A 144,179-nucleotide genomic window follows, 5' to 3' on the forward strand; every position below is an offset into this window, starting at 1 on the left:
GATTGTATCACTTTAGCAGTCTCTGGAATGCTCTTCCTTACACCTTCAATGTCTGGTAATCAAAATCCATTGTGAGTTGAATGTTTCAGGGAATGGTCCTTTTGTCTCCACAAGCACTGTCTGTTAGTATGCAAATGTTATCAGCTATGTGTCTGGCAGCCCTTGTAACAGGCCTTCTCCCCAGCAAGTTTAAAATCTATGCTCATATGATAAAATGAATATGCCTCATTCTTGGCATGTGAGGACCTGCATAACAGCAATACAGAAACACCAATTGAGACAAGATATCTATTATGAAACGTTCACACGATTCAACAAAATTTTCAAGTCATATACAGCGCATATCAAGACTACAAGCCACTGATTCTACTGATCCCCACAAAATCTGATTAAGTGCCCCTTCTGTACATATCTCAGAAACCTCAACATACAAAATACTTTTTTGATGTAGATCAATTTACTCTGAAGAATCAGCAAACACTACACCTCATATTCCCTTCCTGTTTAATGAAGTTTAGTGGTAAAATTAATTTCCCATCAGATCCCTAATACAGATAAATTTCTTTTTACAAACTACAGCAAACCAAGGGTAGCATTTTATCAACTTGCACAGCACATCTAAGTATCATTCCACCATGCTGCAAGGACATACTGTTCTATCTCAACTGTGCCATCTAATGGTAGAGTAAAATTATGGGGATTCTTGAAGACTGAAATAGAAACAGAAAATGCTGGAAATACTCAGCAAGTCTGGCAGCATATGTGGAGAGAGAAACAGGGTTAATCATTTCAGGTTGATCACCTTTCATCAGAACCATCTAATGGTATGCTGTATGCATCTCTTTTCCAGACATGCTAAAGCTTTTGTTCAAACATAACAGCCTTCCTCTTAGAATTGTGTGTGAAATGTACTTGTCAATGTTCTGACTTGAACAGTCAGCAAACAGACATTGGAGCTGGTGCACTTTTAATACCTCAATTATTCCCCAATCTTTGGGATTAGTTCTTCGGAATCTGCTATTTTGGGTTACAACCTTACATCATTGCATATTTATTTTAATTTGTATAAAATTCAGCAGATTTATCATACCTAATAAAACATATGAGCAGCAATTTCAGCATCTAATGCCTCAATATTTCACAAGGTTGAGATTAAAGGTGCGGATCATGTTGTTCACTTATCTTTCTTAATTTGCCAATCCCAATGATAGAATCAAAACATATTACCCTAAACACAGATACAAACCAACAAAAGCCATGGGTGTCATCACAGGCCAAAGTTATTCACAGGCCATACTGTGGAATGGTAGGCTGCGTTACAACACATTTGATCACTAAAAGGTGAAATGACTTTAATACATTTATGAAGTAAGATGCAAGGTGGTAAAGAAGTGTATTTCCCACATATGGAAGGAGAATCAAGCTTTTAGAGGCAGCATTATTCTTGGATACTAATGAATTTCCCTTCCTGGGCAGATCAGAAGAGCACAGGCTGCCTGCAAATTTCTCTTGGGCAGTTACAGTTCATAGCTTGGAGAAAATTTTGTGCGTGGGTGTGTGAGGCAGGGGTATTTACACCTTCACATCTGTAATATATGAAAAACTGTTCCAGAATTCTAGCAATGATCATAGTTAGCATTTTATTTAAAGTTCCTCTATTTTGTGGTACAGGAGCAGTACCAATCCCTCTTCCCAAATGATGAACTCAAGTGTATTCCAAATAATTTAAGACACACAATAATTGATGGATGCTAATAAAGTGCAGGGACAAAAAACATCTTTGCGCAAAATCAAAAACATGTTTGCCATTGGTTCTGTAGACTGCACCACTTTATTAACTATTTATCCAGAAAAGTTTTCTTATTTGAATGATGTCTAAATTCATCCACTTTTTAATAAAAATGACAATAAATGGATGTTTTCAATCATATGGTATAAGCCAATCAATACAAATTGGGACCTCAATTGCTACCTTCAGAGTATTTTCAGCCACATGCATACAAGTTTCACTTTCTGGAATTAAAATACTATTCAATTACCTTTATTGATTTTGCACAAAGTAGGTGTCACTTCTTCCTACAAACATGACTTTCCATCTCTGCAGATTTCATTAAGCCTGATGTCTACTAGCTTTTAAATGCCAAAACAAATCCCAACCACAAAACGCAGGGCAAACGACAGATTTGGTGAAATCTGAAAACTATACAATCGAAGTAACTAACATGGGAGTGGATTATCTTTGAAGCAGGGAAACCTGTCAGATGACAAGTTAATTATTTTTTTAAATTAAAAAGTAACATTTCAGGTATCTCATTTAAAAGGTATTCTTGCTCTGGCTTCCGGAGATGAGACCAATAGTTATAGACAATGCTTACAATCTGAAGGATTCAAATTACCAGGATGACTTGTATTTGTATATAGGTCATTATAGTTTCATATTTCAAAACATAATACCCAAAGGAGATGCAGTATTCAGTTCTTAATTGCAACAAAATGAAAAGATAACATGTGTGCATATATTTCAAATTACCACAAGAAAAAAAAAAATTTAAGGTTGTGAAAGTTTCAAGAAGTTGCAAACAATTCAAAAATATAATAGATAATCCAGTACACTACATTTATTTAGATTTTTTTTTGCTTTCCTGGGAAGTTTTCAATTAAAAAATTGTAAATTCAAGTCAACAGGGTTACAAGAAAGTCTGATCTTTTAATCCTTTGGCATATCATTTTTAGTTATTAAAAATATATACTAGTGAGATGAGAGAAACACTACAGAACATAAGATAGAAATGGGAGCAGGAATACACCATCTGGCCCCTCGAGTCTGCTCTGCCATCCAATAAGAACATGGCTCATCTTCTGTCTCAACTCCCTTTTCCCATCTGCTCCCCATATCCCTTCAATTCCTGAGGAATCGAAAAACCTGTACCTCAGCCTTGAATATACTCAACAACCCTCTAGGGTAGAGAATTCCAAGATTCATAACCCTTTGAGTGAAGAAATTTCCCATCTCAGTCCTAAATGATCAGCCCCTTATCCAGAGACTGTGCCCCGATGTTCTAGATTCCCCAGCCAGGGGAACAACCTTTCAACTAACTGTCTGTCCCGTCAAGTCCCCTCAGAACCTTATACGTTTAAATGAGATCACACCTCATTCTTCTAAACTCCAGAGAATATATGTTCAATTTACTCAGCTTCTCATTATGGGACAACCCTCTCATCCTAGGAACCAATCGAGTGAAGCTTTGCTATACCTGCCTTTGAGGCAAGTATATCCTTCCTTGATGATTTATCAGCCGAATGTCTTGCATCTCTAAGCTTGTAATGGACAGTCCTGCGGATGCTTCAGTAGGCATTGTGCTTGGATAGTGCTCGAAAGTCAACTGTGTATAGCAAAAGCAGATACTCACTATACTGAAGATGACTGGGTAACCTTTAGGGATATAGTGTACTCCACTGCTCTTGAGATCCTTGGCCCTACCTCTCAAAAGCATCAAGATTGGTTCGACAAGAACAATGAGATGATCCAGAAACTACTGAAAGAGAAACATCTCCTCTGTCGGGCTTACCTCAATGACATGTCATCACTATTCAAGCACAATGTCTACCAAAACACCTGCAGGACTGTGCAGTGTAAGCTCAGAGAGTCAAGACACTTGGCTGAATTAGAAAGCAGACGACCTCCTACGCCGACCAAAGACCAGAAGAGATTCTACGATGCTCTGAAATATGTCTACGGGCCCCAGTCTATTGGTTCATCATCCACTCTCGTTGCTGACGGGTCAACACTGCTCACAGAAAAAGCCCAAATTCTAGAAAGATGGCCGGAGCACTTCAACCACATCCTCAATCGGCCTTCATCCGTCTCTTGGTGACCCTCCCACACGGTTATAAACAAGAAAAGCCATGAAACTCCTGTCTGTGGCAAAGCTCCAGAAGCTGAAGCTTTACTAGCTGAGATCTACAAGGCTGAAGGTCAATGTCCAGTCAAGCATCCCAATGAATTACTTGAGTCTGTATGGGAGCAAGGAATCAACCTGCAAAAATACAAAGATATCCACCTGTACAAGGGGAAAGGAACTCGCCAATCTTGTGACAATCACAGAGGAAACTCAGTCCTCTTCATTGCCAGCAAAATCATCACCACAATTCTTCTGATTCACTTAGTGCAACATGTCAACCAGGATCTGCTGCCAGAGTCAGTGTAGTTTCAGAGCAGGTCGAGGAACCAATGATACAGTGTTTGCATTTAGACAGCTCCAAGAGAAATGCCAAGAACAGAACATGGACCTCTACACCACATTTTTTGACCCAGCAAGGCCTTCAACAGTCATGAGGGCCTTTGGAAGGTAATGGAGAAATTTGGTTGCCCTGAGAAATTTATCACAATGGTTCAACAATTCCACGGCAGCATGCTCGTATGCATCCTTGGATGATGGCGAGTCTTCCCAGTTACTAATGAAGTTAAGCAGGGCTACTTGCTAGCACCAACCCTCTTCAACATGTTTTTCTCCACCATGCTCTCTGATGCCTTCCATGCTGGTGATCCTGGCATCAAAATCAGGTATCGCACATGGACGGGAAGCTACTCGATTTGAATGACTCTGGGAAAAATCCAAAGTCTCCAAAGACGCACTTTGCCATATCCTGTTTGCAGACGACTGTGCGGTACTTGCAGGTTGAGAGCTGGAAATGCAACGTAGGATGGACTTATTCTCGATTTGAATGTGACAATTTGGGCCTTATGATCAGCAAAAAGAAAACTGAAGTAATGTACCAGCCTGCTCCAGGAAAGCCCCATCTCGAGCTGAAGGTTTCAGTCCATGACCAGAACCTGTTAGCAGCAGATAAGTTCACTTAACTCGGCAGCACACTCTCTCGAGCTATCCATATCCATGACAAGAAAAATGCAAGAATTGCCAAAACAAGCATTGCCTTCGGCAGGCTTTGAACACCAGTGTGGGAATGAAGAGTAAGTCTGCCTACCAAACAAAGTCTATAGGAGCAATAATCCTGCCCACTCTGCTCTGTGCATGCGAAACTTGGACTGTGTACCAGCGTCATGCCAAGCAGCTCAACCACATTCACTTGAGCTGCCTTCAGAAGCTTCTAAAGATCAGACGGCAGGACAAAATACCAGACACTGGAGGTGCTCACCCGAGCTGGCATGCCAAGCATCCGCACCATATTCAGACAGTCACAATTGAATCGGCTGGTCATGTAGCCAGAATGCTTCACACATTCGCTTACCAAAACGAATCTTCCATGGAGAGCTCGATTCTGCCGTGTGCTCTCATGGTGCTCAAAGGACACTCTGAAGCCTTCACTTAGGAAATCTGATATCCACCCTGAGTCCTGGGAGAAGTTTGCACCTGGCACAACCAAATAAAAAAAGGGTGTGGCCTCCTTCAAATGCAAGCACATATCAGAGGCAGAGAAAAACACAAAGAGAGAAAATCTCGAGCCAGCAGCTCATATGAAAACAGAAATTAGGAGCAGGAGTAGGTCACTTGGCCCCTTGACCCTGCTCTGCCATTCATGGCTGATCTGATTGTAACCTTGACTTCACATTCCCACATAGCCCCGATCACCTTTCACCCCCTTATCAAGAATCTATCTCTGCCTTAAAAGTATTTAAAGACTCTGCTTTCACTGCCTTTTGAGAAAGAGTGTCCCAAAGACTCATCACCCTCAGAGAAAAAATTTCTCCTCATCTCTGTCTTAAATGGGCGACTCCTTATTTTTAAATAGTGACCCCTAGTTCTAGATTCTCCCACAAGGGGAAACATCCTTTCCACATCCACCCTGTCAGGACCCCTCAGGATCTTATATGTTTCAATCAAGTCGCCTCTTACTCTTCTAAACTCCAGCAGATACAAGCCTAGCCTGTCCAACCTTTCCTCATAAGATAACCCGCCCATTCCAAGTATTAGTCTAGTAAACCTTCTTTGAACTGCTTCCAACACATTTGCAGCCTTCCTTAAATAAGGAGACCAATACAGTACACAGTACTCCAGATGCGTCTCACCAATGTCCTGTATATCTGAAGCACAACCTCCCTACTTTTGTATTCAAATCCCCTCACAATAAACAATAACATTCTATTAGCTTTCCTAATTACTTGCAGTACCTGCAATTCAATTTGCGATTCATGCACGAGAACACCCAGATCCCTCTGCATCTCAGAGCTCTGCAATCTCTCACCTTTTAGATAATATGCTTATTTATTCTTCCTGCCAAAATGGACAATTTCACTTTTTCCTCACATTATACTCCATTTGCCAGATCTTTTCCCATTCATTTAACCTACCTACATCCCTTTGCAGACTCATGTCCTCTTTACAACTTACTTTCCTATCTACCTTTGTGTCATCAGCAAATTTAACAAGCATACCTTTGGTCCCTTCATCCAAGTCATTTATATAAACTGTAAAAAGTTGAGGCCCAGCACTGATCCCTGTGGTACACCACTCGTTACAACTTGCCACCAGAAAATGACCCATTTATGCCTACTCTGTTTCCTGTTAGCTAGCCAATCCATGCCAATGAGATACCCCCTACACCATGAGCTTTTATTTTCCAGAATAAACTTTGATGAGGCACCTTACCAAACGCCTCTGGAAATCCAAGTACAGTACATCCACCCTTCTACAGCACATGTTACTTCAAGAACTCCAATAAATTGGTTAAACATGATTTCCCTTTCACAAAACCATGTTGACTCTGCCTGATTACCTTGAATTTTTCTAAGTACCCTGCGATAACGCCTTTAATAATAGCTACCATTCTCCCTAAGACAGATGCTAAGCTAACTGGCCTGTAGCCTGTCTCCCTCACTTTTTGAATAAAAAGAGTTACATTCGCTATTATCCAATCTAATGGAACCTTCCCTGAATCTAGGGAATTTTTGGAAAATTAAAACCAATGCATCAACTATCTCATTAGCCACTTCCTTTAGGATCCTAGGATAAAGTCCATCAGGAACCGGGGACTTGTCAGGCCGCAGCTCATCAAGAACTCAATCATCTGCAGTATCCTGCCCTATTTGCAGCACGTCTTTCCAGTCACCTACTGGAACCCTACCAAACACCCCAGATGATGGACATGGTCATCTTTGCCTTGAATGATGAGCAACTTCCTTCTTTAGATATAGAGACTAAAACTGCGGACAGTACTCCAGGTGCAGGCTCACTAAAGCTCTACACAATTGTAGCAAGATTTCCTTATTCTTGTACTCCAATCCCTTTGCAACAAAGACCACGTGTGTCTTCCTAATTGCTTGCTGTTACTACATGCTAACTTTCTGTAATAAAAAGAGAAAATGTTAGAAATACTCAGGTCTGGCAGCATTTGTGGAGAGAGAAAAAAAAGTTGAAATGTTTCAGGTCGATGACTTCATCAAAGCTAGGAAAAGTTAGAAATGTAATAGATTTTAAGTAGATCAAATGGGGGAAGGTGGAAAACAAAAGGGAAGGTCTATTATAGAGGGGAAGATGCAAGACATTAAATGACAAAAAGGTTAGTGGGGTAGAGCCAAAGGGAGTAATAATGGGACAAGTAGAGACAAAAGTTGTGTCCAGAGCAGGTGTGAATAGCAGAATAATGAACAGCTGTCATCCAAAAGCATAAAGAAGAAAACAGGATTAAGACTGAAACATGCAAAGAGCAGGAAACAACGGCAGAGTAGAATGGCAGAAATTACAGTCTGAAATTGTTGAATTCAATGTTGAGTCCAGAAGGCTGTGAAGTGCCTAATCCAATGATGTTCCTTGAGCTTGCGTTGAGCTTTATTGGAACACGGCAGAGGACAAACATGTCATCCTGAGAGCAAGGTGGAGAATTAAAATGGCAGGCTACCAGAAGCTTGGGATCATGCTCGCAGACTGAATGGAGGTGTTCCACAAAGCGATCATGCAATCTGCGTCTGGTCACCCCCAACGTAGAGCAGACCGCATTGTGAGCAGCAAATACAGTATACTAAATTGAGAGAAGTACACATAAATTGCTGTTTCACCTGGAAGGAGCGCGAGGAGACAGAGGAGGTAATAGGGACAAGTGTTACATCTCCTGTCCATGCATGGAAAGGGTGCTGTGGGAAGGGGATGGGGCATAAGGGATGATTGAGGAATGGACCAGGGTGACGCGGAGGGAATGGTCCTTTCAAAATGCTGAAAGGGGAAGATGTGTTTGGTGATGTTATCTTGCTGGAGATGGCAGAGGTGATTCAATGAATATGGAGACTGGTGGGGTGGAAGGTGAGGACAAGCGGAAGCCTATCATGGATCTGGGAGGAAGGGGAAGGGGTGAGCGAAGTGCAGAAAACAGGTCGGACATGGTTGAGGCCCTGTCAATCACGGTGGGCGAATCCTTAGTTGAAGAATAAGGAAGACATTTCAGAAGTGCTGGTGTGGAAGCTTGCATCACCAAAACAGATGCAACAGAGACAGAAAAAGAGAATGGAATGGAGTCCTTAAAAGGAAGCAGGGTGTGAGGAGGTGTTGTCGAGATAGCTGTGGGAGTCAGTGGGGTTATAATGAATATTTGTGGATAGCCTACCCCAGAAACGGAGACAGAGAAGTCCAGGAAGGGAAGAGTCAGAGATTGACCATGTGAAGGTGAAAGAAGGGTGGAAATTGAAGCTAAGTTGAAGAAGTTTTCCACTTCAGAGCGAAAGCGGGAAACGGCACCAATACAGTCATCAATGTACTGGAGAAAGTGTTGAGGGAGTGGGCCTAACTAGGACTGAAACAAGAAATGTTCCACATATCTCACAAAAAGGCTAGCATCGCAAGAACTCCTGTGGGTACCCACAGCAACACCTTTTATTTGGAGGGAGAGAGATGAGTGAAAGGAGGAATTGTTCAATGGGAGAACAAGTTCAGCCAGGAAGAGGAGGGTGGTAGTGGGTGGAAAGTGGTTGGATCTCTATTCAAGGAAGAAACAGTGAGCCCTGAGACAGTCTTGACAGGGGATGGAGGTGTGGAGAGACTGGATGTCCAGTGAAAAGGAGACAGTTAGAGCCAGGAAATTAAACTGTTAAAGTGATGGAGGGCCTCAGAAGAGTCATGGAGATAGGTGGGGTGAGGCTGGACAAGAGGAATAAAAAAAGGTGCCAAGATAGGAAGAAATCAATTCAGTAGGAACAGGCTGAAATGATAGGTCTACCAGGGCAGTCCCGTTTGTGGATCTTGGTAATGAGACAGAAGCAAGCTGCTTGGGGTTGGGGAACTATGAGGTTTGGAAGTTGCGGTGGAACATCTCCAGAGCAGATGGCTAGTGACACAGTCTTGGAAACAATGGCTTGATGTTCGGAGGTGGAGTCATAATCCAGGGGGAATGTAGGAGGAAGTGTCGGAGAGTTGGCATTTGGCCTCTGCTAGGTAGAGGTCAGTTTGCCAGACAGCACCATCCTTGTCAGCAGGTTTGATAATGTTAGGCTTGGATCTGAGAGGACGGAGTGCAGCTGATTCAGAGGGAGACAGGTGAGAGTGAGAGCGGGGAGCAGAGAAATTAAGACAGTTGATGTCATGCCAGTACTTCTCAATAAAAGGTTGGACAGGCTAGGCTTGTATCCGCTGGAGTTTAGAAGAGTAAGAGGTGACTTGATTGATGCGTATAAAATCTTGAGGGGTCTTTACAGGGTGAACGTGGAAAGGATGTTTCCTCTTGTGGGAGAATCTATAACTAGGTGTCACAGTTTAAAAATCAGGGTTGCCCATTTAAGACAGATGAGGAGAAATTTTTTCTCACAGGGTCATGAATCTTTGGAACTCTTTCTCAAAAGGCAGTGAAAGCAGAGTCTTGAATATTTTTAAGGTAGAGCTAGACTGATTCTTGATAACCATTTGCAACAATCTTCAGCCACAAGTGCCGAGTGGATGATCCATCTCGGCCTTCTCCTGAAGTCCCGAACATCACAGATGCCAGTCTTCAGCAAATTCGATACACTGCACGCGATATCAACTAACGACGGAAGACAATGGATATTGCAAAGGCTTTGGGCGCTGACAACATTCCAGCAATAGTACTGAAGACCTGTGCTCCAGAACTTGTCGCACCCCTAGCCAAGTTGTTCCAGTGCAGCTACAACACTGGCATCTACCCGGCAATGTGGAAAATTGCCCAGTTATGTCCTGTACACAAAAAGCAGGACAAATCCAACCTGGCCAATTACCACCCCATCAGTCTACTCTCAAACATCAGTAAAGTGTTGGAAGGTGTCGTCTACAGTGCCATCAAGCAGCACTTGCTTAGCAATAATCTGTTCAGTGAGGCTCAGTTTGGGTTCCGTCAGGGCCACTCAGCTCCCGACCTCATTACAGCCTTGGTTCAAACACGAACAAAAGAGTTAAACGCAAGACGTGAGGTGAGAGTGACTGACCTTGACATCAAGGTAGCATTTGACTGAGTATGGAATCAAGGAGCCCGAGCAAAACTGGAGTCAATGGGAATCAGGGGGAAAACACTCCACTGGTTGGAGTCATACAAAGCTCAAAGAAAGATGGTTGTGGTTGTTGGAGGTCAATCATCTCAGTTCCAGGACATCACTGCAGGAGTTCCTCAGGGTAGTGTCCAAGGCTCAACCATCTGCAGCTGCTCCATCAATGACCTTCCTTCAATCATAAGGTCCGAAGTGGGGACGTTCGCTGATGATTGCACAATGTTCAGCACCATTCGCGACTCCTCAGATACACAAACAGCCCGTGCAGAAATGCAGCAAGACCTGGACAACATCCAGGCTTGGGCTGATAAGTGACAAGTAACATTCGTGCCACACAAGTGCCGGGCAATGACCATCACAAACAAGAGAGAGTATCTAACCATCTCCCCTTGACATTCAATGGCATTACAATCGCTGAATCCCCCACTATCAACATCCTGGGGTTTACCATTGACCAGAAACTGAACTGGAGTCGCCATATAAATACCGTGGCTGCAAGAGCAGATCAGAGGTGAGGAATCCTGAGGCGAGTAACTCACCTCCTAACTCCCCAAAGCCTGTCCACCATCTACAAGGCACAAGTCAGAAGTGTGATGGAATACTCACCACTTGCCTGGATGGGTGCAGCTTCAACACTCAAGAAGCTAGGCCAGCATTTATTGCCCATCCCGAATTGCCCTCGTGAAGTTGGTGGCGAACTGCCTTCTTGAACTGCTGCAGTCCATGTGAGGTAGGTACACCCACAGTGCTGTTAGGGAGTTCCAGAATTTTGACCCAGTGACAGTAAAGGTACTACAATATAGTTCCAAGTCAAGATGGTGTGCGACTTGGAGGGGAACTTGCAGGTGGTGGTGTTCCCATGCATTTGTCAGGGCCCATAGCCTTTAAGAACTAGAAGCAGGAGTAGGCAATTCAGCCCCTCAAGCATGCCCCGCCATTCAATACTATCATGGCTGATCTCAGTATCCAGTGCCTTCAGTCGTTTGTTGAAATCACGCGGAGTGAATTGAATTGGCTGAAGACTGGCATCTGTGATGCTGGGGACTTCAGGAGGAGGCCGAGATGGATCATCAACTCGGCACTTCTAGCTGAAGATTTTTGCAAATGCTTCAGCCTTATCTTTTGCACTGATAGGCTGGGCTCCCCCATCATTGAGGATGGGGATATTAGTGGAACCACCTCCTCCAGTTAGTTGTTTAATTATCCAGCACCATTCACAACTGGATGTGGCAGGACTGCAGAGCTTAGATCTGATCCTTTGGTTATAGAATCGCTTTGCTCTATCACATGCACTGTCTGGCACGCATGTAGTCCTGGGTTGTAGCTTCACCAGTTTGACATCATATTTTGAGGTATGCTGGTGCTGCTCCTGGCATGCTCTCCTGCACTCTTCCTTGAACCAGGGTTGGTGTCCTGGCTTGATGATAATGGTAGAGTGGGGGATTATGCCAGGCCATGAGGTTACAGATTGTGGTTAAGTATAATTCTGCTGCTGCTGATAGTCCACGGCACCTCATGGATGCCCAGATTTGCATTGCTAGATCTGTTCGAAATCTATCCCATTTAGCATGGTGATAGTGCCACACAACACAATGGCAGGTATCCTCACTGTGAAGGCGGGACTTCGTCTCCACAAGGACTGTGCAGTGGTCACTCCTACCAATACTGTCATGGACAGATGCATCTGCGGCAGGCAGATTGGTGAGGACGAGGTCAAGTATGTTTTTCCCTCTTGTTGGTTCCCTCATCACCTGCCGCATACCCTGTCCTTTAGGACTCAGCCAGCTCGGTCAGTAGTGGTGCTAGTGGAGCCACCCCTGGTGATGGACATTGAAGTCCCCCACCCAGAGTACATCCTGTGCTCTGGCTACCCTCAGTGCTTCCTCCAAGTGCTGTTCAACATGGAGGAGTACTGATTCATCAACTGTGGGAGGGCAGTAGATGTAATCAGCAGGAGATTTCCTTGCCCATGTTTGACCTGATGCCATGAGACTTCATGGGGTCTGGAGTCGATGTTGAGGACTCCCATGGCAACTCCCTCCCGACTGTATACCACTGTGCCGCCACCTCTGCTGGGTCTGTCCTGCCGGTGCAACAGGACATACCAGAGGATGGTGATTACTGTGTCTGGGACATTGTGTGTAATGTATGATTAGGTGAGTATGACTGTGTCAGGCTGTGGCTTGACTGGTCTGTGGGATAGCCTCCCAACTTTGGTGCAAGCCCCCGGATGTTAGTTTGCAGGGTCGACAGGACTGAGTTTGCCGCTGTCCTATCCGGTGCCTAGGTCAATGCCAGGTGGTCCATCCAGTTTCATTTCTTATTGACTTTGTCGCGGTTAGATACAACTGAGTGGATTGCTAGGCCATTTCAGAGGGCATTTAAGAGTCAACTAAATTGCTATGTGTCTGGAGTCACAGGTAGGCCAGACCAGGTAAGGGCAGCAGATTTTCTTCGCTAAAGGACATTAGTGAACCAGACAGATTTTTACAACAAACAATGGTTTCATGGCCATTGTTAAACCGAGCTTTTCAATCCCAGATTTATTTTATTGATTGAATTCAAATTCCACCTTCTGCCATGGTGGGATTCGAATCCACGTCCCCAGAGCAATACCCTGGGTCTCTGGGTTGCTAGTCCAGTGACAATACCACTTCACCACTGCCTCACCTTCATATGAAAAGAGGGTTAAGAGGCCAGAGGGAGATATCCAGGTGCAGAGAATATACTGGAAATGGGTAAGAGGTGCAGGGAGGGGAGAACTCCCAGTCATAGAAGGTGGTGCGAGACTCCACAGAGGCTGCCAAACCTGCTGAGCATTTCCAGCATTTTCTGTTTTTATTTCAGATTTCCAGTACCTGCAGTATTTTGCTTTTGTATTCATGTTTAATTCACTGCCACTTCTCTTCCAGGAATGTCAACATTGAGCAGGGTTCTGCTCCTCTCTCTGATGAGATTTCCATTTGTCTCGTTTTCTTGGGTTACCTTCATCGTTTTCTATTTCCCTTCTCGTGTTTGATCAGGTATCTACCAAAACTCGCATCCACAGCCATATCTCCTTCCTCAGCAACGGTCTCTGGCTCAGACTTATTCCACCTGGATTCTAACTTAACCAGGCATGAGACATTCAACATTCCTTGATCTACTGTTCTTGCTCCATCCAGAGATGCACACTCAGTGGCAAGCGCCCAAACAAGCACACTCTTGACCTCTCTCTTCAGCAATACAGGTGTTAAGGACTGAAAGCTCCAAGACCTCATGGGCACCAATGCCCCTCCTGATCTTCCTACCCCTTCACTTCCCTCAGATCCAACCCTTGTCCTAATCTCATTTCTCGCCATGTATTCACAATACCCTCTGACCTTCCTCTCTGATCGTGGACAACCTGTCTTTAGCAAAGGATTCAGCTTTATTCCCTTACGCCTATACCTCAATGAATTTCGAACGGTATGTTGCTGAGCTCTTCTTCCGGCACACCTCCCCCTCCCACACAGCAGACCTTTACCCGTTTCTAGTATGCACCCTCCACCTGGGCCCCCCCACCTCTGGCCTCCTACCCTAGAGTCATAGAGTTATACAGCACAGAAACAGGCCCTTCAGTCCATCGTGTCTGTGCCGGCCATCAAATACTTATCTATTCTAATCCCATTTCCCAGCACTTGGCCCATAGCTTTGTATGTTATGGCGCTTCAAGTGCACATCTAAATACTTCTTAAATGTTGTGAAGGTTCCTGCCTCTACCACCCCTTCAGGTAGTGTGTTCCAGATTCCAATCTGACTCCTGCCCCTTACCTTAAATCTATGCCCCCTGGTTACTGACACCTCCGCTAAGGGAAAAAGTTTCTTCCTATCTATCCTATTAATGCCCCTCATAATTTTGTAAACTTCAATCAAGTCCCCCCTCAGCCTTCTCTGCTCTAAGGAAAACACAACCCTAGCCTATCCAGTCTCTCTACATAGCTGAAATGCTCCAGCCCAGGCAACATCCTGATGAATCTCCTCTACACCCTCTCCAGTGCAATCACATGCTTCCAATAGTGTGGTGCCCAGAACTGTACACAGTACTCCAGTTGTGGCCTAACTAGCGTTTTATACAGCTGCATCATAACTTCCCTGCTCTTATATTCTATGCCTCAGCTAATAAAGGCAAGTATCCCATATGCCTTCCTAACCACCTTATCTGCCTGTGCTGCTGCCTTCAGTGATCTATGGACAAGTACACCAAGGTCCCTGTGACCCTCTGTACTTCCTCGGGTCCTATCATCCATTGTATATTCCCTTGCCTTGTTAGTCCTCCCAAAATGCATCACCTCACACTTTTCAGGATTAAATGCCATTTGCCACTGCTCCGCCCATCTATATCTTCCTGTAATATAAGGCTTCCGTCCTCACTACGTACGACACCACCAATTTTCGTGTCATCTGTAAACTTACTGATCATACCTCCTATATTCATGTCTAAATCACTAATGTACACTACAAACAGTAAGGGTCCCAGCGGTACACCACTGGTCACAGGCTTCCACTCGCAAAAACAACCCTCAACCATCACCCTCTGCCTCTGCCTCCTGCCACTAAACCAATTTTGGATCCAATTTGCCAAATTGCCCTGGATCCCATGGGCTCTTACCTTCTTAACCAATCTCCTATGCGGGACCTTATCAAAAGCCTTACAGAAGTCCATGTAGACTACATCAACTACCCTACCCTCATCTACACATCTAGTCACCTCCTCGAAAAATTCAATCAAGTTTGTTAGACACGATCTCCCCCGACAAAGCCATGCTGACTATCCTTGATTAATCCCTGCCTCTCCAACTGAAGATTAATCCTGCCCCTCAGAATTTTTGCCAATAGTTTCCCAACCACTGATGTTAGACTTACTGGCCTGTAATTACCTGGTTTATCCCTGCTACCCTTCTTGAATAATGGTACCACATTTGCTATCCTCCAATCCTCTGGTACCTCTCCTGTGGCCAGAGAGGATTTGAAAATTTGTGTCAGAGTCCCAATTATCTCCTCCCTTGCCTCAAGTAACACCCTGGAATACATCTCATCTGGGCCTGGGGATTTATCCACTTTTAAGCCCGCTAGAACAGCTAATACTTCCTCCCTTTCAATGCTAATTCGTTCAAGTACATCACAATCCCCCTCCCTGATCTCTACACCTACATCGTCCTTCTTCATAGTGAACACAGATGAAAAGTAATCATTTAAAACGTTACCCATGTCCTCCGGGCCCTACTCTGTCCCTGGTTACCCTCTTTCCCTTTATATACATATACATCGCCTTGGGATTTACCCTCTCGATCTTTTCACTGAGAACTGCCGGCGTGACATGAGCTGTCTCAATTTTTCTGCTCTCCTCACTCACTAACTAGTCTCCCTCTGAACTTGTTGCACTCCATCCTCTCAGATCCAACCCTAATATTTTCAAACCTGCTGACAAGGGCAAAGCTGTTAGCTAGAAAACTGACCTCTACCCAGCAGAGGCCGAATACCAACGCTCTGACACTTCCTCCTAAGTCCCCCTGGATCATGACCTCACCACCAAGAATCAAGCTATTGTTTCCAGGACTGTTACTAACCTCATCTCCTCCAGAGATCTTCCCTCCACAACTTCCAAACCTCATAGTTCCCCAACCCCGAACAGCCCATTTCCACCTCCTTCCCAAGATTCACAAACAGGACTTCCTCGGTAGACCTATCTATTGTTTCAGCCTGTTCCAACCCCATTGAACTGATTTCTTTCTATCTTAACTATTTCTTCTCCCCTTATCCAGTCACTCCCCACCGACATCCGTAACTCTTCTGATGCCCTCGGTTTCCAATTTCCTTGCCCTAACCATCTCTTCACTATGGATGTCCAATCTCTCTACACCTCCATCCCCCACCAGGCCAGTCTCAGGGCTCTCCACTTGTTTCTTGAATGATTTCCATCCACCACCACTCTCCTCTGCCTGGCTGAACTTGTTCTCTCCTTGAACAACTTCCCCTTTAACTCATCGGACTTCCTCCAAATAAAAGGTGTTGTTATGGGTACCCACATGGGTTCGAGCTATGCCATCCTTTTTGTGGGATATGTGGAATATTTCTTGCTTTCATCCGACACGGGTCCCCTCCCTCAACGCTTTTCCGGTATATCAATGACTATCGGTGCCGTTTCCAGCTCTCATTCTGGACTGGAAAACATCTTCAACTTTGCTTCCAATTTCCACCCTCTTCCCTGTCTATGTTTCTGTTGCTGGGGATAGGCTGCCCGTTAATATTCATTATAAGCCCACTGACTCTCACAGCTACCTTGACTACACTTCGTCACATCCTGCTTCCGGTAAGGACTCCACCATGGTTGTCAGGGCCCTCAAACGTGTCCGATTCCATTTCCCACACTTCTGCTCTCACCCTTCACCCAGAACCACAACAGGGTTCACCTTGTCCTCACCTTGCACCTCACCCGTCTCCATATTCAACAGGTCATCCGCTGCCATTTCTGCCATCTCCAACATGATGCCGCCACCAAACACATCTTCCTCTCCCTTCCCCTTTCAGCATTCCAAAGGGACCATTCCCTCCGCGACACCCTGGCCCACTCCCCTATCACCCCCCAACACCCTGTCCCCTTCCTATGCAAATGCAGGAGATGCAACACCAGCCCTTTCACCTCCTCTCCCATCACTGTCCAAAGCCCCAAACACTCCTTCCAGATGAAACGGCAATTTACGTGTACTTCTCTCAATTTAATATACTGTATTTGCTGCTCACAATGCAGTCTGCTGTACAGTGGGGAGACCAAATGCAAATTGAATGACCGCTTTGTGGAACACCTCCATTCAGTCCACAAGCATGACCCCAAGCTGCTGGTGGCCTGCCATTTTAATTCTCCACCTTGCTCTCATGCAGAGATCTCTGTCCTCAGCTTACTGCAGTGTTACAATGAAGCTCAGTGCAGGCTCGAGGAACAGCACCTTATCTTTCGTTTAGGTACTTTTCGCCTTCTGGTGCAGACCATAATCTCTGCCCCCCATTTTGTTTCCTTTTCTTTGCAAGTTTCAGTCTTGTTCCCTTTCGTTTTGCTTTTGGACAGCAGCTGTTCACTATTGCGCTAGTCACACCTGCTCTGGACATCTTTCATCTCTTTATTTGTCCTATTACTACTCCCTTCTGGCTCTGCCCCACCAACTCTTTTGTCATTTAACATCTCCTGTCTTCTGTTCTATCACAGACCTTCCCTTCTGTTCTTTTTCCACACTCCCCCATTTGACCTACTTCAAGCCTATTACTTTTCCCAGTTCTGATGACGGATCATCGATCTGAAGCATTAGCTTTGTTTCTCTCTCCACAGATGCTGCCAGACTTGAGTATTTCCAGCATTTTCTATTTTTATTTTTCAAAATTCCAGCATCTGTAGTATTTTGCTTTTTTTTTTAAAACTTTGTGTTCCTTGTACAAGTACATCCACGTTTCTCTGAACAACATTTACCTCACATTTCCCCACGTTATATCCATCTGCCAACTTGTTGTCGACTCACTTAACTTGTCGATATCTCTTTGCAGCCTCCGTGTCCACCTCACAGCTTACATTCCCATCTAGCTTTGTATTGTCAGCAAACCTGGATACCGTACTCTTGATCTCTTCGTTTAAGTCATTAATATAGACTGTAAATAGCTGTGGCCCCAGTGCTGATCCTGGAGTCATTTCACTCTGCCTCCTTAAAAATGCCCTGTATATCCCTACTCTTTGCTTTCTGTCCATTAACCGATCCTCCACCCATGCGAACATACTATCCCCAACTTGGAAAGTGTGCATATGTAAAAAGGAGAACCCAGTCAACCCAAAATAAACAGATTATGATAATCAGCACAGGTCAACAAAGCTGTCAATTTTCAACTGGAAAATAAAATTAGAAACTGAATTTCTTTTCACTCCCTTCTACACTCCTTGTCCAACCAGTACAGACTTGAATGCATCTCGCACACAACTGATTTAGCCATCCATCATCAAATCTGGCTGGACGACATCAAGTGCTTCTGGGCCTCACTTGTCTCTGCCATAACTATCCACTACTCCAGGGTTACCTTGGCTAAAGATAACCTCTGGGTCGTTTATGCACTACAAAACATCTCCTTAAATCCATGCACTTCCACTTTCAACAAATGCAAGGAGCTCATAAATATATTCATCAGTAGGATTGAGACTATCCATCCAATTGCCTTTACTATATCCCCCATTTCTCACCTAACTGAGTCACTTCCTACTCTCCACCCCCACCTGAGCCTCGCATCGCTCCAGCTTCTCCTTTAAGTCCACCATGCTGTCTGAGCTCATCTCATCCAGGAGTCCCATTCCTGCATCCTACATCCCATCCTCACTAAACTGCTGACCACCCAAACTCCCATGTGAGTTGATACTGTAACTGGCTCCCTCGCCTTAGGTTCTGTACTCTTTCCTTTCAAAACTGCCATCAGCCCTTCACAAAAATCACATCCTCAATCCTTCTGTCCTTGCAAACTATCACCCATTTCCAACCTCCCTTTCCTTTCCAAAGTCCTTGTCCATACCCATCTCTCCCAAATCTCCTTATGCATCTCTACAAATCAGGTTTCCACTCCAATCCAACACCCAAAAAGCATAGCCAAAGTCACAAATGACATTCTTCATAGCTGCAACCATGATACATTATTTCTCCTCTCTGCATCCTTTAACATGGTTGACCACATAATTCTTGGCCCCTTCGCTTCCTAATCTGCATACTTCCACTCAGTGACATCATCTACAGACTGCCCGTGTTGTTAGACTGCTTGTCTGAGATTTAGCCCTGCAAGAACCTTAATTTCCTCCAGTTAAACACTGGGAGGACCAAAGCCTTCATCTTCAGCCCCTTCCACAAACTTTGTACTCTTGCCAAAGATTCCATCACTCTCCCTGGCCAAATGTCTCAGGTTGAAACAGGCTAAATTTAACGTCCAAATCCTATTCTAACTTTAGCTGAGATAACAAACCCTGTATACTCTCCATCACAAAGACTTTCATCTCCATAGTATTACCTGCGTGGGTTAAAGGTCTTTTATATGCTAGCAGCAGGTGTCATAGTGTACTCCACTCTACTCTTAAGAGTGTGTCGAAACTAATTATTATATTGAAGACTTAATCTGGAAACAGTTCAATTTTGAGAGATTCGATTTCTCAAATTCGATGCAGATTAATAACATGGTATTTGATAAAATAATTAGATCTGCATTTGTAAAACAACTGTATCATCCACTCCACTGTGCACTTAAGATAAATGAGTCTTTCTCACTCTAACAATTAACCGAAACCTGTATTGGAACACTAAGATAAATCAAATTCTATGTACAAAGTTGATAAGAGTTTTCTTCCATTCACAGGGTACAAAATTACTCAATCAAAACTGACAAGAAGCTTGGACAAATAAAGTAAACACAGATAAAAATATCAAAGCATAGTATCTTTAAGGCGGCAATAATTCCAAGATCAAAACAAAAACTCACTCACTGTCTTCAGTGGGGAGAACCTGGAGGGAATAAATCCATTCAATGATGCTAGCTTTATCCACTAGATGTAAGGCACTCAGCATATCCAACCCAGACAGTGCAAAGAAAGCAATGGTCAATCTGTGAATATCAAAAACCAAAAACAAAACACAAAAACCTCAAGATTAATCAAGGAAACATGGTCATATTCCATATCATAAGAATGTGTACACACTGAGTAAACGATTAACTGAGAACCAGGCAAATGCTCCTCAATGTAATTTGCATAGCAAGAGTCACATTCACATAAACGCCTTGCAGTATGTTATGTGCAATACTCTGGAAATCCTCAATGACTTAAAAATCTATGTATCACCTGAATAATTTCCAATCGATTCACTGACACTAGTAGATAAGTCCAAGTCTTTTCTCTAAACATTGCAGCACTCATTACCATGACATATGCAAGTATGCAAACAGCTGTGATTTTTCCCTGTGAGTTGAACTAAAACGAAAGTTTGTAGAATGGATTTCTTCTACAAAACGTTTTTTTACCAAAAAATGAATTTCTCCCAAAGGAATGCAGAGCAATCCGTTTCAAAATTTCATTCTATATAGTTAATGCTGGAACTAAGAAAACTTACAATGCTTCACCTGTTTTATGCATTATTCTGTCAGAACATGAGCCTTAAGATTTCAGCAGACCTCTCTATCAGATGTATTCTACATATAGATAGTACAGTTAATTCGTAACTTTCCCAATTGCAATTAGACCCACATGAAACCACACTTGCCCAAAAGATGATTTATTCAATGCGTATTGCTGGATTAGTTTTAAAAGTCTAAGGAACCCAAAAATAGCATACTGGGCACACCTTTCTGGATCTCCAATACATTATACCAGGAGCCTGTAGCATGCAGCTCATTAAGGACTCATGTGGCTCCCAATCTTGATCGATCAAACCCATTTTGATGGCAATTAAATGATTTATGTGGTTTTTTTAAAAAAAAAAACTTTTCTAAACATTGCACTGCTGAGAAAATATCATTTAATTCTTCTGCAAAAACATTTAAAATGTTGCTGAAAGATGGGTTGTTTTCACTGGAGTAGAGAAGACTGAGGGGTGACCTGATCGAGGTGTACAAGATTATGAGGGGCATGGACAGGGTGGATAGGGAGCAGCTGTTCCACTTAGTTGAAGGGTCAGTTACGAGGGGTCACAAGTTTAAGGTGAGGGGCAGGAGGTTTAAGGGGGATTTGAGGAAGATCTGTTTTACCCAGAGGTGGTGACGGTCTGGAATGCCCTGACTGGGAGGGTGGTAGAAGCAAGTTGCCTCACATCCTTTAAAAAGTACCTGGATGAGCACTTGGCACGTCATAACATTCAAGGCTATGGGCCAAGTGCTGGCAAATGGGATTAGGTAGACAGGTTAGGTGTTTTAATGTATCGGTGCAGACTCGATGGGCCTCTTCTGCACTGTATTATTCTGTGATTCTATGTCAGTCTTGTTTTTCATTATTATTGGCATTGCGACTAGTCAGATATTGCATTTGACAAAAATTTCTTTAAAAATGGCTCTTCTTGTTATTAAGGTTGCCAACTCCTGCATTATTGAATTGAGCAGTTTTTGTCAGGTGTGTCCAGGAAGGTTTCCTGACTCAATATGTAGATAGGCCGACTAGAGGGGAGGTGATGTTGGACTTGGTGCTTGGCAACGAACCAGGCCAGGTGGCAGATCTCTCGGTGGGAGAGCATTTCGGTGAGTGATCACAACTCCCTGACCTTTACTATAGTCATGGAGAGGGACAGGAGCAGACGGGATGGGAAAATATTTAATTGGGGGAGGGGGAATTACAATGCTATTAGGCAGGAACTGGGGTGCATAAATTGGGAACAGATGTCCTCAGGGAAATGCACGACAGAAATGTGGAGGTTGTTTAGGGAGCACTTGCTGCAACTGCTGGATAGGTTTGTCCCGATGAGGCAGGGAAGGGATGGTAGGGTGAAGGAACCTTGGATAAGAGATGTGGAACAGCTAGTCAAGAGGAAAAAGGAAGCTTACTTAAGGTTGAGGAAGCAAGGATCAGACAGGGCACTAGAGGGTTACAAGGTAGCCAGGAAGGAACTGAAGAATGGACTTAGGAGAGCTAGAAGGGGACATGAAAAAGTCTTGGCGGGTAGGATTAAGGAAAATCCCAAGGCGTTCTACACTTATGTGAGGAACAAGAGGATGGCCAGAGTGAGGGTAGGGCCGATCAGGGATAGTGGAGGGAACTTGTGCCTGGAGTCGGAGGAAGTAGGGGAAATCCTAAATGAATACTTTGCTTCAGTATTCACTAGTGAGAGGGACCTGGTCGTTTGTGAGGACAGCGTGGAACAGGCTGATATGCTCGAACAGGTTGAGGTTAAGAGGGAGGATGTGCTGGAAATTTTGAATGATATGAGGACAGATAAGTCCCCGGGGCCAGACGGGATATACCCAAGGATATTACAGGAAGCGAGGGAAGAGATTGCTGCGCCTTAGAGCGGCACAGTGGCGCAGTGGTTAGCACCACAGCCTCACAGCTCCAGCGACCCGGGTTCGATTCTGGGTACTGCCTGTGTGGAGTTTGCAAGTTCTCCCTGTGTCTGCGTGGGTTTCCTCCGGGTGCTCCGGTTTCCTCCCACATGCCGAAGACTTGCAGGTTGATAGGTTAATTGGCCATTATAAATTGCCCCTAGTATAGGTAGGTGGTAGGGGAATAAAGGGACAGGTGAAGATGTGGTAGGAATATGGGATTAGTGCAGGATTAGTATAAATGGGTGGTTGATGGTCGGCACAGACTCGGTGGGCCGAAGGGCCTGTTTCAGTGCTGTATCTCTAAACTAAACTAAGGCGATGATCTTTGCGTCTTCACTGTCCACTGGTGTAGTACCAGATGATTGGAGGGTGGCAAATGTTGCTCCCTTGTTCAAGAAAGGGAATAGGGATAACCCTGGGAATTATAGACTAGTCAGTCTTACGTCGGTAGTGGGCAAATTATTGGAGAGGACTATGAGAGACACGATTTATGATTATTTGGAAAAGCATGGTTTGATTAGAGACAGTCTGCATGTCTTTGTGAGGGGCAGGTCATGCCTCACAGGCCTTATTGAATTCTTTGAAGATGTGACAAAACACATTGATGAAGGAAGAGCAGTGGATGTGGTGTATATGGATTTTAGCAAGGCGTTTGACAAGGTTCCCCATGGTAGGCTCATTCAGAAAGTAAGCAGGCATGGGATACAGGGAAAGTTGGCTGTCTGGATACAAAATTGGCTGGCCCATAGAAGTCAGAGGGTGGTAGTAGATGGAAAGTATTCAGCATGGAGCTCGGTGACCAGTGGTGTTCCCCAAGGATCTGTTCTGGGACCTCTGCTCTTTGTGATTTTTATAAATGACTTGGATGAGGAAGTGGAAGGCTGGGTTAGCAAGTTTGCCGATGACACGAAGGTTGCTGGAGTTGTGGGTAGTGTGGAAGGCTGTTGTCGGTTGCAACGGGACATTGACAGGATGCAGAGCTGGGCTGAGAAGTGGCAGATGGAGTTCAACCTGGAAAAGTGTGAAGTGATTCATTTTGGAAGGTCGAATTTGAATGCGGAATACAGGCTTAAAGACAGGATTCTTGGTAGTGTGGAGGAACAGAGGGATCTTGGGGTCCATGTCCATAGATTGCTCAAAGTTGCCACCCAAGTTGATAGGGTTGTTAAGAAGGCGTATGGTGTGTTGGCTTTCATGAACAGGGGGATTGAGTTTAAGAGCCGCGAGATTATGCTGCAGCTCTATAAGGCCCTGGTTCGACCACACTTGGAATATTGCGTTCAGTTCTGGTCGCCTCATTATAGGAAGGATGTGGAAGCTTTAGAGAGGGTGCAGAGGAGATTTACCAGGATACCGCCTGGACTGGAGGGCATGTCCTACGAAGAAAGATTGAGGGAGCTGGGGCTTTTCTCATTGGAGCGAAGAAGGATGAGAGGTGACTTGATAGAGGGGTACAAGATGATGAGAGGCATAGATAGAGTGGATAGTCAGAGACTTTTTCCCAGGGCGGAAAGGGCTATCACCAGGGGGAATAATTTTAAGGTGATTGGAGGAAGGTTTCGGGGAGATGTCAGAGGTAGGTTCTTTTCACAGAGAGTGGTGGGTGCGTGGAATGCGCTGCCAGCGGTGGTAGTAGAAGCAGATACATTAGGGGCATTTAAACGACTCTTGGATGGGTACATGGATGATAGTAGAATGAAGGGTAGGTAGTTAGTTTGATCTTAAAGTGGGTTAAAGGTTCGGCACAACATCGTGGGCCGAAGGGCCTGTACTGTTCTATGTTCTATGTACCATGAAGCAAAGGGAGAAGGCTTCTTGCTTCTAATTCTCCAGAAGGTGGACTCCAAATCTAAAAAGACACCTTAGATTTCCTCAGCTGGAATGTGTTTGTTGAGATAAGGATGCCCAAAAACATTGAAGGAATGAAAATGTAATAATCAACGTAGAAAACAAGTATTGGTGTTCTAACTGGATTTCAGTACTGATTAGTGAGTCAAAAGTTCTTGAAGTACGATTATGCTGTTCTTCAAATCAAACTTCAGTGTAATGCTTTGCAGCAATTTTTAAGCATTACAAACTGACAGATAAAACAAACCAAAAAATTGAAAAAGCAATTAGCTCTTCATTCCATTCTACACTTAAGCTTCTTTCGCTGATGCGATACAGCAGGTAAAGCTTTAAAATATGCAAGCCATCAGCATTTAATTATGCTGTTGAGTCTACATGATTCTTGAATTTGCAGAGTAGCATGCACATGCACTTAAGTCAGGCATGGTGTTCTAACGTGTTCAAATGCAGATGAAATTTTTAATTTAAAAAAACTTGTATTTATACAGTGCCTTTCACAACCATAGGACATCTCAAAGTGCCTTTCAGTTGATGAAGTACTTCGGAAGTAAAGTTGTAATGTAGGAAACAACAGCCAATATGCATATAGCATGGTTCCACAAACAGCAATGGAATTAATGACCAGATGGTGTATTAACATGTTGGTTGAGGGGTATAGTTTAGAACATTGGGAGAAATCCCCTGTTCTTTTAATAGTGCGATATGTTCTTTTACGTCCACCTGATATGGCAGACATGAGCTTGGTTTAACATCTCATCTGAAAGATGGCATTCCGGACAGTGGAATATTACTGCAGTATTGCAATGAAGTGCCAACCAAGATTATGTGCACAAGGCTCTGGGGTAGAGGTTGAACCCACAACCTTCTGACGTAGAAGCTAAAGTGTTACCAGAGCCAAGGTTGACACAAATACTCAAAGAATACACTGTTCAGTCTGGCCTATGTGTGACTTCTGTCCTACAGCAAATGGATGACAAATGCCCTCTGAAATGGCCCAGCAAGTGGTTGAAGGAAGCCCATCATCAGCTGCTTCGGTAAACTAGGTATGGGCAATGAATGCCACTTTTGCCAGCAGTCACATTCAGTTAATTTATTTAAGTCAGCTATGTGCAGCAAAATCACAAACATATTCCTTACAATTCCACTACCCAGGGCAGAGAAAATCCACAGATAATGCCTCCAACTGCTAAAAGGAGCAAGCCTAATTTTCTTCTCCGTTCCTCATTTGGTGCCTTCTGCAATCACTCAGCCAAGATTAAAAGCCTGTCATCTTGGAAATGAGGGGTGCATCACATTCCCCACTATTTCTGTAATGTTAATGCAACATGTTAGGTAAATTCAGTAAACATTTCAACAGTGACTATGGTATCGATCCCTTTGCTGGTCAAATAATTTGAATATAGACCATATAAATTATCAAGTTATACTGTCTGTATTTTAAAGTCTTCGCAATGCACATTGCATTATCATTTCCATTTAAGAATAGCAATTATACCCTCTACAAAATTATTCCTGCTGGCATAAGGAAACCAAGTTATAGTAATCGTATGCATATAAAAATCTTCAGAAAATTAAAATGGTACCCAGTAGAATCTTGACCTTGCACAATGAATCAGCAGATAATCAAAGCATGCAGCGTAGTACCGAGAGAGACAGTGCAGAAAAATGATATGTTTCCGATTCATATCAAGGTAGATGATCTCAGCCTAGGCAGCATAGGTATGTGTACAACTGTGTCAATGCCCATCACTAAAATAGGACAGCAAGGGCTGCCACTTCAGATCAACATTCAGTGCTCCAGCTGAAGTGTATGTATAGATATCAGGCCAAGACAGGATCTGCATTGATGGCCCATAATTAAATAACCCAATTCCATTTACTGTCTAATAGAACAGGATACAGGCTCACCCTTGGGCAGTATAACAAAGTCATTGCCACCTGTGAAAATGTAGCCCAGAGGAATCACTTTTCAGATAAATGGGGCAAGGAGAGAAAAAGGACTTGATACAGAATCAGTACACTGCTATCATTCTCACACATAGGAACATACTTTTCACTTATTATACACCCTAGGCATTAAAAACTGGGAATTTCTTTTTTTGTTTTCAGGACTTTTGATTGCATTCTACACCTACAGAAGCATTTTCATTTTGGTTGTAACATGCTTTGGAGTCATACAACCTGCCAACACTGTCTAAGCTGACACATAACAAGTGACCACTTGGACGTGCCCCAGGATTGTTACCGCTCATGGGACCATACCTCAGTAAGAATCAGCAACTCGGGGAAAAAAGTGGCAATTTAAAATAAAAACTGCTTCACTGCTTCTAAAAGTACATTATTTTCTGAATAACATACGTCCCCAAATATGCTAGGCAAAATTTTCAAGAAAAATAAAAATCGCCTTATCACCATGTGTAATACACACCTATACAATACTGCGGTTAAACTGTTATTTTCCCGAGGAAACAACAGGCCAGTTGCAAATGATGCCATCAGCTGTGGCAGGCTGGGGGGAGGTGCCTGTTGAAGAGTGCCTCACTCTCGAAGGATTCCTGCACTGCCTGGGGGGGGGGAAGGAAGAGCGGGCGGGGGGGGGAAGGAAGAGCGGGCGGGGGGGGGAAGGAAGAGCGGGCGGGGGGGGAAGGAAGAGCGGGCGGGGGGGGAAGGAAGAGCGGGCGGGGGGGGAAGGAAGAGCGGGCGGGGGGGGGAAGGAAGAGCGGGCGGGGGGGGAAGGAAGAGCGGGCGGGGGGGGAAGGAAGAGCGGGCGGGGGGGGAAGGAAGAGCGGGCGGGGGGGGGAAGGAAGAGCGGGCGGGGGGGGAAGGAAGAGCGGGCGGGGGGGGGAAGGAAGAGCGGGCGGGGGGGGGAAGGAAGAGCGGGCGGGGGGGGGAAGGAAGAGCGGGCGGGGGGGGGAAGGAAGAGCGGGCGGGGGGGGGAAGGAAGAGCGGGCGGGGGGGGAAGGAAGAGCGGGCGGGGGGGGAAGGAAGAGCGGGCGGGGGGGGAAGGAAGAGCGGGCGGGGGGGGAAGGAAGAGCGGGCGGGGGGGGAAGGAAGAGCGGGCGGGGGGGGAAGGAAGAGCGGGCGGGGGGGGAAGGAAGAGCGGGCGGGGGGGGAAGGAAGAGCGGGCGGGGGGGGAAGGAAGAGCGGGCGGGGGGGAAGGAAGAGCGGGCGGGGGGGGAAGGAAGAGCGGGCGGGGGGGAAGGAAGAGCGGGCGGGGGGGGAAGGAAGAGCGGGCGGGGGGGGAAGGAAGAGCGGGCGGGGGGGGAAGGAAGAGCGGGCGGGGGGGGAAGGAAGAGCGGGCGGGGGGGGAAGGAAGAGCGGGCGGGGGGGGAAGGAAGAGCGGGCGGGGGGGGAAGGAAGAGCGGGCGGGGGGGGAAGGAAGAGCGGGCGGGGGGGGAAGGAAGAGCGGGCGGGGGGGGAAGGAAGAGCGGGCGGGGGGGGAAGGAAGAGCGGGCGGGGGGGGAAGGAAGAGCGGGCGGGGGGGGAAGGAAGAGCGGGCGGGGGGGGAAGGAAGAGCGGGCGGGGGGGGAAGGAAGAGCGGGCGGGGGGGGAAGGAAGAGCGGGCGGGGGGGGAAGGAAGAGCGGGCGGGGGGGGAAGGAAGAGCGGGCGGGGGGGGAAGGAAGAGCGGGCGGGGGGGGAAGGAAGAGCGGGCGGGGGGGGAAGGAAGAGCGGGCGGGGGGGGAAGGAAGAGCGGGCGGGGGGGGAAGGAAGAGCGGGCGGGGGGGAAGGAAGAGCGGGCGGGGGGGAAGGAAGAGCGGGCGGGGGGGGAAGGAAGAGCGGGCGGGGGGGGAAGGAAGAGCGGGCGGGGGGGGAAGGAAGAGCGGGCGGGGGGGGAAGGAAGAGCGGGCGGGGGGGGAAGGAAGAGCGGGCGGGGGGGGAAGGAAGAGCGGGCGGGGGGGGAAGGAAGAGCGGGCGGGGGGGGAAGGAAGAGCGGGCGGGGGGGGAAGGAAGAGCGGGCGGGGGGGGAAGGAAGAGCGGGCGGGGGGGGAAGGAAGAGCGGGCGGGGGGGAAGGAAGAGCGGGCGGGGGGGAAGGAAGAGCGGGCGGGGGGGGAAGGAAGAGCGGGCGGGGGGGAAGGAAGAGCGGGCGGGGGGGGAAGGAAGAGCGGGCGGGGGGGGAAGGAAGAGCGGGCGGGGGGGGAAGGAAGAGCGGGCGGGGGGGGAAGGAAGAGCGGGCGGGGGGGGAAGGAAGAGCGGGCGGGGGGGGAAGGAAGAGCGGGCGGGGGGGGAAGGAAGAGCGGGCGGGGGGGAAGGAAGAGCGGGCGGGGGGGGAAGGAAGAGCGGGCGGGGGGGGAAGGAAGAGCGGGCGGGGGGGGAAGGAAGAGCGGGCGGGGGGGGAAGGAAGAGCGGGCGGGGGGGGAAGGAAGAGCGGGCGGGGGGGGAAGGAAGAGCGGGCGGGGGGGGAAGGAAGAGCGGGCGGGGGGGGAAGGAAGAGCGGGCGGGGGGGGAAGGAAGAGCGGGCGGGGGGGGAAGGAAGAGCGGGCGGGGGGGGAAGGAAGAGCGGGCGGGGGGGGAAGGAAGAGCGGGCGGGGGGGGAAGGAAGAGCGGGCGGGGGGGGAAGGAAGAGCGGGCGGGGGGGGAAGGAAGAGCGGGCGGGGGGGGAAGGAAGAGCGGGCGGGGGGGGAAGGAAGAGCGGGCGGGGGGGGAAGGAAGAGCGGGCGGGGGGGGAAGGAAGAGCGGGCGGGGGGGGAAGGAAGAGCGGGCGGGGGGGGAAGGAAGAGCGGGCGGGGGGGGAAGGAAGAGCGGGCGGGGGGGGAAGGAAGAGCGGGCGGGGGGGGAAGGAAGAGCGGGCGGGGGGGGAAGGAAGAGCGGGCGGGGGGGGAAGGAAGAGCGGGCGGGGGGGGAAGGAAGAGCGGGCGGGGGGGGAAGGAAGAGCGGGCGGGGGGGGAAGGAAGAGCGGGCGGGGGGGGAAGGAAGAGCGGGCGGGGGGGGAAGGAAGAGCGGGCGGGGGGGAAGGAAGAGCGGGCGGGGGGGAAGGAAGAGCGGGCGGGGGGGGAAGGAAGAGCGGGCGGGGGGGGAAGGAAGAGCGGGCGGGGGGGAAGGAAGAGCGGGCGGGGGGGGAAGGAAGAGCGGGCGGGGGGGGAAGGAAGAGCGGGCGGGGGGGGAAGGAAGAGCGGGCGGGGGGGGAAGGAAGAGCGGGCGGGGGGGAAGGAAGAGCGGGCGGGGGGGGAAGATAGAGCGGGCGGGGGGGGAAGATAGAGCGGGCAGGGGGGGAAGGAAGAGTGGGCAGGGGGGGGGGAAAGGAAGAGTGGGCGGGGGGGGGGAAAGGAAGAGTGGGCGGGGGGGGGGAAAGGAAGAGTGGGCGGGGGGGGGAAAGGAAGAGTGGGCGGGGGGGGGGAAAGGAAGAGTGGGCGGGGGGGGGGGAAAGGAAGAGTGGGCAGGGGGGGGGGAAAGGAAGAGTGGGCAGGGGGGGGGGAAAGGAAGAGTGGGCAGGGGGGGGGAAAGGAAGAGTGGGCAGGGGGGGGGAAAGGAAGAGTGGGCAGGGGGGGGGGAAAGGAAGAGTGGGCAGGGGGGGGGGAAAGGAAGAGTGGGCAGGGGGGGGGAAAGGAAGAGTGGGCAGGGGGGGGGGAAAGGAAGAGTGGGCAGGGGGGGGGGGGGGAGAGATGCGCTGGAAGGGGGGGAGCTGGGGAAGGGGAAGCGGGGGAGGGGGTGCAGGTAATAAAACATTTCAATCTGTTCCCACCATTGACACCGGGAAAGCTCATCCACGTCCTCCGGGAGGTGGGCGACAGCCTCGGGCGCCAGTACCAGCAGGAATTCGTCGACATTGCTCTACGCGCCGCACATCTCCCATGGGCGCTTTGAAGTTGTGGCCAAGGAGCTGTTCCGTGATGGAGTCAATTGGGGCCGGGTCGTGGCGACGTACCGCACACCGTGGCCGCGGACGCTCTGGACGATGTAGACAACCAGATCAGAGTATCACCAGCTGTACTAGTAATGCTTACCAATGTTTCAGATGGGCTCAAACAGGATGCATACCAACTCTTAGGAAGCCTTTCAAATGTTTTCATGGGCTGAATTTTCTGGTCAAGGCCAGGAACTCCTCCAGACACACTCCTTGAGGAAATGGTATGAATTTGGTATATGGTGTAAGTATCTGCCTTGTATGAAGAAATGCAAATATGAAGAAAGATTTGAAAAACTGGGCTAGTTGGAAGGATGAATGAGAATGGACAGAGACTGCTTGAGTTGTGTACCTATCATAACCTCTGCATCACCAACTCGTTCTTTCACACTAAACCCTGTCACCAGGTTTCATGGAGGCACCCAAGATCACGTCGCTGGCACTAGCTGGACCTCATCGTCACAATGCGAGCCTCCTTAAACTGTGTTCAAATCACACGCAGCTTCCACAGTGCGGACTGCGTCACTGACCACTCCCTGGTGTGCAGCAAGGTTAGACTCAAACCAAAGAAGCTGCATCACTCCAAGCAGAAGGGCTACCCGTGCATCAACACGAGCAGAATTTCTTATCCACAGCTGTTACAAAAATTTCTAAATTCACGTGAGAAAGTCCTTCAAAACACTCCCACAGGGGATGCTGAGACCAAGTGGGCCCACATCAGAGACACCATCTATGAGTCAGCCATGACCACCGATGGCAAACGTGTGAAGCAGAATGCAGACTGGTTTCAATCTCATTTTGAAGAGCTGGAACCTGTCATAGCCACAAAGAGCATTGCACTGCTGAACGACAAAAAAGCCCCCAGCGAGTTGACATCCGTTGCACTTAAAGCAGCCAGAAGCGCTGCACAAAGAACAGCCAGGCGCTGCGCAACACCTATGCAGTCATATTCAGCTGGCCTCAGACACCGGAAACATCAGAGGAATGTATGATGGCATTATGAAAGCTTTTGGGCCAACCGTCAAGAAGATTGCCCCCCTCAAATCTAAATCAGGGGACACAATCACTGACCAACGCAAGCAAATGGACCGCTGGGTGGAGCACTACCTAGATAGAACTGTACTCCAGGGAGAATGCTGTCACTGAGACTGCCCTCAATACAGCCCAGCCTCTGCCAGTCATGAATGAGCTGGATGTACAGCCAACAAAATTGGAACTGTGATGCCATTGATTCTCTAGCCAGCGGAAAAGCCCCTGGGAAGGACGGCATTACCCCTGAAATAATCGAGAGTGCCAAGCCTGCCATACTCTCAGCACTCTACGACCTGCTTTGTCTGTGCTGGGACGAGGGAGCAGTACCACAGGACATGCGTGATGCCAATATCATCACCCTCTATAAAAACAAAGGTGACCGCGGTGACTGCAACAACTACCGTGGAATCTCCCTGCTCAGCATAGTGGGGAAAGTCTTCGCTCGAGTCGCTTTGAACAGGCTCCAGAAGCTGGCCGAGCGTGTCTACCCTGAGGCACAGTGTGGCTTTCGAGCAGAGATCGACCATTGACATGCTGTTCTCCCTTCGTCAGCTGCAGGAGAAATGCCGCGAACAACAGATGCCTCTCTACGTTGCTTTCATTGATCTCACCAAAGCCTTTGACCTCATCAGACATGGTCTCTTCAGACTACTAGAAAAGATCGGATGTCCACCAAAGCTTCTAAGTATCATCACCTCATTCCGTGACAATATGAAAGGCACAATTCAACATAGTGGCACCTCATCAGACCACTTTCCTTTCCTGAATGGCGTGAAACAGGGCTGTGTTCTCGCACCCACACTGTTTGGGATTTTCTTCTCCCTGCTGCTCTCACACGCGTTCAAGTCTTCAGAAGAAGGAATTTTCCTCCACACAAGATCAGGTGGCAGGTTGTTCAATCTTGCCCGCCTAAGAGCGAAGACCAAAGTACGGAAAGTCCTCATCAGGGAACTCCTCTTTGCTGACGATGCTGCATTAAACATCTCACACTGAAGAGTGTCTGCAGAGTCTCATCGACAGGTTTGCGGCTGCCTGCAACAAATTTGGCCTAACCATCAGCCTCAAGAAAACGAACATCATGGGACAGGACGTCAGAAATGCTCCATCCATCAATATCGGCGACCACGCTCTGGAAGCGGTTCAAGAGTTCACCTACCAATCTCAACTATAACCAGTAACCTGTCTCTCGATGCAGAAATCAACAAGCGCATGGGAAAGGCTTCCACTGCTACGTCCAGACTGGCCAAGAGTATGGGAAAATGGCGCACTGACACAGAACATAAAAGTCCAAGTGTATCAAGCCTGTGTCCTCAGTACCTTGCTCTACGGCAGCGAGGCCTGGACAACGTACGTCAGCCAAGAGCGACGTCTCAATTCATTCCATCTTCGCTGCCTCTGGAGAATCCTTGGCATCAGGTGGCAGGACCGCATCTCCAACACAGAAGTGCTCGAGGCGGCCAACATCCCCAGCTTATACACACTACTGAGTCAGCGACACTTGAGATGGCTTGGCCATGTGAGCCGCAGGGAAGATGGCAGGATCCCCAAGGACACATTGTACAGCGAGCTCGCCATTGGTATCAGACCTACCGGCCGTCCATGTCTCCGCTTTAAAGACGTCTGCAAACGCGACATGAAGTCCTGTAACATTGATCACAAGTCGTGGGAGTCAGTTGCCAGCGATCGCCAGAGCTGGCGGGCAGCCATAAAGGTGGGGCTAAAGTGTGGCGAGTCGAAGAGACTCAGCAGTTGGCAGGAAAAAAGACAGATGCGCAAGGGGAGAGCCAACTGTGTAACAGCCCCTACAACCAATTTTTTCTGCAGCACCTGTGGAAGAGTCTGTCACTCTAGTATTGGCCTTTATAGTCACTCCAGGCGCTGCTCCACAAACCACTGACCACCTTCAAGCGCTTACCCATTGTCTCCCGAGATAAGGAGGCCAAAGAAGAACTTAAGACTTATTTTATAATAAACTTAATTTTGTTCAGTAAAGAAACCTGGTTAGCATGTTCTATTCTGATGAAAATAGCATATCTGATTGACTGTTTCAGTAAGTGGGAAATTTTTTTTTTAAATGTTGTGACCCGTGGAGAAGTGGGACTGAATTTACGACACACACCTCCCACCTTGGTCGTAACACTGGCCACAATCTTCCAATCCTCCTTGGGCATGGAGTTAGTGCCAAAGAAGTGAGTGGAGGACTGTAAATGTTACACCCCTATTTAAAAAGAAAGAGGGATAAACTTGGCAACTACAGGCCAGTCAGCCTAATGTCAGTGGTGGGGAAACTTTTGAGACAACAATCCGGAACAAATTTAATTGACATTTGGAAAAGAATAGGTTAATAAATGAAAGTCAGCATAGATTTAAAAGCAAAACATATTTGACTAACTTGATAGCGTTCTTGATGAAGTAAAGGAGAGACTTGTGTGTAGTGCGGTTGATGTTGTATAAGTAGACTTTCAACTGGCATTTGGCAAATACTCACGCTTGTTCGCAAAATTGAACCTCATGGAATTAAAGGGACAATGACAGCATAGATACAAAATTGGCTAAGAGACAAAAAGCACACAGTAGTGAACGATTACTTTCAATACCAGAAGGAGGTCACCATTAGGCCACTGCTATTAATGACCTGGACTTGAGTATACAGGGCAACATTCCTAAGTTTACAGACTATATGAAACTCAAATGTAGTAAACAATGAGGATAGTGTCACAAGAGTTTTTATTCAAAAAACTAAGAAGTCTGTGTGCCTTTCAGAGCTGAGGAAAAGGACTTTCTGTGAGCTCTGAATTCTGACACTAGGTGTTTGAAGGGTGCAGGCTGTAAAACTTGTATCCAAGCAACGGGAAGATTTATGACCGTCTTGTGACTTGGATTGTTGGGAGAGTTTCAGTTTAATTTTTGGCAGAGTGGAACAGATCAGGGAGCTGTGATTTGCTGATAGACCAGAGAAAAGACTTACTCTCTCTGAAAACAAAGCCTTCTGATCTCTTAGAAAGTAATACTACATTTAAGGTACGGTTTTGACTAGCCTGAAGAGAGAGAAAAGACCCAGGAAAAGAGGAGTTGCTACACTCTGTGAAGGAACACTGCTTTGGAGAAAGGTGGAAACCATGTATGAGAACCTTGGAGAACTGATTCTCTTGGAAGAGTTTAAAAATTCAATCCCTCCAGTAGTGAAAACTCATGTAGATAAGCTGAAAGTTTTAAAAGTCAGGCAAGTAGCGTAAATTGATGATTTTGAGCTTGTGAATAAACCAAAACCTTTAGTCCATCACCCCCACAAACCCAAGAAGGATAGAAGGTGGGAGAGTGAAAGGAAGGCAAGTAGCCAAGGACTTGAAGAAATAGCTAGGAATGCCCCAGGATCCCCTTGTCAGGCCAGAAAGGAAGTTGCTGAAGGTAGAAGTGAGGTCTACAAGCCGAAGTGTTATCATTGCCACAAGGTGGGACATCTTCGTTCAGAATGCTGAAAGCTGCAAGGTAAACCCATGGGACTTGTTGGGGTACACAATGCTAATGCAGAGAAATTGGCTCTGACTGTAGTTTTAACAGCTGCTGTAAAATCAGACAAAAACTAAAGTGAGTGCAGGGCTTAGGAATAAGATACCTGAAAGTTATAATGAATTCTTATCAAAAGGAAAAGTAACTCCATATCCCTCGAGAGGCAGGCAAACCTATTATACTTAGGGATACAGGAGCAAGCCAAACTCTTTTGCTGGAGAAAGGTATAACATTTCCAACAGAAAGTACACTGAACGCTCAAGTTTTAGTTAATGGAATTGGTGGGGAGTATATACCTGTACCTTTATATCGAGTGCACCTAGAGTGTGACCTCATATCTGGGATGGTAACTTTAAGAGTTGTCCATAAGTTGCCAGTAGAGGGAATTGACCTACTCCTAGGGAATGATTTGGCTGGAGCAAGAGTATCAGTTTCTCCTGTAGTCACAGAGAAACCAAGTGAAGTTAGAGAAATGGAACAATTACAAGAACAAGTTCCAGGAATATTTCCTGCGTGCATAGTAACTCAAGCAATGGCTAAGCAAGTTCCATAGTCAGATGTAAAACTGGCACCAATGATAGCCGAATATCTAAAACTTTCCTTGGGGACTTGGATAATCCAAATGAGATGTTTAACAAATCTTCTATAATTGCAGCACAGAGTTACACAGAATAGCAGAGTCAGCTCTGACAGAAGCTGAGGCAAAAGGAGTTCCAGAAGACTATTATGTCAAAGATGGGGTTTTGAGGAGGAAATGGAGACCCCCTCACAGACCTGCAGACGAAGACTAGACAGTTGTTCGACAGATAGTGGTACCACCTAAATATCGCCAGGAACTAAGGTTAGCACATGACATTCCTCTAGCAGGACACATAGGGATCCAGAAGACCAAATCACATACAAGTCAACATTATTACTGGCCAGGCCTTACAAAGGACGTGAACTAGTTTTGTAAGACATGCCTTACATGCCTAATGGTGGGAAAACCGCAACCTACCATAAAACTGGCACCACTAATTCCCATATCAGTTATTGAGGAACCATTTAGTAGGGTATTGGTAGACTACATAGGACCTTGCCAACAAAAGCAGGACATCAATACATACTATCATGGATATGGCTACTCAATTTCCAGAGGCCATTTCCTTGAGCACAATTACTGCTATAGTAATAGAGAAGTTAACCCAACTCTTTACAAGATATGGATTACGACTTCATCAACTATGTGGAGAGACCTGAGAAGCCAAGATTGCTCTTAGAGCAGAGAAGGTAAAGAAGAAATTTGATAAAAGTTTTCAAAATCCTGAATGGTTTTGTAGCATAAATTGAGAAAGTTTCCAGTGGGGGAAGGGTGGATAACCAGAAGACACAGATTTAAGGTAACTGGAAAAAGAACCAGAGAAGACAGGAAGAAACTTTTCAAAAAAAACACAGCAAGTTGTCATCTGGAATGCATTGCCTGAAAGGGTAGTTGAAGCAGATTCAATAATAACACTGGAAAAGAAAATTGGATATATACTTGAAAGGAAAATTCACAAGGTTGCATGGAAGAGCAGTGGAGTGGTCAGCACAAGCATGATGGAGAGAACGGCCTCCTTCTGTGCTGCATCACTCTATGATTACAGGAATTCCCACACAGTGAATCTCAGCAATCACGAATCCCACCTCTGGCGTATACCACTCCATTAAACTAGTCCTAATGACTGCAAAAGAAATTAAAGTCATAATTTGGGGATATTTTAGGGCTGACATACAAACTCGTGCTTGCATTGAAAAATGACACATCACACTATTACTGTTTACAAACACAGAACAGTTGAAGGACCTTCCAGAAAATTTACGATACAAACCTTTTTTTTTATTCTTTCCTGGGATGTCAGCGTCAATGGCTAGGCCAGCATTTATTGCCCATCCCTAATTGCCCTTGAGAAGGTGGTGATGAGCAGCCTTCTTAAACCGTGCAGTCCACAGTGCTGTTAGGGAGCTCCAGGATTTTGACCCAGCTACAGTAAAAGGAACGACGATATAGTTCCAAGTCAGGGTGATGTCTGGGTGGAGGGGAACTTGCAGGTGGTGGTGTCTAATCGAAAAGTCACGTTTTATTAAAAGTACTCTTCCAGTACTTCAGAATTTATGAATTAAAGGAAGGACCCGATTATGTTACACACACTCAGCAGTTCCTCATTATCCTCTCCATCGCCCCACCCAACAAGAAACTCCTTATAACCCATTAACCCCTTGGGAGCTGCTGCCGACTGCACGCATGTTGAACGCCCAAGTGACAGCTGAAGAGAGCAGTCGCTTCCCAACCGGGAAATGATAGGACGGAAGGCGGCTGTACCCTCACCCACTGCTCCTCGCTGGGCCCAGTGCTGCCCGAAAGACAGCGCTGGGCAGGTGGGTGGGGCCGAGCTTGCAGATCTCTGGACCAGGCCAGGCTCTCAGTTTATTCCACCTCCGCTCCTTTGCTCTCGCCGCCTGGAACGGGACCCTACCTGCTGGTCTCCAGCGAGCAGTATCTCTCGGGTAAGATCTTTAGACATCGTTCGAAGAAGCCAACATGCCTCTCCCTCAAGAACTCCAGATGCTCACCAGCCGCCGTCTCCTCTGCCATGTTGGATCGCCATGGACACGCCCCGCCCCCTCTTCCACTTCAGCCAATCAGCGAGCGAATACGCCCCCTCCTCCACTTCAGCCAATCAGCGAGCGAATACGCCCCCTCTTCCGCTTCAGCCAATCAGCGAGCGAGTACGCCCCCTCCTCCGCTTCAGCCAATCAGCGAGCGAGTACGCCGTGGCGAGGGAACACGCGCAGTCAAGATAGAGCGGAGCTCGCGCTGCAGTTGTCTTTTCTTCACTTGTGAACTTTACTAGGTCATATACAGCAACATCGGCTTCAAGTTGGACTAAATTACAAAAGGAGCAAGAGTGCAATCTAATGCAGTGAAATGGAAGTACTCAACTGTTGAACAACTTTCTACTGTCTTCACCTGGGAGAAGCAAATTTTTGTGATGCTCCATTTTTGTAAATAAAATGAGCTTGCCAATAAAAAAAAACATTATAAAGGTAGCGAATCTACCCGAACGATTAAATAATGGGCAAATCACTATGTTGCAATAGTACAGATCCAGCAAAGCTCGTACTGTGTATCGAAATACTAATGTTAGAAAGTTCCGAAACATAGTGTCACGTTTCTTTTTGACTAGGATTAGGCACACCGTTAAAATAGGAGCAAACGAAGAAATGGTTGTGAAAACATCATAACGTTAGTTTGGAGATAAGCCTGCCATAATCATCGCCCCCTTCCCCTGTAGCTTTAATGAATCTGGAACCTATAGGATGTTCTCCAGTAACTTTCATTACTTAGATGATAAGGTAACAGCCACATTAACTCTCAATGCGATTGAAGTTCTTGGCCCAGCGGAATTCTTAAATCAAAAGTTCTGGCATCAAAACCCCTAAGGACCTGCATTCATCTACACCATTTTTAACAACCTCATGAGGTCTCAAAGTACTGCACAGCCAATAACAGATTGGATAGGCTGGGGTGGTTTTCAGTGGAACAGAAGAGGTTGAGGGGAATAAAATTATGAGGGACCGAGGTAGAGTGGATCGGAATTCTGTTCGCCGACAGGTTAGCAACCAGGCAGCATAGTATTGAAGTGAAAACAAAGTGCTGGAAATATTCAGCAGGCCAGGCAACATCTCTGGAGAAGCAGAGTTAACGATTTCACGTCTGACCTTTCATCAGTTCTGATCTGATGGGTCACAGATCTGAAACATTAATTCTTGTTTCTCTCTCCACAGATGCTGCCTAACCTGATGAGTATTTCCAGCACTTTTGCTTTTATTTCGGATTTCCAGCATCTGCAGTATTTTGCTTTTGTGATTTGAAGTAATTGGTAAAAGGATTGATTAGAGGGGGGTTGTGGAGTATTTTTTTCACCCAGAGGGTAGTGGGTGTCTTGAACTCACTGCCTGAAAGGTCGGTACAGCGTAGAAATCCTCATCACATTAAAAAAAAAACACTTGAATATGCACTTCAGATGCCTTAACCTATAGGGCAACAGGCCAATGAGCTGGAAGGTTGGATTAGACTGGATAGCTCTTTTTCGGCCAGCACAAACACGATGGGGCAAATGGTCTCCTTCTGTGCCATAAAGCTTTCTATGTTTCTATGAAATACTTTTGAAATATAGTCACTATTATAATATAGGGAAACATGGCAGTCAATTTACACCTTGCAAGGTCCCACACACAGTCAAATGAATGACCAGATGCTCTGTTTTAAGTATTAAACCATAAACATTGGACAGGATTTCAAGAGAACTCCCAGTTCTTCAAATAATGCCATAAGATTGTTTACATGCACAGACAGACAAGGGCAGGTAGGGCCTCAGTTTAACATTTCATCCAAAAGACAGCACCTCAACCAGGACAGCATTATCACTGAAAAGTCAACCTAGATATTAAGAACATAATAGGAGCAGGAGTAGACCATATGGCCCCTCGAGGCTACTCTGCTATTTAATAGAATCATGACTGATCTAGAGCCTCAACTCTACTTTCCTGCCCGCTCCCCATATCCCTCGATTCCAAGACACCAAAACCCTGTCTATCTTAGCCTCAAATATATTCAATGATGGAGCATCCGTAATCCTCTGCGGTACAGAATGCCAAAGATTCACAACCCTGAGTGAAAAAATTTCTCCTTATCTCAGTCCTAAATGATCGGTCCCTTATCCTGTGACTGTGCCCCCATGTTCTAGATTCCCCAGCCAGTGAAAGCAACCTCCGTGTCTACCCTATCAAGCCCCTTCACAATCTTGTATATTTCAATGAGATCACCTTTTTTCTAAACTCCAAAGAGCATAGGCCCAATAGGACAACCTCTCACCCCAGAATCTAATCTAGTGAATCTTCGCTGTACTGCCTCCAATGCAAGTATATTCTTCCTTAAATAGAGAGACCAAAACTGCACCAAGTACCCCAGTTGTGGTCTCACCAAAGCCCTGTACAATTGTGGCAAGACCTCTTTACTCTTATGCTCCAATCCACTTATAATAAAGGTCAACATGCCACTTGCCTTAATTGCTTCTTACATGCTAACTTTGTGTCCCTTATACGAGTACATCCAACTGTTTACCAGTTCTCCATTTCCTGTCACTCAGCCAACTTTGTATCCATGCTGCCACTTTCCCTTTTATTCCATGGCCTTCAATTTTGCTGAGAAGCCTATTATGTGGCACTTTAATGCACACCTTTTAGAAGTCCATATACACCACATCAACCCTCATCATCTTATCAAAAAACTCAATCAAGTTACTTTAAACATGAAAATAAAAGCAAAATACTGCAGATGCTGGAGACATATAATCAGAAAAAAATAAGCCTAAGAAGAAATTATTACGAGGCGTGGCCAAAGTTTTGTGAGAGAGATTGATTTGAAGAGTCCTAAATTAGGGCAGAAGTGGGGAGGAAATTCCAGTGCTTAGAGCTTAAGCAGCTGAAAACAGTTCAACACTAGGGCAAAAGGAGTTGGAGATGTATAAAAGGCGAGGAAAAGAGAGTGTTGGAGGACCGAAGGAGATTACAGATATAGCAAGGGCAATGCTCTTTTTTTAAAAAAAAGAGTAAAATTTTAAATTGGAGGACCAGCTAATGTAGTTCAGCAAGGCCAGGGTGATAGGTGAGCAGATTATTACTGCCAATATTACTGTCTTGTAGTCTTGCAGGTCTGCTGAACTGTCTAAGGATCTCCATGCCATCTCATATCAACTGTTGGTGGTCTGTAATGCACACATTTGTACAATATTAATTTTTTAAGCTCTAACCAGAGTCATAATGGACATCTTTGTGTTCTAGTGATGTGGTGTAATTCTTTACTGGCACTGCCACCCCACCCCCATGTTTCCCTTTGTATTAAGACTGCTATATCATTTTGTTCCAATTACTAATGTTTCTAACTCTCCAATTCTGCTTGATTGCTCTGTGCATTCACATGCATACCACTCAATCATGATTCCAATTTTTTGGACCATTAACCCTGACTATCTTTCCTGATTTTTTTTTTTTAAGTGTCCCTTGCCCCTTTTTCATCTTTCACTAACTCATTGACTCTTTCACTTTCTTTAATAGTTTCTCAATTTATTTCACAATGCAAACAATACATAAATCTACAGTTAGTTCAATTATTCAGTATTCATAAAACAATACTGTTACATCCCCTGCCGCCAAGATGGAATAGCCCTGAAAAACAATGCAAAAAAAAGTTTATATGAGGATACAAAGCAAAACAATTTTTCAATTTTAATCTGCTTTATTATTGAGGGATCTTTTCCCCTATGCTAATCACTTACCGATGGGGAAGAAACAGCATAGGCCCACCACCACTTTGGCCTGTTTCTTTTATGTGTTCCTCCCAACCTTTAGTATGTTTGAATAATCTAGATGGGTCTCGTCGTATTTGAGCATCAACCTGAGTAGATTTACAGCACAATATAGTTTCACATGTTAAATCTCTCTCCATAAGCAAAAAAACTTAGAGATCAGTTTTTCTTCCCCTCTCCTGAATATAGAGCAATGGTTCCACAGGCACTTAGCTTTTAAGTAACTTGTTTAAAATGCTATTTTCATGTATAGACCTGGGGAGTAGAAGCTGTAGGGGGCAAAACTAAGCCCAATCTGAACATCTTTCATGGCATCACAGCACAATTCCTCACAAGTAATTGAAAAAAAACCTAAAATAGCCCCAAATTCACTAAGCACAGACCAGTGATTGAACCTGGGAGTTCCGTAGTCTGTATGGGTCAATACCACACCAGAAATTGTAGTTAGCCACTAAGTCGTCAGAAACACAATGTAGTTTTTTGTTTAAAGAACACGGTGTTCAAAAACTGGCTGAATGAGCATTTTACCTAGCAAAACAATAATAAGTGGATACTATTAACTTTTTAAATTTTACCAATCCAAACTCTTAACATTTAGAAGGGTTTTTAGTGTGTGTTGCACAGTATCAGTTTGAAACAATCGAATCTCAGAATTTTATTCATTTGGGAAAATAGACAAAAGTATTTACCCTGATGCCTGCTCTCCTACTCAATGTACCCCCAAGTCAATTCTCCCAATGTAATCCAGTCTATCCCTTCTACATCATCTGGCTGCATTCAAGACATCCTGTCTACTTAAGTTTTCAAATAACTTATAAACAATTTATCTGTTAATCTGAAGTGAATGTGACATGATCAGGATGCTAATCACTGAATCCACTGTCAATACAGCACTTTGTGTAGATCATCATCATCATTCAGGCAGTGTTCATTCACTGTAGGATGTAACCCTCCCCATGCCTTTTCTATTTATCTCTACTCCTTTCTGTTCTCACCCATGGAGTTTCTAAATATATGTCATAGCTCCATCTTCTTCTCGGTCTCCCACTTTTTCCTGTTCTTGGCTGCCACTCCATTAGCCTTTTTGTTCACCTGTCACCATTTCTTCGAGCAACATGCTCAGGTCTTCTCCATTTGGCTTTTTTTAATCTTCTAAATGATGTCCTTAACTCCAGTTTTCTGGCGTATTTCATTACATCTGATTTTATCGCAAATGGAGACGTGTAACTTTTGCCTTTATATTGCTCAGAGCTGTACACTGTTCTTGTTCTACATATTTTGTAGTTGTTCATGGTTTTGCCCCATATGTCATGGTCGGTAGCACATACTGATCATACACCATCCTCCCTAATGCCAGTGGCATTTTCTTATCACACAGAATATCTCTATCTCCCAAAAACAACAATTTCCTGCCCTAATCCTACTCAGTACCTCTTCATTTGCACAATCCTCCATCTTTAATGTTTGATCCAGATATTTGTATTGTCAGTTTTTCAATTTCTTGTTGTTCAATTTGTATGGTATCTTCTGTCTTTAAGTTCATCATATACTTTGTTTTTCCTTTGTGCATTTTCAGTCCAATACTTTTACACTCTAAGTTATTTAGTTGTACGTCCAAGTCTCTAACAGATGAAGTAATTAGTACGACATCATCTAAAGCGCAAGTCAGTTAGTTTTTCTCCATCAATATTTAATCCTCCCTCCTCTAAGGGTATTTTCTTGAATATGTCTTCCATTACTGTGGTAAATATTTTTGGTGAGCTTGTATCCCCTTATCTCACTCCTCTTCCAATATTTATTAGCTGTGTTATAACTTTGTCATGTGTATTCCAGTCACTGCATTTTTGTAAATGTTCTCTATGATCTTCACATATCCCTCATTTGTTCCTGTTTTCCTTAAAGCTATATAAAAAAGAATATGTCTTCCACTGAATCAAATGCTTTCCCATAGTCAATAAATCCAACACACCAGGTCAACTGATATTCGTTTGCCTTCCCAATGAGTTGGTTCATTGTATGTAGATGGTCTGTTGTACAGTATCCTTACATAAACCCTGCCTGTTCCCTTGGTCGGTGTTCGTCTAATGTTGTCTTTATCCTATTTTGAATAATTCTAGTTAGAATTTTGTTCAAATGTGATAATAGTCTATGGCGTCAATAATTCTTTGTCTGCTCTGTCTCCTTTTTTTGAGGATAATTTTTACTTCTTTTCAACTTCTCAGTATCTTTCATTCCTTGAATATTTGGTTATATAATATATTGACCTGTGTGATCGTCTTCATTACCTCCCTCCTTGAGTATATTACTTGTTAGTTCATCCTCCGGAGGCCGTTTCTTTTCATCTGTTTCAATACATTTTCAACTTCTGCCTCAGTAGCACTTGGTATTTTGTTTGCATCTGATGACACTGTTGTTTCTTTATCTTCAGATCCTTCTGCTTTGGAACTGCAAAATCCTGGTAGAAATCTGAACATACCTTATGCGCTTCTCTCTTATTTGATGTCAGGTTGCCATCTGTTTTTGTCTGAATTGTTTAATTCTTGTTTTTGCTCAGTTTCTTTTAAAGATTTCTTTTGGCCCTCTTCCCGTTTTGAATATTGTTTTAATTTGCTCCTCTCTTCTCATCCTGTTCCTTTAGCATTGCTTTTTCCCAGTTATTTTAACCGCTTCAGCATATTCAGTTTTCTCAGAGACTGGTTTGTGTGGTATTCTCCTGAATACCTTATGTCTTGCATCAATTTCTTTGTCCTCGTCGTTTTTTGACTGGTTGACTTGTTTGGTGGTGCAATGTTTGCAGCTTTTTCTATTATTATTGTAATGATTTTTGTTACAGCTTGTGTCAAGGTCTATCTCTTAAACTTCTGGACCATCAAATTTATTTGAGTCCAAGTTGGAATTCCTCCCTCTGTTCTCCAAGCTTGAATGGACTTGCTTCTTTTTCTTCTTGTTAATAGTATGTTGTAGATCATAGTATGGAATAAGCAATATATTCGAGTGATGATATTTTGTACCTGATCTATTCCCTAATGAGCGGATATAAATTGCATAGTATACTCCTAGATCTGTTTATATCATCCTTTAAAACGAACCGTTGGGACTGCCAACAACTGCAGAGGAAATTCCAATTTCCTTGATCCAGTTAAGTGTACCGTATGCTAAAACAAACACCCAGTAAAGGAATAAAGCTACTAAGCTTTATGACTACAACATCTAACATAAAACTATAAATATACAGGAACAAGATAAATTTGTTTTAACACTTCACGTCTCTGAACAGAGTTTCTTTCCTCCACTCCCTATTTTATGATCGTTAAATTTTACTCTGTTTGCTCCACGTAATCTATTTTAATTAACTTTTCTTTAAACAGATTTTTATTAAACATTTCTTTTAGCTCCCAACATCCACTTTGGAGATGGAAGAAGTCTGCACAGATTGGGCCTTGACTGGCTGAAACTGCTGTCAAGGCCAGTTTTTCAGCCAAAGCCCAAGATTACCTCAGAATTTCAGGTAACCAAACTCACCCATAACTGTAATAAAAGCTTTTGATACATATCTTGTAGTAGCATCATAGTAGTCACATAGCATCAGTTTCCAAATGTATGCTGATGACACCCAGCTCCATTTCATGTATATCTCTCATCACTCGTCCACTGTCTCTAAATTGTCAGAGTGCTCGTCTGACATCCAGTACTGGATCAGCAGAAATTTACTTGAATTAAATATTGGAAAGATCAAAGCCATCATTTTTGGTTTCTGCTACAAACTTTAGTCCGTAGCCATCAACTCCGTCCTTCTCTCTGGCAACTGTCTGAGACTGAACAAGACTGTTTGCAACCTGGGTGTCATATCCGATTCCAAAATGAGCTTCCAAATACATATCCGTAACATTACTAAGAACGCCCATTTCCACCTCAGTAACATCCAACTCCGCCACTGCCTCAGGTCATCTACTGCTGAAGCCCTCTCCCATGCTTTTGTTAACTCTAGACCTGACTATTCCAACCCACAATTGGCTGTCCTCCCAAATTCTACCCTCTATAGACATGAGGTCATCCAAAACTCTGCTGACCATGTCCTAACTCACACCAAATCTCTTTCTCCCATCACCCTTGTCCTTGCTAACCCACATTGCCTCCTGGTTAAGCAACGCTTGGGTTTTAAAATTCTCAACCTGGTTTTCAAATCTCTCCATTGTCTCACCCCTCCTGACCTCTGTAATGTCCTCCAGCCCCACAACTCTCAGATATTAATACTCCTCTGAATCTGTCCTCTTGAGCATCCCTGATTTTAATTTCTCCACCATTGGTGGCCATGCCTTTAGCTGCCAAGACCCTAAGCTCAATCTCTCCCTAACTCCCTGCCTTTCTACCTCTCTTTCTACCTTTAAGACACTCCTTAAAATCCTCCTTTGGCTTGGTGTCAAATTTTGCTTTGTAACGCTCCTGTGAAGTACCTTGAGACATTTCACTACTTTAAAGGCACAATATATAAAGACAAGCAGTTGGTGTTATTGCAGCATTTCACTTCCGAGTGACAAAGTGAAGGGCTTTAGCTCCAGTCCAGCCCATGAGTGGACACTAGAATATAGTCTCTAAATACTGGTTGACATCCAATGGGATACTTGTGATTGGATGCAGTAACCACTGGCACAATGATAGGATTCCTGCATCTGAGTCAGAAGGATCAGTTTTGGGCCCCACTTCATGGATTCCTGGCAAACAGGCACTAAATACTTGCTTGACATCCAGCAAGAAAGGGGCAGTACTTGATGTCTGGTACATACAGGTGATACCCGCCACCCTGCTCCACCCACCCTGACTTCTCACCCCCACCATGGTAAAGAGTAGATGGGACTTTAGCCTTGGTTGCAACTCACGTGGGAGAACGTACTCCAAAGATAAAAACTATGGAGAAGGCAACAGGAAACTACCTCAGCGACTCTTCCCTAGTAAGTGGTTCATGTATGAAAATCGAGGTAGGTAGAACCCATCCTAGGGCAGAACCCAAATGGTCAGGAGGGAGAGGAAAGTTAACATCAAACATTAGGCAAGTCACCCCAAATTAGTCTTGCATTACATGGAATATACAGTACAGAAACCGACCAGTCAGCCCAGTCTATGCCACCATTTATGCTTCACTCAAGCCTCCTCCATCCTTTCTCATCTAACTCTATCAACATAACCCTCTATTTTCTTCTCCCTCACATGCTTATCCAGCTCCCCCTTAAACAAATCTAGACTATTTGCCTCAACTAAGGAGTTCCACATCCTTACCACTCTATGGTAAAGAAGTTTCTTTGAATTCTCTATTTGATTTCCTGGTGACTATCCTATTAATGTTTTGCTCTTCCTCACAAGTGGAAACACTTTCTCTATGTCTACTCCATCAAAACCATTCAGAATTTTTAAAACCTCTACGAGGTCACTCCTCAGCCTTCTCTTTTTAGAAGAGAGACCTAGGCTGTTCATCCTTTCCCAATAGGTATAACTTTGCAGCTCTGGCAGCATCCTAGTAAATCCTTTTTGCACCCTCTCCAGTGCCTCTGTATCCTTTTTATAAGAACTGCACACAGTGCTCCAAGTGCGGTCTAATCAAGGTTCGGAACAAGTTCAGCATTACTGCTCTACAATTCCAGCCCTCTAGAAATAAACTCTAGTGCTTGGTTTGCTTTTGTTATGGCCTTATTTGCCTGCATCAAAATATTTAGTGATTTGTGTACTGGCACTCCCAGATCCCTTTGCTTTGCCACACTTATATTCTTATTTTCCAAGTAATATATGACTTTCTTTTTTTTTAATGTAATACCTCACACTTATCTATGTTGAAATTTGCCAATTATATTCTTCAAGTTTATTAATGCCTTCTTGTAATTTGTTGCAATCAGTGCTGACTATCCCTATCAATTTGGAAAACAGGAAATGCTGGAAAGTTGGTATCATCTGCAAATTTAGAAATTGTGTTTTTGATTCCAAAGTCTAACGTGTTAATATAAATTGTGCACAACAATGGTCCCAGCACTGAGCCGTCTGGGTCTCCACCTCCCACCTTCTGCCACTCTGAAAAGCCACCCTTTACTTCTACTCTCTGCTTTCTGTCCTTCAGCCAGCTAGCTATCCATTCTGCTAACTGTCCCCCGAATTTGCACGCTCTGACCTTATTCATTAATCTATTATGTTGTACCTTATCGAAGACTTTTGGAAATCTAGGTACATTACACCTACTACATTACCCTTGTCTATCCTTATCTCTTCAAAGAATTATCATAGAGGCATAGTTATACAGCACAGAAACAGGCCCTTCGGCCCATCGTGTTTGTGCCAGCCATCAAGCACCTAACTATTCTAATCCCATTTTCCAGCACTTGGCCCATAGCCTTGTATGCAATGGCGTTTCACAAGTGCTCATCTAAATACTTCTTAAATGTTGAGAGTTCCTGTCTCTACCACCCCTTCAGGCAGTGCGCTCCAGATTCCAACCACCCTCAGAGAAATTTTTTTTCCTCAACTCCCCTCTAAACCTCCTGCCCCTTACCTTAAATCTATGCCCCCTGGTTATTGACACCTCCGCTAAGGGAAAATATTTCTTCCTATCTAACCTAACAATGCCCCTCATAATTTTGTATACCTCAATCACGTCCCCACTCAGCCTTCTCTGCTCTAAGGAAAACAACCCTAGCCTTTTCAGTCTCTCTTCATAGCTGAAATGCTCCGGCCCAGGCAACATCCTGGTGAATCTCCTCTGCACCCTCTCCAGTGCAATCACATCCTTCCTATAGTGTGGTGCCCAGAACTGTACACAGTACTCCAGCTGTGGCCTAACTAGCATTTTATACAGCTCCATCATAACCTCCCTGCTCTGATATTCTATGCCTCGGCTAATAAAAGCAAGTATCCCATATACCTTCCTAACCACCTTATCTACCTGTGCTGCTGCCTTCAGTGATCTGTGGACAAGTACACCAAAGTCCCTCTGACCCTCCGTACTTCCTAGGGTCCGTTCCCTTGCCTTGTTAGTCCTCCCAAAATGCATCACCTCACACTTCTCAGGATTAAATTCCACTTGCCGCTGCTCCGCCCATCTTACCAGCCCATCTATATCGTCCTGTAATCTAAGGCTTTCCTCCTCACTATTTACGACACCACCAATTTTCATGTCATTCAATGAGATTGGTCAAGCTAGACTTTACCTTTTGAAATGCAAGTTGACTATTATTCCTTCTTTGTTTCCTAGGTGTTTTTCTATTCTCTGTTAGTGGTGATTCCAATAGTTTTCCTACTACTGATATTAAGGTGACTGGTCTCTAGTTCCCCGGACTTGTTCTCTCTCCCTTCTGTTAGCTATCACATTACTGTTTGTGAGAGCTTGCTGCGCACAAATTGGCTGCCGCATTTCCTACAATAGTACAAAAGTACTTAATTGCCGGGAAAGTGCTTTGGGTCATCCTGTGGTTGTGAAAGGTGCTATATAAATACAAGCCTTACTTCCTTTTTCTTTTTTTATCTGCCAGGCCTCAAGCACTACACCTTTTTCTAACAAATTCTTAAATATGTGTAATAGTGCTTCTGCTATCTCTTCCTTAGATTCTTTTAAAAAGTATGGATGCGATCCAACCGGACCAAGAGTTTTATCCTCTTTTGAGTTTGATTAGTTCATTTAGCATTTCTCCTTTTTATTTTAAATGCAGTTATATCATTTCTAATTTCATCTTTCAAAGTCATGTCCACCTAATCAGTTTCCTGATAAATAATAAAGCAAAATAATGATTTAATATTTGTCATTTCGCCATGTTATTTTATCCTGACCATCCTTTAGTGGCCCTATTCCCATCCAGACCTTCCTTTTTATGTGTCTGTAGAATATTTTACTATTTTGTTTTATGTTTCTTGATAAATTAATTTCATAGTTCTTCTTTGAATTCTCTTCTACTTTTTGTATTCTCCCTTGTCCTGTGCTGTCAATATACTTTGTGTACATCCCTTTCCTTACCTTCAATTTTTCCCTTATGTTTTTATTCATCCATGGTTTCTCATTAGTATTTTTTTTTAGTGGAATATATTTTTCCAGGGCTCTGTTGAACATCATTTTAAATATTTCCCATTCCCATCATTTCTTGATATTGTTGTTCATTTCATTTTCTTAAGTTCATTTCTCATCCCTTAAAATCAGCTTTCCTCCAATCTGTTATCCTGGTCTATGTGTTGCTTCTCAATTATTATCAAACTGTACAATATTATGGTCACTGTCCCCTAGATGTTCCCCTTTTACCACTGTCTGCTCTGGTCCATTCCCAATGTTCCCTTTAAACTTTAGTTATTGTGTGTGTTTTTTTTTTTCAGTACGCAGTCCCTTTAAATTTTTTTGCGTTTTTGAAACATACGTGTTATTTGTAATAGAACAAGGCCCACACACCTGAGCGGGAACATTTTCATTCCTCATTATCAGATCCCTCCTTGTTGCGCTTCTGACATACTGGGTTATATATGAACATACATACAAATTAGGAGCAGGAATAGGCCACTTGGCCCCTCGAGCCTGCTCCATCATTCAACAAGATCATGGCTGATCTGATTGTAACCTCAACTCCACATTTCCGCTTACCCCCGATAACCTTTCACCCCCTTGCTTACCAAGAAAGGAAATCCTGTTAGAAAGGAATCCTGTACACATTGTAGAATTTCCATTCCTTATCCTCTATACCTACCTCTTCTTACCAATTCATTTTGGGGTAGTTGAAATCCCCCATAATTATTCTTTGCATATTTTTTCCTCCACCTCCCTTCCACTAGGAGATGGTCTGTAGACTATCCCTATTAGTGTGATTAATCCTTTTTTTAAAAAAATCTCAGCTTTTCATAAGGATTTTGTTTCTGTCTGATGGCTGCATTCGTTTTTTTCTACTGCCAATATGTTATCTCTAGTAAGTACAGCTATCCCACTTCCCCTTTTCCCCACACTGTCTTTTCTAAATAATATGTTATATCCTGCACTGTTTAATTAAGTCCTGATTTTTTTTGTGGCCATGTCTTAGTAATCCCAACTGTATCTGGTTCCTCACAACGTACTATTGCCTCCAGTTCCCGTTGTATTACGGACACTATGGCTGGAATTCTACCTACTGTAATCGGGTCAGTGCGGAGGTGTCCGGCTGGTAAAATGGCGTCCAATGACGTCAGCTCGGGTCCCCGGCGTCATCACGCACAGACGTCGATTGAGTCGCCGCTCGCTGTCTGACCACAATAGTTTGAAAGTACTTAAAGCAATTAAGAAGCCAATTGACTGGAAATTTACGTGGCCGTTTGATTTTACGGCCGTAAATCGGGCCACTGATCGTATCCGGGACCAGGCAGCTTTAAAAGGGCGGAAGGCAGGCAATCTGTGAGGGTGTTGGAGGTAAAGTTTTTGGTGTTGCTTATTTATGAGAGTTTTTGTAGCTCGTGCACAGGGCTCCAACTAAGTCTAACTCACCGCAGCTCAGGACCTATCTGTTCTGAGTCAGTGAGTGGAAGGAAAGGGGGTAGTGTGTGCCTGTCCTGACAGCTGGAGCTTAAGAGGTTTAATCATTGAGTCTGGTAACCAATCCTATGATGGGAATTGTGCATTCTGGAGGCAGCACTTCAGAGGAGGAGGACCACCACGCCCCAATTAGGGACAGAAGGACATGGGCATGGGCATGCACAAGCAGCTGGTCAAGTGGCTCCCCATTATGTGGGAGGGAGAGTAGGTGGCAGAGTTGGGCAAGAGCGAACACGTTAGGAAACGCGCCTACCCAACAGGCAGGGTATACCGACCGCGTGTGAGCTAACTGCACCTGTCAGAATGCCAGTGCAGAGAAAGGCTGCGTCTGTCAGGTGAGACCATGACATTTCTCTGAGATGGTGGCAGTGGATGTAGCCACAAACTGCCTCGGTGGCCATCCAATGCCAGTCGCTCTAAAGGTGACTGTTGCCCTTAACTTTTATGCATGTGACTCTTTCCAAGCTTCGATAGCAAACCTGTGCAGAATCTCCCAAGCAGCTGCACACCACTGCATAAAGGTTGTGACAGATGCGCTATTCAGACGTACTAACAATTTCATTAGTTTCAAAACGGACAATACCAGCCAGGCTGAACGAGCAAGAGGATTCAGTGCAATAGCTGGGTTCCCAATAGTTCAGACTGTACGCATGTGGCAATTAGATCACCAGCAGGTCATGCAGGGGCATTCATCAACCAAAAAGGCTTCCATTCATTGACTGTTCAGCTTGTATGTGACCATCGCAAGAGAATCATGCAGGTTTGTGCACTGTACCCAGGGAGTTGCCATGATGCATACATTCTCAGAAACTCTCAGGTGCCTAATCTTTTCAGTCCCCGGGACAGACAGGAAGGTTGGATACTTGGTGACAGGGGTTATCCTTTGAAGACATGGCTGATGACACCCGTGAGAATCCCAAGGGATCATGCTGAGGAACGCTTCAATGAGAGCCATGCGGCCATAAGAGTCACAATCAAACAAATGATTGGCCTGCTCAAGATGAGATTCAGATGTCTGGACCGCTCAGGAGGAGCACTGCAGTACGCGCCAGCATGGGCATCCAAGATTACTGTCGTTTTCTGCGCCTTGCATAACTTGGCAATAGAAAGGGGAGACGCCATTGAGGAGGTTCAAGATAACCATGAGGAGTCATCAGATGAAGATGGAGTTTCTGATAAGGACAATGGGCAACACCCATGTGATGGCATGGTAGAAAAAGCAGAATGTCCTCCAGAATTAAGAGCAAGAGAAACCCGGGATGCCCTATTTCTCGAGAGGATCGCTCCATGCAAAGATTTCACATTGTGTCATGCAATGAGCCATTGTGGGATTGCGAGAGGGAAAAGACACACACATCCAATGGAAGAGATGATCAGATTAAAAACAACATCATGTCACGATGAACCCAACCCAAGTGACATCTCATATATAACCGCTTCAGCAGCGCAACAATGTCTGACGATACCTCATGGATGACATATGCAAAGTTAAATGTCTAAACTGCAAATTTATTTACAGTGATGTAACGTGCAATTGAAATAAATAATCGGAAGGTAACCGAGTGAACCAGGAGTGATGTCACTGTGATTTCTTAAAACCATTGTGGGTGCTCTTATGTGTGGACGATCCCTCACCACCAGACTCAGCAGATGTGGCTGCCGCCCTGCTCTTGATGACTTTGGCAGACGTCCTCTGCCTGCTTGCGGCTGTGTAGGCTGTGGCATATCAGGGTGCTCATGAGAAATATCAGGAGCACCCTCTAAGACCCTGGGAGTTTGTGGTTGACATGTCACTAGCGGAGGGAGCAAGGGGCTGCATGATGCATCAGGAGCGCCCCGAGAGGAGTTCCCATGTGCTATTGGCTGCTGCCCCATGCCCTGCTGAGGCTCAACTGGTCCTCAAGGCTGACCTCAGAGGGATGAGCAGCCTCGACCTGCCACAATGGCATCTCAGTTTGCACCATGATGGCCTGGTCCAGGGAGGCTACACTCCCCCGAGATCACGGATGGCTTCCAGTACTGGCCTCACCATTGCAGCCGCCAATCTGTCAATGGACGATGTCAGCTGGACAAATGTCTGAGAGTTTGCAGCAGACATGCCCTGGATGGAAGTTTCCAGGGTATGTGCTATGGCTCGCAGCATCTCTGGCAACTCCACCAGATGTTCATGCACCGCATGTTGAACCTGCAACATCTCCCGCCGAATGGAAGTTCTCAGAGATGCGTCATCAGCTTGCGGCTCTGCACTGGCCTGGCCTCCCACACTCCTCTGAGTGTGTGAGGCATTGGCTGGTTCTGCCTCTGGTGGCTGGTCTGGCGACTGTGCTGTGCTAACACCCATAAGTGACACTGTTTCCGCAGAGACAGTAATCCCAACCGCGGTGGAAGTCTCTGCGCTGGCGCTCGATAAGGTGCGATGATGTGACAGTGCATCCTCTGAGGCGATCTCCTCATCCTCAGAGGTGGACTGCTGAGCACCCGAGACCCCTCCTGGCCGCTGATGTGTTTCACCTGCAGGGAAAATCAGATTGATGAGTTTGATCAACACCACAGATTTAAACACATGTCCTTTACTGCAGTTTGCACACATTTGCGTGAATCAACTTTTATTAGCACACTTCAGTGCATGAGACAATCACCACTGAAACAGCCCCCCCAACCACAACCACCACCACCACCTTCCCCCGCACCCCCCCCCCACAACCACCACATTATGGGTCACTCACTCCAACGAACAGGGCCACCAACCTCGCCATCTGCCACAGCGTGTTCTCCGTCCTCCCCTGCCAGAATCAAGGCATCCTCTTCCATACTTGTCAGGATGCCTAATTGCCCTGGCCACCACAGGTCCGGGACCTCTCTCAGGGATTGTCAGCCCTCTTCTCCTATTTAAACAGGCACACCTAGTCAGCCATATGATTTGGTATCTCACACCCTCATCCATTGGGTTTGTGGTTCCATTTCAGCACGACTGCAATGCAGTGCCCAAATTGAACACTATTGGATCACCATGCATCTCAGACCTGCCTGGCCTGCGTCCCAATACAATGCAGCAGGCAAAGACTGCTCATTGCTAGCTTCCACCTTGCATCGTTAGGACAGACTGATCCTTCCCTGACATATTCACAATGAGATTATGGAGGAGTACCCCTCACCCCGGCACAGCAAAGCAGGTCATTGAGCCGCTTGCAGCACTGGAGCCATGTCCTCCGTACCACACAGCAGCTGCGGACCTCCTCGGTGATCTCCAGCCAGGCACTCTTGGTCACTTCTGCGGGCCTTCTTCAGCCATCAGCATTGAATATGTCCCGCCTCGCCTCCACCGCCTGGAAGAGGACCTGCAGAGATTCCTCTGAGAATCTGGGGGTGAACCTTCTCCCTCAATCACTCTGGATTTCTTCTGCAAATGTTTGCACTTTTCCTGCCCTTGGGCACTGTCACTCATCTTTCACTTCTTCACTTTCTATTCAGCTGGTCACCTCGGCACTCACAACTCCTCCTCCGCTGTATTCCCGAGTGTCTGCTCCATTGCACTGCTGTCTGCCTTTTTCAAGGGCTGACATTGGCCCCGCCTCCAAATCCACTGCTGCAGCCAGCCGCGCACACCCTGTTGAGTGCCGAATATGCGATGGGCCGCTAATTGGGAGCCCCGTGCGTTATGCCGGTGGGCGGGCGGCGCATAGCAGATTCAGTTTACTCGGCCACTTCCAACTCAGCCGCCCAAAGTCGCCAGGAGCCTAAAAAGTCCAGCCTATGTGCATTGCTGCAGAGACAGTTTAATATTTTTATCAGTTCCTCTCACTATTTTTAAACATCTTCTAACACTCCTGTTCGATAACTATGTTCCCTTAGTTTAGTTTGTTCTATGCTCTCTTTTCCTGTTTTGCTTTTTTTAAGCTTGTTTAATTTCTTGTGGATCCCTCCCCATCTTACTAGTTTAAAGCCTTTACCACCTTCCTATTTACTCTTTCCACTCGGTCACTAATCCCACATCAGTTCAGGTGGAGCCCATCCCATCAGCACAGTCCCTTCCTGTCCCAGTACTGGTGCCAGTGCCCCGTGAAAAGGAACCGCACTGTCCCACATTAGCCATATTGCCACATGCCAACTCAGCTGATCTGACTGTCTCTATGACAGTTTGTATGTAATTTGGGCAATAATCCAGAGATTACCACCCTTGAGGTTCTTTTTTCTTTAAATTTAGTCCCCAAATCCTGGTACTCTCTCAGCAGGACCTCCTCTTTGTTCCTACCTATGTTGTTTGCTCCAACATGGACCATGTCAAATAGATTTACCTCCTCCCTTTACAAATTCCTCTCCAGCCACCTTGAGATCTCCTTTATCCTGGCATCAGGTAGGGAACACATGCTTCAGGATGCTATTCGTGGCTGCAGAGGATGCTATTTATCCCCCAACTATAGAATTTGTTTTTTATTCATTCATGGATGTGGGCGTCGCTGGCCACGCCAGCATTTATTGCCCAGCCCTAATTGCCCTTGAGAAGGTGGTGGTGCCTTCTTGAACCGCTGCAGTCCATGTAGGGTAGGTACACCCACAGTGCTGTTAGGAAGGGAGTTCCAGGATTTTGACCCAGCGACAGTGAAGTAACAGTGATATTGTTCTAAGTCAGGATGGTGTGTGACTCGGAGGGGAACTTGCCGGTGGTGCTGTTCCCATGCATTTGCTGCCCTTGTCCTTCTAGTTGGTAGAGGTTGCAGGTTTGGAAGGTGCTGTCAAAGGAGCCTTGGTGCATTGCAGCAGTGCATCTTGTAGATGGTACACACTACTGCCACTGTGCTTCGGTGGTGGAGGGAGTGAATGTTTGTAGATGGGGTGTCAATCAAGCGGGCTTCTTTGTTCTGAATGGTGTCGAGCTTCTTGAGTGCATTGGAGCTGCATCCATCCAGGCAAGTGGAGAGTATTCCATCACACTCCTGACTTGTGCCTTGTAGATGGTGGACAGACATTGGGGAGTCAGGAGGTGAGTTACTCGCCGCAGGATTCCTAGCCTCTGACCTGCTCTTGTAGCCACGGTATTTGTGTGGCTACTCCAGTTCAGTTTCTGGTCAATGGTAGCCCCTCGGATGTTGATAGTGTGGGGTTCAGCGATGGCACAGTCATTGAATGTCAAGGGGAGATGGTTAGATTCTCTCTTGTTGGAGATGGTCATTGCCTGGCACTTGTGTGGTGCGAATGTTGCTTGCCACTTATCAGCCCAAGCCTGGATATTGTCCAAGTCTTGCTGCATTTCTACATGGACTGCTTCAGTATCTGAGGAATCACAAATGGTGCTGAACATTGGGCAATCATCAGCGAACATCCCCACTTCTGACCTTGTGATTGAAGGAAGGTCATTGATGAAGCAGCTGAAGATGCTTGGGCCTAAGACACTACCCTGAGGAACTCCTGCGGTGATGTCCTGGAGCTCAGATGATTGACCTCCAACAACCACAACCATCTTCCTTTGTGCTAGGTATGACTCCAACCAGCGGAGGGTTTTCCCCCCGATTCCCATTGACTCCAGTTTTGCTAGGGCTCCTTGATGCCATACTCGGTCAAATGCTGCCTTGATGTCAAAGGCAGTCACTCTCACCTCACCTCTTGAGTTCAGCTCTTTTGTCCATGTTTGAACCACGGCTGTAATGAGGTCAGGAGCTGAGTGGCCCTGGCAGAAGCCAAACTGAGCGTCACTGAGCAAGTTATTGCTAAGCAAGTGCCACTTGATGGCACTGTTGATGACACCTTCCATCACTTTACTGATGATTGCAAGTGGGCTGATGGGGCAGTAATTGGCCAGGTTGGACTTGTCCTGCTTTTTGTGTACAGGACATACCTGGGCAATTTTCCACATTACAGGGCAGATGCCAGTGTTGTAGCTGTACTGGAACAGCTTGGCTCGGGGTGCGGCAAGTTCTGGAGCACAGGTCTTCAGTACTATTGTCGGAATATTGTCAGGGCCCATAGCCTTTGCAGTATCCAGTGCCTTCAGTCGTTTCTTGATATCACGCGGAGTGAATCGAATTGGCTGAAGTCTGGCATCTGTGATGCTGGGGACCACCACTGCCACATTTGTATTCTGCTCTTCTCCACCCCTGGACAGCCTCTGAGCCAAAGTGCCTTAGTCTGTATTGTGGCTGTCGTCCCTGCAGTCTTTCTCCTTAAACTCACTACCTGCGAGGACATCATACTTGTTGGATAGGACCAGTGTCTGTAACCTTCTCAATCTCTCCTAAGTTCTCACTACCTCTCTCCCCAAGAGTCACACCCTCCCCCTTCCTGAACCTATGCTTTCCTCTGGACTGTGACTGTGTTCTGGATAAAAATATCTAGAAATTCCTCCCCTCCCTCACGTTTTGAAGTGTCTCTTACTTGCACTTCAGCACAATGATTCTGAGCCAGAGTGACTCAAGGGAGACATTTCCTGCAAATGTGGGAATTCGGAACTGTCTCCCACATACTGCAGTACCAACTAATACTCTGCCCTGCCATTTCTAGTATTTTTTATTTACTGTTTATTGAAAGCCTGAACTAAAATTAGGGAGTCTTCTGCCAAGCCCTGTACTAAAGCGTAACGTTGTCAAAGGCCAATGACCAAGCCTGCCATACACTATGTACAGAATATGTATAAATATTAATAAGGTTCATCATACCCGAATGATTGATTTGCAAATTTTCAGATTATCTGAATATTTCCTACAGATAAACAATAGTATCTAGTTGTAGTGATCATTTGGCCAGTACCGAATAATCAATGTAACCAACTAATCATGTTAGTAGACAGTCAAGAAAGCAAATAGAATGTTGAAATGTATAGTTAGGGACATGACTTAAGTCAAAAGAGGTAAAACAAAAGTTATACCAGGCATTGGTGAAGCCACATCCGGAGCAACGTGTTTAATTTTACTCTGTAAAATGCAAGACATATTTAGAATTATTGGAAGATGTTCAAAGGGGAGCTAAGAGGCTGAGTTTACTCTAAGATGGGCGAGAAAGGCCTTGATAGATGCCAAGGTTTTCACGCAGGCATGGAGATTTTTGATGCAGGAAATTTCTTGTGTCAGGCACATGACTCAAGGACCAGGGAACATACAGGTATCAAAGGAAAATAAAAAATTTAGTCAACGAGTTTTAGTAAAAGTTATAGAATAACCAGCAGGTTGATGGAACTGAAAACTATGGCAAGTTTCAAAAATGGACTGATTTAGAAGTGTTAGTAAATTTGCAGGGCTATAAGGAAAAGGCAGGGGTGTGGGACTAGGTGAGTGCCCTTGCAGACAGCCTCCTTCAGTGCTGTAACCATTCTATGATTCTACAATATAAATGGGATACAGGGCTATTAGCTCTAGAGTCATAGTATGGAACTTAATGGGAAGGTTTGAAAGAGTTAATTAGATGAACTAATGGTCCACTGCCCAAATTACTATTGTGTTACTAATGCTATGTTACTATCATTGTAGCATTCCCCATGTGTACTACTACTCAGTATTGAAGGCACTGAAATCAGCTGTTCATCCTTTCTTCCTGTCAGCACTTTAAATACCAGCTACTCTTAATATCACCATATAATTTTGCAATGCTATGGAGAAAAGGGTAATTAGACTTGGAAATATTGTCCACAAAAGCAGAGAAGTTTCCATGCTGAAATAATTTGTCTTTCGTCTGTCAGAAATGCAGCCCCATAGAGATTCAGTATCCACTTGGATAATGCAAGGGATGGCTCTGATTCCAGGCAACTACTATTAAACAGCAACATCTCTCAGCCTTAAAAGCTCATATCTTTAAAAGTAACAAAGCTCTGAGTTGAATTTCAACATTCAGAACTAGATCAGACTTGTAAGAGGCAACAGAGGGTTCATTACTGGGAGACCAAAATAGCAGGTGTCCAGGAGATTGCACTTTGACCGATTAACTACAAATGTATCTCAGAGGGAAGACAGTTTTAGCTTATTTTTCAGTCTTTGCATGAGAAGAAATCTGAGCTAACTGCCAGAGTATTATTTCCCTTTAGAAAGTTCAAATTTAACAAGTGGGGTTAGTAGCAATGCATTCCATCGAGCCACCTGCTTTGTCTCATATTAAACTCAGTATTTTATTTTAACCTTCTCTTTAAGCTTGGCCAATCGCTTCTCTCGCTCATCCTCCTCCTCTTGCTTTGTTCGTTTCTCTGCTAATTTGCACTCCAACTTTTGAAAATCCTGTATGGTATAAAAATACATCCAGTAATTGCTTTGTGATTACCTTTATTTCCATAAAACATCTTTCTTTCCTCTATGGAAAAGTATAAGTTGAAGCACACTCAAATTGAAAGTACTTCAACAAAATGTAAGGAGGCTACATATCTTAGGATTACACCTCAAAACTGTACTTTGTAAAATGTAAAATTGTACTAAGAATGCTTTACTAAATACAAACAAAAAACTTAAAAGGAGCATGTCCCCCTATTAGACCATTAAAAAAGTGAACAAAATAAAAAATACTTTGTCTTATTTAGGAACTTCATAAGTAAGCTACCTTCCAACAGACTCACCCTCTCTTGAAACCTGGAGATTTCTCTTGCCACAAGCCATTGTCTTTCTTCTCTTTCAGCTTCCTCTCTCATTTGTGCTTCTAGTCGCAGAAACTCCTCCTTCTCCTTCTTTTGTTCAGCACAATCTTTGAGTATTCTTTTCATTTCGAGCCGCCTCTGATTTTCCTTCCTTTGCCTTTTCATTTTCTCTACTTCTTCCTTCATTTGTTTTTCTTTCTCATGAGCAAGGTCCAGTTCTTTCTGCTTCTTCCATGATTGCAGCTGAGCTTCTCTTTCTTTTCTCTCCTTCTCAAGCCTGAGCCACTTTGCCTTTTCTTTTGCCAGATGCTCTGCATCTAGTTCCTCTTCTGCCTGTGCTTGCATCTTCAGCAGCTTCACTTTTTCATGTTGCTTCTTTGTTTTCCATTTCTGAATAGCCTGAAAGGTAATTTCAACAGAAAAAAAAAATCAGAGATTCAGGTTTACTGTGATTGATGCTGTATTTCTTTGGGTTACTGGTTCCAATTTTAAAGATGCAGGGCTTAATACTGTAATCTCAAATAATGTCATTCCACTCATGCCAAATGTTAGGACCTGCACAAAAGCAGGACAGTACTGACCCTCTGATTTTTCCTTTTTGCAGGGAACAATTGCTCAGCATCTTCCATAATGGGAAATTGAGGATGTGAACCCAAATCATACCAATTTATTGCAGGTCTAGTTTGTTGCACTACTTAACTGGGCTCATTGTGACTTTCATTTATTCTGCACAGCTCTTGGTTTCAAAAATCAATATGTACATTACGAATATCAGTTTGCTACTGAAAAGTATAGCCATTTCTACAGAACTAAAAAATGTTCTGTGTGCAGCAATTCTTACCAGGAAGAATAATGTGGATTGACAGGAAAAAAACATCAAATTCCTAAATTACAATTCTGTTCAACACTTTAGAATATTCTAACCAAATATTTTAACAAGTTCCTACCTCTTTCTGCTTCGCTTCTAGAAAAAGAAATTCTTGGTACCAATCCACATGCTGCATTACGTCCTCAGAGGTCCTCCCAACCAAATACTGCAGAGCCTCTTCAATGAATGATGCCCTTCCTTTGTGTTTTATCCAAACTTTGAGAAAGTCCTGATGGTCAAAATCATCCCAGCCACCTTGGCGTCCAGTCCGCTGAAGGAACTCATCAAATTCTGCAATTTCAGCCAACACATTATCTGGACCAGATTTAATTGATGATCCTTTTGCTATGGTAGTCTTGGTTGTCACTGTTTTTGTTGGAGTCTGGGCCCATACTTCCATTTTTTTTTCCACAGCTGAAATTTCCTGAGTGGCAGTCTTTTCCTCCTTCAGAAGTTCTTCATACCTGAATTAAAAGTGAAACAGAAAACTAATTGAAAATATAATTAAAAAAGAGCTCCATAGTATAATTCTAATGGTGTAAATCAAAACAATACAGAATACGAAATATGTAAAATATAATATATATATTAACAGTTTTGAATATAACCAATACAGAAAGCCTAGAGAAGTATAGAAAGTGCAGGGGTGAAGTAAAAAGGAAATTAGAAAAGCAAAGTGAAGACATGAAAAATTGGCAGGTAAAATCAAGAAAAACCTGAAGGTGTTTTATCTGTACATTAAGAGCAAGAGGAGAACAAAGGAAAGAGTAGGGTCTATCAGAGATGTAAAAGGGAACTTATGCATGGATGCAGAAGATGTGGCCAGGTTCTTAATGAGTTTTTCGTCTCTGACTTCACAAAGGAAAGGGTTATAGTTAAAGAGGAGGAGTGTGAAATATTAGATACGATAAGCATAATAAGAGGGGAAGTACTTGAGGATCTAACATCCTTGAAAGTGGATAAATCGCCAGGGCCTGATGGATTGCATCCCAGGTTGTTAAAGGAAGGCAGGGAGGAAATAGCAGATGCACTGAGGATCATCTTCAAATCCTCACTAGATACAGGGCGAGGTACCAGTCAATTGGAGGTCTGCAAACGTTGTACCATTGTTAGAAAAGTGTGCAAGGGATAGGGCAAATAATTATAGGCTGGTCAGTCTGACCTTGGTGGTAGATAAATTGTTAGAATCAATTCTGAGGGACAGGATAAACTGCCACTTAGAAAGGCACGGATTAATCAGGGATAGTCAGCATGGATTTGCTAGGGGAAGGTCATGTCTTACTAACTTAGTTAAGTTTTGTGAGGAAGTAACAAGGAGGATTGATGAGGGTAGTTCAGTGGATGTGGTCTACATAGATTTTAGTAAGGCATTTGACAAGGTCCCACATGGCAAGCAGGCCAGTAAAATGAAAGCCCATGGGATACAGGGGAATGTGGCAGGCTGGATCACAATTGGCTCATGGACAGGAAACAAGGGGTAGTAGTCGACGGACAGTTTTGCGAATAGAAAGCTGTTTCCAGTGGCGTTCCACAGGGCTCAGTGTTGTGCCCCTTGCTGTTTGTGGTACATATTAATGATTTGGATTTAAATGCGGGAGGCAGGTTTGGGAAATTTGCTGATGACGCAAAAATTGGCCGTGTATTTGATAGTGGAGGATAGCCGTAGACTTCAGAATGATATCAACAGTTTGGTTGAGTGGGCAGAAAAGTGGTAAACGGAATTCAATCCAGAGAAGTGTGAGGTAATGCATTTTGGAAGGGCAAATAAAGTCAGGGAACACACAATAAACTGGAGGATATTGAGAGGGGTAGAAGTGAGAGACCTTGAAGTGCATGTCCACAGGTTCCTGAAGGTGGCAGGACAGGTAGATAGAGTGGTGAAGACGACATATGGAATACTTTCCTTTATTGGCCGAGGTATAGAATACAAAAGCAGGGCTGTAATGCTGGAACTGTATAAAATGCTGGTTAGGCCACAGATGGAGTATTGCATACAGTTCTAATCACCACATTACAGGAAGGACATAATTGCTCTGGAGTGAGTACAGAGCAGATTTACAAGAATGTTGCAAGGGCTTGAAAGTTGCAGCTATGAAGAAAGATTGGCAAGTCTAGGGTTGTTTTCCTTAGAACAGAGGAGGCTGAGGGGTGACTTAATTGAGGTGTACAAAATTTGAGGGGCCTGGATAGAATGGAGAGGTCAATTACCAGGGGGCACATATTTAGGGTGATTGGTAGAAGGATTAGAGGGGACATTATGAAAAACCTTTTCACCCAGAGGATGATGGATGTCTGGAATTCACTGCCAGGAACAGTGGTGGAGGCAGAAACCTTCAATTCTTTTAAAAGGTTACCTGGACATGCACATGAAATGCTGTAATCTGCAACGCTATGGACCATGTGCTGGACGATGGGATTAGATTGGGCGGCTAGTTTTTCCAGCCAGCACGGACACGATGGGCTGAATGGCCTCCTTCTGTGCTGTAATTTTTCGATGGTTCTACAGGATGCTGTTATACGTCTTACCCCTCCCTCAGCCTGAACTCGTTCCTCGATTTGTGTACCTGACCCCATTTCTAGACAATAATCAGCTGATCCAAACTTTCTGGTGTGTCATGTTATCAGTCATCATAAAACTTTTTAGTTTGAAATGCTTGTGGTGTCATGTCACATGTTCCGGCAAGTGAAAGAAACCAGGTTCTCTGTTGCCCCACCAGGTATTACAGATTTCACTGAAACAAAAGCTACAAGGAAAAACTGAGTGGAAGGGAGGAAAAAAAAGTGTTTTTGGCTTGCTATTATTTCATACTAACTGAAATTTATTGAACTTGAAATATATTTAAGCTTGTATTCTAACAGGTAGCGTTACGCATGACAAATGCCATATGCCAACCATCCACACTGGACCCCATGCCAACGCCTGTGCATGGTAACTAGTGAAAGCTGCAAGGACTGATGGAAACTTCCTCTACAGCACTTCAAAATGATGTCCCAACAGTCTCTGCAGAAGCTTAGGTGGTAACGCCCACATGCTGCTGCGTCACAGATGATGTATTTTTCTGTTATTTTCCGGAATTTTTCTTGGTGACTAAAGGTTAATATTAGTTTCTGCAAATTGCAAGAATCTACATTATAGTCTGGTAGTCCAAAGGCATTTATATATGTCTGAGCCAGTTCTGATGAAAGATCATCAACCTGAAACATTAAAATAAAAAGCAAGGAGAAGGGTCACTGACCCGAAACGTTAACTCTGCTTCTCTTTTCACAGATGCTGCCAGACCTGCTGAGTGGTTCCAGCATTTCTTGTTTTTATAACCTGAAACATTAAGTCTGTTTCTCTCCACAGGTGCTGCCTGACAGATGCCAGATAGAAAATACTATTGAGGACCAGGCAGAATACAGAAGGTCCACAGGGGAAGTGAAAAAACAAATAAGAGAAGCAAAAACAGAGCATGAAAACAGACTGGCAGCTAGCATTAAAGGAAATCCCAAAGTTTTCTATAGGCATATAAATAGTAAAAGGGTGGTAATAGGAGGAGCGGGGCCGATTAGGGACCGGAAAGGGGATTTACACATGGAGGCAGAGACATACCTGAGGTATTAAATGAATATTTTGCATCCGTCATAACAAGGAAGAAGATACAACCCAGGCATTGATGAAACAGGAGGTAAGTCAGACACTAGAGGGGTTTAAAATTGATAAACAGGAAATATTAGATAAGCTGTCTATACTTAAAAGTGGATAAAACACCAGGGCCGGATGAGATGCATTCAAGGATACTGAGGGAAGTGAGGGTGGTAATTGCCGAGGCACTGGCCATAATTTCACAGTCTTCCTTAGACTCGGGGGTGGTGCCAGAGGACTGGAGAATTGCAAACGTTACACCCTTGTTCAAAAAAGGGTGTAAAGATAAGCCCAGCAACTACAGGCCAGTCAGTTTAACTTCAGTGGTGGGAAAACTTCTAGAAAAAAAATAATTCGGGACAAAATCAAGACAAATGCAGGTTAATTAAGAAAATCCAGCAGGGATTTCTTAAGGAAAAATCATATTTAATTAACTTGCTGGAGTTTTTTGAGGAGGTAACAGAGAGGGTTGATGAGGGCAATGCTGCTGATGTGCTGTAGATGGACTTTCAAAAAGCATTTGATAAAGTGCCAAACAACAGACCTGTGAGCAAACCTGTAGCTCATGGAATAAAAGGGATGGTAGCAACATGGATATGAAATTGGTTGGGTGACAGGTAACAAAGAGTAGGGGCTAATGGATGTTTTTCGGGTTGGAGGAAGGTTTGTAGTGGAGTTCCCCAGGCATCAGCGTTGGTACCGTTGCTTTCCCTGATATATAATGATTTAGACCTTGGTGTACAGGAAACAATTTCAAAGTTTGCAGGTGATACGAAACTTGAAAGCATGGTGAACTGTGAGGAGGATGGTGTAGAACTTCAAAAGGACATAGACAAGTTGTTGGAATGGGCAGACAGGTGGCAGATGAAGTTTAATGCAGAGAAATGTGAAGTGATGCATTTTGGTAGGCAGAACATGGAGAGACAATATAGAATAAAGGGTACAATTCTAAAAGGGGTGCAGCAGGGACCGAGGTGTATATGTGCATAAGTCACTGAAGGTGGCAGGACAGGTTGAGAGAGCGGTAAATAAAGCATACAGTATGCTGGGCTTTATTAATAGAGGCATAGATTACAAGAGCAAGGAAATTATGTTGAACTTGTATAAGACACTAGTTCGGCCTCAGCTGGAGTACTGCATCCAGTACTGGGCACTGCACTTTAGGAAAGACGTGAGGGCATTTGAGAGAGTACAGAAAAGATTCACGAGAATGGTTCCAAGGATGAGGAATTTCAGTTATGAAGATAGATTGGAGAAGTTAGGACTTTTTTCCTTGAAGAGAATGCTGAGAAGTGATTCAATAGAGGTATTCAAAATCATGAGGGGTCTGGATAGAATAGAGAGAGAGAAACTGTTCCCACTCATGAAAGGATCGAGAACGAGAGGGCACAGATTTAAAGTACTTGGTAAGAGAAGCAAAAGTGACATGAGGAAAAACTTGATCACGCAGAGAGTGGTTAAGGTCTGGAATGCACTGCCCAAGAACATGGTGGAGGCAGGTTCAATTGAAGCATTCAAAAGGGAATTAGACAGTTATATGAAAAGGAAGAATGTGCAGGGTTATGGGGAGAAGGCAGGGAAATGGAACGGAGGGAATTGCTCTTTCAGAGTGCTAGTGCAGACATGATGGGCCAAATGGCCTCCTTCTACACTGTAACGATTCTGTGATTCTATGACCTCAGTATTTCCAGCCTTTTCTGTTTTTATTTTATATGTATCTGAGACCTGGTTCCTGTTGAAGAAAAGGAAGTTTAATATGCAAATATCAACTGAATGCAGCATCATTGGTGTCAATCTACTGAATTATATTCTTGATAGCTGTCTGGGCAACATGTTATTTACCAACCATCACAGGTTATACAAAGTCAAACACCCTCAAGAATCTGATGAGGCGCAAGATTGAGACCAGCTGGTTCAGCTGTCCTAGCATTGAATTGACATGCAAGGAGGATTCAAGCTTGGGATGGTAGGAGGAAAGGCGGCAGAGAAATAGTGCTGGGTTGGAGTAGGTGGGAGAGATCAGAATTCCTCAAAGGCGAGAAACAAAGCTGGCCAGACAGTGACAGGAAAGGAAAGAGACAGGAGCGATGGTCCCTTTATCACTTCAAATTGCTCCTACCTCTATACCGCCAATGACTGACATATAATACTTCACCCTAGTGCTATAAATTGCTCTCTCGAGACACAAACTAAATTTATCATCTCCAATTGTACTGCTGGCTGTTTATCCACAGTCCAAGTGAAGATAGTATAGAAGTTTCAGATACACCCACCGCACACCCAACCCCACCCCCGGTATTTAAACTCTGAAATTCTAATAACCATGACAAAGTAGCACAAAGGTTCAATGCAACCATGAAATTCATTTTTATGCTGGTAAATTGAAAGCTGTTCTGCACAGATATTGAAAAACACATTTGCAGACTGGAAATTAGTCTAAGTTGGCATCTTTCCATCTATGAAAGATGATGGACATGCAGCAAACAATCCATTTAGGCGGGGTGTCTTCTATTGCTGCAACTTTGCAGATGGCTGTTAAGCCAATCCTTGAGAGGCAGTTTCTGCCACAAGGGCCGCATATGAAGCTGCCAAATGACGCTGTGAGTTGTTGTTTACGACGTTGGTGCCTGTTGCCAAGCTGCTGAAGCAACTGGTCACCGTGATAGTGCACAGCAGTCCAAAGGATGTGTCACCACTTCCCTCTTTTGCCAGTTAGTGATGCCCAAGTCTATAGTCAGCATTTAGGGCCTTCATGTCATGTTTTCAAGCATTCCCACTAATAGTCTGGCCCCGGCTACCTCACCATACAGAAGGTCCTTGGGTATGCGACTGTCTTCCATCCCGCGGACGTGTCCAATCCACCGAAGCCGCCTCTGTTTCATTAGCGCCAACACACTTGGGAGCTTTGCCTTTGAAAGGACTGGTGCATTTGTGATTTTGTCCTGCCAGGATATACCAATAATGCAACGCAGACAGCGAACATGGACATTATTGAGCTTCTTTTCCTGGGAGCTGTAAGTCGCCCATGTTTTATAGCCACAGCAAGGTGTTGAGAACACAGGCCTTATAAACCATCAGAATGGTCCGAAGGATCAGCTTAGCGTTATCCCATGTGTGTTTCAAGAGTCAGCCAAAGATGGTAGCTGCTTTCCCTATGCATATATTGAGCTCTGCATCAAGGGACAGATTGTCCGTCACCGTGGACCCAAGATAGCAGAATGTGCCAGCCACTTCCAGTGCGGTGTTACTTACTATGATCTGGAGTGGAGATGCAACACCTTGTCATTACATTCGCAGACTGGAAATATATGCACCATTATTAGGTTATAACAAATTTCAGACACTTCAGGATTGAAGTCCAGAACACTTAAAAACTTACATCTGTCGTTGTTCTTCTTTAAAGACACTGATCGCATCTTCAACTTCTTCCATGATTTCTCTCATCTTTTCTATAACTGAGAACATCACATTTCTTAATCCATTAGTAAATATATGTCAGCAAATGTCATAATTAACATCACTGGTAACAGTTGTATAAATGAACAATATATTTGTAAAGGGTATAGGTTTCACTGAATTGTTACAGCGCAGGAAGATGACATTCAGCCCATTGTGTCTGCACTGACTCTCCTAAAGAGCAATTCACTTAGTGCCATACCCCCGCCTTCTCCCCATAGACCTGCACATTCTTCCTTTCCGTATAACTGTCTAATTCCCTTTTGACTGCTTCAATTGAACTGCCTCCACCACACTCTCAGGCAATACATTCCAGACCTTAACCACTCACTGCATGAAATAGTTTTTCATGTCGCTTTTGCTTCTCTTAGCCATTACTTTAAATCTGTGCCCTCTCATTCTTGAGGCTTTCACAGGGGGAGCAGTTTTTGTCTAACTACTCGGTCCAGATCCCTCATGCTTTTGACCTGTACTCCAAGGTCTAGGTCATTTATAACAGGAAAAGCAAGGATCCCAACACTGACCGTTGGAGAACTCCACTACAAACCTTCCTCCAGCCCGAAAAACATCCATTCACCACTACTCTTTGTTTCCTGTCACCCAACCAATTCTGTATCCATGGTGCTACCATCCCTTTCATTCCACAAGCTATAACTTTGCTCACAAATCTGTTGTGCGGCACCATATCAAATGCCTTTTGAAAATCCTCTATCAAATCACCTCTCAGCTTCTCTTCTCCAAGGAAAACAGTCACAACTTCTCCAATCTATCTTCATAACTGAAATTCCTCATCCCTGGAACTATTCTGATAAATCTTTTCTGTACTCTCTCCAATGCCCTCACATCTTTCTTAAATTGCAGCACCCAGAACTGTATGCAATACTCCAGCTGAGGCCAAGCAGGTGTCTTATATTAATTCAACATAACTTCCTTGCTCTTGTACTCTATGCCCCTCTTAATAAAGCCCAGGATACTGTATGCTTTATTAACCGCTCTCTCAACCTGTCCTGCCAGCTTCAATGACTTATGCACATATATACCCAGGTCCCTCTGCTCCTGTACCCCCTTTAGAATTGTTCCCTTTATTTTATATTGTCTCTCCTTGTTCTTCCTACAAAAATGAACCACTTCACATTTCTCTGCATTGAACTTCATCTGCCATCTATCCACCCACTCCAACTTGTCTATGTCCTTTTGCAGGTTTACACCATCCTCCTCATAGTTCACAATGCTTCAAAGTTTCTTATCAGCCGCACACTTTGAAATTGTGCCCTGTACACCAAGGTCTAGGTCATTTATATCAGGAAAAGCAATGGTCCCGACACTGACCCTTGGAGAACTCCACTACAAACCTTCCTCCAGCCCGAAAAACATTCATTAACCACTACTCTCTGTTTCCTGTCACCCATCCATGTTGCTACCATCCCTTTTATTCCATGAGCTATAACTTTGCTCACAAGTCTGTTATGTGGCACCATATCAAACGCCTTTTGAAAGTCTATGTACAGAACAGCAACTGCATTGCACTCATCAACCCTCTCTGTTACCTCCTCAAAAAACTCCAGCAAGTTAAACATGGTTTTCCCCGAAGAAATCCATGTTGGCTTTAATTAACTTGCATTTTCCATGTTACTATTAATTTTGTCCCAAATTATTCTTTCTAGAAGTTTCCCCACCACCGAAGTTAAACTGACTGGCCTGTAGTTGCTGAGCTTATCTTTACACCCTTTTGTGAGCAAGAGTGTAACATTTGCAATTCTCCAGTCCTGTGGCACCACCCCCAAGTCTAATGAAGACTGAAGAATTATGGCCAGTGCCTCCGCGATTACCACCCCCACCCTCACTTCCCTCAGTATCCGTGGTTGCATCTCATCCGGTCCTGGTGCCTTATCCATTTTTAGGTACAGACAGCCTATCTAATACTTCCTCTATCAATTTTAAACTCTTCTAATGTCTGAATTACCTCCTCTTTCACCATTCCCTGGATTGCATCTTCTTCCTTGGTAAAGACAGATGCAAACTATTCATTTAGCACCTCAGCTATGCCCTCTGCCTCCATGTGTAATTCCCCTTTCTGGTCCCTTATTTGCCCAACTCCTCCTTTTATGGAACTCGCTACCACACGGACTGGTTGAAATGAACATAGATGCATGTAATGGCATAAGCAAATGAGGGAGAAGTGAATAGAGGGTTTTGCAGATAGATTTAGATGAGGAAAGACAGAAGGAGGCTCAAGTGGAGCATAAACAATGGCACGGACTGGTTGTGCCAAATGGCCAGTTTCTGTGTCGTATATCCTATGTAAACCTATGTATGTGTAGGCAGTGTTCTCTCTCTTACCCCACCATGTTTATTTTTAGCTAGAGTTGGGCCTTTAATTTTCAAAAATCGTTTCTTACAATTTAAAACATTTTGCCATCAATACTGAACCACAAAATCAACCAACAGGATTCAAAATCATATGAGAAGCTGTGCATGCAGCTGTTTTTCTCTTTAAACTTAAATGAATGCCCATATGGTCTCTTGTTTTATACAATATTGCTATTGAACAGCTCAAAATTTTACAAGTCATTTCATTTATTCGTCCGTTCAAGAAAATATCCAAACGTGCAGGAACTGGCATCTCAGAATTTACAGCAGACGTTCTCAACTTTTTTGCTCACAATCCCTCTCCTGTTTTATAAAAATTCCAGAGATGTATTTTTTATGTATAACAAGTAGTTATAGAATTAAATATAAAGAAGCTGTTGAAGCTTTTTGACTTGCACTCATCAGGAGAGGGGCAAAAATGCCAAATTTCAAAGGGATGAGAAAAGGGTGCTGATTGGTAGCAAGTCAATTCTGAATGGTTGAGGCATTACCATAGAGAATGCACCAGGGAACTATTGTCCCCCACAACTTTGTTTAATTCAAGAAAGGTGCAAAGCCAGGACATGTTCCTTTTGCCTGCAGAGGACAGGTCCCTGAGCTTCTAGCAAGCATAAGTAAGCCACATCATGAGCCCGACTGATAATCTTAAATTGGCTGTTAGCGTAATTCTAAGCACACTCAGGATTGTTCAGCAAGTGCTGTCCAATTGCGGAATCGCATCTAACATTAGACATTAGGTTCTGAGTTTTGCATGCACCGGCTGGTTGGATACGGTCAGTACTCTGCCTATTACGAACAGTCGAAGGGACGTGCTGTTTGATACGAAACGCCAGTCATTGGGATGTACGGCCTACATACCAGGCATCGCACCATCACTGGAATTCATATACCACATTACTCATTTGTGTTGCTCCCTTTGAAATTTGGCATTCTTTCATCTATCCTGATGAGTGCAAGCTTTTCCAGCGTGTCTCTTTTTTCAGCAATACTCAAGTTCTGTACTACCAAGTGACTATAAATATACATATATTTATTATTTTTATTTTACTTACATACTGCAAAACTTGTTGCTGGCACTGAGTGACACCTGTCACAAGGCAAAAACCAGCAGCAAATTTGCACTCAGCAAAACCCACAACAGAAAATCAGATGGATCACCATATAGGATGTGCATCTAAATTCCAGCTCACTTCCCTTTGCAAAATGGTGTACATTATATAGAAAATAGTGAACTTTTATGGCCATCTGCACCGTGCATGAGCAACACCCCTAGGTCTGGGACCCAGAACCACAAGCTCCTGGCAGCAGCGGCAGTTTGATTAGTCGCCTGCCATGCTCGGCTCTGTGAACAGCTGCCATGGACAAACTGCACAAGGAGTGAAAAGTGAAGGCAGCTGTACATTCGGCAACACTCTTTGGTTAACACTCAGCCTATTACCCCACAAAACGGGCATGAAGCTCCACCAGCCTGTTGCTTCGCTTATCCAATTTAAGCAGGCAGGACAATGCATGCTGCGTGGCTTGCCGGGAAAAGAACCCACTGCAACTGTCACTAACAGATCTGGGGATGAAGAGGGGGAGCGGTCTCCTATCCTTCGACATCAGCAGTAGTGAAGCGGCACATTTTTTATTTATTTCTGTCTTCTTGTGCTTCTGCCTATGCTGGGCGTGTGTAATTTCATGATATGTGCTCCCAGCACATGTCAGGAATAGTGCAATTTTTAAGTGCATAATGGAATTTAAAAAAAAGATTTTATTCTTGAAAGATGCTGATTTGGAACAGCCCTTGAAACCTTTTCATGGACCCATGTCTGAGAACCTCTGATCCACAGCACAGAAAGAGACCATTTGGCTCAACTGTTCTGTGCTAATGTTTATATTCCACACAAGTGTCCTCCCACTCTGCCCTTTATCCCCTTCTCCCTCATGTTTACATCAAGCCCTCCATTAAATGCATCAATGCAATCTGCTTTAACCACTCCACATGGTGAGTTCCACATTCTCACCACTCTCAAAGGAAGACTTTATTTGGAAAGGCAATTTCTTTCAACCAACCGAAGTATATTTCATTATTTTCTTGATGACATAAAAGAAAATCATACTACACAATATTCATTCTGGTGTTACTTTACCAGTACTTCTGGTTTTAAAAAAAATCCCCACACATCCTCCCTGCAACACAAAATACAGAGCTTGCACTACAGACCTAATGCACTTCTACATATCTTTACGTACTACATTATATAGTACATCATCACAATCATGGATACGCATACATTTTTGGCTGTATGTGTACATACATTCTGGAGTGGGTTTGACATCCATTAGCTGGCACTGGAATCTCTTCACATTGTGATGTATTTTTGCAAGTTGTTGTTGAACCTTCATCTCTGTTTTAAGAAAAATTCAGACAAGAAATTACAACTTAAATCTACAATGACTTGTATTTATATAATTTTTTTAAAACAATAAAACATCTCAAGACACATCACAGGAGCATTATAAAACAAAATTTAACACCAAGCCACATAAGGGGATATAAGGGCATCTGGCCAAAAGCTTCGCTAAAGAGTTAGGTTTTAAGAAGCATCTTAAAGGAGGGATGACAGGTAGAGAGTCAGAGAAGTGTAGGGAGGGAATTCCAAAGTTTCGGGCCTAGGCAGCTGAAGGCATGGCCATCAATGGTGGAGCAAATAAAATTAGGAATGTTCAAGAAAATTAGATAAGTGCAGATCTCAGAGGGTTTTGGGGCTAGGGGAGGTTACAGAAATAGGGAGGGGCAAAGCCATGGAGGAATTTGAAAACAAGGATAGGAATTTTAAATAAAAACAAGAAATGCTGGAAATACTCAGCAGGTCTGGCAGCATCTGTGGAGAGAGAAGCAGAATTAACGTTTCGGGTCAGTGACCCTTCTTCGGAACTGGCAAATATTAGAAATATCAAAGGTTATAAGCAAGTAAAGCGGGGGTGGGGCAAGAGATAACAAAGGAGAAGGTGTAGATTGGACAAGGCCACAGATTAGCTGACCAGAAGGTCATGGAACAAAGGCAAACAATATGTTAATGGTGTGTTGAAAGACAAAGCATTAGTACAGATAGGGTGCTAACGGACTGAAGATTGAACAGCAGCAAGTACAAACATGAAAAAAAACAGTGGGTAAGCAAACTGAACAAATTACGATGAAATAAAATAAACATACAAAAAAAATAAGAAAAAAACAAAAAATAACTAAAAATGAAAGTAAAATGGGGGGCCCATCATGCTCTGAAATTATTGAACTCAATGTTCAGTCCGGCAGGCTGTAGTGTGCCTAATCGGTAAATGAGATGCTGTTCCTCGAACTTGCGTTGATGTTCACTGAAACACTGCAGCAAGCCCAGGATAGAGATGTGAGCATGAAAGCAGGGGGGGGGAAAAAAAGTGTTGAAATGGCAAGCAACCGGAAGCTCAGGGTCCTGCTTGCGGACTGAGCGGAGGTGTTCCACAAAGCGGTCACCCAGTCTGCATTTGGTCTCCCCATTGTAGAGGAGACCACATTGTGAGCAGCGAATACAGTATACTACATTGAAAGAAGTACAAGTAAATCGCTGCTTCACCTGAACGGAGTGTTTGGGGCCTGAGATAGTGAGGAGAGAGGAGGTAAATGGGCAGGTATTACACCTCCTGCGATTGCAGGGGAAGGTGCCATGGGAACGGGACGAGGTGTTGGGGTAATGGAGGACTGGACCAGGGTGTCGCGGAGGGAACGATCCCTTTGGAATGCTGACAGGGGAAGGGAGGGGAAGATGCGTTTGGTAGTGGCATCACACTGGAGGTGGCGGAAATGACGGAGGATGATCCTTTGGATATGGAGGCTGATGGGGTGGAAAGTGAGGACAAGGGGAACCCTGTCATGGTTCTGGGAGGGAGAGGAAGGGGTGAGGGTAGAGGTGCGGAAATGGGCCGGACACGGTTGAGGGCCCTGTCAACCACAGTGGCGGGGGAATCCTCGGTTGAGGAAAAAGGAAGACATATCAGAAGCGCTGTCATGGAAGGTAGCATCATCAGAGCAGATGCGTCGGAGAAACTGGGAGAATGGAATGGAGTCCTTACAGGAGGCAGGGTGTGAAGAAGTGAATAGGAATTTTAAGATTGGCTCTCAGTCAAGCAACGCCTTAATGTAGGTCAGTGAGCACAGGTGTGATAAGTGAACGGGACTTGGTGCAAGTAGGGACATGGACAGCAGAGGTTTGGATGACCTCAAGTTTATGGAGGGTAGAATGTGGGAGGCCAGCTAGGAGTGCATTGAAATAGTCAAGTTTAGAGGTAACAAAGACATGAATGAGGGTTTCAGCAGCAGATGAACTAAGACAGGACAAAGTGGGGTAATGTTACACAGTTGGGAATAGGCAGTCTTGCCAGTGACGGCACGGATGTGTGATCGAAAGCTCATCTCAGGGTCAAACATGACACTAAGGTTGCCAACAGTCTGGTTTAGTCTCAGACAGTTGCTAGGGAGAGGGATGGAGTGAGTAGTTAGGGAACAAAGTTTGGAGTGGGGATCAAAGACAATGGCTTCAGTGTTCTCAATATTTAATTGGAAGAAATTTCTGCTCATCGCGTACTGGATGTCAGAAAAACAGTCTGATAATTTAGCAACAATGGAGGAGTCGGGAGAGGTGGTGGTGAAGTAGGGCTGGGTGTCACCAGCATACATGTGAAAACTAATGCTGTGCTTTCATATGATGCCACCGTGGGGCAACATTTAGATGGGAAATAGGAGGAGGTCGAGGATAGATTGTTGGTGGACACCAGAGGTAAGGGTGCAGGAGCAGGAAGAGAAGCTTTTGCAAGTGATACTCTTGACTATGATTAGATAGTTAAGAATGGAACCAAACGAGTGCAGTCTCACCCATCGGGATGACAGTGGACAGGCATTGGAGAAGAATGATATGCTCAACTGCGCCAAAGGCTGCAGACAGGTCACAAAGAAGCAGAAGGGATAATTTGCCGTTTTGGAAATGTGGCAGGGGCAGAAACCTGATTGAAGGGATTCAAACATGGAGTTCTGGGAAAAATGGACATGGATTTTGAGAGGTGGCTAAGGGATTTGGACAGGAAAGGGAGGTTGGAAATGAGCAGTAGTTTGCAAGGACAGTTAGGTCAAGGGTTGTTTTTTTGAGAGGGGTGATGAGGACAGGTTTAAAGGAGGGACGGCACTTGAAGAGAGAATTGTTAACAATATTAGCTAACATGGGGACCAGGAGACAAAGTTGAACAGGTAGCAGTTTAGTGGGAATACTGCCGAGGAAGCAGGAGGTGAGCCTCATGGACAAGATGAGCTCGGAGAGGGTATGAGGGGAGATAGGAGAGAAACTAGAGAAAGATGAGAGTTCAGGGCGAGGGCAGTGAGCAGAGATGAGGGCAGTACCGGGGGAACTGCCAATGTGAGAGTAATGTTTTATTGGGGACTAAGGCATCAAAGATGGGGATAAGGGTGCAGTTGAGATAAAAAAGACCCATCAAAATACAAGTCACTTAGTTTACTATCTCCACTTGTGCCAAATCTTTCTACTTTCTCCATTTATTATCTTGAAATCATGGCCTTTTGTCTTTTAGTTACATACCAACAGAAATAATATATCCATGTTTTTCTTATTTATTCCTATTATTTTAAATAACTGTCATACTTGTAAACTATCTCAAAACATTGATAAATTTAAATGTCTTCTGAAAGGCCAATTCAATGGCGTTCTTCAAAAGGCATTTTTGAAAGATTAGCAGTTATTTGGGATAAGAAACTTTCAAAGTACATCACATCCAATGAATTTCTTTGCAGTGCAGAGACTATTGTTATTGTAGCTATTTAATACACACAATTCCACAAATAGCAAGATGAATGACCAGTTGATCCATTTCTGCCACCTCCAGCTTGATGCTACCTCCTTTTCCCTTTCAGCATTCCTAAGGGACCATTCCTTCAATGTTACCTTAGTCCAATCCTCAGTTACCCCCAACATCCCCTCCCCTTCCCACAGCCCCTTTCCATGGAAGCACAGGAAATGCAAAACCTGCCCTTTTACCTCCTCCCTACTCACCAAGGCCCCAAACACTCCTTCCAGGTAAAACAGCAATTTACATGCACTTCTTTCAATTTAATATACTGTATTTACTGCTCACGATGTGGTCTCTCCTTCACATTGGGGAGACTGAACGCAAATTAGGTGACCACTTTGCAGAACACCTCCATTCAATCTGCAATTGTGACCCCAAACTTCCAGTTGCCTGTCTTTTTAATTCTCCACCATGGTCCTTCTCTGACCTTTCAGTCCTCAGCCTCCTGCAGTGTTCCAACGAAGCTCAAGACAAGCTCAAAGAACAGCAATCATCTTTCTACTGGGCACTTTACAGCCTTCTGGACTCAACAATGAGTTCAACAATTTAAGATGGTTACCTCCGCTCCCCATTTTGTTTCCTTTTTCTTTGCTTTTTTTCCCCCCTCGTTTCTTTTTTCCTTTCTGTCCGACAGCAGCTGTTCATCTGCCATTCACACCTCCTCTAGACACTTCTTTTGTTTATTACTTGTCCCATTACCACTCCTTTCAGCCTTGCACCATGAACCCTTTTGTTCTTTAACACACATTCCCCCCTTTCACTTGCTCAAAACCTATTAAATTTCTAACTTTTCCCAGTTCTAATGAAAGGTCAACCGCCTGAAACATTAACTCGTTTCTTTCTCCACAGATGCTGCCAGACCTGCTGAGTATCTCCTGCATTTTTTTTTGGTTTTGGGAGGAATATTAATAAAACACTTGGACATCTCTGTTCTTCTTCAAATAGTGCTGTGAGAAACTTAACAGCTACCCAAATTACCTGAAACAGGCAGAAGGGACCACTGTTAATAACTCAATTACAACATACAATAATGCAGTAATCCTGCTTGCAGGTCAGCCTAGGTTAGGGACTCAAGCTGGACTGCAGTTTGAATCCAGAGCCTTCTGTCTCAGAGGGGAGTGTTACCAACTGTTACAAGGCATAACAATACAGCAGTCATAAGCAGAGAACTGGGCATATAAACAAAGCAAGATACATTCTATTCATAGAGGGGAACAGCACAGGTTGCCATGAAAACAGAAAAAATTGTGAATTGTGAATGAAGCAAAGCAAAACACCCAAAACATTGATGAATTCCTACTTTCTGTTTTCCTGTTGTGTGTCATTTTCAGCTCCACTTCTTCGAGAGTGCTATATTCAGCTCTAAACTCATTCCTTTTATTGAAAAGATGGGTATTCTTGTCCTTTTCTAAATTGGCTATTCTGGATTGGGGGGGGGGGAAAAAAAAATCAATAAACCAGAATACGTAACTTTTATGGCAAAAGTTTCCCAACTGAGTATATTCTGAAAAATTATTCTATTTGTACTTCTTCATGACAGTGAAAGACACTACTGTAGTCTGCATTTTAGACACTCAGCAATTTTATTCATTCTGCAGTTATAAGATAATCAGCTTGGTAATGTCTACATAGACCATAAAAAAGATTTACCATAAGATGCTAGTAACAAGCACTTACATTCTCTCCTGAAAGCACTGGCTTTAGGTGAAATACAATTCCACTGCACTGGCAGCCTTTTTGTATCTCAAACTAATGATTGTTCTTCATATGCTGGTCTAGAAAGTGACCATCTGCAGGTTATTGGACTATTCAAGGCCATTGCTAAGCTCAATCATCTCTTCATCTACCATCCACAGAAGTACACATTTTAACAGATGGGATGAAAACACAAAAAACAGCTAAAAAAAACTGAACTAAAAACAGAAAATACTAAAAACACTTCTTTTCTTTGGCCTCCGTCTCAAGAGACAATGGGTAAGTGCCTAGAGGTGGTCAGTGGTTTGTGGAGCTGCGCCTAGAGTGGCTATAAAGGCCAATTCTAGAGTGACAGACTCTTCCACAGGCGCTGCAGATAAAATTGGTTGTTGGGGCTGTTACACAGTTGGCTCTCTCCTTACACTCCTGTCTCTTTTCCTGCTAACTGCTAAGTCTCTTCGACTCGCCTCTCTTTAGCCACGCCTTTATAGCTGTCCGCCAGCTCTGGCGAACTGACTCCCACGACTTGTGGTCAATATCGCAGGACTTCATGTTGCATCTGCAGACGTCTTTAAAACGGAGACATGGACGGCTGCTGGGTGTGATACCAGTGATGAGCTCGCTGTACAATGCGTCCTTGGGGATCCTGCCATCTTCCATGCAGCTCACTTGGCCAAGCCATCTCAAGCGCCGCTGGCTCAGTACAGCGTATATGCTGGGGATGTTGGCCGCCTCGAGGACTTCTGCGTTGGAGATACAGTCCTGCCACCTGATGCCAAGGATTCTCCAGAGACAGCAAAAATGGAATGCGTTGAGACGTCATTCTTGGCTGACATATGTTGTCCAGGCCTCGCTGCCATCGTGCAAGGTACTGAGGATACAGGCTTGAAACACTCGGACTTTTGTGTTCCATGTCAGTGCACCATTTCCCCACACCCTCTTGGCCAGTCTGGACATAGCAGCCTTTCTCCATGCGCTTGTTGATTTCTGCATCGAGAGACAGGTTACTGGTGATAGTTGAGCCTAGGTAGGTGAACTCTTGACCCGCTTCCAGAGCGTGGTCACCGATATTGATGGATGGAGCATTTATGATGTCCTGTCCCATGTTAGTTTTCTTGAGGCTGATGGTTAGGCCAAATTTGATGCAGGCAGCCGCAATCCTGTTGATGAGTCTCTGCAGACAGTTAGTATCCGGAGAGAAGAGATGGGTTTACATCTCAGGTATAGACTTTTAGTCAGAAGAGTTATTGAGTTCCCATGAAGAGTTGACATCTGAAGTGCAAACTCATCTGTTCTCACAAATGCTGACTGACCCAAGTGTTCCCAGCATGTTCCATTTTTGGGTCAATAAATGGGGATCAGGTTTCCCCCTTCTTGGTCTGAGGCTATTTAGTCCAAATGTAGTGCCCTCAATGATGCCTCACTAAGATCGGTTAACTCAGAATTCAACAGTGCTTAAACTCTGGGACTTTCTTAGTCAGAATTGCTCAATACTACACCTGGAAGTTTGAGTATTTCTAAATATACAAATCAGATAAAGTAAGTGAAAGTAGTGTTTTGTTCCCCATTAAAATTGCAAATGCATAGAACTTTAAAAAAAATTAGATATCAGTCTCTCTTTGAAGCCTAAAGCCATCACTGAGACCCAATTCCAAAATAATGAAAATCTTCGAAAAAGATTAACTCAAGTACAAGCTATGTTCCCTTTAAAACAAAAATACAAGTTAATTGAAAACTGTTTATGTTCGATCTATTTAACTAAGCAACTGGAACTTTAGTAGTCAATCATATATAGCTTCCTTAAAGAGTAATGATATGCTAGAAAAATTATTCAAAGGGTCATCCGAATTACATGGATTTGTGATACCATTATTGTGCCGACACCAAAAAACTATGCCTAATTTAATATTTTATCAATGAACATGAAAACCTTTCCAAACCAACAAGGCAGTTGTTAAACTGAGTGTCTACAGGAGGGTGTGGAGGGAATATGGCACAACTTACAGCTGGAGCTAGGCCATTCTGGGATGATATCAGTAACCACTTCTTCACAGAAAGGGTAGGGGCAATCTGAAACTCTGTCCCCAAACAGCTGTTGAGGCTAGGTCAATTGAAAATTTCAAAAATTAGATTAAGGTTTTTGTTAGGCAAAGATATTAAGGATTACAGAACCAAGCCAGGTACATGGAGTTAAGATAGACATCAGCCATGCTGTAACTGCATAGAACTCAGACTCAAGAGACTAAGGGACTTACTGCTGTTCCTATGTTCCTGAATTTCCCTGTGAAGTTTCTACTTAAGAAATATACTACTTAAATGCAAGTTTTTCCTCAAAGAAATCCCTAGAAACAACTGCATCTTTTCAAAAATATTGTTGCATCGCTCAAGTTTGACATTATAACAGAAGTGAAATGTGGTCGCTTTTCCTCTCTAAAGGTGCCTTCAAGGTAGTTTCTAGAGGTGGTCACATCAGTTTAAGAGTCTGCAGGCAGAGAGGGAATAGGTGACTGAACAAAGAACAAAGAAAATTACAGCACAGGAACAGGCCCTTCGGCCCTCCAAGCCTGCGCCGATCCAGATCCTCTATCTAAACATGTCGCCTATTTTCTAAGGGTCTGTATCTCTTTGCTTCCTGCCCATTCATGTATCTGTCTAGATACATCTTAAAAGACGCTATCGTGCCCGCGTCTACCACCTCCGCTGGCAACGCGTTCCAAGCACCCACCACCCTCTGCGTAAAGAACTTTCCACGCATATCCCCCCTAAACTTTTCCCCTCTCACTTTGAACTCGTGACCCCTAGTAATTGAATCCCCCACTCTGGGAAAAAGCTTCTTGCTATCCACCCTGTCTATACCTCTCATGATTTTGTACACCTCAATCAGGTCCCCCCTCAACCTCCATCTTTCTAATGAAAATAATCCTAATCTACTCAACCTCTCTTCATAGCTAGCACCCTCCATACCAGGCAACATCCTGGTGAACCTCCTCTGCACCCTCTCCAAAGCATCTACATCCTTTTGGTAAAGTGGCGACCAGAACTGCACGCAGTATTCCAAATGTGGCCGAACCAAAGTCTCATACAACTGTAACATGACCTGCCATCTCTTGTACTCAATACCCCGTCCGATGAAGGAAAGCATGCCGTATGCCTTCTTGACCACTCTATTGACCTGCGTTGCCACCTTCAGGGAACAATGGACCTGAACACCCAAATCTCTCTGGACATCAATTTTCCCCAGGACTTTTCCATTTATTGTATAGTTCACTCTTGAATTGGATCTTCCAAAATGCATCACCTCGCATTTGCCCGGATTGAACTCCATCTGCCATTTCTCTGCCCAACTCTCCAATCTACCTATATTCTGCTGTATTCTCTGACAGTCCCCTTCACTATCTGCTACTCCACCAATCTTAGTGTCGTCTGCAAACTTGCTAATCAGACCACCTATACTTTCCTCCAAATCATTTATGTATATCACAAACAACAGTGGTCCCAGCACGGATCCCTGTGGAACACCATTGGTCACACGTCTCCATTTTGAGAAACTCCCTTCCACTGCTACTCTCTGTCTCCTGTTGCCCAGCCAGTTCTTTATCCATCTAGCTAGTACACCCTGGACCCCATGCGACTTCACTTTCTCCATCAGCCTACCATGGGGAACCTTATCAAACGCCTTACTGAAGTCCATGTATATGACATCTACAGCCCTTCCCTCATCAATCAACTTTGTCACTTCCTCAAAGAATTCTATTAAGTTGGTAAGACATGACCTTCCCTGCACAAAACCATGTTGCCTATCACTGATAAGCCCATTTTCTTCCAAATGGGAATAGATCCTATCCCTCAGTATCTTCTCCAGCAGCTTCCCTACCACTGACGTCAGGCTCACCGGTCGATAATTACCTGGATTATCCCTGCTACCCTTCTTAAACAAGGGAACAACATTAGCAATTCTCCAGTCCTCCGGTGTTTAAGGATGCTGCAAAGATATCTGTTAAGGCCCCAGCTATTTCCTCTCTCGCTTCCCTCAGTAACCTGGGATAGATCCCATCCGGACCTGGGGACTTGTCCACCTTAATGCCTTTTAGAATACCCAACACTTCCTCCCTCCTTATGCCGACTTGACCTAGAGTAATCAAACATCTATCCCTAACCTCAACATCCGTCATGTCCCACTCGGTGAATACCGATGCAAAGTACTCGTTTAGAATCTCACCCATTTTCTCTGACTCCACGCATAATTTTCCTCCTTTGTCCTTGAGTGGGCCAATCCTTTCTCTAGTTACCCTCTTGCTCCTTATATATGAATAAAAGGCTTTGGGATTTTCCTTAACCCTGTTTGCTAAAGATATTTCATGACCCCTTTTAGCCCTCTTAATTCCTCGTTTCAGATTGGTCCTACATTCCCGATATTCTTCCAAAGCTTCGTCTTTCTTCAGCCGCCTAGACCTTATGTATGCTTCCTTTTTCCTCTTAGCTAGTTTCACAATTTCACCTGTCATTTATGGTTTCCTAATCTTGCCATTTCTATCCCTCATTTTCACAGGAACATGTCTCTCCTGCACGCTAATCAACCTCTCTTTAAAAGCCTCCCACATATCACATGTGGATTTACCTTCAAACAGCTGCTCCCAATCCACATTCCCCAGCTCCTGCCGAATTTTGGTATAGTTGCCCTTCCCCCAATTTAGCACTCTTCCTTTCGGACCACTCTCATCTTTGTCCATGAGTATTTTAAAGCTTACGGAATTGTGATCACTATTCCCAAAGTAGTCCCTTACTGAAACTTCAACCACCTGGCCGGGCTCATTCCCCAACACCAGGTCCAGTATGGCCCCTTCCCAAGTTGGACTATTTACATACTGCTCTAGAAAACCCTCCTGGATGCTCCTGACAAATTCTGCTCCATCTAGACCTCTAACACTAAGTGAATCCCAGTCAATGTTGGGAAAATTAAAATCTCCTATCACCACCACCCTGTTGCTCCTACATCTTTCCATAATCTGTTTACATATTTGTACCTCTATCTTACGCTCGCTGTTGGGAGGCCTGTAGTACAGCCCCAACATTGTTACCGCACCCTTCCTATTTCTGAGTTCTGCTCATATTGCCTCACTGCTCGAGTCCTCCATAATGCCCTCCTTCAGCACAGCTGTGATATCCTCTTTGACCAGTAATGCAACTCCTCCCCCACTTTGACTGCTAGTCAAGCAGGACCAGGAAGGTAGTGCAAGAGCTCCCTGAGCGAATCGCGCTCTCCAACCAGTATTCAGTTCTGAATATCGGTGAATATCTTCAGGGGAACACGGCCAGAGCCAAGTCCACGGTACCATGGGTGGCTCAGCTGTGCAGGTGGCGGTGATGTGCAGGAAGGCAGCAGTAATAGATGATTCAATAGTTATGTGAACAGACAAGCGTGTCTGCGGCCGCAGATGTGACTTCAGGATGACGTTGCCTCCATGGTACCAAGGTCAAGAAGGTAATTGAGCAACGGCAGAACATTGAGTTTTGGGGGGGGGGGCACGGTTGAGAGGGTGAACAGCCAGAGATCATGGTCCATATTGGTACCAATGACAGGTAAAAGAAGGATGAGACCCTGCAGGCAGATTTCAAGCAGCTAGGAAAGAAATTAAAAAATAGGACTTCAAGGTGGTAAACTCCGGATTATCCTGGTACAGAAATAGAAGGATAGTGCAGCTGGAATATGGCGCAGGAGTGAGGGCCAGACAACAAAGGAGCTGTTCAGTGATTAGTGGTATATATTTCAATGCAAGGAGTCTTGTGAAGAAGGTGTATGAGCTGGGGACACAGATGGACACTTGGAAGTATGATATTATAGCTATCACTGAAACGTGGCTTAGAAAAGGCAGGAATGGTTGTCTTATGAGGAAAGATTGGACAGAAAGGGTATGTTTTCACTGGAGTTTAGAAGAGTGAGGGGAGACTTGATTGAAGCTTATAAGATTCTGAACGGCCTTGACAAGGTGGGTGTGGAGAGGATGTTTCCTGTTGTGGGCGAGTCCAGAACTAGGGCGCACTGTTTTGAAATTAGGGATCGCCCATTTAGGACAGAAATGAGGAGAAATGTTTTCTCTGAGGGTTTTCTCTGAGGCAACTTTGGAACTCTGCCTCAGAAGGTCGTGGAGGCGGGGTCATTGAATATTTTTAAGACGGAGGTAGAAAGATTCTTTTTAGGCAACGGAATCAATGGTTATCAGGGGTAGATGGGAGTGTGGAATTCGAGACAAACAGATCAGTCATGATCTTATTGAATGGCGGAGCAGGCTCAAGGGGCCGAATGGCCGACTTCTGCTCCTAATTCGTATGGCAGCTCAACATTTCTGGTTACAGGGTTTTCTGACATTGAGGGTAGAGGGGGTTAAAAAGAGGGGCGGAGGGGTTGGTCGTCAAAACATTGGTCAAAGAAACAGAGTTGTGAGGAAGAATATGCTGGAAAGAGCATCAAATGAGGCCATAGGGATTGAACAGAGGAACAAAAAAGGGGTAATCAATGCCAGGAATATGCTTTTTACCTCCAACCAGTCAGAAGGAAATAGAAGAGCAAATATGTAGGCAAATTGTTGAGAAGTGAAGAAACAAACAATAGTAGGAAACTTCAACTATCCTAATATTAACTGGAATAAATTCAGGTATAGAGGGCGCAGATTTCATAAAATGCATTCAGAAGAACTTTTTTAGCCAGTACGTAGCAAGCCCAACAAGAGAAGGGGCAGTTCTGGACTTTGTCATAGGGAATGAATCTGCACAGGTGGTAGGGGTATCAGTGGAAGCTCATTTCAGTGATACTGATCATAATACAGTTAGATTTATAGTAGTTCTGGAAAAGGATAAAGATAAACCAAGAGTAAAAGTTTAAATTGGGGAAAGGACAAATTTGCTCAGTTGTGATATGGCAAAAGTGGACTGGAAACATTTACTTGAAGAAAAATCAGTGTCAGAGCAATAGGAGGCATTTAAGGAGGAGCTAAAGAAGGTTCAGAACAAGTATGTTCCCACAAAGAAAAAGGGTAGAACTTCCAAATCTAGACCTAGCTGAATATTAAAGAACATAGAGTAGGATAAGACAAAGTAAGATTATATCAGATGCCAAAAGCTCAATACCGCAGAAAGCCTAGAAGTATGTAAAGAAAATGCAGGGTGAAATTAAAAAAGAAATAAGGAAAGCAAAGAGAGGATATGAAAAAATATTGGCAAGGAAAACCAAAAGATGTTTTCTAAATACATAAAGAGCAAGAGGATAACTAAGGAAGACAAGTAGGGCCAATTAGAGGCCAAAAATATAATGTGCATAGAAGCAGAAGACATGGGCATGGTTCTTCATGAACACTTTGTGTATTCCTTCACTTTAGGAAGGATGTGAGTGCCCTTAAGTGGGTACAGAGAAGATTTACTAGAATGGTTTCTGGGATGGGGGATTTTAGTTACAAGATTAGGCTGGAAAATCTGGGCGTGTTCTCCTTAGAACTAAGGAGATTGAGGGAAGATTTAATAGAAGTGTACAAGATTATAACAGGCTTAGATAAGTTAGACAAGGAAAAACTGCTCCCACTAACAAATGGTACAAGGGCTGGGGGCCACAGATTGAAAGTTTTGGGCAAAAGATGCAGGGGGAACATGAGGAAACACTTTTTTTTTTAAACGCAGCACATGGTGGACTTCAAGGAGAAGTTGGATGGCCACCTGAGTGAAATAGATTTGTACCGGTGAGTGAAATGAACAGCATAGCTCCGTGAAATCGATGGGCCGAATAGCCTTCTGCCGTAAATGACACTATAAAAGACTGGGACAAAGCAGACATTGTGGTTAAGGAGACGTGTGAAATATTAGGTGGGATGAACACAGTAAGAGGAAATATTAATGTGTTTAACATCCTTGAAAGTCGATAAATTACCAGGCCCGGATGAAAAATATCCCAGGCTGCTAAGGGAAGAAACAGCTAAATTCTGACCAACATTTTCTAATCCTCTCTGGCTATAGGTGTGGTGCTGGAGGACTGGTAATGTTGAATCATTGTTCAAAAAGGGAGGAAGGGATACACTGAGTAATAACAAGCCAGTCAGCCTAACCTCAGTGGTAGACAAATTATTGGAAAAAATTCTGCGACAGTATAAAATCATCATTTAGAATGGCACAGATTAATCAAGGACAATCAGCATGGATTTGTTCAGGGAAAGTCATGTCTGACTAACTTGATAGAATTTTTTGAGGAGGTAGCAAAGAGGATTGATGAGGGTAGTGCATTTGGTGTAGTCTACATGAATATTCACAAGACTTTTGACAAGGTCCCACATGACAGACTGCTGTAAGAAATGGGACCCTTTAATAAATGATACTTCTCAGAGTGATACAAACTTCTTATAGAAACAGTAGGCATAGTATGAAACAGACCCATAGAGAAGCTGTTTTCCTCTTTCTCTCCCTCCCTCTCAAAAGGGACACAGAAGTAGTTTCTAATACCAGGGTCAATACTGGTGTAAGCACGATAGGGGGGAAAGAAGCATGACATTCCGGAAGGGGTCATATAGGAGCCACCATAGACATTCCTAAGCTGATACGAGAGTCTTCTAGCGCCTTGTGTACCGTCTTATCTGTACAAGTATCTAGTGAAAGCTAACATTTGGCCTTCGGTATGAAGTAAACTGAAAGATGACCTCAAGCTGAAGTGATGGACCAAGGGGAGATGACCACTTCGGACACCTCAGGTACCCTTCATGTATTCATTGGTGAGAAGAGTTCGAGCATGTGATTGACATAGGTTGAATTACCATACCCTAAAGTACATAAACAGGTGATCAGGAAGGAAATAGTCAGTCTTTGACGGACAGAAGGGGAGTTTCCCAATGCCAGGCTTCGGCCGAACAATTTGGTTAGCTCAAGAAACCATGAGGACTGAAGAGACCACCTACACCTCACGTGCCTCATCAGTCAGGGTGACTGCCAACACCGTTCTGCCTCACTATGATCTGGGATCGGTAATCCGTTCAATCTGTTAGTGGTCGTATATCTTTTGTCTATTTAACTTACTCATCATCATATGTAAACTGCTACTTAATGTATATATATTTAAACTGATGCTTCTGAATAAACTATTTTAAAATCAGATTATAAGCTCAAGTCCTTTGTAACTCCCGCACAGTGGCGCAGTGGTTAGCACTGCAGCCTCACAGCTCCAGGGACCCGGGTTCGATTCTGGGCACTGCCTGTGTGGAGTTTGCAAGTTCTCCCTGTGTCTGCGTGGGTTTTCTCCGGGTGCTCCGGTTTCCTCCCACAAGCCAAAAGACTTGCAGGTTGGTAGGTAAATTGGCCATTATAAATTGTCACTAGTATAGGTAGGTGGTAGGGAAATATAGGGACAGATGGGGATGTTTGGTAGGAATATGGGATTAGTGTAGGATTAGTATAAATTGGTGGTTGATGGTCGGCACAGACTCGGTGGGCCGAAGGGCCTGTTTCAGTGCTGTATCTCTAATCTAAAAAAAAATCTTACACTGGTCAGAAAACTAAAAGCTCATGGGATCCAAGGGAAAGTGACAACTTGGATTCAAACATGGCCCAGTGGCAGGAAGCAAAAGGTTATGGTCGATGGGTGTTTTGCCCACTGCCCTCCCCCAGCCATACTTGCTCTTTGTTTTCCTCATGGAACACTAAATGGAATTGAATGTAATCCGGACAAAATTGCAAAGTACAGCTGGAGATACTTTGATCTTCGATCCTGCTGTCTACACCGTCCAGAGTGTCCGCAGCCACGGCGTGCGGTAAGTCCATTGTAGAGAAGAAGGAGCAGCGGGACTCTAGGAAAATAAGGCTATCACAGAGGGGAAGCCTTGAGAAAAAGGTGCCCCGAACACGTAAAAAGCCACGAATGGCTCCTCGGCCACAACTTCAAAGCGCCCGCGGGAGATGGCTCGGAGAGCATCTGCAGCGCAATGTTGGCGAATTCCTGCTGGTACCAGCGCCCCAGGCTGTCGCTCACCTCCCGGAGGACGCGGATGAGCTTTCCCAGCGTCGACGGTGGGAACTGATGAAATGGTTTAATACCTGCAGCCCCTTACCCCCCCCCCCTTCCCAGCTCACCACCCCCCCCCGCAGCCCCCTCCCTCCATTTTCTCCCTGCACCCCCCCTACCCCCTTACAGCCCCCGTCCCCTCGCACTCCCACCGGCATCCTCCTACCCCTGTGTAGGGGCCCTAACAACCCCACTGCCTTGTGGACGTCTCGGGAGAGACCAAGGCTAAGGGAGTAAACCCTAACAGAAAATCTGGAACGGAACTACATAGGCGGTCATGTGTCACCTTTGGCATGTTTCCGGCAGTTCCTGCAGCCATACCGGTGCCAAACGTCATGCTCTGCACTCCTTTGGACCCCACCAGAAAGGCCGAGAGGGGGGTTTTGACGCTTGGGCAACTCTCAACCTCCATAGATTCACCCAGGCATGCGCCATGGAGAGGTCACTCCATAGTCGCCTCACAGTGACCGAAACAACACGGAAAGCATCAGTTACGGGTTATAAGTCCAGCTCAATTAGCGTAGAGAATGGGCGCCACGGGTTGCCTTTGTCGGTGGGAGAGGTCATCGCACCTCACTGGGCAGCTACTGCCCGCCTCAAACCGGGCAGCCCCTGGTCAATAAGGTTCTGTCCCGCCACAGTCCACCTGCTTCAATGGGTGCTTGGAGCTCAGGGTCATTGCCCGAAAAGCGGACTGCAACACTGCACCAAACAGCACGAAAAAAGGAAAGAAGGTACCAGCCCTTCGTTTTGCAAGCTGGAACGTCAGAACTATGAGTCCTGACCTGTCGGAAGACCTTACACAAATCAACGATTCTCAGAAGACCGCCATCATTAACAACGAGCTCAGTAGACTCAATGTAGACATTGCAGCACTTTAGGAGACACGCCTTCCTGAGAGTGGATTTCTAAAAGCAAGACTACACCTTCTTCTGGCAGGGCAGGGATCCTGAAGAACCAAGACAGCATGGAGTGGGCTTCGCCATCAGAAACTCCTTGTTCAGCATGATAGAGCCTCCCTCAAATGGCTTGGAACACATTCTGTCCATTTGACTGGCCTCTGGTCCAGTACACCTACTCAGCATCTATGCTCCAACACTCTGCTCCCCACCTGAAGATAAAGACCAGTTCTACGAGGAACTCCATAATATCATTAGTAGCATCCCCAATACCGAACATCTGTTCCTGCTGGGGGACTTTAATGCCAGGGTTGGGGTCGACCATGACTCATGGCCCTCCTGCCTTGGGCGCTATGGCGTTGGAAGGATGAATGAGAATGGAGAGAGACTGCTTGAGTTGTGTACCTATCACAACCTCTGCATCACCAACTCGTTCTTTCACACTAAACCCTGTCACCAGGTTTCATGGAGGCACCCAAGATCACGTCGTTGGCACCAGCTGGACCTCATCGTCACAAGGCGAGCCTCCTTAAACAGTGTTCAAATCACACGCAGCTTCCACAGTGCGGACTGTGACACCTACCATTCCCTGGTGTGCAACAAGATTAGACTCAAACCAAAGAAGCTGCATCACTCCAAGCAGAAGGGCCACCCGCGCATCAACATGTGCAGAATTTCTCATTCACAGCTATTACAAAAATTTCTAAATTCACTTGTAAAAGCCCTTCAAAACACTTCCACAGGGGATGCTGAGACCAAGTGGGCCCACATCAGAGATGCCATCTATGAGTCAGCTTTGACCACCTATGGCAAAAGTGCGAAGAGGAATGCAGACTGGTTTCAATCTCATTTTGAAGAGCTGGAACCTGTCATAGCCGCTAAGCGCATTGCACTGTTGAACTACCAGAAAGCCCCCAGCGAGTTAACATCCATAGCACTTAAAGTAGCCAGAAGCACTGCACAAAGAACAGCCAGGCACTGCGCAAATGACTACTGGCAACACCTTTGCAGTCACATTCAGCTGGCCTCAGACACCGGAAACATCAGAGGAATGTATGATGGCATTAAGAGAGCTTTTGGGCCAACCATCAAGATCGCCCCTTCTCAAATCTAAATCAGGGGACACAATCACTGACCAACGCAAGCAAATGGACCGCTGGGTTGAGCACTACCGAGAACTGCACTCCAGGGAGAATGTTGTCACTGAGACTGCCCTCAATGAAGCCCAGCCTCCACCAGTCATGGATGAGCTGGACGTACAGCCAACAAAATCGGAACTCAGTGATGCCATTGATTCTCTAGCCAGTGGAAAAGCCCCTGGGAAGGATAGCATTACCCCTGAAATCATCAAGAGTGCCAAGCCTGCTATACTCTCAGCACTACATGAACTGCTTTGCCTGTGCTGGGACGAAGGAGCAGTCCCTCAGGACATGCGCGATGCCAATATCATCACCCTCTATAAAAACAAAGGTGACCAAGATGACTGCAACAACTACCGTGGAATCTCCCTGCTCAGCATAGTGGGGAAAGTCTTTGCTCAAGTCGCTTTAAACAGGCTCCAGAAGCTGGCTGAGCGCGTCTACCCTGAGGCACAGTGTGGCTTTCGTGCAGAGAGATTGACCATTGATATGCTGTTCTCCCTTCGTCAGATACAGGAGAAATGCCGCGAACAACAGATGCCCCTCTACGTTGCTTTCATTGATCTCACCAAAGCCTTTGACCTCGTCAGCAGACGTGGTCTCTTCAGACTACTAGAAAAGATCGGATGTCCACCAAAGCTAAGTATCATCACCTCATTCCATGACAATATGAAAGGCACAATTCAGCATAGCGGCACCTCATCAGACCCCTTTCCTATCCTGAGTGGCGTGAAACAGGGTTGTGTTCTCGCACCCACACTGTTTGGGATTTTCTTCTCCCTGCTGCTCTCACATGCGTTCAAGTCTTCAGAAGAAGGAATTTTCCTCCACACAAGATCAGGGGGCAGGTTGTTCAACCTTGCCCATCTAAGAGCGAAGACCAAAGTACAGAAAGTCCTCATCAGGGAACTCCTCTTTGCTGACGATGTTGCTTTAACATCTCACACTGAAGAGTGTCTGCAGAGACTCATCGACAGGTTTGCGGTTGCCTGCAACTAATTTGGCCTAAACATCAGCCTCAAGAAAACGAACATCATGGGACAAGACGTCAGAAATGCCCCATCAATAAATATCGGCGACCACACTCTGGAAGTGGTTCAAGAGTTCACCTACCTAGGCTCAACTATCACCAGTAACCTGTCTCTAGATGCAGAAATCAACAAGCACATGGGAAAGGCTTCCACTGCTTTGTCCAGACTGGCCAAGCGAGTGTGGGAAAATGGCGCACTGACACGGAACACAAAAGTCCGAGTGTATCAAGCCTGTGTTCTCAGTACCTTGCTCTATGGCAGCGAGGCCTGGACAACGTGTGTCAGCCAAGAGCGACGCCTCAATTCATTCCATCTTCGCTGCCTCCGGAGAATACTTGGCATCAGGTGGCAGGACCGTATCTCCAACACAGAGGTCCTCGAGCGGCCAACATCCCCAGCTTATACACGCTACTGAGTCAGCGGCACTTGAGATGGCTTGGCCATGTGAGCCGCATGGAAGATGGCAAGATCCCCAAAGACACATTGTACAGCAAGCTCGTCACTGGTATCAGACCCACTGGCCGTCCAGGTCTCCGCTTTAAAGACGTCTGCAAACGCGACATGAAGTCCTGTGACACTGATCACAAGTCGTGGTTGCCAGCGATCGCCAGAGCTGGCGGGCAGCCATAAAGACGGTGCTAAAGTGTGGCGAGTCAAAGAGACTTAGCAGTTGGCAGGAAAAAAAGACAGAAGCGCAAGGGGAGAGCCAACTGTGTAACAGCGCCGACAACCAATTTTTTCTGTAGCACCTGTGGAAGAGTCTGTCACTCTAGAATTGGCCTTTATCGCCACTCCAGGCGCTGTTCCACACACCACTGACCACCTCCACGCACTTACCCATTGTCTCTCGAGATAAGGAGGCCAAAGAAGAATATGTATACATGATTTAGACTTTAATGTAGGCAGCATAATTAAGAACCTTGCAGATGTTATGAAACAGTGTGGTCGATAGTGAGGAAGAAAGCTGTAGACCACAGGAAGATATGAATGGACTAGTCCGGTGGGCAGAAAAATGGCAAATGGAATTCAATCCAGAGAACTGAGAGGCGGGATAGCTCTTTTCCAGCCAGCAGACACGGGCTGAAAGTCCTCCTTCTGTAAATCTTTCTAAGTATGTCGCATTAACAGTGACTGAATGAATCAAACCCTCTTTTTAGTACAGCGGCTTCTGGAGCCTCCCACCCCCAATACTGCCACACATTCACCATGTTGTCTGCTGAAAGCTTAGCAGTTGCCATCACCACTGTCGCTGTTAGAGGGGCGAGTTGCACTCACTGGAGGCACTGTTTACGCAGCTCCCGGTTGAAGGCGGCCTTCCTGCCTGAGTCCCTGCTGCTCGGGACGCGAATCTGCTTCTGCTGCTGCTTCTCCCCCGACACCAAGTCCGGCCTCCAACCACAAGAACCAGCCTGTTATAGACAGATAGAGGCGCATTTAATCTCAGGCCGTAAGGAAAGAAAATCCACACCGAATCCGGGCGATATAATAAATTGCTCCATACCGTTGCCGTTGCCAAGGCCGTCATCTTGATCACCAAGGTTCCGGGCCGTGGAGTGACAAAGCGCAGGCGCAGACTTGCGCTCCGGCTCGCGGCCACTGCCTCCGCTGGAAGGTACTGGTACTGCAGCGAGGGAACCCGCAACCCAGCAAACAGCATTGCGAAGCAAATATGCTGCAGACAGCTGCAAGCGCAATTCCTGCTGTAAATTGCAATCGACTCCCGCTTACTTGCCTGACTTCTTCCTCTCTTTCTGCACACACAGTCGCCAATTTTCTGCTGGTTTTCTGCAAACGCAGTTTCACATTGCGGAAAATTTGCGGAACGTCCCATAACTCACGACCCTTGTGTATAATTGAAAAAAGGTATTGTTGTTGAGACTGCGGAATCTGCAAAATAAGCCAAAATCACTTGTGGGCATGTTGACAACATGCAAATGAATATTCTGTTGGGAATTAGCCACGTGGTGCAGGGAGTTTGCAAAATGGCAGAACAGCAGCACAGGAGACAGAGATTGCCCAAATTCAGCTCAGATGAGCTCGAAGTGCTGGTTGCAGAGGTGACCACGCATAGAGACCAACTTTTCAATCGTGCCCACAGACTGTCGCAGGGAGATCGTGACAAGATATGGCAAGATATCACTGCCAAGGTCAACACAGTCTCGCGGGTCAGAAGGTCCATAAAGGCCATCAAGACACGTTGGGATGACCTTATGCGGCGCACCAAAGAGGTCGCCCATTTAGCCAGAGAGGCACGCCAAATTCAAGTAGGAGCCTGTGGAGCAGAAGACGTAACCCTGGAGGAATGGAGGGTCCATCAGATCATGCCCCCTCAGCCCATAATTTGCATGAGTGGATTGGATCCTGCGGACTTTCCATATTGGCGGGCAAGTAAGTATTAATTAATCTGTAACAATGCTAAATGTAATCTAATTTTTATTTTTGTTAGAATCTGATAGTCATTAAATTAGGACAAGATTAAATTATAATCTGAAGTAATTTGTTAGTTTCTATGAATGTTCCTAATACTATTATTACCATATTTTAATTGTAAATTTTATATGAACCCACTCGCCAGGCAATAGTTATAATAAGTGTATGTTTTCTGCTGCCACTTTTCCTACATTACAGTGTGATTACACTTCAAAAGTAATTCATTGACTTTGGGATGCCCTGACCTCATGAAAGGTGTAATATAAGTCCAAGTTTTTCTATCAATGGTAACTCAGAATATAGAAATTTATGGGTTAGCTGGGCCAAGTGACCCGTTTCAATGTTGGAACTTGTATATGTCAAAGTTCAGATTTAGATTGACTGAATCCAAACTGTTCAAATGGGCCGAAGGGCCTGTTTCAGTGCTGTATCTCTAAAAAAAAATAATGATTTCAAAAATAATACTGGAAAATATATCCATTTGGACTGGAAATTGAAGTATTCCCACCACAACTGGCCTGAAAGCATAAGGGATCAGAATCCATGCTCTCACCTGGGCTGGCAGGTTAAAATTTGCATTGAATCAAAGTCACCAGTTTCCATCAGGTATTCCCTAGAGACAAATGTAAAAAACGATCATATCTCCCTTTCAGCTCTCGATAGCCAGAAAAACTATAAAGAGACAAAAACAAGAAATGCTGGAATCAATCAGCAGGTCTGGCAGCATCTGTGGAAAGAGAAGCAAAGTTAACGTTTCGGGTCAGTGACCCTTCTTCGGAACTGACAAATATTAGAAAAGTCACAGATTATAAACAAGTGAGGTGGGGGTGGGGCAAGAGATAACAAAGGAGAAGGTGCAGATTGGACCAGGCCACATAGCTGACCAAAAGGTCACGGAGCAAAGGCAAACAATATGTTAATGGTGTGTTGAAAGACAAAGCATTAGTACAGATTAGGTGTGAATACACTGAATATTGAACAGCAGCAAGTGCAAACCTGAAGAAAAACAACCTGAAAAAAACAGTGGGTAAGCAAACTGAACAAACTAAGATGAAATGAAATAAATGCAAAAAAAATCGTAAAAAATGTAAAAAGGAATGTAAAAAAAAGGAAGAAAAAATAACTAAAAATGAAAGTAAAATGGGGGGCTGTCATGCTCTGAAATTATTGAACTCAATGTTCAGTCCGGCAGGCTGTAGTGTGCCTAATCGGTAGATGAGATGCTGTTCCTCGAGCTTGCGTTGATGTTCACTGGAACACTGCAGCAATCCCAGGACAGAGATGTGAGCATGAGAGCAGGGGGGAGTGTTGAAATGGCAAGCAACCGGAAGCTCAGGGTCCTGCTTGCGGACTGAGCGGAGATGTTCCGCAAAGCGGTCACCCAGTCTGCGCTTGGTCTCCCCAATGTAGAGGAGACCACACTGTGAGCAGCGAATACAATATACTACATTGAAAGAAGTACAAGTAAATCGCTGCTTCACCTGAAAGGAGTGTTTGGGGCCTGGGATCGTGAGGAGAGAGGAGGTAAATGGGCAGGTATTACACCTCCTGCGATTGCAGGGGAAGGTGCCCTGGGACGGGGACGAGCTGGTGGGGGTAATGGAGGAGTGGACCAGGGTGTCGCGGAGGGAACGATCCCTTTGGAATGCTGACAGGGGAAGGGAGGGGAAGATGCGACTGGTAGTGGCATCACGCTGGAAGTGGCGAAAATGGCGGAGGATGATCCTTTGGATATGGAGGCTGGTGGGATGAAAAGTGAGGACAAGGGGAACCCTGTCACGGTTCTGGGAGGGAGGGGAAGGGGTGAGGGTAGAGGTGCGGGGAATGGGTCGGACACGGTTGAGGGCCCTGTCAACCACAGTGGGGGGAAATCCTCGGTTGAGGAAAAAGGAGGTCATATCAGAAGCACCGTCATGGAAGGTAGCATCATCAGAGCAGATGCGTCGGAGACGGAGAAATTGGGAGAATGGAATGGAGTCCTTACAGGAGGTAGGGTGTGAAGAAGTGTAGTCGAGGTAGCTGTGGGAGTCAGTGGGCTTATAATGGATATTGGTAGACAACCTATCCCCAGAGATGGAGACAGAGAAGTCGAGGAAGGGAAGGGAAGTGTCAGAGATGGACCATGTAAAGGTGAGGGAAGGGTGGAAATTGGAAGCAAAGTTGATAAAGTTTTCTAGTTCGGGGCGGGAGCAGGAAACGGCACCGATACAGTCATCAATGTACCGGAAAAAGAGTTGGGGGAGGGGTCCTGAGTAGGACTGGAACAAAGAATGCTCGACATATCCCACAAAAAGACAGGCATAACTAGGACCCATGCGGGTACCCATAGCGACACCTTTTACTTGAAGGAAGTGCATGGAGTTGAAGGAGAAGTTGTTCAATATGAGAACAAGTTCAGCCAGGCGGAGGAGGGTGGTGGTGGATGGGGACTGGTTGGGCCTCTGTTCCAGGAAGAAGCGGAGAGCCCTCAAACCATCCTGGTGGGGGATGGAGGTGTAGAGCGATTGGACGTCCATAGTGAAGAGGAGGGGGTTGGGACCAGGAAACTGGAAATTGTCAAAATGACGTAGGGCGTCAGATTAGGTGTGAATACACTGAATATTGAACAGCAGCAAGTGCAAACCTGAAGAAAAACAACCTGAAAAAAACAGTGGGATGCTTAGACAAACTATAAAGAGACCTTGGCACAGTAGAGTTGAACCATAGTAAATGAATCAATTGTGTTTTTCTTCTCTCCTTTTAGTTTGTTGGTAATTGTGTGCTTATCAAAGTCAGAGTTTTCAGTGAATGGAACACTTATTTATGCATTTTGAGCACCTATTTGTTCTTCAGGTGCTGCCTGATCAAATTTAGCATGATTAAATGCAAGGTAAAACTCACTCTCCTTTACCCAAGCAGCAGACCTTAACCCTAATCTCAGAAGAGCATGCATTACTGTATGGATATGAATGGTCACAAGCATCATGCTGAAAAAGATTGTGAATAAGGTCAGGGCCAGCACACGTCCCTGCTTCATGCCTTTGGAGATTCGGAAGGGACTCAAGAGGTCACTGTTGTGCTTGACATGTCCGTACTGATTAACATGAAATTGCTTCACCATGGCAAGGAACCTAGGTGGGCATCCAAGTTTTTCAAAGATTTTCCAAAGTCCATTTCTGCTCACAGTGTTGAATGTCTTGGGGAGGTCTACGAAAGTGACGTACAGGCCTTTGTTTTGCTCACCACATTTTTCTTGTAATTGTCTGAGTGCAAATACCATGGCTGTGGTGCCTCTGTTTGCTCTGAAACTGCACTGGCTCTCTGGTAGGTTTTCTTCCGCAATGGTAGGCACAATGCTCAATGGTATTCTAGCCAGGATCTACCTAGCAATAGAAAGGAGGGTGATGCTATAGCAGGCAATGTAAGACCTTAAGGATGGAGTTTACGTAAGCTTCCAGACTGATGGAGGTCTTTTCAACCTCAGGCATCTTCAGGCTCACGCAAAGACATTAAAAAAACCCATCCGTAAACTTCTTTTTGTCGATGACTGTGCTGTCCTGGCCCACAGTCAGTCAGACCTGCAGTGTATAACAACACGTTTCTCCGAGGCGGTACAATTCTTTGGACTAAAAATCGGTTTAAAGAAAACTGAAGTCCTGCATCAGCCTGCAGCCCAAGAAGAATATAGACTGCCAAGCATTGTCATTGAGGGAATGCCATCAAGTAATTTACCTATTTGGGGTGCGTCATCTTGTTTGATGCCACCATAGACAAGGAAGTGGTCAATAGGCTATCAAAAGCAAACAGCGCACTCGGCAGACTCTACAAACGAGTGTGGAGCAACCACAGCCTCAGAGCACAGACCAAACTCAAAGTGCACAAATCCGTAGTCCTCACCACCCTTCTGTATGGTGGTGAGTCCTGGGTCCTATACTGCCATCATGCTTGCCTTCTAGAGCACTTCCATCAGCGCTGCCTCCGTTGCATCCTCAGGAACTGCTGGCAGGACTGCATCACAAACATTGAAGCCCTGGAAACAGCCAACATCACCAGCATCAAGGCCATCCTCCCGCAAAGCCAACTGCGTTGGGCGGGTCACGTTGCCCAGATGGACAACAGTCTCCTGCCCAAGATCGTGTTGTATGGAGAGCTGACCACTGGTAAACGGAACAGGGGGCCCCACGCGAATGTTTCAAGAACTCCCTGAAGAAGTCCCGCTCTGGGTGCCACATCGACCATTGCCGGTGGGAAGCACAGGCCATAGATCATGATGCCTGGAGATGCTACATCAAGAGGACTACAGACACCTCTGAGACTGAGCAAAGAACCAGCATGAAAGAGAAGAGGAGGAGAAGGATAGATCCAATTGCCCCCAGCAGCAACTACATCTTCATTTGCACCTGCTGTGGGAGAATCTGCCAGTCACGGATAGGCCTGACTAGCCACCAGCAGGCCTGCAACCGATGAGTACAACCGTCCCAAAATCTTCGTCTTCGAAGAAATGCCAAGAGAGATGAATGGTCACACTACCCATATTCACCATTATAATGGCACCTGAATGAGTTTACCAAATAGAGCTGAATCATAGGGAGTTTGTCTTGAACCTGTGACTGTTGCAACTAGAAGGGTAATTTTATAATTAAAATTGGAATTATAAATTGCTGGTCCTGACCAGGACTGCATGTTATGAATTTGGGCATTCACCTAAATTCACAGTTCTGTTTTTCCTATACTCTATACTGGGATCATGAATTTTCATAATTCCTCTTTGGATTGAGACTTCACAGCTCACTTCTCATATATTCCTTACAGTTAGTAGGATGGAGAAACTTTCAGCACATCAATCTGGGCTGGATTCATACCTAGGCCTAGAAAATGAAAGGACAATGTACTAACCCAATGTGCCAAATCAGTACCTAGCATATTGTTTTATTTTAGGGAAAACTGGATCCAAATTTAAATGAGATAACAGATGGTGTTATTGAATGAGTCAGGTTTGAGCCCATTAGGACTAGTTTAGATATGCAGCATGCTTTGGAACTCATTCATAATGACAGTTGGTGTAAACAGAATTACCAGTCACATCTTGCCTCTGTGTAAGGAGATTATGTATTCAAGCACCACACCAGGACTTGATCGCATAATCTTAGCTGGCATTCCAGTGTAGTATTAGACACTGCTGCATTCTCTGAGGTGCTGGCCTTTGTATGAGATGTGAAACCACAATTATAATGGTTCAGATGGATGTACAAGATCTCATAGCACATTTTTATTCAACATTCAATTAATATTACCATAATTCATCTCATTGTTGGGATATTGCTGGCACAGAATAACTGCTACTTTTACTTCGATAACAACAGTCACAGGACTCTAATGAGTAATTAATTTATGTAGAGCATTTTGATCTGTTTAAGGTGCCAGATTAATGGAAATATTTCTTGTCACTTCTCCACTAAAATAAAATGTGCATTGGCATTAGAAAGATGGGATAAAATTAATTTAAAAGGAGTACATAGAAAATTCATTCCCTTCCCAGGTTCATTCTTAAAGAAAGATCGATCTTGCATTCATGTAGTGCCTTATCTCTCCTTTGGGTCATCGTACAATGTTTAATCAATAAATTGCCTTTGAAGTGTAGACTGGTGTTTTGTGGGCAAACACAATGGTCAATTTGTATACAGCAACGTCCACAAACATTAAATATAACAAAAAACAGCTAATTTATTTCTAGTGAACATCAACGCAAGCTCGAGGAACAGCATCTCATCTACCGATTAGGCACACTACAGCCTGCCGGTCTGAACATTGAGTTCAATAATTTCAGAGCATGACAGCCCCCCACTTTACTTTCATTTTTAGTTATTTTTTCTTCCTTTTTTTTTGGCATTCCTTTTTACATTTTTTACAATCTTTTTTTGTATTTATTTCAGTTCATCTTAGTTTGTTCAGTTTGCTCACCCACTGTTTTTTTCAGGTTGTTTTTCTTCAGGTTTGCACTTGCTGATGTTCAATATTCAGTATATTCACACCTAATCTGTACTAATGCTTTGTCTTTCAACACACCATTAACATCTTGTTTGCCTTTGCTCCGTGACCTTTTGGTCAGCTATGTGGCCTGGTCCAATCTGCACCTTCTCCTTTGTTATCTCTTGCCCAACCCCCACCTCACTTGTTTATAATCTGTGACTTTTCTAATATTTGTCAGTTCCGAAGAAGGGTCACTGACCCGAAACGTTAACTCTGCTTCTCTTTCCACAGATGCTGCCAGACCTGCTGAGTGAATCCAGCATTTCTTCTTTTTGTTTCAGATTTCCAGCATCCGCAGTATTTTGCTTTTAATTTATTTCTAATATGTATTTGGGAGAGGAATGTTGTCCGGGTAAGGGTATAATCTGGCTGCTGTAGTGCCATGGGATCATTTATGTCCACCCAAGCAGACAGATAGGGCCTCAATATAATGTCTCATGCAATAGATGGCCTTCAATTAATGTAGAACTCTCTGAATACTTCACTGAAATGTAATCCTTGATTATGTGCTTGAGCCTACAAATATCTGACTCACAGGCAAGCGTGCTACGAACTGATACTCGTTATGTTTTTAAAAGCTTTAATTGATTCAGATTACCTTGAATTTTTTTTATTCTTTCTTGGGATGTGGTCGTCGCTGGCAAGGGCAGCATTTGTTGCCCATCCCTAATTGCCCTTGACAACTGCGTGGCTTGCTAGACCATTTCAGAGGGCAGTTAAGAGTCAACCACATTGCTGAGGGTCTGGAGTCACATGTAGGCCAGACCAGGTAAGGACAGCAGATTTCCTTCCCTAAAGGACTTTAGTGAACCAGATGGGTTTTTACTACAGTTGATAGTTTCATGGCACCATTACTGAGACTAGCTTTCAATTCCAGATTTTAATTCATTGAATTTTAAATTCCACCAGCTGCCATGGTGGCTAGAAGGTATTTCTGCCAATAATTACAATTATATTTTATATATGTATATAACAGAAAAAGGAGAGATGTATGTTGGAAGGTGACATTTATTTTAGGGCTCAAAGTGATTGATATCTGTTCACTTATACATTTCATAAACCCTGGAGCCAAAAACCCATTGCCATCTAAACAACAAGATAATGCTTGAAAAATTAATTTGGTTTCAACAAAAAGCTGTAATTATTAACTGATTTTATAATCTTTAAAGGGACTATGTTGCTATGCGATGTTTTCTTTGATGCTAATTTACAGTGTTTGTAAATACATTGCAATGATTCAACATATTGCCATTGCAACTGAGGCCAGAAAGGTATAGATATTACATTAAAGGGCTGGTTAAATGGTTTTAAAAAATAAACACTTTGAAAGTTTCCCTGATGGCTGACACAGTGACTACAGTAAATATTTTCCAACATGCTTTTCAATGAATTTAGCCTTCCCAAAAAACTCCCTTATAAAGCAATAAAATTTAAACTTTGTTTCCATCTTAAATTATGATGAAGCTTGAATTTTTAAAACTCATTTTAAGCAACTTAATGATCTAAAACAGTGTGATTAATTTGTGAGTTCTTTAGTTCAAGTGATTTAATAAGAAAACCTCAAATTGTATTTTTCCAGTAAAGGAGGAAGGAGGATCCTCTGCAGAGGAAGCTGGACCATCGGGAACACAAGTCACTTGCCATGAAGATGGAGCAAGAAGTTGGACACCGCCCTCAGAATCTTCATCCTCCCCTCATGTCCCATCCTCATTACCGGAGGCATACCTTTCCCACAGGGACCCATGCCCACCGCCCAAGGCCAGTTTAATGAACAAATTTGATAGGCAACTGCTCGCATCTCAAAACCAGCAGACTGCACTCTTGAGAGAATTTTGGGAAGGTTTCCAGCCCCTCATGCAGGACCTCATACAGGCAACCCGGGAGTTAGCTCATGAAACTCACTTAGTTGCTGAGCATACCCATCAGGTGGCCCAGCAAACGAAGGGAGTGGTTGAGAACACAAGAGACCTGGTGCTGCAGAATCAGCAGTTAGTCCTTCACAACCAAGAAATGGCTCAAAACATTTCAGAGATGCGTCTGTCCATGCAGCAGCATTTCTCCCAAGCATCCCTTGGGCCACTAAGATTCATGGGGTCTGTGCTTGAACAACCAAACCACACAGCAAGTTTACAGGGCCACTCTCCCACACATCTCCCTCAACTGGAAAGTCCAGGACCTTCTGGAGTGCAGCAACCTGAAACACTTGGTTTGGCACAAACAAAGAGAAACTGTAGGACCCCAGAAAAGAAAAGACGATTAGTTTGAGGACTGCACTGCCGTGGGGAAGTTTGAAATAGTCTGCAATATCTCAAGTGAAGTTGTTTAATTCTTTAATGTATATTTTTAAGTATTTTGTGTTATATTTTTGAATTCAATATGTTGTTCAACTTTACATACGCATCGGTTAACCGAAAAATAGGGATTTTCTCTTTAGAGCTCTGTTACAAAAAAAAGACAAAACAGAATCGTTTGGCCAAATACTTGCAATGCTTGAAGAAAAAAAGAAGATATGGAATGATGTCAGTTGTCCCTTTTTGTTTTGGCATCCCAAATACGAGTTTACGGCTGTCACTGGAATCTTTCCAGAACAGTTCTTTTCAGGCAGCGTTGAAGATCAGTTTAGCAGGCTTTCCAGGAGAAATGCGGTAACAGGGGTTTCTGGCAGGCTTTTGAGAACAAATGCAGCATCAATTTCTCTCTTTCTTATACTTGATTCTCAGGAAGTTCTCAAACAGATGGAAGAGGGTGCTGATGGTGACTCCTCTCTTAGCTGGTTTTCTCCAACTGCCTTCAAAAACAGCACTGTCCAAAGCAAAGCCAAAATACCTCAAGAGTCAATCCTCCTGACCCCTATAAATCTTGACCAGTCACCTCTCCGTAAACATCTCCCCCAAGTCAAAAAGCTCCTGCTGGGTATTTATCTGAAGGCAAGTGACTTCCAGTAAATGTTATTTTCAAACAAGACCTCTCAGTTCCTTTTAATGACCACAGCGAAAAACAATCTTGGAATCCTTTTCAGTTTTCTCAAATAAAACAATGTCCATAATTCTAAAATACGCAAGTCCTCAAAAAAACTAACAAAAAATAGAAGCACCGTCATTAACATTAATAACAACAACTTGCATTTATATAGCACCTTTAACATAATAAAATATCCCAAGGTGCTTCAGAGGAGTGTTATGAAGCAATATTTCACACCCAAGCCACATAAGGCAATGTTCGAACAGATGGCCAAAAGCTTGGGCAAAGAGGTAGGTTTTAAGGAACATCTTAAAGGAGGATAGAAAGGCAGAGAGGTTTAGGGAGGGAATTCCAGAGCTTAGGGCCTAGGCAGCTGAAGGCACAGTCACCAATCGTGGAGCTATTAAAATTGGGACACTCGAGGCCAGAATTCGATGAGCAGAGATATCTTGGAGAGCTGTAGAGCTGAAGGAGGTTACAGAGATGGTGAGGCATGAGGCCATGGAAGGATTTGAAAACAAGTTTGAGAATTTTAAAATTGAGGCGTTACTTCACTAAGAGTCAAGGTTGGTCAACGAGCACATGGGAAATGGGTGAATGAGACTTGGTGTGAGAAAGGACACGGGCAGCAAAGTTTTGAATGACCTCAAGTTTACAGAGGGTCGAATATGGGAGGCTGGCAGGAGTGCATTGAATAATCAAGTCTAGAGGTAACAAAAGCATGAGGGTTTCTGCAGCTGATGAGCTGAGGCAGATGAGCAGAGTTGGGTGATGTTATGGAGGTGGAAATAGGTGTGGATGTGTGGCTGGAAGCTTGTCCTGGGGTCAGTTGTGACACCAAGGTTGGAAACAGTCTGGTTCAGCCTCAGAGAGTTGTCAGGGAGAAGGATGAAGGTCAGTAGCTAGAGAACAGAGTTTGTAGCAGTGACCAAAGACAATGGCTTCGTTCTTCCCAACATGTAATTGTAGGAAATTTGTGTCATCCAGTGCTAGATGTCGGACAAGCTGTCTGATAATTTAGCAACAGTGGAGGAGACAATATAGGTGGTAGTGAGGTACAACTGGGAGTCATCGGCATACTTGTGAAAACTGATGCTGTTTTTGGATGATGTCGAGGGGAAGCATGTCGATGAGAAATAGGAGGGAGCCAAGGATAGATCCTTGGGGTCACCAGAAGTAAATTTGTGGGAGTGATAAGAAAAGCCATTGCAGGTAATACTCTGGCTACAGTTAGATAGATAAGCATTGAACCAGGTGAGAGCAGTCCCACCAAGCTGGACAATGGTTAACCATGTCAAAGGCTGCAGACAGGTCAAGAAAGGCAAGGAGGAATAGTTGACTTGTCGCAGTCACATAGCATATCATTTTGACTTTAATAAGAAACGTTTCGGTATGCGGCATGTGCAGAAATTTGATTGAAGGGATTCAAACATGATGTTCCGGGAAACAATGGGCATCAGTGTGAGCTTGGTGATTAACAGTCTTATGTGAACTTAGTATTCAGCAGCCAGAATTGGAAGATCTTGACTGACCAAACAATAACTCGCAGGTTTTGAAAGCCCTGAGAGATAATAGCATGCATTGCAGTCACCATGATCTAGAAGCTGGTACACAGAATGCTGTCTAGTTCTCCCCTATTATCACCAGAGCTGCTTCTATTCCTGCAACAAAGACAAATCTTCCCTGATATTGCTGCAAGGGAAAGCTGTAGCGTCCAGACATGAGTTTTGGGTCACAAAATTCTGAAGCCATAGGCAGCCTTCACCTGAGCCTCCACTGGGAAGGTGGCACATCTTTACTCAATCCCCACTTCTCCAGCTGCCTTGTTCTGTGTGAATCACCTGACGTCACTTCCTCAACAACATTATCTAATTCCCCCAGGTGAAATTATCTAAGCTGAAAAAGCAAGTGGCAGATGAAGTTGGGCAGGAGGTCTGTCATAGAGTTATACAGCACAGAAACAGGCCCTTCGGCCCATCTTGTCTGCCAGCCATCAAGCACCTATCTATTCTAATCCTACTTTGCAGCATTTGGCCCGTAGCCTTGTATGCTATGGCATTTCAAGTTCTCATCTAAATACTTCTTAAAAGTTGTGAGGGTTCCTGCCTCTACCACCCCTTCGGGCAGTGTGTTGCAGATTCCAACCACCCTCTGGGTGAAAAAAAATTCCTCAAATCCCCTCTAAATCTCCTGCCCCTTACCTTAAATCTATGCCCCTGGTTATTGACACCTCTGCTAAAGGAAAAAGTTTCTTCCTATCTATCCTATTTATGCCCCTCATAATTTTGTATACCTCAATCATGTCCCCCCTCAGCCTTCTCTGCTCTAAGGAAAACAACCCTAGCCTATCCAGTCTCTCTTCATAGCTGAAATGTTCCAGCCCAGGCAACATCCTGGTGAATCTCCTCTGCACCCTCTCCAGAGCAATCACATCCTATAGTGTGGCGACCAGAACTGTACACAGTACTCCAGCTGTGGCCTAACTAGCGTTTTATACAGCTCCATCATAACCTCCCTGCTCTTATATTCTATGCCTCGGCTAATAAAGGCAAGTATCCCATATGCCTTCTTAACCACCTTATCTGCCTGTGCTGCTGCCTTCAGTGATCTATGGACAAGTACACCAAGGTCCCTGTGACCCTTTGTACTTCTTCGGGTCCTATCATCCATTGTATATTCCCTTGCCTTGTTAGTCCTCCCAAAATGCATCACCTCACACTTCTCAAGATTAAATTCCATTTGTCACTGCTCTGCCCATCTTACCAGCCCATCTATATCGTCCTGTAATCTAAGACTTTCCTCCTCACCATGACACCACCAATTTTCGTGTCATCTGCGAACTTACTGATCATACCTCCTATATTCACGTCTAAATCATTAATGTACACTACAAACAGCAAGGGTCCCAGCACCGATCCGTGCGGAACACCACTAGTCATCGGCTTCCAATCACAAAAACAACCCTCAACCATTACCCTCTGCCTCCTGCCACTAAGCCAATTTTGGATCCAATTTGCCAAATTGCCCTGGATCCCATAGGCTTTTATCTTCTTAACCAATCTCCCATGCAGGACCTTATCAAAAGCCTTACTGAAGTCCATGTAGACTACATCAACAGTTTTACCCGCATCAACACATCTAGTCACCTCCTTGAAAAATTCAATCAAGTGCAGGAACTCATGGGTTGGCTATAGTCCAAATTGATCTCCTGCCTCACCCTCTACATCATCATTTTCCTTGTTTTCTATATCATCATTGTTTAAAAGAAGATATTTGTGTTCCTGTTCCTTCTTTTCCTCCTGCTCATCATCATCACTTTCCTACTGTGCCACCATGCCCCCACCAGCATATCTCCATTACTATGGTTGCTCTGCAGGAAAGGAGGTATTAGCTAAGAATGGGATAGAAGCTTGTGGCAGGTAGCGGACAAACGAGGGTGTTGTTTGGCCCGAATGCATACCACTCTTCTGTGGTTGTGTCCGTGCCTGGGTGTCCCTGAAGAGGGAGCACATGGTGTCCCGCCGTACACCTGAGGTCTTCGCAACCAGTGGGCACCACAGAGACTTGACTGCATCATCAACCCCGGAAATGTCAATTTAATTTGATTTATTAAGTTTCCTTTAAAGTTTGTTTTTTGTTAAAGTTTATTTTATGTGCCCTTACAGAAGGGAGCACTTATTACTTCTTAATTAGCAAAACCCTCTCATTAGTTGACTCTGGTGTTTCACAGGAAAGCCACAGTGAGTGTATTCAGCCAATAACCTGGTGCTCACAATATGCCTTTAACATCATGATCTGCTAGGACAAGAGCAAATTATCTCCCAGTGACCTATATGTTAAACTGTTCTTCTAGCAGGCAACATGGACATCTGCCTAAAGTCGGCAAGGTCCTTTTTCAAATATGGAAATCAGGTCTGATGTGGACAGGATGGGTTAGTGTTTTGTGGCTTTCCCACCATGTGAAGACAGGATGAAGGAGATTGGGGGCCAGAAGAATTCCAAGCAAGTGTGTCTTTTTTACTTTCCTTTTGCTCCTCTGGGTTCCACAAGGAAAGTTTTAGCCTTCTCTGCCCCTTCTTCCCTTCCACAAGATCTTCCCATAAACCCTTCCCCACAGTGTACTTAGTCGGCATTTTTTGATCCCACCCTCCAGCCAGCTGTTGTTTCTTGCCCAGTTCAAACGGACAATTGCTCATTGGCAAGCAGATAAGAATTGGAAGTTAAAATTGCCCAGGCCTCATTCTACAGACGTCTGGTTTAACGCTTGCCTCAACTGTGGATGTCTGATTTCTGCTCCTGATTGTGTAAATTGATTGAGGGCTATTGGTTGACTGAATGCTAAGTGGTATTGGAGAGCTAAAATAAGAGATGTGATGGTATTACCATGTTCAAATGGAGAAAGGGGGTTATGGGATTGTGCATTTAGTAATTTCTGTTAGGGAAAATAGGTAGCCATACTGTGAGATCCCAAGTCTGTACCTCTTTAACCAGATTGCATTGTGAAGGGTTAGTTGTGCAGCTGTTAATTTTAGAGAGTGAAGTGTGTGCTGGTGCCCAAAGTAGAAAAGGTAGAGTGGCTGTATATTACCTTGCCTACCCTGATCAGATCATTGAAATTTCTCAGGCACTGGAGTGGAGTCCTGGGTGTGAGAGAATTGGCATGCAGTGCCAGTGCCACTTCTCATGACATAAGTAACCTTGTTAACTCATTTACTGCCACAGAAACACAGCACTCTGCCTCTCCTGATTACTATTTCAAACGTGTGGCATCGTTTCTGCTCTGTTTCATATCCTTGTCTCTTCTATAGTTCTCCTGTGTTAGGCAATCTTATAAAATGGTACAAAAACAGCCATGTGACATGCTGTCAAGCTGACTGAGCCAAACATTCTTTCTTACTTTCCTATTGCTGCCCCAACTTGTTGCTGCAATCTTCAACTAAGACTGCCTTTTTAAGGGCTGTGTTCTGATCTGCATGCTCTGTAGGAGATTACTCCTGTTTACATGGGGTTTAAGCCAATTGTTACTCCACGACAACTCATCATGTAGCATTTCTAAGCCAATGTTCTTATTGTTGGAGCTCTCTCATTCATTTTCCCATGTAGACACAAGATGAACTGGAATTACGCACCAGTTACATGACCTCATATTTCTACATTGGAGCAGGTTAACCCTTCATTATACTTAGGATGATGGCCCAGGAATTATAAGCATGAACTGCATCTGGCATTAAAAAGCCATAACCTGGAAAGATGGAGAATGAATGGGGGCAGTATTGATTACCTGAGACCTTTCCCCTTTTTCCACCCATCAGAATTTCCAGCCTATGCTGGAGCAGATGCATTATAGCATCCCCATAAATGTGTGGATCTGTTATGATGTAATGCAAATGAGGATATTATGTCATAACATTCCCGTGGCACAAGAAATGTCTGGGCATTTGTGCTGTCCAGCAGACCAATCGATTACAATGTGGAACTCAGTCTATTAAAGAAACGGGGACATTATTAAACATTTTTGAGGACTTCTAGATGGTCATAGGACCCATAAAGTCTGTCAGGGTGCCACAGCAATGTTCTAACCCAAGAGACATACCTCAGCAGTGCTATAAATGGATGAATATTGGCTGATAATATATCTATGTGGGAGACTCAATGAACTGGGATGGAGTCAAGAGCACAACTATTAAGCTGAAGAAGTTCTTCTCAGCAGTCCTTATGGTGGGATGAGAAGTAATATAGCGAGATGCATCATACCTAGCACAAAGGAAGATGGTTATAGTTGTTGGAGGCCAATCATTTCAGCCCCGGGTCTTTGCTGAAGGAGTTTCTCAGGACAGTTTTCTAGGCTGAACTATCTTCAGCTGCTTCATTAATGACCTTCCCTCCATTGTTACGACCAGGTGAAAAAGGGGTCTAAGGGTTCCCTTTCAGCCTTTGCCTGGTTTCACCATAACAGTGTTTAATTTATAAAACACTGTATTTTTAGCTCCCCCTCAGTGAATCCTTGTTCACTGCTCTCCAATTGTAAGGCAAAGAAATCAACCAGACAGGTTTTCTTAGATTTAAACAAGAAAGATGTAAGTTTATTAACCTTAAAACTCTAATTTGGTTAAAACTACTATGAATAAGTGACACGACCACGATAGCATGCATACAGAATAAATACACATGCAATAGAGACAAAAACGTAGAAAGAATAAAGGGGAAAAGTTTGAAGCAATGGCTGGGGTTTATTTACTGTCCTTTAAGTTCAATGTAGAGTCTTTGATTGCAAGTAAATCTTGTTTCATTGGGGCCCAGTGCATGCTTTCAAACTTGTTTCGATGTAGGAGTCTTCTCTCTTGAGGTTTAAGTGATTTCAGTGTATCTGGAAATACGTGAGAGAGAGAGAGAGCCAGGCAAGATAAAGACCCTTTCTTCAAGTTCAGTTGCAGTCTGACCCAAACTGTTCTGTGAGCAGTTCAAAAGGAAACCTGGGCCAGCAGGTTAGTCATGTGACTAGTTTTTTCTTTAACAAACTCTCCTGCATTTGTGGATTCCTTTCACCTTAGCAGACACCCGTAGTGGGACGTTGAGGGGGGGAATGGAATGCTGGCTTGTTCCACAATCAATGTATGTGATCAAAATCCATTTGGGTTCATTGGATCAGGGAGTTGTTCTATTGTCTCTCCAGACAACTGTCTCTTAGTATGAAAAAATGTTTCCAGCCACTGCTGAAACAAGTTATCTTTTCAGTCCAGCAACAGTTTAAAATTAATGTTCATATGACAATTAATAGGCCTCATTCTTGGCAGGTGGGGTCTTCATGACACCATCATAAGGTCTGAAGTGGGGATGTTCACTGTTGATTGCACAGTGTTCAGTTTCATTCACAACACCTCATATAATGAAGCTGTCCGTGCCCACATTCAGGTGTGGGCTGATAAGCAGCAGTAACATTCATGCCACACAAGTGCCAGGCAATGACCATCTCCAATAAGAGACTCTAAGCATTTCCCCTTGACATTCAATGGCATTACCATCGCCAAATCCCCCACAATCAACATCCTGAGGGTCACCATTAACTGAAAACTTAACTGGACTAGCCAATCAATACTGTGGATAAAAGAACAGGTCAGAGGCTGGGAATTCTGTGGTGAGTGACTCACCTCCTGACTCCCCAAAGCCTTGCCACCATCTACAAGGCACAAGTCAGAAGCGTGATGGAATACTTTTCACTTGCCTGGATGGATGCAGCTCCAACAATACTCAAGAAGCTCGACACCATCCAGGACAAAGCAGCCTACCTGATTGGCACCCCAACGACCACCTTAAATATTCACTCCCTCGACCACCAGCATATTGTGGCTGCAGCGTGTACCATCTGCAAGATACTGCAGCAAATTGGCAAGGCTCCTTTGACAGTACCTTCCAAACCTGTGACCTCTATCACCTAGAAGGGCAAGAGCAGAACACACATGGGAACACCACCTCCTGCAATTTCCCCTCCAAACCACACACCATCCTGACTTGGAAATATATCGCCATTTCTTCATCATCACTGGGTCAAAATCCTGGAACTCCCTCCCTAACAGCAATGTGGGAGTATCTTCACTACATGGACTGTAGCGGTTCAAAAAGGTGATTCACCACCACCTTCTCAAGGGCAATAAGGGATAAGCAATAAATGATAGCCTTGCCAGTGATACCCATGTCACATAACTGAATTTAAAAAAATGTTTCGAGCTTCTTGCATGTGGTTGCAGTTGTACACATTTAAGCAAGTGAGGAGTATCCCTTCACATGCCTGATTTGTGCCATGTAGGTAACAGAGAGGCTCAGAGGAGTCAGGAGGTGAGCAGCTTACTGTAGAATACAAGGTATGAAGAGGAAAGAAAGTTTTCCAAATAGCTGGGTCAGGTTGTTTTTTTCCAGGGAAGGTAACGCTAGTATTCCAGTTCATCCTCTTCATCTACATTACAGGATTTCTTAGTAGTGGAGGAAAATAATATTATCATTGGTCTGAGTTGTAAATATTTGTCATGAGCAGTGCAAGTTGTAAGACAGACAATATACAAATACAAAAACCTCAGGCTGCAAATTTTAATTTGCACCAAAGAATATCTCACAATGGAGTATTAAAATTAATATTAGTGCTCATTTACTCACATTATATGACTCCAAAATTAACCGATAAACTCCATTTATTACATTTGTTAACAGGATATGGGCAACACTGCCCATTCCTAGTTGCCTTGAAAAGGTATGGTGGCAATTGTTTTTAAAAGTAATGTGTTGCTAGGTCACTTCAGAAGGCATTAAGAATCAGGCATATGGTTCAGGATTAGAGACACAGATAAAACAGACCAGGATTAGTGGGTTTCCTTCCATGAAGGATATTAGGGAATCAGTTGGGTTTTGGTAGAACATCAGGCAATCAAGCAGCTTTCATGGTCATTTTTCCTTGCATTAAGCCACAAATCATTAAATTTATTAAATTCAATTCCGTGACTTGGCATGGTGGGGTTTGAAATTAGGATCTCTAGGTTCGTCGTTAAATAACCACTACACTTCCATACCACTCAAAATGAGGGTGAATTGCCTGTTCGAGAAGAGTTTCAATCAAAAGGATAAATCACTACTGCATCAATATAACTGTACACTAGATGGAGCACTCAGATGTATTCATGGATATAATTTTGATAATATTGCAAGTATCAGTTAATCACAAACATTTACCACTATAATAGCTATATGAAGTGTAGAGTGAAATTAGTTGTTTTATGCTAATTTACTTGCGTATGAAGTTTATATAGAGAGCAATATCAAAAACATCAAAGGAGAACCTTATACAACATCAGACAACCATTGGGTATGTTGGAACCCTGGCACCCAACTGAAAAGATTATGGCAATTTCCTCACATTAGACAGATATAGCTGGCATTGTTGTCCAAATACTATGAAATTAAAAATTATATTAAAATTCTGCACAACCAATTCTCCAATGCCTCACGGAAGTGGCAAAATTAATTTGGCTTTCTGAAGTATGTAATCCACCATGAAAATTATTAAATAATTAAAATTATGTAAATTACAGCTCAGCTCCTGTGGAATAAACAAAATATTTTCTCCCGAAATGTTGAATAATATTTTTATCCTAAGGTGGGATTAACCTGTGAGTACTTTTAGGCTATAGCTGCACTATAGTTTCTGATCTCAGATCAGTATCAATTAGCTGCCAACAGTATCTGATTTATTATTTGGCTGTAAATTTAACTGTGACATTAAAGAGAACTCGGGCATGCATGTTCACTGCTTTGCTCCTGGCCACTAAATTTTAAATATATGTATGAAAATATGCATGAAGACATTCACTATCTCAAAATATTTAAATAAACTTAAATTTATAAAATTAAGCAATAGATTCCCAGAGCACTTTTCATACTTGGCTTGACACTGCACTGGATAAATCAGACTACTGAAGCATTGTTTGTTCAAACAATTTCATTAATTACCCATAGGCAATCGGAGAGAACCCTAGGTTTTTTTCAAAGGGCAATTTCCCCCGAAGTCCAAATGTCATTAATGGAATGCATTTATGTATGTACTTCTATCACCTATAGAGTCCCATATATGATCCACAAGGGATTTTACTCAGTCAGAATTCAACTTGTAATTGACCATCAGCACAAAATCAGGTCTATGATTGCACACCATTGGCACATTAAAGCAACATTTCAGATGCCTTGATAGCTCAGAAAAGTATCTTTCAGTATAACCTAAACATAGGTACAAGTATTGTTGTGATGTATGCATTCTCTACAACCTCATTTTTTCAAGATGTATCTATGTGGAGCCCCCAAAGTAAGAGCTCTGTGAAGAGCAGGTGTGATCACTATGGAGCTCAGTAAGCATCTATTTGACAGGCTTTGGTGGGGGAACCATCTTCTAAGTATCCTTCTAAATACTTTACATTTAGAAACATAGAAAAAATACAGCACAGAAGGAGGCCATTCAGCCCATCGTGTCTGCGCCAGCCGAATAAGCTACCCACCCAAAGTAATCCCACCTTCCAGCACCTGGTCCATAGCCCGCAGGTTACAGCACCTTAGGTGCATGTCCAGGTACCTTTTAAAAGAATTGAGTGCCTTCATCACTGATCCTGGCAGTGAATTCTAGACAACCACCACTCTCTGGGTGAAAAAGTTTCTTCTCATGTCCCCTCTAATCTTTCTACCAATCACCTTAAATCTATGTCTCCTGGTAACCAATCTCCCTGCCAGGAGAAACAGGTCCTTTCTGTCTACTCTATCTAGGGCCCTCATAATTTTGTACATCTCAATCAAGTCACCCTCAGCCTCCTCAATTCCAGAGAAAACAACCCCAGCCTATCCAATCTTTCCTCATCGCTGCAACCTTCAAGCCCTGGCAACATTCTTGTAAATCTCCTCTGCACTCTCTCCAGAGCAATTATGTCCTTTCTGTAATGTGGTGACCAGAACCGCATGCAATACTCCAGCTGTGGCCTAACCAGTGCTCTATACAGCTCTATCTATCTGTCCTGCCGCCTTCAGGGACCTGTGGACATGCATTCCAAGGTCTCTCACTTCTTCTACCCCTCTCAATATCCTCCCATTTATTGTATATTCCATCGCTTTATTTGCCCTCCCCAAATGCATCACCTCACACTTCTCTTGATTGGATTCCATTTGCCACTTTTCCGCCCACTCAACCAAACCATTGATATCATTCTGGAGTCTACGACTCTCCTCCTCACTATTAACTACACAGCCAATTTTTGTGTCATCAGCAAATTTCCCAATCATGCCTCCCACATTTAAGTCCAAATCATTAATATATACCACAAACAGCAGGGGACCCAAAACTGAGCCCTGTTGAATACCACTGTAAACCCCTTTCCATTTACAAAAACATCCGTCAACTACAACCCTTTGTTTCCTGTCACTGAGCCAATTCTGGATCCAACCTGCCACATTCCCCTGTATCCCATGGGCTTTCATTTTACTGACCAGTCTGGATGCGGTACCTTGTCAAATGCCTTACTAAAATCCATGTAAACCACATCCACTGCACTACCCTCATCAATCCTCCTTGCTACTTCCTCAAAAAACTCAATCAAGTTAGTAAGGCATGACCTTTCCTTAACAAATCCATGCTGACTATCCCTGATTAATCCATGCCTTTCTAAGTGATAGTTTATCCTGTCCCTCAGAATAGATTCTAACAATTTACCACCACCGAGGTCAGACTGACTGGCCCATAATTACCTGGCTTATCCCTCGCACCCTTTTTAAACAATGGCACAATGTTCGCAGACCTCCTATTATCTAGTACCTCTCCTGTATCTAGTGAGGACTTGAAGATGATCCTCAGCACATCTGTTATTTCCTCCCTACCTTCCTTTAACAGCCTGGGATGCAAAACATCCAGTCCTGGCGATTTATCCACTTTCAGGGATGTCAGACCCTCAAGCACTTCCTCTCAAGCATTTCTGGGCCTACCTACTGTCACGCTAGGCACCCACCTGCCAAGAATGAGGCACATTAATTTTGTTATGAACATTGATTTTAAACTGTTGTTGGAGTGAAGAAAGGACTTGTTAAATAGATCAGCTGTGGCTGGAAAAGACATTTACATATTAATAGATAGAGTTTGGAAGGACAAAGCATCCATTCCCTGACACATTCAACCCACAATGGAATTTTGATCACCAGATGTTGAAGGTGGGGGAGCTTGCATTCCAGGTTGACAGCTAAGATGGCCGAATACACATACAGGCATGGTCAAACCAGCTAGTCACACGAATATAATAAAAGCAAAATACTGCAGATTCTGGAAATCTGAAATAAAAACAGGAAATACTGGAAATGCTTAGCAGGTCTGGCAGCATCTGTTAAGAGAGACACAGAGTTAACGTTTCAGGTCAGTGGCCCTTCTGATGAGTATTTCCAGCATTTCTTATTTTTAGTCACATGACTAACCTGCTTGGCAATCTAAGTTTTTTTAATTTGTACGAACAGTTTGGGCAGAAAGTCTGTTTGCTCCTGGACTGAGCAGATCTGTCTCCTGTCTGCAACCATCTCTTTCTCACAAGCCTCTGAATCCACTGAAGACACAAGAACCCCAAGGGAGAAAAGTCTCCTGTAGCGAACAAGGTTCAAGAAGAATACTGGGCCCCAACGAAAAGCAAGATCTACCTACAATCAAGGACTCTAAAGTGAGCTTGAAGAACCGTAACACAAAAAAACCTCCTCAGATATTGCCTCAAACTTTTCCATTTTATTTCTTCTGTTTTCTTTCTGTCTCTATCTGCATGTGTGTATCGCGTGTGCATGCTAGCCGAATTAGAATTTAGGTTTAAGTTTAATAAATTTCAACTTTTCTTCTTTAAACCTAAGAAAGCCTGTTTGTGCTGGTTTATTTGCCTCATAATTGGAAAGCAGTGAACAAGGATTCACCAAGGGGGAGCTAAAAACAGTATGTTTAAAAATTAAACCCTGTTACGTTAAGACCAGGTGAAGGCTGAGAAGGATCCCAAGACACCTTTCTCATCTGGTCGTAACAATACATTTTTCCCTTTGTTCTTCAAAAGTAAATATTCGCTGCACTCCCAAAACCACCTTTTCTATCATCAATCTCCTGCAATGCACATCTTGTTTTCCAGGCAACATAAACGGTGCCAGAAGGCTACAAGTCCAAACCAACTTATTTTACTTTTTGTACTGACTCTTGTCTCACTGTCTGCTACTTATAGTGCTTTGCCCTCTGAATAACGCATGTGTGTCCTGAAGTAGAATGTACACTGGTGCTTCCATGAAGTGCTGGCCCTATGCATGGACCCTGTGAAGGGGCCATCAGCTGTGTTTCTATGAGAAACTTCTGCGATTCAGTTAGCCTCTGATCTCTGTGCGCGTGAGTACTAGATGAATTCTGTCTCAATCTGTTACACTTTCAAGGCTGCAGTGCCAAACTGGCCCTGGTTGCTTTCTGCCACATGGAAAGTCATTGAAGATAGGGACCACATGATATTATTGGAGAGAGAGAAAACACCATTATCTTGCGGCACTTCAATTTTGCTCCTGTGCCTACTGGTCACTCGAGAGCTGAGATAAAGGGAACATTTTCTGATTGATGGAATGTGACAAATGCTGTTCCCCAAGAATCTGGACGCAGGCCTCAACTTTTCACTATAAATATTAATGACTTGGATAAAGAAATAGAGTTATGTATCCAAATGTATAGACAACATTGAGTTAGGAGGCTCATTAAGTTGTACAGTTGGGGGTCATGAGGTTACAAAGGAATACAGAGTAAGTGAGGGGGCAGAACTATGATAAAGTTCAATGTGGGGAAGTACATAGATAACGACTTTGAAGCCAACAAAGACAAATCAGAATATTTTCTTAATGGTGAGAGAATAGGATCTGTGACCGAGCAAAGGGATATAGGTGTCCAGGTACAAATCACTAAATGTTAGCAAAGAGGTATTAAATTTTTTTTTTAAAAGGCTGATGGAATGTTGGCCTTTAACTCAAGGGAGTTTGAATTCCAAAGTGAGGAAGTGATGCTTCAGGTGTACAGAGGCTTCGTTAGTGTATTGCATTCAGCTTTGGGCAGCCAACCTCAGGAAAAATATATTGGCCTTGAAGACGATACAGGATAGATTCACCAGAATAATATTAGAGCTTAAATGATTCAATTATGAGGACAGTTTGCATAAACTTGATTTGTATTTCATTGAGTTTAGTAGGTTGAGGGGTAATCTAATGAAGGCCTTAAAAATGATAAAGGGATTTGATAGGGTAGTTACAGAGAAACTATTTCTTCTAGTGGGGAATCCAGAATAAGGGAGCTTAATCTTAAAATTAGGAGTGAAATCAGAAAGGATATTTTCACATAATGGTTAGTGGAAATCTGGAACTTGCTTTCCCAAATGACTGTGGATGGTGGGTCAATTGACATTTTCAAGGTATGAGCGATAGATTTTTGTTTGTAAGGAATATGGAGTAATTGCAGGTAAATGGAGTTAAGGTGGAGACCAGCCATGATTTAATTGAATGGTGGAACAGGCTCTAGGGGCTGAATGGCCTATTCCTGTTCCTATGGTGCTTGTAATTGCCCTGTCCTGTGTTGCCCTGTCTGAAGATACCAATCTGGACAGCTCCCCACCCCATCTCCCACCATAGCAACAGAAAGAAGATGCAGCACGCTAAGGTAATAATGCCACTGCTTAGATTGACAACGAGGTGCTGCTGTACAGCCCAGCCAAGGACAGGCAAGATCTTCATCATGTGCTACATGCTTCATGGATAGATAATCTGATAAAATGTCAATATACAGGTGGAAGAGAATTAGTGCCCTCCCTACTCCCAGAATAGAAGCAAGAGGAAAAGCCTGCCTGCATTGAAGGAGATGATGTTCAGGGAGGCCAAGAGGAGCAAATCTCCCTGATTGACAATTACTTTCAGTGAGGGACAGCTTTTGCCATTGTGCAGCTGTGGATCAACAATGAAAATAGAAACATTGTAACCCCAATAAGAATGGTACATATTCCACTCAACTGGAGCACGCAGAAGCCAAGTACAGGCAGTGGAAGACGCGAACAGCCCCCCAAGTAACTCACCTATCCAATTCTTCAAACACCACCTGCCCCACATGTGATAGAGTCTGCAGTTCTTGCATTGGACTTGTTAGCCATGATAAACCACACTGAACCAGAGTGGAAGCAAGTCATCCTTGGTGCCGAGGGACTGCTTAAGAAGAAGAAGAACCTGAATGCACCAGATTCAGGGAGGTCAACTAATTAAAATGATTTCTGGATTCTTCTGGCACAATATTCACAAATGTGCTTTGGCTGCATATGAACTGGGGCTGGGGAGTGCAGTAGCTCTTCTCTAAGAACGCTACTTACTTTTGCCTGATTGCTGATGGGAAACTTGTCAGTGGGCAATGTCAGATAGCTAACTCAGCAAATTACAACCTGTGGGCCATATATAATACACAAGCCCTAGAAATGTGGCAAAACATGTTGTATGTAGGGCATATATACTGTGAAGACCAAAAGATTTTCATGCAAGGCCACATTTACAGAATTTGAAAGAATATCCTATGAATCAATGATTGGTACACTATTCTTCATGACTGCACATTATCCTTGTGCATTTCATCTTCCTCCTTCTTCTTCTCTTTGCTAAACCTGCAGGCTGACTGTCTTGGTCCTTTGGTTGAAAGGTTTTGCCCTCTGCATTGCAAAATTATGCAGGATACAGCAGACACCTTGTCAGAACTGCAGAACAATACCTCATGTGACCAGGCAGCAGACTCTCTGAGCCGAATTGTCCAATAGCCCAATTTGGGAGACAGCACATCCCTGTGACATGGGTGTATTGGTGTCTGAGGTGTATACTGCATGCAATGATATTAAGTAGGCTATGTATGCTTAATTAGTGTAGTGTAGTGTCTGTATGCTTAATCTTATTAAATTATTTTGTCAAATGCTCCATATGTAGTTCCTTACCGTTTATTCTGGCTTTCTCCAATTGCCTTTCTCAGCCCAGTTGTCAGACCTAAAATGCAAGCATCGTTTAATGAATTTTCATTATAGAGACATATACAAGTATAGATTTTCCTCCCCTATTTTGACCAAAATCATCAGAATAATGGTGCAGAAGGAGGCAAAATTAGGTGGTGGGGTCTGCTACGGACTCACCGACCTGAACTTTTGACCATTAACAAGACCATCGCTGGCCGCTCCATCCCTGCCTACTGCATGCAACCCTGGTCCCAGATTCCCAGTCCATTTCCTTGCTATTCACCCCATTCCGGCTGCTCCCTGTGACCACCCTGTAAATCATGAAGGTAGGTGTGGGGTAGCAGCGGGAATGGCTCCACATATGGCAAATAGACGGATAAGGCCTATCCCTCCAATTACTTATCTTCTGAAGTCTTTGGTTAATGTCAAAGCCTTCAGACCATATCCTGATCAAGTCTTTGAGGCTCAGTAACCCCTTTCATATTGCCTTCTACCTCTTCAGTTGCTGTAATGGCTTATTGACATACTCCTGCTTGCTGGTAAGAATTCTTACATGAATATCTAATTATCCCCAAACAAAAAGCTGGACTGGGGTAATACCAAGGAAAGGTGGCGAGCATAAGTTCCTCCCAAATCCAGCTGGACCAGGGTCAGAAAAATCCAGCCCCCGGTAACTTGTCCTTCTTTCTGTCCAACATGACAAAGCCGACAAGGGCAGATAAAGAAATAGATTCAAACTTGAATCTCCTTAGTTAAGAATCCAGTGCTGCAACATTGCCACTATTCTCTGAATATGTGTTAAATACTTTTCTTGCTTGCATAGTTCAGCTCTGTTAATTCCAGTCATTCATTTAACTACATGTCTTTAAAGTTATTCATAGGATGGCTGGATAGCGTATTTACGATAGGTAAAATTCATGTTTGGAGGATGAAAAATTAATGGAAAGGAAATTGAGAATGTCATTGCTTTACGGCCAGGTGATAAAGATGAAAATCTACTCCACAAACTGAGACAACAAGGTTGTCCAATAGGCTGAAAATGGTGCAAGTACAAGAGACCAGCTTTTATACAATTAAATAGTTGTATAATTAAAAGAGTTGGTTAGAAAACTATAAATGCCTGTGGTGCAGTAGTAAATAATTTTCCAATCACGTTAGCTGTAAGTTAAGTGAATATGTGGGTTAACATATAAGTGACAACTTTGCTGAAGAATATAATTGCTCATTGTCTATTAGATGATTCAGCTCAAGGCCTCATGCAACAATATGTAAAACAGCCCTCAGATTATTCTGTCGTGATTCACACTGTTATTCAAAAATGATTTACTTGTCAGTATTTCTATTCATCGTGCCCCAGACTTCTCTGCAGAGAACTCTTTATATGACTGATGTACATGACAACCATATTGTGGTGTGTCATATTTAAACAGAGTATTACTGCTTTAGATCTCGTTCACAGTCCCAATAAAAATAATCAAAATCTTAGTATTAAAAAAAAATCTGTAAATCGTGCAATAATTACTGCAGTCTCTGGAGCTAACCAGGTTCTCCTGGGCCAAGCATAAGCTCCTAGGAAAATAAATCTCATCCTTCTAAGGCTACCATGGCCTCCTGGAGCTAACTACAATTACCTGGAGCTAACAACTATTTTATGTACCTAATTGTAGTCTGATTTAGCTAACCGCAGTCTCATTGAGCTAACCACAGACTCGTGAAGCCAACTGTCATCTCCTGGAGGTTAACTCAGTTTCTTGGAACTAACTGCAGTCTCCTGTAGGTAATCACTGTCTTCTAGAGCTTATCTCAGTCTTCTGGAGCTAACCACAGTCTCCTGCAGTGAACTGCAGTTGCCTGGAGCTGACCACAGTGTCCTGGAGCTAACCTCAGTCTCTTGGAACTAACCACAGTCTTCTAGATCCAACTTCCATTTCCTAGAGATAACCACAGTCTCCTGAGTGTGCCACAGTGTTCTGAAGCTAACCACAGTCTCCTAGAGCTAACTGCATTCACTTGGAGCTAACCATGTGTTCTGGAGCTAACCACAGTCTTCTTCAGCTAACCACAGTGTCCTGGAACTAACCATGGTTAGCTGGAGATAACTTGATTGCCCAATGGAGTAGGAGAGGAATTCCTAAGGATTTTTCCTGAAAGTGCCATACATTTATTTCCTTTTTTTTGTCTCAACCAGGAAATGGAAGGGGTGGAGTGTGTTGACTGACGTTAACCATCTACTAGATGTGACGAGCTTGTTGAGTGTAATGGTAGATAAATGGAAAGATTTAGTAAGTGAATTCAAGTGTTTAGGGCCTAGGCATCTGAAAGCACAGCTACCAATGGTGGAGCGATTAAAATCGGGGATGCTCAAGAGGCCAGAGGAGCGCAGATATCTCGAAGAGTTCAGGGGCTGAAAGAGATTACAGAGATAGGGAGGGGCGAGAACATGGAAACAAAGATGAGAATTTTAAAATCGAGGTGTTGCTTAACCGGGAGCCAATGTAGGTCAGCAAGCACAGGGTGATGGGTGAATGGGACTTGATGTGAATTAGGACACAGGCAGCAGAGTTTTGGATGATGGCAAGTTTACGGCTCATCTAAAATTTCTCTGAAAATTATTTCTAGTACTTGGCAACACCTTATCAATTGTTGATGTGGACGCAATCATCATGAAGTGTCACTGTGGCTGTGTGACTGAGGTCAGCGGGATATCTAGATCATGGTGTAACTAAGTTAAAGTATATGGAAGTGAAGTATTGCCAATTATTTGAAGAGAATGATGAAAAAGACTCGTGCCATGCATGTATATTATTTTAAATTAACAGGTACTCTTGAAAGTTTAGGGAATTAAGTTCAACAAACTTGCCCCATTTTGGTTCTCCATTCCTTTATTCCAGCCACCTCCCTCAATTGCCCCTCTCTCAAGAAATAGCTATTTGCCTCCTGAACTAGCTTACGCTGTCTGTTTCAATGGCCTTCCTTAGCAGCTTTTTCCATGACTCTGAATTCCCCCAAATTAACTCTGATGGGAGTTGGTCAGAATCAGCCAAAAAAGGCAGGGACCTGATTATGTTGCAGGATTTCCTGATTGGTCCAAGAACTTCTGTCCACCCTAACAAGTCCAATGACACCAAGAAGAAGAAACAGGATTTAAAGCCTCTATGCTACGACTGTGTTGTCCAACACATTAGCCACGAGCTACATGTGGCTAATTGAGAATCCAGATGTGACTAATTTTATTCCTGAATAGTAAATAAAAATGAGTAATAGACCCTGTTGTTGGACATGTGATCCTATTACCCATATTTGCACAACATATACATGTGTACTTGAATCTTTTTGTGTGTTTGTTGGTAGAATGTTAAGATCAAAAGCAGAGTGTGAATGTATTTTGATCATTGTGTGTACTTTACTTTCTTGATTACTGCTTATTGGTTATTTGATATATTGATGTGTAACAACAAAACATCCAAATTTAACACCATGGAAACACCAGCGCTGTCACTTTGGCCAACTTGACCAATCAAAACAACTGCACCAGGTCATCAGAAGAAAGTACTTACAACCGATAATGAGCAGCTCCAACTGAACAGGTCATGGCAAAGGGCAAGCAGCATCCAGTTGAGTTCCGGACAGAGAACAGGGAGTTAGGGGTGTGTGCAGTTATCTGGCCTGTCTCGTCATGCAAGTCAACATTCTCAGTGATCACTCTGATGAAGTCAGAGTACTGCGTGTAATTGCTGGACAAAGTAAAAACTTAAAAGTTCGTAGCGTCTTACAGCACAGAAACAGGCCTTTCGACCCATCGTGTCTGTGCCGACCATCACCACCTACCTATTCTAACCCCATTTTCCAGCACTAGGCCCGTAGCCTCGTATGCTATGGCATTTCAAGTGCTCATCTAAATACTTCTTAAATGTTGTGAGGGTTCCTGCCTCTATCACCTCTTCAACCAGTGTGTTCCAGATTCCAACCATCCTCTGGGTGAAATTTTTTTTCCTCAAATTCCCTCTAAACCTCCTTCCCCTTACCTTAAATGTATGGCCCCTAGTTATTGACCCCTCCGCTAAGGGAAAAAGTTTCTTCCTATCTAATCTATTAATGCCCCTCCTAATTTTGTATACAAAAAAGTTGCAATGAGATGTGCTTTGTCTGATAAATTCAGGTCAGAAGACCAAACGTTGGTGAAAGAGAAAGGTTGCAAGGTTTCACACTGACTGGTGGTAGATGTTTGTTCAGTAAATATACACAAGTGAAGTACTTTTGGCTGTATTATGCGTAAGGTGTTTTCTACTAAAATTAGTACATGTGGCTAAAATGGTGTTGCTGTAGCCACCCACATGGCCAGTCAGCGATTTCTTTGGATAACGCACTGCTAGGAGCTCCAACTTCCTGGGTATGGATGAGACCAGGGTCAGCCCTGCAGGATAGGAATCAAGGGAAATGAGGTGTACCAGCCTCCAGAGAGGTGTAAGTGGGCTCCACCCAGAGTGGGTGGCACAAGAGTCAGTCAAGAACTGCTGGATTCCTGAACTACAGGTAAGTGTTGTTTAAAAAATAAAAATTGGATTAGCCAAGTCGTAGCTGGATGGGCTTGGGAAAGTCAGGGGATTCTCCCCAGTTGCCAGAGTTTTCAGCAACATGGGACAGGCAGGCACCAGAGATGTGGATATTGTGGTGCAGGCCCCCTCAGGCCTATGCTATTGAGGTGCTCTGTGACTGAACCTGTAAAATTTGGCAGTGTCAATGGATGGATTTTCAGGGCCCATGTGAATTTTGTGTGAAATAGTTTTACCTGAATCCCGAAATAGGAAAGATTGCAGGGCTATGGGGAAAGACCAGGCAAGTGGGACTAATTGGATCGCCCTTTTAAAGATCCAGCACAAGCACAATGGGCTGAATGGACACTTTCTGTGCGATAAGATTTCATGGCCTGGATTTTGCAGTTAGCGGAGAAGCCTACAGGCTCGCCGCTGACCATGAAGCAAGTCGATCTCTCTGCCAAGAACTTCATCTCTATTGCCGTGCAGTGGTACTGCAACCAATTACAGCGTTCTTTACCGGGCATTCACAAAGTGGAGTTGGAGTGTTGTCATCACTACGTCCAAGCAGCCAATCACATTAAAGGATTTTAACAGACACCCGAACACGAAACTAAAATCTCAAAAATGAAATCATTTTTGAAAATTTTTACATACAGCAAATTAAAGATTGGGGCATACACATGGGGTGAAGGTAAAAGCTAAAATATTCTGAGAAATCTTTTTAAACAAAGTCATTATTTAAAAATTAGCTTAAATATCTACTAATTAATTATTTAACAGCACTCCATGATTATAACATTATTTTTTTCAGGGTCAGTTCTGCTGTTCATCAAATTTTATTAATCACATTTCTTTTAAAAACCCAGTTACACCTGACTGAAAAAGGTGTAACTTTTTGAGGGGTTTCAAACGCCAATGTGGGAGCGGGAAAGTTGATGTTCTCGCTGATTTCAGTTACTGCCAACACACAGTGAGTGGTAATGAGTAGGAACTAGCTGCCCATGACGGTAGTGAAAGCTGGGATGATAAACGATTTCAAAAGGAAATTGGATGGGCACTTGAGGGAAACAAACTTGCAAGGCTAGGGGGATAGAGTGGGGGGAATGGGAATGATTGCTTTGCTCCACAGAAAGATGACATGGACTCAATGGCTTCCTTCTGCGTCGATGACTCTATGGGCTGAATCTATGGGCCTCCACAGAACGAGAATCGAGGCGGGTGCCCATAGGATTGCATTGGAAGGCAGGAAGTGGAGTACCTGTTGCCTTCCCAACGACTACCAATTTTGTCCAGGGTGGGGAAGGCCAAGGACGGCTTTCCCGGCCCAGACCAATTAATGGCCACTCAAGGGTCTCTTCCCATCACTACCTCAACTTAATAGAAGGAAAAGGGCCCACCGCCACTACAGGGAGATGCCTCCTAGCGGGGCTGGTGGTCCCTGCTTTGGGGACAATCCACCTCGCAGCAGTGATCGCCAACCCACTCGGGAAGAGTCCCCTCACCCTCACTAATCCCCTCCACCCCATCTCTGGGGCCTGTCTGAATGGCCCCGGTGACCCCAAACCCATTTATCTCACCCAGTGTCTCCAGACTCTTTGATACTGCAGGGCCTCCAGCTCCCAGTGGCACTGCCAGTACTGCAAAGCTGCCAGCCTTCCGACTGACCAGCAGCTCCTGGAGGCGGGAGCTCGCCTCTTAAAAGGACAGCATACTGGACAGCACGCAGTTTATTGCCTGCCCACCGTGGATGCAATGGTGGTCCAATGGAGGGCCAAGGTGGGGTCTCCCCTCACCTTCTGGCCTGCCGCATGGACCCCTATCTTCAAAGCAAATTCCAGCCCCATGACTCTATTCTAGATTAACATAAAAGCCCTGTTTTATGTTTTTATGTTGGTAGAGCCAAACAATGGCTCGAATCTTTTTGTGCAGTTTACGTAATTTCATTAGAAAAGTAATGAAGTATTTAAATGCCTTCAGTGCCTGTAAAGGGTATTAACTGCGCTCTTTGTTTGGCTTATCAAAGAAATGGGTCTTGCATTCTGAAGACGTTATTTAGTTGCTTTATGGGTGTTCCAGAGATTAGAAACTGAGCAACGACAGCCAATTAAAACTTAACAAAACAGCTTTTTCCCCTAACAAAGAATTATCTTGGAAGGCCAGATGAAAAGGAGACGAGATGTACCTACGTCCTTTAACATTACTGCTACACACATGACAAAAGAAACATAGGCTGATTCATTACTTTATAACATTCACAATATGACACAACAGTTGCCTGCCTTTTGCACAACATCTCCAAGCCATATGATTAAGAACCCCGATAATATGGCAAATGTTGGATTTGAATGTTAATTCTACTAACCTTGAAAAGGGTGCAGAGATTTACTAGAATGATACCAGGGATGTGGGACTTCAGTTATATGGAGAGACTAGAGAAGCTGAGATTGCTCTACATAGAGCAGAGGTGGTTAAGGGGAGATTTAATACATATGTTCAAAATTATGAAGAGTTTTCAGGGAGTTTGATAGAAAAGCAGCTACCAATATTCTGAAGAAGGGTCACTGACCTGAAACGTTAACTGTGCTTCTCTCTCCACAGATGCTGCCAGACCTGCTGAGTATTTCCAGCGTTTCTTGTTTTTATTACTAATATTCTAGATTTTTAATGCCAGGGTTGGGGTCGACCATGACTCATGGCCCTCCTGCCTTGGGAGCTATGGCGTTTGAAGGATGAATGAGAATGGACAGAGACTGCTTGAGTTGTGTACCTATCATAAGCTCTGCATCACCAACTCGTTCTTTCACACTAAACCATGTCACCAGGTTTCATGGAGGCACCCAAGATTGCATCGTTGGCACCAGCTAGACCTCATCATCACAAGGCGAGCCTCCTTAAACAGTGTTCAAATCACACGCAGCTTCCACAGTGTGGACTACGACACCGACCACTCCCTGATGTGCAGCAAGGTTAGAATCAGACCAAAGAAGTTGCATCATTCCAAGCAGAAGGGCCACCCGCGCATCAACACGAGCAGAATTTCTCATCCACAGCTGTTACAAAAATTTCTAAATTCACTTGTCACAGCCCTTCAAAACACTCCCACAGGGGATGCTGAGACCAAATGGGCCCACATCAGAGACGCCATCTATGAGTCAGCTTTGACCACCTACGGCAAACGTGCGAAGAAGAATGCAGACTGGTTTCAATATCATATTGAAGAGCTGGAACCTGTCATAGCCGCTAAGCGCATTGCACTGTTGGACTACAAGAAAGCCCCCAGCGAGTTAACATCCATAGCATTGAAAGCAGCCCGAAGCACTGCACAAAGAACAGCCAGCCGCTGCGCAAATGACTACTGGCAACACCTATGCAGTCATATTCAGCTGGCCTCTGACACCGGAAACATCAGAGAAATGTATGATGGCATTAAGAGAGCTTTTGGGCCAACCATCAAGAAGATCGCCCCCCTCAAATCTAGATCAGGGGACATAATCACTGACCAACGCAAGCAAATGGACCGCTGGGTTGAGCACTACCTAGAACTGTACTCCAGGGAGAATGTTGTCACTGAGACTGCCCTCAATGCAGCCCAGCCTCTACCAGTCATGGATGAGCTGGACGTACAGCCAACAAAATCGGAACTCAGTGATGCCATTGATTCTCTAGCCAGCGGAAAAGCCCCTGGGAAGGATAGCATTACCCCTGAAATAATCAAGAGTGCCAAGCCTGCTATACTCTCAGCACTACATGAACTGCTTTGCCTGTGCTGGGATGAGGGAGCAGTACCTCAGGACATGCGCGATGCCAATATCATCAGCCTCTATAAAAACAAAGGTGACCGCGGTGACTGCAACAACTACCGTGGAATCTTTCTGCTCAGCATAGTGGGGAAAGTCTTTGCTCGAGTCGCTTTAAACAGGCTCCAGAAGCTGGCCGAGCGTGTCTATCCTAAGGCACAGTGTGGCTTTCGTGCAGAGAGATCGACCATTGACATGCTGTTCTCCCTTCGTCAGATACAGGAGAAATGCCGCAAACAACAGATGCCTCTCTACATTGCTTTCATTGATCTCACCAAAGCCTTTGACCTCGTCAGCAGACGTGGTCTCTTCAGACTACTAGAAAAGATCGGATGTCCACCAAAGCTACTAAGTATCATCACCTCATTCCATGACAATATGAAAGGCACAATTCAACATAGCGGCACCTCATCAGACCCCTTTCCTATCCTGAGTGGCGTGAAACAAGGCTGTGTTCTCGCACCCACACTTTTTGGGATTTTTTTCTCCCTGCTGCTCTCACATGCGTTCAAATCTTTAGAAGAAGGAATTTTCCTCCACACAAGATCAGGGGGCAGGTTGTTCAACCTTGCCCGTCTAAGAGCGAAGTCCAAAGTACAGAAAGCCCTCATCAGGGAACTCCTCTTTGCTGACAATGCTGCTTTAACATCTCACACTGAAGAGTGCCTGCAGAGTCTCATCGACAGGTTTGCGGCTGCCTGCAATGAATTTGGCCTAACCATCAGCCTCAAGAAAACGAACATAATGGGACAAAACGTCAGAAATGCTCCATCCATCAATATTGGCGACCACACTCTGGAAGTGGTTCAAGAGTTCACCTACCTAGGCTCAACTATCACCAGTAACCTGTCTCTAGATGCAGAAATCAACAAGCGCATGGGAAAGGCTTCCACTGCTATGTCCAGACTGGCCAAGAGAGTGTGGGAAAATGGCGCACTGACACGGAACACAAAAGTCCGAGTGTATCAAGCCTGTGTCCTCAGTACCTTGCTCTATGGCAGCGAGGCCTGGACAACGTGTGTCAGCCAAGAGCGACGTCTCAATTCATTCCATCTTCGCTGCCTCCGGAGAATTCTTGGCATCTTTATGTCGTCATTGAAAGGCTGAGGGACTTGAGGTTGTTTTCGTTGGAGAGAAGGAGGAGGAGAGGTGACTTAATAGAGACATATAAGATAATCAGAGGGTTAGATAGGGTGGATAGTGAGAGTCTTTTTCCTCGGATGGTGATGGCAAACACGAGGGGACATAGCTTTAAGTTGAGAGGTGATAGATATAGGACAGATGTCAGAGGTAGTTTCTTTACTCAGAGAGTAGTAGGGGTGTGGAACGCCCTGCCTGCAACAGTAGTAGACTCGCCAACATTAAGGGCATTTAAGTGGTCATTGGATAGACATATGGATGAAAATGGAATAGTGTAGGTCAGATGGTTTCACAGGTCGGCGCAACATCGAGGGCCGAAGGGCCTGTACTGCGCTGTAATGTTCTAAAAAAAGGTGGCAGAACCGTATCTCCAGCACAGAAGTCCTCGAGGTGGCCAACATCCCCAGCTTATACACACTACTGAGTCAGTGGCGCTTGAGATGGCTTGGCCATGTAAGCCGCATGGAAGATGGCAGGATCCCCAAAGACACATTGTACAGCGAGCTCGCCACTGGTATCAGACCCACCGGCCGTCCATGTCTCCACTTTAAAGATGTCTGCAAACGCGACATGAAGTCCTGTGACCTTGATCACAAGTCGTGGGAGTCAGTTGCCAGCGTTCGCCAAAACTGGTGGGCAGCCATAAAGGCGGGGCTAAAGTGTGGCGAGTTGAAGAGACTTAGCAGTTGGCAGGAAAAAAGACAGAAGCGCAAGGGGAGAGCCAACTGTGTAACAGCCCCGACAAACAAATTTTTCTGCAGCACCTGTGGAAGAGTCTGTCACTCTAGAATTGGCCTTTATAGCCACTCCAGGCGCTGTTCCACACACCACTGACCACCTCCAGGCGCTTACCCATTGTCTCTCGAGATAAGGAGGCCAAAGAAGAAGAAGATTCTAGATTTGGGGAAAGGTTGACTTCAGTGGGTTCAGACGGAGCCTGTCCACTGTAAACTGGACATATCTGTTCATGGGTAAAACAACAGAAGATCAGTGGGAGGTGTTAATAAAGAAATTAATGTGATACAGAATCAATTTATACCCCTAAGGGGCAAGAGCTCTACTTGCCAAAAAAGACAGCTATGGACAACTGAAAAGGTAAGAGGCAACATAAAATTAAAATAAAAAGAATGCTAAAATACAAATAATAACACAGATTCCAGAGAATGGTAAAGATACGAAGAACAGCAAAGGTGATAAAAGAGATACTAAGAGCTATGAAAAGGGAGAATGAAAAGAAACTTTCAAGGGATATCAAAATCAACACAAACAATTATTACAATTATTTTAGGAAAGAGAATGGTCAGGAGCAATATGAGCTCCTTGAAAACTGATAATGGAGATTTTGTCAATTAAAATAAGAAAATGACGTACATGCTGAATAATTATTTTGTGTCATATTTACAGTACAGGAAGAGGTCAGCATGCCTTCATCCCAAGGAAATGAATATGAATCAGGGATAGGGATTCACCAAAATTAATGTAAGAAAAATAATAGTAATGAATAAAATAATGGCACTAACCTGATTCTGTACGACAAATTCTTTTTTGAACACATCCACTGATCTTCAGTTGTTTTACCCATTAACAGATATGCCCATTTTATAGTGGACAGTCTCTGTCTCACAAATCTTCAGGACCGGATGGTTTCTGTCCCAGGGCTTAAAGGAAGTAGGTGAAAACGTTGCTGATGCCCTAACTATAACTTTCAAAAGTTCTCTTGATTCAGGAACCACTTCTTTAGATATGTGCATATCATGTGCTTGTGCATATCACTCCACTATTTAAGAAAGGTGATGCAGGGAAACCAGGGAATTATAGACCAGTTAACCTAACATCTGTTGTTTGGAAATTACTAGAGTCTATTATTAAGGGTAGGATGACGGAACATCTTGAACATTTTCAGCTGATCAGAGGGAGCCAGCATACATTTGTGAAAGGTAGGTCATGCCTGAGGAACCTGACTGAACTTTTTGAAGTAGTAACTAAAGTAATGGACAGAGGAATGTCTATGGATGTGATTTATATGGACTTCCAGAAGGCATTTGATAAAGTTCCTCTTAAGAGGCTGTTAGTTAAAGTTGAAGTTCAATGAATTGAAGGCAAATTATTGGCCTGGTTAGGAAATTGGCTTAGTGACAGCCGACAGAGAGTAGGAATAATGGAAAGGTACTCTAATTGGCAGTGACTGGTGGTATCCCGCAAGGATCTTTATTTGGACCTCGACTATTCACCGTATTTATTAATGACTTAGATGATGGAATAAAAAGCCACATATCCAAATTTGCTGATGATATAAAAAGAGGTAGCATTGCAAGCTACGTTTTAAATGATTACTTTTCATCTGTGTTCACTATGGCGAAGAACGATGTAGGTGTAGAGATCAAGGAAGGGGATGGTGATATACTCAAACAAATTAGCATTGAAAGGAAGGAAGTATTAGCAGTTTAAGCGGGCTTAAAAGTGGATAAATCCCCAGGCCCAGACGAGATGTACCCCAGGCTGTTATGTGAGGCAAGGGAGGAGATTGCAGGGGCTTTAATACAAATTTTCAAATCCTCTCTGGCTACAGGAGAGGTGCCAGAGAACTGGAGGACAGCTAATGTGGTACAATTATTCAAGAAGGGTAGGAGGGATAAACCAGGTAATTAGAGGCCGGTGAGTCTAACATCAGTGGTTGGGAAACTATTGGAAAAAGTTCTGAGGGACAGGATTAATCTCCACTTGGAGAGGCAGGGATTAATCAAGGATAGTCAGCATGGCTTTGTCAGAGGGAGATCATGTCTAACAAACTTGATTGAATTTTTCGAAGAGGTGACTAGATGAGGGTAAAGCAGTTGATGTAGTCTACATGGACTTCAGTGAGGCTTTTGATAAGGTCCTGCATGGGAGATTGGTTAAGAAGGTAAGAGCCCATGGGATCCAGGGCAATTTGGCAAATTTGATCCAAAATTGGCTTAGTGGCAGGAGACAGAGGGTGATGGTCGAAGGTTGTTTTTGTGATTGGAAGCCTGTGACCAGTGGTGTACCGCAGGGATCGGTGCTGGGACCCTTGCTATTTGTAGTGTACATTAATGATTTAGACGTGAATATAGGTGGTATGATCAGTAAGTTCGCAGATGACATGAAAATTGGTGGTGTCGTAAATAGTGAGGAGGAAAGCCTTAGATTACAGGACAATATAGATGGGCTGGTAAAATGGGTGGAGCAGTGGCAAATGGAATTTAATCCCAAGAAGTGTGAGGTGATGCATTTTGGGAGGACTAATAAGGCAAGGGAATATACAATGGATGGTAGGACCCTAGAAAGTACAGAAAGTCAGAGGGACCTTGGTGTACTTGTCCATAGATCACTGAAGGCAGCAGCATAGGTAGATAAGGTGGTTAGGAAGACATATGGGATACTTGCCTTTATTAATTGAGGCATTGAATATGAGCAGGGAGGTTATGTATAAAACGCTAGTTAGGCCACAGCTGGCGTACCATGTACAGTTCTGGTCGCCACAGTATAGGAAGGATGTGATTGCACTGGAGAGGGTGCAGAGGTGATGCACCAGGATGTTTCCTGGGCTGGAGCATTTCAGCTAGGATGAGAGACTGGATAGGCTAGGGTTGTTTTCCTTAGAGCCTACAAGGCTATGGGCCAAGTGCTGGAAAATGGGATTAGAATAGATAGGTGCTTGACAGCCAGCACAGACATGACACAGGGCCAAAGGGCCTGTTTCTGTGCTCTATAACTCTATGACTCAAGCAATGCCGATAGAAGCGTAAAATTATAAACAGATACTGGGCTGAATTTTATGGGTCCCCCTGAGACGAGTTCAGAAGCAGGAGGCTGCCCATAGAATTGCGCGAGGAGCCGAGGGGCACAGGGCCCCTTGCCTCCCCGTCCAAATGCAATTTTATCAGGGACGGGATAGGCCGATGACGGCCTTCCTGCCCAGAGGCCAATTATGGCCCTAAAATGGCTTTTATCGGCCACATTAGGGCCTCTTCCTGCTGCTTCTGGGATTTAACCAGCAGTGGGAGAAGGCCTCTGCCGTGCAGGCATGTCGCCCAGTAAAATGAGGTGACCTCCCTGCGGCCTTGGGCGGGGCAATCTATGGCCCATAGAGGACACACGCCAGGAAAATCTGCAGCAACCTGAACCACCCTCCCCCTGCACTAAACTCCCCCCCCCACCGCCTCAGTGGGGCCTGCAAGTCTGGCTCCGGCGACCCCACCTCACATCTTGGATCTGGGCTCCAGCGCAGAGCTGGGTCTAAGGCCTCTTGCAGTACCAGCAGTGGCCACTGCTTCCAGTGGCATAGGAACATAGGAACAGGAGTAAGCCAGTCAGCCCATCCAGCCTGCACTGCCATTCAATATGATCATGGCTGATCATCCATTTCAATGCCTTTTTCCCAGACTATCCCCATATCCCTTTCTGTCATTGGTATTTAGAAATCTGTCAATCTCCACTTAAACATACTCCATGGCTGAGCTCCCACAGCCCTCTGGGGTAGAGAATTCTAAAGATTCACAACCCTCTGAGTAAAGAAATTTCTCTTCATCACTGTCCTAAATAGCTTCCCCCTTATTTTGAAATTGTATCCCCTGGCTCTAGATTCCCCAACCGGGGGAAACATCTTACCTGCATTTACCCTGTCTATCCCTTTCAGTATTTTGTAGGTTTTAATGAGATCATCTCTCATTCTTCGAAACTCTAGAGAATACAGGCCCAGTTTCCCCAGACTCTCTTCATAGGACAATCCCACCATCCCAGGAACTAGTCTGGTGAACCTTTGTTGCACTCCCTCTATGGCAATAATATCCTTCCTATGGTAAGGGGACCAAAACTGCACACAGTACTCCAGGTGTGTTCTAACCAAGGTTCTATACAATTGAAGAGAGACTTCACTACTCCTGTACTTAAATCCTCTTGCGATAAAGGCTAACCTACCATTAACCTTCCTAATTGCTTGCTGCACCTGCATGTTAGCTTTCAGTGACTTATTGACGAGGACACCCAGGTCCTTTGGACATCTACACTTTTAATCTCTTACCATTTAAGAAATACTCTGCACATCTATTCCTCCTACCAAAATGGATAACCTCACATTTTTCCACATTATATTCCATCTGCCACGTTCTTGTCCACTCACTAAGTCTGTCCTAATCCCCTTGAAGCCACTTTGCATCTTCCTCACAGCACACATTCCCACCTAGTTTTGTGTCATCTGCAAACTTGGAAATATTACATTTGGTCCCCGCATCCAAATCATTGATATATATTGTGAACAGCTAGGGTCCCAAATACTGATCCTTGTGGTTTCCCACTAGACACAGCCTGCCAATGTGAGAATGACCCGTTTATTCTCTGTTTTCTGCCTGTTAACCAATCCTTAATCCATGCCAGTATATTACCTCCTATCCCATGTGCATTAATTTTGCTAACCAACCTCCTGTGGCAGACTTTATCAAAAGCCTTCTGAAAATCCAAGTTTTCTACGTCAACCGACTCCCCTTTATCGGCACTGCTGATACTACAGAACTGCTGGCCTCGTGATTGGCCGGCAACTCTTGGAAGCGGCATCCCTGTCTTTAAAGGGATGAGGATCTCAGCGCCACACTGTTAGTTGGCTCTGCACCGTAGAATTGCTCTGTGGGTGGCTCCAACTGGCCGAGGCGGGATTCCCTCTGCCATTTTGGCCCGGCACTGGGAGCTTCGCCATGGACACAAAATTCAGCCCATTGATACCAAACTTGGAGGAGTGGCAAACAGTGAGGATGATACAAACCACTTGGAACAGGACATTGATAGGCTAGCAGAGTGCGCAGACAAGTGGCAAATGGAATTTAATACAGACAAGTGTGAGGTGATGCAGTTTGACAGAAGGGATAGAGTGAGGCAATATAAACTTAATGGCGCTGTTCTAAAGAGTCTGCAGGAACAGAGAGACCTGGGGTGGGGGGGAGGGTGCATGGGCATCGAACTTTGTAGGTGGCAGGACCTAGTGCAAGACTGGTTAGCGAAGCATATGGAATCTTGGGCTTCATAAACAGAGACACAGGCCAGGATTTTATCCAGATGAAGGGGGTCACAACCACCAGCAAAAGCACTGGCGAGAGCATTACCTCCTCTGGGGAAGATCCGCCTGATCAAGTGCCAATTAGGCACTTAAGTGGACAGTGGTGAGTCTTCCACGGGATCAAGGATCCTGGCGGTGGAAGTCCCTCCAGCTGAGAGCTGTCAACCAATCAGAGGCCAGCAGCCCTTTAACTGAGCAGCGCCACCGCGGAGGCAGTAGCTGCTGCTGGTAGGGCACTCACCCTAGGCTCTGGACCCAGACCACAGGTATCTCAGCGGGAGGGGTTTCACGGGGTGGGAGTTGGGGGGAACGGGGTTGTAGGGGAGTCAGAAGCAAGGTCGGGGGGGTGGTGGTTCTCAGCAGGATCCTCCCCTTCCCAATGTTGGGTCCCTCATTCAGGCACTAAGTGCTTTTTAACGAGGGACCTCAACCCCAGAGTTTTCAAGCAACCCACACAGGTTGGGCAAGAGATGCAGGGGGAATGTGAGGAAGAACTTTTTTATGCAGTGAATGGTAATGACCTGAAACTCGCTGTCTGTGAGGATGGTGGAAATGGAGACAATGATTTCAAAAGGAAATTGGATGGGCACTTGAAGGAAATAAATTTGCAGGGCTATAGGGATAGAGCAGGTGAATGGGACTGACTGGATTGCTCTACAGAGAGTTGGCATGGACCCGATGCTTCGAATGGCCTCTTGCTATGCCGTAAATGATTCTCTGATAGATTAAGTGAATGGGCAAAACTTGGCATATAGATTTCACTTTAGGTAAATGTGAGGACTTAAAGAGGGTACGTTCTAAATGGTGAAAAGGTAAAAATAGCGGAGGTCCAAAGACACTTGGGGTTTGAGGTACGTAGATCATTAAAATTTCATGAACAGGTGCAGAAAATAATCAAAGATGCTAATGGAATGCTGGCCTTTCTATCTAGAGGAATAGAATATAAGGGGTAGAAGTCATGCTATACAAAGCCCTGGTTAGACCACAACTGGATTACTGTGAGTAGTTCTGGGCACTACACCTTAGGAAGGGTATATTGACCTTGGAGGAAGTACAGTGTAGGTTTAGCAGAATGATACCTGGATTCCAAGGGTTAAATTATGAGGCGAGATTACACAAACTAGGGTGTATTTCCTGAAATTTAGAAGGTTAACAGGCGATTTGATTGACGTTTTCAAGATATTAAGGGGGACAGGTAGGGTAGGTAGAAACTATTTTCCCTGGCTGGGGAGTCTAGGACTAGGGTGCATAGTTTAAAAATTAGCACCAGAACATTCAGGAGTGAAATTAGGAAACATGTCTATGTACAGAAGGTAATGGAAGTCTGGAAAACCCTTCCACAAATGGCAATTTATACTAGATCAGTTGTTAATTTTAAATCTGAGATTGATAGGTTTTTGTTAACCAAAGATATTAGGGAATATGGAGTTAGGTTGCAGACCAGCAGGATCTCATGGATTGGCAGAACAGACGAAGGGCTAAATGGCCTACTTTTGTTCCTATGTCTCAAATAGGGAGAAACTTTTCCACTGGCAGGAGAGTTGGTTACCAGAGGACACAGATTTAGGATAAATGGCAAAAGAACCAAAGGGGACCAAGGGGAAATATCTTTACACAGTGAGTTGTTATGATCTGGAATGCATTGCCTGAAAGGATGGTGGGAACAGATAGAATAGAAACTTTCAAAAGGAAATTATATATGTACCGAAAAAGAAAAAAATTGCAGGATCATTGAGCAGAACAGACTCAAAGTACTGAATGAATTTCTTCTGTTCTTATATTCCTATGAAAGAGTAGGGGAGTGGGAGTAATGGGATAGCTCTTTTAAAGAGGCGCCACTGGCCGAATGGCCTCCTTCTGCACTTAAATGGTTAAAAGCGATATCCCTTCTAAACAATGAACATTCTGGTCCTGAAAACAAGGAGGAAGAGGTCCAATAAATTAATGTTAATTCTTATCTCCAAAGAATAAAAGAGATGAAAGTCCGCGCAGGAAGTCTCAGCAGGTAAGATTAGTTAACAAAGAATGCATGCTGCAAAGATTTTCTCTGAACAGGGTTTGACTTTGGGTGGTAGTGTAAAATGGGGGATATCGATACAGGTGCGAGGAGCTCATTGATTTATGTCTTCATCAACTCAGCTGCCTCTGTCTCTTGCCTCACCATTTCTTACTCAGCCTGAGCTGCAGTCTTCTCTTTAAAGTAATCTTGACCCTAGAAAGTTTTGTTGCTTCTCCCTATATTCTCCTTATAAGGCAACTTATCACATGTTCCCTTAGGCTGCATTGTTCCACTTACCTGTAAGTCCTCCTGCCTGGGCTGAAAGAGGGAGGCAACCCCACTTTGGTCAGTGGTGGGACCTTGGGGCAGCCGCAATACTTAAAATACTTTGCTCCCCAGCTTCCCTTTACTCTCCTGCAATCACACTGACTCACACACTCACCACTATTCTAGCCCTCACTTATGCACAACCCACATCTGACACACTAGCTATTCTACCATAGAGTCATAGAGTCGTACAGCATAGAAACAGGCCCTTTGGCCCACCGCGTCCATGCCGACCATAATGCCTATCTATACTAATCCCACCTCCCGGCATTAATTCCATATCCCTCTATGCCTTGCTCATTCAAGTACCTGTCCAGATGCCTCTTGAATGTCACTACTGTTCCTGCCTCCATCACCTCCTCAGGCAGCTCATTCCAGATACCCACTATTCTTTGTGTGAAAAATTTACCCCTTTGATCCCCTTTAAACCTCCTCCCTCTCACCTTAAATCTATGCCCTCTATGCCTATCCAATCTCTCTTTAGAACTCAAGCCCTCCAAACCAGGCAGCATCCTTGTCAATCGTTTCTGCACCCTCTCTAGCTTAATCACATCATTCCTGTAGTGTGGCGACCAGAACTGCACACAGTACTCCAAATGCGGCCTAACCAACGTTATGTACAACTGTAACATGATGTCCTAACTCTTGCACTCAATGCCTCGGCCGATGAAGGCAAGGATGCCATACGCCTTCTTCACCACCCTGTCTACCTGTGTTGCCACTTTCAGGGAGCTATGTACTTGCACGCCAAGCTCTCTTTGCTCAAGCACACTCCCCAGGGCCCTGCCATTCACAGTATATGTCCTGCCCTGGTTTAACTTCCCAAAATGCATCACTTCACACTTGTTTGCATTAAATTCCATTTGCCACTCCCTTGCCCACTTTCCCAGTTGATGTATATCCTGTTGCAACCTTAGACAACCTCGTCACTGTCCACTATACCACCAATTTTGGTGTCATCTGCAAACTTACTAATCATGCCCCTTACATTCACATCCAAGTCATTAATATATATGACAAACAACAGAGGGCCCAGCACCAATCCCTGTGGCACACCACTCGTCTCCAGCCTCCAATCTGAAAAACAACCCTCCACTACCACCCTATGCCTCCTATCACCAAGCCAATTTTGCATCCAATTTGCTAGCTCACCCTGGATCCAACGTGTTCGAACCTTCTGGACCAGCCTACCATGCGGAACCTTGTCAAAGGCCTTGCTAAAGTCCATGTAGACAACGTCCATCGCCCTGCCCTCGTCAATCCTCTTGGTCACCTCCTCGAAAAACTCAATCAAATTCGTGAGACATGATTTCCCACGCACAAAGCCATGCACAATCAGACCATACCTTTCCAAATGCAAAAAATCCTGTCTCTCAGAATTCCTTCCAATAACTTTCCCACCACTGATATAAGGCTCACCGGCCTGAAGGCTTATCCCTGCTGCCCTTCTTAAATAAACGCACAACATTAGCTATCCTCCAGTCTTCTGGTACCTCACCCGTGGCTAACAATGATACAAAAGTCTCTGCCAGGGCCCCAGCAATCTCCTCCCTTGCTTCCCATAGCATCATAGGATACACCTGGTCAGGCCCTGGGGATTTATCCACCTTAATGCACTTCAAAATCTCCAACACCTCCTCCTTTGTAATTTTGATATGCTCCAGGATATCGGTGTTCCCTCCCTTGAACTCACTAGCGTCCATGACCTTCTCCACGGTAAATATGGACGAGAAATATTCATTTAAGACCTTGCCCATTTCCCGTGGCTCCACACATAGATTGCCACACTGATCCTTAAGGGGACCTACTCTCTCCCTAGCTACCCTTTCACTCTTAATATACTTATAGAATCTTTTAGGATTCTCCTTTATCTTATCTGCCAGGGAAATCTCATGGCCCCTTTTCACCGTCCTAATTTCCTTCTTAAGTGTAGTCCTACATCCCCTATACTCCTCGAGGGACTCGCTCGATCCCAGCTGCCTATACCTGACATATGCCTCTTTCTTTGTCCTGACCAGATCCTCAATATCCCTCGTTAACCAAGGTTCCCTAAACTTGCCAGCCTTGCCCTTCCATCTAACAGGAACATGCCGGCCCTGAACTCTTCTTATCTCACTTTTAAAAGCCTCCCACTTGCCAGACGTCTCTTTACCTGTAAACAGCCTCTCCCATTCAACTTTTGTGAGTCCCTGTCTGATGCCATCGAAATTAGCCTTCCCCCAATTTAGGACTTCAACCTGAGGACCGGTCCTATCCTTTTCCATAACTATCTTGAAGCTAATAGAGTTATGGTCACTGGTCGCAAAGTGCTCTCCCACTGACACATCAACCACCTGCCCATCCTCATTTCCTAAGAGGAGGTCGAGTGTAGCCCCTTCTCTAGTAGGGCCATCCACATACTGCTTCAGAAAACTATCCTGGACACACTTAATAAATTCTTCCCCATCTGATCCCTTAGCACTAAGCAGTCCCAGTCAATATTAGGGAAGTTAAAATCACCTACTATTACACCCCTATAATTCCTAGACCTATCTGTGATTTCCCTACATATATGCTCCTCCACTTCCCTCTGACTGTTGGGGGCCTATAGTATAATCCCATCAAAGTGATCACCTCTTTCTTATTTCTAACTTCTACCCATATGGCCCCGCTGGACATTCCCCCTGGGATAACCTCTCTAAGTACTGCCGTGATGTCCTCCCAATCAGTATGTAACTCCCCCTCCTCTCTTACCTCCACCTTTGTCATGCCGGAAGGATCGGTACCCCGGAACATTGAGCTGCCAGTCCTGCCCATCCCTCAACCATGTTTCCGTAATAGCTATAATATCACAATCCCATGTACCGATCCATGCTCTGAGTTCATCTGCCTTACCTGTAAGGCTTCTTACATTAAAGTAAATGCAGTTCAGCCCATACCTTCCACGCTCCCTGTCCTGCCCCTGCACGGCCTGCCTACTGGACTTGCTTGCTTTAACCTCCACATTTGCCTCAACTATCTCATCTGAGAGACTACTACTTTGGATCCCACACCCCTGCAAGACTAGTTTACACCCTCCCGAGTAGTACTAGCAAATCTCCTCGCAAGGATATTGGCCCCTTCCAGTTTAGATGCAACCCGTCCTTCTTGTACAGGTCTTGTACAGAAGAGATCCCAATAGTCCAAGTAGCTGAAACCCTCCCGCCTACACCAACTCTTCAGCCACACATTCATTTGACTAATCCTCCTATTCCTACCCTCACTAGCACGTGGCACAGGGAGTAATCCTGAGATTACAACCCCAGAAGTCCTGCTTTTTAACCTTCTGCCTAACTCCCTATATTCACTTTGCAGGACCTCATCTCTCTTCCTGCCTATGTCGTTAGTACCAATATGGACCACGACCTCTGGCTGCTCACCCTCCCCTTTCAGAATGTCCTGCAGCTGCTCCGAGACATCCTTGACCCTAGCACCAGGGAGGCAACATACCATCCTGGAGTCTCGTTTGTGGCCACAGAAACACCTATCTGCACCCCTTACGATAGAATCCCCTATCACTATAGCTCTTCCAACCCTTTTTCTCCCTTGCTGTGCAGCAGAGCCCTCCATGGTGCCACGAACTTGGCTGTTGCTGTTTTCCCCTGGGAGGTCACGCCCCCCAACAGTATCCAAAGCGGTATATCTGTTTGAGAGGGGGATGGCCACAGGGGACTCCTGCACTACCTGCCTGCGCTTACTACTCCATCTGGTGGTCACCCATCTCTTTTCTGCCTGTGCAGCCATTACCTGCGGTGTGACCACCTCACTAAATATGCTATCCACGACTTCCTCAGCATCGCGGGTGCTCCACAGTGAATCCACCCGCAGCTCCAGCTCCGTAATGCAGGTAGCCAGTAGCTGCGGATGGATACACTTCCTGCACACATGGTCGTCAGGGACACTGGAAGATATTTAGGGCGGCACAGTGGCGCAGTGGTTAGCACCGCAGCCTCACAGCTCCAGGGACCCGGGTTCGATTCCGGGTACTGCCTGTGTGGAGTTTGCAAAGTTCTCCCTGTGTCTGCGTGGGTTTTCTCCGGGTGCTCCGGTTTCCTCCCACAAGCCAAAAGACTTGCAGGTTGATAGGTAAATTGGCCATTATAAATTGTCACTAGGATAGGTAGGTGGTAGGGAAATTTAGGGACAGGTGGGGATGTTTGTTAGGAATGTAGGATTAGAATAAATGGGTGGTTGATGTTCGGCACAGACTCGGTGGGCCGAAGGGCCTGTTTCAGTGCTGTATCTCTAATCTAATCTGAGCTGCTACTCACCAACCAATCACCTTGCAGCTCTCCTCTGACGTCACTGTTTGCCTTTTTTTTCAAAACTCCAGAGCGCTGGAAGAGGTTCGACTGCTCTCACACAGGTCCGCTCTGGTCCTCTCCTCTCCGTTTCCGGAAGATGAGAGGATAGGCACATTCTCTAAACACTTCACAAAACTGTCACTGACACACTTTCTTGCGAAAGAAGGCCACGCACAAACTCTGTCAGGATGGTGCCTACATTCCCTTCTGCCACCAGTGTCACAGCTTTTAGTCACCATGGATCTGTACTCTGGAATACTCTCCATAAACCATTCGGTCTTGCTTCATCTTCAAAATATCCCACAAATTCTACCTCTTCAACCTTATCTGCAGACACCTTCCCTAACTCTCCTCCCAATTACCTCTTTTCTATCTCACAGGGAGTGCTCGAAAATATATTTCTATAGCATCTTTGATGTAAAAAAATCCCGCGGTTCTTCACAAATGGGTGTGTGAAAAACAGATGCCGTTAGTTCATAAAGGTGCTATGCAGATTTGCTGTTGAAAGAGAAAGATGTGTTAACACTTTTCCTATCAGAAATCATTCATCAGAACTTTGTTCATAATTAAACCATTTTCTGGTTGCCGTGCTGTGAATGTTCTGTTCTCATTTCAGATTTCCAGCATTCATGGCCGGTGTTTTACTGTCACACTGTGGGCCCCATTGCAGGGACAAAATGGGCGTCCAAAGCCCACCAATTAAGAGGTTGCCACTGGGACCTCCATCCAATTAAAGACGGCGGCCTGCCTCACCAAGCTGCTGGCACAGTCAGAGGACAAGCTGCTCAACAGCCTCGGCAGAGTCACCGATAGAGGTGGCCACTGCTGAGACTGCAAGGGGAAAAAGAGGGCACCTCCATATTGAGGTGCCCTCAAAGAGCGAGTAAGAAATTTTTTTACTGGGCCAAGGCCAGGCAGGCTGGCCACAGTGATCGGAGGGATGAACTCTCCAGCAGCAGCATCAGAGCTGCACGGGTGGCATTGCCGCCAGGGTCCCATCTTTGGGACATGGAGCCTCCAGGAAGGAAGGCCACCCCCCGGAAGCCACAGGGAGGCTGCTTTGATGTACCTGCCGGCCTCATCATGCAGCAAGGAACCATCCCAATGCCGGTAAAATGCCGGCGTGGGTGCAAAATGGTCATTAATAGGCCAGTTAATTGGATTAATGACTGCCCACCTCCAGTCAGTGGGCAGCTGAGCCACTGCCGTTACCACTTTTTGAAATATCCCATGGTGGTGGGAAGACATTGGGCTCCCCCTCCCAGCCTTCTCCAGAGGGCTGGTAAAATCCAGCCTATATTTTTTCATTTTTACCAAATATTTTTGCAACTCATTGTCAATTTCATGAGTCAGTACCTTACAATTCCATCTCATAATTCTATGTGTTCACTCACCTATTGTTGCAGTGTTCTTACAGAACCCAGAATAACTGAAGGCACAGAATCAATGAATTATATCCTGAGTTATAAATAAGAAATAAAAAAGACTCCCTGTTAGATTTTTTTAACTGTATTTTATTTTTTCAAAGGGTTTTAAATTTCACAGCTTTTGGTTTGCTGTTTGGTTCTTTTTTTTCTTCAGCTGCTTTGACACTGATGCTGTTTTAGTTCAGATTCTTGTGTGGGGGGGGGGGGGAAGAATTTGTGTAGGTCACGAATCTTGGCCATCGGCTGAAAGGCCAGCGAGAGCCCCAAATCGCCTCCTCTGGGGAAGGCCCACTGCATTACATAGAACAGTACAGCACAGTACAGGCCCTTCGGCCCACAATGTTGTGCCGACCCTTTAACCTATTCTGAGATCAAACTACCTACATACCCTTCATCCTACGATCATCCATGTACCTATCCAAGAGTCGCTTAAATGTCCCTAATGTATCTGCTTCTACTACCACCGCTGGCAGTGCATTCCACGCACCCACCACTCTCTGTGTAAAGAACCTACCTCTGACATCTCCCCTAAACCTTCCTCCAATCACCTTAAAATTATGCCCCCTGGTGATAGCCCTTTCCGCCCTGGGAAAAAGTCTCTGGCTATCCACTCTATCTATGCCTCTCATCATCTTGTACACCTCTATCAAGTCACCTCTCATCCTTCTTCGCTCCAATGAGAAAAGCCCTAGCTCCCTCAACCTTTCTTCATAAGACATGCCCTCCAGTCCAGGCAGCATCCTGGTAAATCTCCTCTGCACCCTCTCTAAAGCTTCCACATCCTTCCTATAATGAGGCGACCAGAACTGAACACAATATTCCAAGTGTGGTCGAACCAGGGCTTTATAGAGCTGCAGCATAACCTCGCGGCTCTTAAACTCAACCCCCCTGTTAATGAAAGCCAACACACCATACGCCTTCTTAACAACCCTATCAACTTGGGTGGCAACTTTGAGGGATCTATGGACGTGAACCCCAAGATCCCTCTGTTCCTCCACACTACCAAGAATCCTGTCTTTAAGCCTGTATTCTGCATTCAAATTCGACCTTCCAAAATGAATCAGTTCACACTTTTCCAGGTTGAACTCCATCTGCCACTTCTCAGCCCAGCTCTGCATCCTGTCAATGTCCCGTTGCAACCAACAACAGCCCTCCACACTATCCACAACTCCAGAACCTTTGTGTCGTCGGCAAACTTACTAACCCAGCCTTCCACTTCCACATCCAAGTGCCAATTAGGCACTTAAGTGCCTGCCAGTTGGTGCTTTTAACATTAAAAACAACATCAAGAGCTAATGGCTAAGGATGTAAACCCAATATAATCTGGAATGGAGTCCCATTAGGCAGTTGGTGTCTCCCTCGAGTTACCACCTTCCAACAACTCCTGAACCGAATAGGCCCCAATGCATAGGCTTTCGTCTTTCCTCGGGACACCAGCCTATGAGGTCGAGAGGAGGTTTTGTCAGATGCGAGGCAAGTCTACACCTCCTAAAACCATGCCTGGGCTTGGCTGCAAACAAAGAAAGGCACACTTTTGGCTTTGAAGCTGAAATGTGAGGACTATGTGCCCTGAAATGAACAACGAGCCACAATCCACAGATAGTTTATGCAAGACAGCCCTGATAGACTGTGAGCTTCACAAGCTTGGTGTCGACATTGCCGCTGTACAAAAAAACAGATTACCTGACACAGAATCTATCCGAGAGGCTAATTACATCTAGTACTGGTATGGAAAGAGTGCGAAAAATCACCGTGAGCATGGTGTAGGCTTTGCAGTGAGCAACCAGCTGACACAGTCAATTGAGCCATCAGTAGCAACCATGGAGCACCTCATCTCCCAGCAGTTATCATCCATTGGAGGCACAGCCAACACCATATGCGTCTACGCACCAACTCTGAAAGCCAGCATCTCTGATAAAGAGCATTTCTATGACTCCCTAGGTGATGTTCTGAGGAACATCACAAATGGCGAAAGTTTATTCATCCTGAGTGACATCAACGCACATGTTGGGGCAGACAGTGATTCATGGCCAACGTGCCTCGTCGTCATGGGGTGGGCAAGATCAATGATAATGGATTACGTCTTCTTGAGCTTTGTGCCCTGAATGAACTCTGCATCACCAACATCTTCTTCCAGGGCAGACATCGCCACAAGGTATCATGGTGTTACCCAAGTTTTGGATATTGGCACCAACTAGACCTAGTCATCACGAGGAGGCGCAATCTGTCCAGTGTTCTTCACACCCGCACCTACCACAGCACAGATTGCAACACAGACCTCTCTGTTATCGACAGCAGAAGGTGCAGCCCCAGAAGTTCTATAGCTCCAATCACGATGGCCCGCCACGCATAAACATTCCTTGCATAAGCAATAATGCCAAATACCAGCACTTCACACTGTCGCCAGAATGCTTGCTACCCACCAAAGCCTTAACGGGAAGCACCGATGCCAGCATTGATGAAGCCTGGGAGTCACTAAGCCCAATCATCTACGAAGCAGCAGAAGCATCATTTGGTAAAGGCAGAACCCGCAACAAGGGTTGGTTTGAGACCTACTCAGATGAGATGATATCTGTCATTGACGCAAAAAACAAAGTCTACATGATGCACAACATAAACCCAACAGCTAAGTCACTGCACAACCTGAAAGTGGCCAAGGCAGCTGTGCAAAGGAGAGGGAGATACTGTGCAAACAAAGACTGGATCAGCTTATGTCAAGAAATCCAAACCGAATGTGACAAAGGAAATCTACGAGCTACGTACGAAGGGATCAAGAGGGCACTTGGCTCTGCCATCACCAAAATTGCTCCTCTGAAGTCGTCAGATGCTGATGTACTCACTGACAGAAGTAAACAGATGTTCCGCTGGGCTGAACACTGCTGAGAGCTGTACTCCTGTGAGTTGGACATCTCCCAGTTTGTCTTGACGCCCTCCCGCAACTTCCTGCCATGGATGAGTCAGATGAAGAACCCTCATCACTGGAGTTCGAGAAGGCCATAGACCGCCTAGTGAACAGAAGGCACCAGACAAGGATGGAATCCCAGCCGAACTGCTCAAGCAAGGAAAGTCCCATCTGTTGCCACACCTTTATGACCTTCTCCTTCTCTGCTGGAAAGTAGGATCTGTTCCACAGGAGATGCATGATGCCAAAACCATCACACTATACAAAAACAAAGGTGACAAAGTAGACTGCAACAACTACAGGGGCATCTCACTTCTTAAAAATAACGGGGAAGGCCTTTGCTAGGGTCATATTTAAAAGACTCCATTTACTTGCAGGCCGATTGTACCCGAAAGCACAGTGCTGGCAGATCGACTGTGGACACGATCTTCTCCATACACCAGCTACAATAGAAGTTTAGGGAACAGAGGATACACCTTTACCTTACTTAGAATCACAGAATCATAGAAAGTTTAAGGCACAGAAAGAGGCCACTTGGCATCATGCCTGTGCAGGCCGAAAAA

At 44.6% G+C, this 144,179-nt stretch overlaps 3 protein-coding genes across 8 annotated transcripts in view; 1 reads left to right on the top strand and 2 right to left on the bottom strand.

Moving 5' to 3' along the window:
• Positions 1-37,369, bottom strand: part of pggt1b (protein geranylgeranyltransferase type I, beta subunit) — a 101,192-nt gene extending 63,823 nt beyond the window's left edge. Inside the window, exons 1-3 of one of the 3 annotated variants that reach the window (XM_068029863.1) lie at positions 37,225-37,312; positions 25,481-25,650; positions 19,956-20,074 (exon numbers count right to left, since the gene is read on the bottom strand). In XM_068029863.1, coding sequence (XP_067885964.1) covers positions 19,956-20,037 — 82 coding nt within the window. In that variant the 5' untranslated portion in view covers positions 20,038-20,074; positions 25,481-25,650; positions 37,225-37,312. Of the gene's footprint in view, positions 1-19,955; positions 20,075-25,480; positions 25,651-37,224 lie in introns of all 3 variants that reach the window. The other 2 variants (XM_068029862.1, XM_068029864.1) reach the window with 2 other exon arrangements.
• Positions 37,370-40,871: 3,502 nt separating this feature from the next.
• Positions 40,872-91,733, bottom strand: LOC137369139 (coiled-coil domain-containing protein 112-like). Of its 2 annotated transcripts, XM_068029860.1 has the most exons (10): positions 91,666-91,733; positions 91,440-91,573; positions 76,671-76,792; positions 71,797-71,886; positions 67,050-67,125; positions 60,125-60,509; positions 59,160-59,576; positions 58,732-58,827; positions 41,089-41,207; positions 40,872-40,978 (listed from the first exon to the last, which is right to left on the bottom strand). In XM_068029860.1, exons 1-10 carry the CDS (start codon positions 91,687-91,689, stop codon positions 40,948-40,950), a joined length of 1,494 nt encoding a protein of 497 aa, XP_067885961.1. In that variant the 5' UTR covers positions 91,690-91,733; the 3' UTR covers positions 40,872-40,947. The 2 variants fall into 2 exon arrangements, with proteins under 2 accessions (XP_067885961.1, XP_067885962.1); XM_068029861.1 differs by lacking the exon at positions 41,089-41,207.
• Positions 91,734-92,138: 405 nt separating this feature from the next.
• Positions 92,139-104,019, top strand: LOC137369141 (myb-related transcription factor, partner of profilin-like). Of its 3 annotated transcripts, XR_010974883.1 has the most exons (3): positions 92,139-92,552; positions 99,249-99,372; positions 100,183-104,019. XR_010974883.1 is itself a non-coding variant. In XM_068029865.1 (2 exons), exons 1-2 carry the CDS (start codon positions 92,147-92,149, stop codon positions 100,866-100,868), a joined length of 1,092 nt encoding a protein of 363 aa, XP_067885966.1. In that variant the 5' UTR covers positions 92,139-92,146; the 3' UTR covers positions 100,869-104,019. The 3 variants fall into 3 exon arrangements, 1 of the variants encoding a protein (XP_067885966.1); XM_068029865.1 differs by lacking the exon at positions 99,249-99,372; XR_010974882.1 differs by lacking the exon at positions 92,139-92,552 and having other exon boundaries at positions 98,808-99,372.
• The last annotated feature ends 40,160 nt before the right edge of the window (positions 104,020-144,179 follow it).

The sequence above is a fragment of the Heterodontus francisci genome, chromosome 4 (genome assembly GCF_036365525.1).
Source record: "Heterodontus francisci isolate sHetFra1 chromosome 4, sHetFra1.hap1, whole genome shotgun sequence".
Classification (NCBI taxonomy): Eukaryota; Metazoa; Chordata; class Chondrichthyes; order Heterodontiformes; family Heterodontidae; genus Heterodontus; species Heterodontus francisci.

Coding starts and splice junctions, on each gene's coding strand:
- LOC137369139 (XM_068029860.1), bottom strand. CDS start 91,689: ATGACGGCCTTGGCAACGGCAACG. Junction 76,793..91,439: donor CTGCGTAAACAGTGCCTCCA/GTGAGTGCAACT, acceptor CCCCCAATCCAG/AATAGCCAATTTAGAAAAGG. Junction 71,887..76,670: donor ACACAACAGGAAAACAGAAA/GTAGGAATTCAT, acceptor TTCTTAAAACAG/AGATGAAGGTTCAACAACAA.
- LOC137369141 (XM_068029865.1), top strand. CDS start 92,147: ATGGCAGAACAGCAGCACAGGAGACAGAGATTGCCCAAATTCAGCTCA. Junction 92,553..100,182: donor CTTTCCATATTGGCGGGCAA/GTAAGTATTAAT, acceptor GTATTTTTCCAG/TAAAGGAGGAAGGAGGATCC.